General features: G+C 40.8%; 3 protein-coding genes across 3 annotated transcripts; 2 read left to right on the top strand and 1 right to left on the bottom strand.

Moving 5' to 3' along the window:
* The first annotated feature begins 260 nt into the window (after positions 1-260).
* Positions 261-53,641, top strand: LOC142379969 (AT-rich interactive domain-containing protein 3B). The gene is made up of 9 exons (XM_075465399.1): positions 261-384; positions 1,595-2,227; positions 32,078-32,152; positions 32,477-32,549; positions 48,295-48,478; positions 50,142-50,401; positions 51,920-52,195; positions 52,375-52,467; positions 53,102-53,641. Exons 1-9 carry the CDS (start codon positions 349-351, stop codon positions 53,293-53,295), a joined length of 1,824 nt encoding a protein of 607 aa, XP_075321514.1. The 5' UTR covers positions 261-348; the 3' UTR covers positions 53,296-53,641.
* A 4,311-nt stretch (positions 53,642-57,952) lies between these two features.
* On the bottom strand, positions 57,953-74,633 carry LOC142379963 (semaphorin-7A). Its single transcript, XM_075465386.1, has 14 exons — positions 74,476-74,633; positions 73,112-73,245; positions 72,955-72,996; positions 72,767-72,865; positions 72,368-72,476; positions 71,993-72,100; positions 71,748-71,890; positions 71,457-71,635; positions 70,252-70,351; positions 69,916-70,084; positions 67,665-67,780; positions 67,390-67,535; positions 61,387-61,460; positions 57,953-59,919 (listed from the first exon to the last, which is right to left on the bottom strand). The coding sequence occupies exons 1-14, from the start codon at positions 74,615-74,617 to the stop codon at positions 59,576-59,578; spliced, it is 1,905 nt and encodes a 634-aa protein (XP_075321501.1). The 5' UTR covers positions 74,618-74,633; the 3' UTR covers positions 57,953-59,575.
* Positions 74,634-87,708: 13,075 nt separating this feature from the next.
* LOC142385425 (uncharacterized) lies at positions 87,709-98,894 on the top strand. Its single transcript, XM_075471971.1, has 5 exons — positions 87,709-87,790; positions 89,334-90,307; positions 93,532-93,703; positions 96,957-97,123; positions 97,252-98,894. The coding sequence occupies exons 1-5, from the start codon at positions 87,769-87,771 to the stop codon at positions 97,405-97,407; spliced, it is 1,491 nt and encodes a 496-aa protein (XP_075328086.1). The 5' UTR covers positions 87,709-87,768; the 3' UTR covers positions 97,408-98,894.
* The last annotated feature ends 21,674 nt before the right edge of the window (positions 98,895-120,568 follow it).

Raw genomic sequence — 120,568 nt, 5'->3', positions numbered from 1 at the left:
GCTGGGGGTGTCAACTCAAGGGGAGGAAAAAAAAAAAACGACTGGGAGTTACCTCAGCGCTTTTCGAGATATGAGACCGGGGCATTTTCCAGTCTGTCCCCTTACCTATTAAAGAGGAAAATCACAAAAAATCAAAAGGGAAAGAAAGAAGGAGAAGAGACACCGACAGGCTCGGAAAGGTCGTCCAGAAAGCAGCACGGAGCACCTTTCTGCTGGTCTGATCAGTCGGAATCTGCGGTGCATGCAAAGCGACTCTGTCCCCGTGCGCGCGCGCGTGTGTGTGTTTACAAGTGTTTGAACGAGTGCCAGAAACGAGGGAAGAAGGAGGATAAAGCCAAGCAAAGAGGGATGGTGGACAATTCCAACAGTAGTAAGGCACAAACGGTGAGTCGTGGTCGTGATTGGCTTCTGTTCGCGTGTAACTGAGCGAGCTGAAACCCCTCCGCGCGACGCAGTTTGACCGCTTTTCTCCGCGTGAAGGTGAAGTGGAGTTGGCTCGCCGAACTTTAGAGTTTCCCAAAGAAAAGAGGAGAACAAACTTGAAGAGGTAAATTTGTCTTATCGTGTTCGCTCTCTTGCCGCTGTAGCGACACCTCCATAGAAACTACCTTTTTCCCAGAAGCGTCAGCGGGCTGACTTGGCCGGTCTGCGCGTTATCTCACCCGCGCGAACGTTATCCATGAATTTTGAGGATGTGGCAACTAACGAGCTGAATGCGGAGAGGGTGCTTTGAGTTCTTCTCACTTGCTTGGTTGTTTAGTTTTGAAATAGCTGCTAATTTGACCTGGAGGTTTCTACTGGAGGCTTTTTTGAAAGCAGTCTGTGCGCCACTCCTCGTCATAACGTCTTCGAGCGTCCCAGGTATATAAATGAAGCTCAACTTTGCACGTTGACAGCGTTCAAGCTGCCGCACGGTGTCAAGTGTTCACTTCTTGTTTAGACAAAAAAGTCATTTACACTTGTGAGGTTATCATAAACGAGCATTTCCACGACCACTAATACAAGAACGATGTCATTCTTGATTTATTTCTCTTTTTTTTTTTGCAGATGCCAAAAATGATTATTCTGTAGCTGGCTACGGCAGTATTTCTTTTTAAAAAAAATTTTTTTTAGGTGTTTTAAAGGATTGTATTCATCCTTTTTGTAAAAGTCAGGTTACTCTGTAATGAGCCTGGTTGAATGAGTTTATTTACCTGACGGTGTTGTTAAATCCTCCTGCCTTTTTTCTTGCTGTTTTCTACACATAAGGCTGCATTCAAGGTTCGATTAAATAGTTCAGCGTAAACATTTTAGGATTTGTTTAAGTTGACAAGTGACAGCTTAGATTTAATGTTGTGATGTTGCTGATTTTACAGCCATGGACAATTATCTCAGACCCCCTGGTTCAAACATTTACTCCAGTAAATAAGTACAAGGCGTTTTCAAAGTTTAGACGACTTAAACTCGGGGAAAACCTTGTTGTTGAATCAGTAGTAGTTTTTGTATGCCTCTGAATTTCTGTTGAATCCGTGCCTTGTTCCCATCACAGCTTTCAGGAGTAATTGGATTTCCTCATCTGGTTGGTAATTCACAACTCCCTCTCTTCCTCCCGCAGCCCAGCATGTCTCAGGAGCCCAGTGTGGCCTTTCCCCAAAGCACCTCCACTGGTGGAATGAAGCTGGAAGCAGTGATGGAGCAGCTCCAGCGCCAGCAGCAGGCCCGACTGGAAATGGAGCGTAAGGAGAGGAAGCTACGAGAGGCCCACATCATGTATGCTCAGCAGGTTGCTGCCCAGCAGGCCATCCTGGCAGCGGCCCGGGCTTCCGGGGCCACCTTCATGGGAAAAGGTCTGGCCGGAGGCATTCCTGCTAGCGGCTTGCCTCCTCGGGTGTCCAATCAGAGCAGTGTAGACTCAGAAAGAGAGGATGATGAAGACAGAGGCCGGGATTCGGGGGACGAGGATGATGACAATGAGATGATGGAGGGGGACGAGGGAAGTGAGGAGGACGAGGGTCGCGCCAGTGGGCTGGAGTTTCTCCGCAAGCAGACCCTTGCTTTACAGCAGAATGCCCCCCGCATCCCAGCCCGTCCGTTTGGAAGTTACTCGGCGTCGGCTCCCCAGAGGGCTGCATCCCCACCTGTTAGAGTGAAGCAGGAACCTGACGAGGGTCTGTCTCCCGCGGGGCCCAACTCCGCCACCTCTCCTAATGGACAAGCCGACTGGGGCTTCGATGACCACTTCAGACAGGTTAGTACATTTCACCTTGTTGCTCCACCCGCTGCACGTCTCCTTCTTATTGCATCAAATCCTGTTTTGATCTTTTCCAAGTCGTGCCCTCTACGTATCAAACCAAAGCGACACATTATCTCCAGTGATGTTTGAGACTTAAGATATTGCTCTGCCTTTATTAACCGTCTGAAAATTGTCCTAATTCATGTTCCATTTGTGAGGTTAGTTTGATGTCTCTGTCAAGCCCCCTCCTGCGAATGACTGCTTAATCTTGTCTGTGATATATTTACACTGCTCCAGCAGAGTCTTTGTGTGACACTTAAAAACTCTGTGGGGGGTTGACCGCCGATTGGCTTTTGTGGTAGGGAAAAAAAAAAAACCCTCCTCAGTGAGTCTTGGCAGAAGGCCAGGCTGAGGTGCAACATGTTCACGCTCACTAGATTTCTCCTCTTGTGCTCACATACCGAGTGTTTGTCTCTCTCAGTCTTCGTCCCTCTTGGCACTTTGTTCAGACTCTGGTTTGGCTCTGATCCAGGCCGCGGAGTCAGGCGGGGCAGTTCTGCTGCTGTAAGGCTGTGGGTGGGTGGTTGGCCGGGTCAGCTCGAGGATTTTGGGTGGGTGGAAAGGTTGGATGCAGTACACAGTAGCGGCCTGTCACCCCCCTTCTCCAACTCCCGCCACCCCAAGAGTTTCGGCTGTGTGCCAAGTGAACTTTCTCTCGAAGGTAAATATTGCGTCAGCACTGTGTTACAGAACACTGGAATGCCAACAGGGAACCGAGCCGAGCTACATGTGGTTTAGCATTGTGGCTCAGGACGTAGCAGCTTAAACAGAGAGCTCTGATCCCTGTAAGTGATATAAAAAGCCGTAGCTGTACAGGAGTGGGCAGTGTGAGGGGACATATCCGTGCTTGATCAGTGGGCCAGAGGAGCTCAATTATCACGTGTCTGGATTTTATTACTGTCTATTTAAAGGCAAATGTCTTTGAATGGTGTTTCCCGAGACCACATTTCCAAATTTAGCTATGAAACATCGACAATAGGTGACGACACACGGGAGCCCCAAAGCACAAAATTTTTTTAAAGGGTCATGTAAATGTGGTGGGAGAGGGATTAGTGATCATATTATTTTCATCATTAATGTATATCTTTTTCTTTTGGTTGATATTTGCTGGATGCAATAAAACATTACTCGCTTGGACATTAACGATGTATGAAACTGAGCTTCACTGCGGTGTTTCTGCTGCTTACTTTTATGTTTTCAGAGGTGTCAGAAATACTGGAGCAGTATTATTCTGTGTGATGGCCAGGCTTTGTCAGGAGCATTGTTACAACAGAGGATCATAGCAGCAAAGTTGTAGCTGACCAGTACCCTATCTGTGGCCTGGTGTCTTTTATTAGGAGAGGCAGGCTGAGCCGGGGGGATGGGGGAGGCATTATGGGACGAGAATTGGTCTGGCCTTTTTTTGTTTCCTCTCTTTTATCTTTCCTGTCATTATGTCAGCTCTGCAGTATTTAATGGCGGCTCATCTCTTCAGGCAGTTTCAGGTTGCACCGCTGTAGGGGGGAGGGGATCAGTGGTTGCAGGGGAAGTGCGTTGTTTTTTTATTGTTTTTTTTTTTTTTAACTCTCACCCTTTCTTTTTTTTTATGTCATTGTCTTCGAGGGGGCCAGAGACAATCCTGACAGATGCCACAAATACCGACCGTCGAAAAATAATGGGGGAGAACATTTATTATATTCTAAAGGCAGCGACAGAGAGGAGATAGGGTGACAAGTTAAAGAGAGATTTGTACAGAAGACCCCTTACTTTGACATGTACGTATCATGTAACCAGTGACATTGGATGGAGGCTTTCATCTAAAAGCGCTCTGTGTGTGAATGCTGTTTCCAGAGATGATGTGATGTTGCTGAAACATGGCACACAATATTTAGAAAGGGTTTGGCTCTTGATGTCATCCAAAAACACAATCAGGATAAAATATATTGCATTACCGAAGATGTTGATCGAGGCAGTGAGCATGTTGCAAACGTGACCCTCTGTGTGTGTCTGAAGTTATGATGAAACACAGAGTTGAACGCTCAGTTCAGTAGCTGGACTTTAACCGACAACCATTTCATTTGTCCATATTGTTACTGAATGTATGATTCTCCTATAAAGGGCAGATGGGTGTGGACAGACATGCTCGTTTTCATGTTTTCTTGTCAGTGATGTGTGGCCGGTGACCCCGGCCCTCTCCTAAACAGCGAATAAATAGATGTCAAACAAGGCAAAGCCTGCGTGTGGAGCGGGATGGGCTGTCCAGCTGGTCGGCTGGTCTCTGCAGTGTGGCGGATGCTACACGACGTCTGTAATAAAGCCCACACTTTGTCCCGTTCTTCTTGCTCTCATAGATCCCTCCTCTTCTTTCTGTAATTATTAATAGAGTCGTAATCGTGCCCAGAGCACAAAGATTCTAGCCATTATTCTTTTGAACTTAGCCGTGCCATTGCTTCACCTGAGTTGGCTGGATGTTAGAACTGAGAGATATGCTTCGATTAGATTGCTGTGCTACTGCTGTTCCACAGGTTTATGAGTCTTATATTCACATGCTGTTAGATTGATAAGATAAAATGGAAGCACTGAGCAGAGCTGGGGCTGTCATGATTGTTAAAAGTTTAGTTGAACGGTTGATTGTTGTACAAGTAATTACAACTCATTGAAATGACTTTCCTGTTCATTCTTATCTAATAGCATGTTATAGATTTTAATAACTGGGTCATTTCTGTGGAGAGTTTGCATGTTGTCCCCTTGTATGCGTGAGTTCTCCCCGGGTACTCCGGCCTCCTCCCAGAATCATGCATGTTAGGTTGATTGGTGTCTCTAAATTGTGAGTGTGCATTGTTCGTTTCGTTCGTCTCTGTGTGGCCCAGGCGACCTGTCCAGGGTTTAGCTGAGATAGGCCACCCCCCTCCAACTGAAAACACACTGAATCAAGCTCTGTGCACCAGATTACAGTTTTTTTTTTTTTTTTTTTTTTTTTTAGTATAGTTTGCCTCTCCTAAAAAGAAGTCCCACTCGCATTTATTATTGCATGCATTCATTGTGGCATCCTTTCAAACAGTAATATCTGTAATAGCTGTAATATCACAACATTGATTTCTGTCCGGAGTTGTATTAATTTTTGCCAACATCCTGTTTCGATGATGAGAAAGTCAGACTAATGCGTAAAATCTTCTCCAGCACATCTCAAAGCTTCTCAGTGGAGTAAAGGTCATTTTGGGTAAAGGTTTTTTTTTCTTTTTGTCCAACTGAAGCAACCCCAGATCACAAAGCTGCCCAGGCACAAGGCATGACGGGGGCAGGACTTCATCCACTGCTATTCTTACCCTGATGCACCAGTCACTCTAGAACAAGTAAATCTGGACCAATCAGACCTCATTAACTTTTTCTATCGCTCCAGAGGAATTTATATACTCCCCAGCAAATTTAAACTTTTTTACTACTTCATTTTTAAATTATCCTCAGTGATGAGTGGGGAAGCTAGCTGACTTGGCTCATTCTAAGTCTAAGCTCCTGATCTAGGTAAGCTTGCAGCTGAACAAGCCGGGATCTCCGAGCCATACTCTTGGTTGGGAATTCATGAGCAGGCTGGTTCGTTGCTATGATTGTGGTTTGCTCACTGCTGGAGCTGGTAGCTCACTGATTGTAGCTCTTTGTCCGCAAGTGGTGCCTTTCTAATACAGATGGCATCGCTCTATGGTTCAAACATTTACGGCTGAATTGCCACAATATTCAAAGTGCTAAACAGAGCATGGCAAATGGAGCCGGAGTAAAATGAGAAGGCCAGTGTCAGCTGTTGGTGGGTGTAGATGTGGGTGGGACCAATTTGCATATTCATAGATTCCCATTCACTGAATGAGCAAAGAAGTGAAGAGTCCTATCAAGCCATCCGAAGACCATGAAGACCATTTTTTGTTTGTGTTTTTTTTAATGAATCAATAACTGCCAGAGTTGGACTTAAGAGATCTTTTCAACAGACCAATAATTTTACTGCTCTTAAACAAACATGTTTCTATGTCAATCCCCTCTGTACTTTTCCAGTGTGAGGCTCTACCCTGCCTTTTTGCAAATAAAAACAGGTGTGCCAGATAATAAAAGCAGAGGAAGGCAACAAGGTATCAACAAGGTATTCCACGATTTTCCTCATAATGGTTTATTATGGGTGCCAATGCCGAAGGCATTAGACACACATATTACTCTGTTGCCAGATTATTTCTTTTTAACGCTGACCCCAGTTAAATACTATTTTTACATCTAAATTAGGGTCTCCATGTGGCTATTTTTAAACACTACTGCACCTGCTGAAACAAGGAGAGTGGATCTTTTCCCATTACCAGTAGTGGTGTATTTAACCTCAGTTCTCCAAAGGCAGAGCAGAGAACTGTCCAATAACAGCACTCCACCATAGGGAACAGGCCTGTAAGCGATGACAACATGAAGGGATGACTTTGCACTGTATCCCACAGGCTTTGTTGGACCCCTTTTTCTGAAAAACATCATTTTTGAGAAAATTAGGTTAGTTTATTTACAGCTGGTCAAAATGAGGAAAAAGCTGCTTGTTTAAGGTAAAAGCAGGAGGTTTTCTGCCTGGGTTAGAGGTTAGGGCCGGGGCTGATAAACCTCATCTGAGGTTTCTCTACCATGAAATTCATGATTTTCTTTTTTTGGCCTTTTCTTAGATTTGTACTATTCATAAGTTGGAAATTTTGACTTCTTATGTTACTGAATGCAGCATAAATGGGCTCATACACCCGCAACAGCGGAAGCCGGCAACACGGAAACAAACTTTTAAACATTGGTGAAGCATCGCCCGAAGAGGTAACAGTTCCTTAGAAACACAGTGGAAAAGGCCAGCAGTGAATCCCAAGGTTCATCAAGCTGATATGCAAGATGGGAATTACAAATTGTGTCTCATCTGTTACTTGCCAGTTGGTTGTAGGTTTCTTTAATATTTCTGTGTACTGCGCAGCATTTGGACAGCTTGGGCGTGTGAAACATATGGCATGTGGAGAGGTTGTGTATAAAAGAGGGATCAATGTTTTCTGTATATACTATGTATAAACTGCAGAAGAGGGAAATATAAATATAAATATAGAGGGAAATAAAACTCCGAGTCAAATTTTTTTCTCTCTCTCTGGTGTGCGATAGTGTGAGCTTTGTTTGCTAGCGTGAGCTCTCAGACTGGGCACTGAATGCTCTCCCACATATTGATAGCGTGCTTCAAGGGTCGTTGAGCGTAATTTGTGTCTAAATTTATGCTTGCACAGTCACACAAAGGTGTAGCACGGATCTCTAGAGGCATATTATGTGGAAGAGAGGAAGTGGAGTGGCTCACTCCACCCCATAAAACGGGCTGCAGTGAACACATGCCTAAAAAAAACGGTTGGACAGATTGCTGTTTTTTATTTTATCTCTGTGATATTTTTGACCAAAGCATGCCACAGACATTTCATTTAGATCCCAGGAAATTGTGTGAACTTCTGGAATGAGGATACGTTATGTCTTTAACACCAAATATGAGCTTTATAAACTTCCGCTTTGAAGACCGACTAAAAGAAATCCCCTTTTCTATTGCCTGATCTGTCATTTTCTGTTCAAGTTAGACAAGCTCAAAAACATCTATTTCTTATCCTATTTAACTATCCGAGCAATTGGTGGATCCATAATTGGTGGTTTGGTTGCAACATGTGCCGGATCATTAGAAGATATCAAGACATGCTATTCCCTAATGGTGCACAGTGTGGTTGGCTCTTTTATTCTGTCACATTGACTAACAGTCATGTTGGCTTCAAATTTGCAAGGTTCATTTAGCAGGCTCAATTGAATTTGAGTGGATAATTCCATTCTACAGCTTGATCAGATTTATAGCTTGTCTTCTTGACCAAATGAGATTTTGCTTTGGAGGTTGTGAAGAAACTGGTAAATCCAGTTGTTGCATCATTTCACACAGAGTAAATCAGTGCAACGGGAAAACTCACTTGTCGAGCACAACTGAAGAAGGAGCTGTTCTACAACTGGTGAGGAATGCATTTAATAGAGAAGAAGAGGCAGTCAACCAGAGCACAGTTCACCAAGTCTGGTTTCTCGGGGTAACTGGGCATCTGTTATTGACAAGCTGTGGTAACACTTGCCACCTTGAGCCCTGCTTTTTCTGCTCAGGCACTGAAAGCTTTCTGTTGAGGCAACACTGCTGCATAATTTAGCTGTCGCCACAGCAACACATCAGTCAAGAAGCGGGGAGCTGCACGGCTGCAGCGAAGGGATCGATAAGGATTGTGTGTGAACCTTAAGTGGCAGGAACGTTTGGCATTGTTTTCTGCTCATTTATGATAAATGAGGAGGAAATTGTATTGAGTAGATGAACTCAAAGTTTTTATTTTGACAGTGGAAGGTGGAACAAGTCTGCCTTGGTGCTTGGACACAGTTGAACTGCAGGACTGTTGGAAAAGCCTCTGAATTTGTTAGGAATTTGTTGCCGCTGGAGCAAAGAGGCCCCACAGCCTGGTGTGCATGTTGTATACATATGTCAACCTGATCTGGTTTTTCCTTTCTGAATGTTATGCTGTTGTCTCACATGCCATTACTGTCAGTGGGTTTTAAATGGTGTACTTAGTATCATTCTGTTTACTGGACTTCCTGTTATGTTGATGTAATAAGGCTGGAATTACTGTCTGACCTCTGTTTGTACAAATTGCCTGCAAATGGAGGCCATTCGAATGAGAAATAATGAGGAAGGCTGAGGTCCATTAAAACCTGTTGCTGTGCCTTTTCAGAACAAAGCATGGCTATGATGTGTAAGGCCTGTTATTGACCCATCCCACGTGACGTCACAACAAAAGCGTCAGCCATTTTGGACGTGAAAACAAGTAGTCTACCACAGCCAACAACGGAGGAGCGAGGAACATTCAAAGGAAAATATCGATTAGATCAGTAAGGTTTACATCATGCCGGCATATTGTTGCGCGCCTGGGTGTACCAACAGTCAGCAGACGAGGAAAGATTTGTCTTTTTACCGGATCCCCACTGATCTTGAGCGACGGAGAAGATGAGTCGCGGCGATCAATAGGAAAGACTGGGAACCTTCAGTATACCAGCGGTTGTGTAGTGACCACTTTGTTGGAGGTAAAGGCTGATTCTTACTCGGCGCAACCGCGCAACTGTTATGGCTCGAGAACCATTAATGACGTCATCGAAAGCGCCAGCCCCTTCACAGTTCCTTCAGCTCATAAGCGCAGTTTGCGCCGAGTATGCGTCACATTTGCAGTTCTCTCCAGACCAGCGGGTGTCACTGTTGAGGAAACAAGCTGAAGAACCGGACGAAGAAAAGCATACGAAGAAAGCATACACAATGCCACCTGTGGTGTCACGTCAGCAGAGGCTGGCACATCTGATGCGGAATGAATTTACTCTGGGTGTAGAACTGTATATGTATCTCAGAGCTAAGCGGCTGCGGCAAAAACAGAAGAGAAGGTGGAATGTTCGTCCTTTGCACCAGAACAGAGAAGAGACTGGTGAGTTCTTTGTCCTTGTTCTGCCAGTGAGGACGATGGACGAGCAGAAGCACTTTGGGTACTTCCGAATGTCATACAGATGTTTGTAGAGGCACACCCTCTCGGTCACCGCGGTCTCTGCAGTGTTCATTTTTTCTTTTTCTTGGTCAGCTGTTTCCGGTTGAGCGCGCGCGAAGTCAGAAAAAAAGTTGTGTGCGCGACCTTGCAACGCGCGAGGATTTTCTAGCTTGCGACGGGGGGCGTGGCGGAATTTTGGGTCACGTGACCGTTTGCGCCATTTGCGACCAGCTAGTAAGAGCGAGGTTGCGCCGAGTAAGAATCAGCCTTAAGTGTCGAATAAAGATATATAACATATACATATACATGCAAAATAAAGATAAAGCCTGAGAGGGATTTTCCACGGCACACCAGATGATCTCTCACGGCACACTAGTGTTCCCCCGTGCCATTTCAGGGTTGCCTTTCTACTAGATAAAACATAACACAGCGCCTTTAGTAAAGCACTACGACTTGGTCATTGCAATTCTCGTAATAGCTAGATTATAACACCGTGTCAACGGGTTTACATGTCGTTTATCCTGGTGAACAACGTTAAATGAAAAATGTAAACAAACCTTAGCTGTAAAAAGATGGCGCCCACCGGCTCCAGGGACGATCCACTGGTAAAAGGCAGGTCACATAGCCCGACACAAAATATTTGTAGGCATCCAAACTCTTGTATGCCTTTAGATCCTTTCCCGTGTATGGCGATGGGTTTTTTACAACATAAATATAAAGGTCGTGGGGGCCGAAGTCGGGTAAAGACGAGGCGGTGGCATGCTGTCGGACGTCTGTAAACAGCCCTAGTGGAAGCAAGTACACGTCGTTTTCTAAACCTCCAATTTTCAGCTTCTCCAAATACCTCTCCCTCTGCTGGCCCACTAAATGCCCAACCTCGCTGGATAGTGGAGTTTTTTTCTGCATCTTGTTCTTTCTTCTTTTATTCAATTTTCAGTCTGTCTGTATCGTTACTGTTACTATCGTTACTTGCAAATCGTTGTCTTCTATACGTCCAAAATGGCGGTTGCTTTATGAAAGTCACGTGCCTGGGAAGGGTCAATATCTTGCTGTGCTTTGAATGCTGAACCACACAGGGAATTGAAAGCCTCAACTCAGACTGTTTACTTCTGCTGTGAACAAAGTGTCGGTTTATGTGAAAGTGGTCAGTGTACCATTTATTGTTCATCAGTGTAAGCGTGATAGGTTCCCTTGTTTGATTTTGTGACACATATGCGTCGTGCTTTAGTGTTTCCAACACTTTTGTACACCATTTAAAAAAAAATAATAATAATAAATTTTAAAAAGTGATGATTTAATGGACTCTGTTTGCATGCTTTTTTCCCCCCAACATGCTCTTTCTGTCTCTGGTATACTTTTCTTTTTTATGTGGATTTTTGGTTTTATTATTATTTGTAAGACATTTTACTGCTGTTTGTAAATTGCTTTTTATAAGTGTTGTAAATCTTTTACATTTTTCTTTCTTTCACACTTGTTTCCTTTGACGATTCGATTTTGCTCCGTAAAGCACTTTGGGTGGCATTTGTGTTGGAAAAGCAGCGTACAAATGAAGTAGCTTTGTCCTTGTTAGATGGACATGACCTCATTCAATTGTGCATTCAATCTGTTTCTTTCTTTTATTCATTTTCTTTCTAATCTGTGAATAGTGTCTCCAGTTGGGGTCTTTGTCATCATGAACATTGAGTCTTGCTTCCAAATTTGTCACGGTGATTTCAGTGATTCGCCGTCATTCTTAAGATGGTTAAAGTTTCTGATTTAGCTCTAATCTTAACTTCTAAGTTGAACAAAATTGGTGGTGAATTGATTTAAGTCTGTCTGGGGACAAATCCAATGGAGAGACAGTCAAATATCTTTAGAGATATTTTCCTAGCAGAAGAGCATCTGAGGAGAATTAAACTTAACTTTACAATTCCTCAAGATCATCTAATTGTCAGTAAAATAATGAGAGCCCAATTACAGTCATAGCAGGTTGCATTACATTCAGACACAAGATCATGTACAGAGTTGGTCTCTGTCTCAGAGCTTTTACAATTACTATAATATGATAAAGGGTACAATAAAATATGTAAAATTTATTGTAGTAAATTATGTTCTGACTGTGTTGATTCAAATACGCATATCTGACCATAAACTGGTTAAACTGAGTGCTGTGAAGAAAACACTGACTGAGCGCTTCTATCTCTCTGCAGCATATTCAGGTTGCCTGTCTTTGTATGGCTGGGATTTATAGGGCTTACTATGGAAAGAAAAAAAGTCTTTTAAACACAGTATTTTGTTGTGGTCCATGAAGATAAAGTGACCAGTTGCTGTTGGGGGGCATTCTGTTTTTTTTTCTGATCTGCCAGATAGTTTATTCAGTGTCCTTTCCAGGGTCTGCAGACTTGCGACAGGTTGTTCAGCTTCATGTTTAATGCCGGACGGTGTTGGATAGACACGTGTTAGCACAATACGATACCACTGCATGACAGTTTTCAAACTGATCTCGTCATGTAAAGCATTGCTTTTCATGCTGATGTGTAAAAACCCAGTATTGCTATGCTTTGGATTCAAAATGGTGTCAAGATGATCGTAAAAAGGCAGGTTTCTGACTGTCCTCTATTTTAGCTTCTGTACGTCTCTTTCAAAGGTTTACGTCACACAATGCTTATGGATCGCAACAAGTAAATATTGACCGAAAAGCGGAGAAACTTCTTTCCACCTTGCCTGACATGACATGCTAAAACATGACATCAAACTGTTAAATTATTAGATTTCTATCTATCCTGAAATTATAAATTGGATTTCAAGGTAGTAAAAAGATACTAAAAGTGATAATATTCGGCCCATTTTTCATGTGTTATGTGTGTTTATCATATAGATGGCAAATGTCTAACAACTGAAATTAAAGTGTGTCTTTCTTTTTTTTCAAATGGCAGTTTTATTTGAATTGGTGGTGGTTGGGTGGGGGTGGTGGGGTATTATCATGCTGACATAAAACAGCTTAATTTTGTGCTGACCCCTTCACAGCTAAGTGTGGATCCACTCCCCCCTCCCAGAAATAGAGGTATTGAATTTAGTGGGGAGATGAAGGGGAGGTTGGGGGGGGGGCTGTGGAAGGGGAAGAGTGGTTAGTGGTCTGGCTCAGCACACTACACTGCCCCACCCCGAGGAAACATTCCAGACGGAATTAAAGAGTTAACTCTTCAAACAGTGAACATTCCCACCGGGGGCTCCCAACAAGAGACAGGGGGTTTGACGGGGGTGGTTGGGTGCATGTCCGTGTGGTAGCCATGCCTGTGATTGGTGATCTTTCAGTTCATTTCACTCAGTGTCGCAGGGGCTGTAAAAGAGAGAAGCCAAAGGGCCTGAATGGGTGGAGCTGGATGGAAGGACCCACTGATGAAGCCAGAGACAGTTTTTTTTATTTGTCTGAGTCCCACAGTGCACATCTGCTGCTCGCAGGCAATAGGAGGCTTCTTGTGGTGTCTCCAGTCAATCCCCCCCCCCCTCCAATCCTCGTGGCCTGGTCAGACTCGGCTCTTATAGGTGGTGTCTTGTCTGTTGTGATGATTCTGCCAGCTGTTCTTGAGTGCAGAGGATTTAGATTAATTAGTCCATTATTATTTAATTAAATCAATCATGAATAGTTTAAAAAGGTGAAATAAAAGACAGTTTCTAATTAATTTCATAGAACAGTTTTAAAGGAATAAAATTAGTTTCTTGGACGGAGCTCTTTCACTTGAGTCAGTGAAAGACTAATAATTCATGTTTAATAGCAAGTATCGACAAATGCAGGACAAAACCGGAGAGAATGTTAAATGAATGAATATTAGGCATGTCGCCATAAATAAGAAAAAGTTGGAAGTATAATGAGAAAATAATTTTTGGTCAAATATTGCTCAACTGCTCTGGAAGCTCTGGAAGTTTGTTTTAGCTTTGTATTGAGTCAGTGTGGCAGTTCAAAGGTAGCACTAAAGAAATAGTTTTATCAGGGACCTTCAGATTTATCATACACTAGCCTTAAAATAGCTCTATCAGGGACCTTCAGATTTATCATGCACTAGCATTAAAATAGCTTTATCAGGGACCTTCAGATTTATCATGCACTAGCATTAAAATAGCTTTATCAGGGACCTTCAGATTTATCATGCACTAGCATTAGAATAACTTTATCAGGGACCTTCAGATTTATCGTGCACTAGCATTAAAATAGCTTTATCAGGGGCCCAACTTAAGTGAAAAGGGGGTAAAAAGACATAGGGTTCTTTTTTCTGTAATGTTAGCTTCTTGCTCTGCATTTTACATGCACATTTAAGTCAATTTACAGTTACAGTTGGACTATATTTGAATTTTTACATCCATGAGGAATTTGACTTCAAACCTCAGTATCTGGTTGTGTTAGTTTGACTCTGATTAATTTGATTTAGTTCAGTTTTAGTTGGACTGACACGTAAACGCCTGCCTCCGCCATTTTTTCAAGTGTGTACTCCAGAGATAAAGAAGAGGGTGTCTTTTCCTATGACACCAGTTTCACAAGGTGTGTGGCTAGCTAGCTCACTGCCCCCCAACGTAGCAAAACATTTTTGCTGGGTTTCCATTCAAATTTCAATTTCAAGGGAATTTATAGGGAAAAAAGTGACTAAATCCACATTTCCAACCTCTTCTGTTGTGTGATGATTACGTTCCAGCTTTGTTAAAGTGTAGTTGGTGTCAGTTCTCTATTCAGAGAAAATGATGACACACCAGGATGATGAAATGAAAAGTGTTCTCTCTCTCTGTCTCTCTCTCCCACACGGACACATTTTTTTGCAATATTTTGATGTTCTTATTTGATTTTGTTTTGTTTTATTATACACAAATTAAGAAACATTAAAACAGTTTGATGAAACTGTATCTATAGTGGGCATCAGGTAACACAGACTGAGCTCATCAATGTTAACATTTATTTGTAAAATGTTTTTGTAATTGAGTTTTTATAATTGTTGCAGCCCTCAACTGAAAAGAAAAGAAAAAAAAGTTCAACCGATGCTTCTTTTTTTCAGTCAATTGCAGTTTTATTGACATTGTGCCCATTGAGACACATGAAGGTAACAACAGGACATTTAGTATAATTTCTTGACCAATTTTTGGGATAGAGCAACTCAATTGACATAGTTTTTAAAATAGTCATTGTAATATGTGGAACAGCAGGAGGAAGCTTGAATAGGTTTTTGTGTGCTAGTCTATTCTGGAGTTACAGGGGGAATAAAGTTGGGGGCTAGCATGAGGGTCTCATCATTATAACAGTGACAGTTCTGTGCTTCCAGTTGCCTCCGGTTTGTAAGCACCTCTGCCCTCATGTGGGGGCAATGTGGTGACCAGTAAAACGGCACAATCTCAAATTTTGTGATGCGGACAGGTCACGTATAGAAATTTTGAGTCAGCAGCGTGTTGGAAAAAGTCAAAGACGTACCTTTTCCGACTGGAACGGCTCCCGCAGAGCTGGACAACGGCTACGCTTGTAAAGCACAGCAATAGAATGAAGCATAAACTCAGGAGGAATTGCAAGGCATCTGCGGCATTTCAATGACATGGATCTGCTGATCAGTCAACACAAAAGACTGAAATGACTCGCATTGAGAGGGAAAAGCAGCGAAGGTCACATGATAATGGAGTTCAACTGAGTCCGACGTATAGCAACATAGTGTTTGTCAGTTTGAGCGAGTTATTACTGTCAGATAGAGATTAATGCCATCTGGCCTTTATGACTGATGGTAAACTAACACCGAAATGCATTACAGCACCATTGGTTTTCTTTTTCAGACATACTGAATACTGAAATGCTTTGGCAATAAATGGGCTGTTCACAGAAATATGCTCTATTTATTTTAAAAACTACAGAAAGATTAATAGATCAACTAATTGGTATCTTCGTCTAAAAAGCTGTCTTTTAAAGGATCGCAGGAATCTGTGACTTTTACTTCTACTTTTAATTCGTTGTCTGTGTTTTTGCTTTCATTCAGCTGTTGGAAAACAGCTGCGTTACACTTACAAAAAAAGTTTGAAAGGATCAGCTGACGGCCCTTTTTTAATGACGTCATCTCGTTGTATAAAAGCTTTTATACGGGTTAGGTGAGTTATTAAATGAGAGAAGATAATTTCATTATTATAAAGCTCATAGTGCAGAAGCGGGGTTTTGTCTGACAGATAACCATCCACTTAAATTAGATCATCTTGGCAGCTCAATGTGCTAACTGGAGTTCTCCAACAGAAACCAGGATAAGTTAACAGCTTGGTGCATCTTTTCCAGGTTTTTGAATGTTCTCTGCTGCTAAAATAGTGGCTGAAGTGAAAAGAAAATTAGACACATCTGTACATACAATAAGAAACCTACATACTTAAAGACGGTCGACTCTTTGCAGACACAGGATTCAAACCCGTTCTCCCCTCCTCCGCTCATCAAGCCAGAGTTGAGGGTTAGACAGTAAAAGACAGGCTGCGACCAGTAGTAAAACTAAGCAGTAAAACGGAGAAATAAAACGTTATTTAACAATTGTTTTATGTTGGCGGGGTTTATGTGAAAGTCCAACTTCTGGTAAGAGCCTGAATGTGTGTGGAACAAAGCAGTGGGTGGAGACAGCGATTTGAACTTATTGCTATGTTTTTATAGTCCTCACATCCTTGTGTTGTCATTGACTTGTGTGTACATGCCCTCTGGCTTAGGGCAGAGCCCAAAAAACTTTAACGCACCAAAAAACAGAAGAAATTATCAAAATATTGTCAGAGACCATGTCTTTGCAGAGAAATACATCCTACACACTTATTGTAGGGATTGTTTCTGCGCGAGTCTATGAGGTATTCTCTGACATTAACAAATATCCTGCATAGTTGTCCTTTAATTGGTTATGGATATGACACACCCAGCTTGTCATGTTACATGTAAACGCCATATCTGCATTATTATGACAAACTGGGTGGATACCAGTGTGTTCTTGTCAGTGATCTTGGAATGGAATGGGAGTGGTTGTTCACGTGGAAAGTGTTACGAATAGAAATGGGTGAAAAATGTGAAGAAATGTCCAATTCCTCAATCTTCTCTTCATAGAGCTCACCAATCGCTATATGAAAATGTATGAATTTTTCTAAATACTGGGTGACAGACTCAACTTATTCACCACTTGTCAGGTGTCAATGGAGGGGATTTCTTGTGCTATCTGACCATCTGATCTGTGGTAATTTAAAACTGAAGGTTTAATCTATCAAATGGATTTTATTTCATGTTCCTACTTTCTTCAGAGCCCGAGAAAAAAGAGTGGACATTTTCAAGTTTTAAATAAAACCTCCAGCTTTCAGGAAGCTTTTTTTTTTTTTGTTCAAACAAAGCCTTAGACACACCCTTTCTTACAGCCAGACTGCATTTTCTAAATGAAAATGTATTCATTTAATTCGATTAAAGGACAAAAAGTATTTCCATTTTAATTGTAAAACAGCCCAAATCAACTCGACCTGTCTTTTTTTTTGCTTTTTTTTAATTCCCAAATTGGCCCTGGAAGATACACTAGCCTCAAATGAAAACTGAGCTACTGATGTCTGCTGTAATCTGATCAGTTTGTAGTAAAACCACAAGCCCCCCTCCACACCACCATTGCTGATTTCATTCGTCCTTTACAACCACTCCCGCTGAACCCATCTCAACACCTGCTCTTTAATGAAGGCAAACAGAGTAAAGAGAAAAGCCAAATGAAACTAAGACATCCACCAACGCCTTTAGCAGCTGTAATGAAACACGGTCAGGGTCACATGACATTGTTGCACAAAGTCTCCTTGAGTTTTATATAGGTTGACGACATATTGATATATACAGTGCACATGCATATCGTCTACTGTTAGCACTGCGTGTTTCTGTTACCCATGGCACAGAACATGAGGTCCTGTTGTCCTTGTGGCACTTATGGCCTCTTATATACAGTGTATGTAACTTATTCACATTTCATATTATAATGTTTTACATCTTTGAATTCTGGTGTTGGTACTTTGTTTTCAGGATTGTAAATTGACCTTTGTAAGAGAAGCCAAACCTTCAGAAAAAACTGTTGACAAATTGGATTTAAAAAAAACATTAAAAAAAAATACTCCCAAGACGATCCAAGTGAATATTTGAATTGGAAATCAGCTTTTGTTATTTGACACTTTTATCAGGTCACTTCTTTTCCGTCACTCTTTGAAGAAGGAAGACAAAGACGAGGTGTTGCATGTCCTTCAGTTTTTGTCTTGTGATACTGATGAATAAAACATTTTATTTGTGTATCACCTTTCCAAAGAAGAGTTCCAGAGTTCTTTCAACCGATTGGGAAAGTGATGACAAAAACATATCACACACATACATTACAAAGACGAATAAGCAGGCCCATAAAAACATAGTTATACAGATAAAGACTAATACACACCCTATCTGGAATCAGGTAGGGCGTGTAATGCACGTGTGATTTATGTCGTTACCGGTTGTTGGCGTCAGTTTGGAGTATGTGAGCCCTCAGCGTAATGTGGTCCTGACAGGAAAAGTTCTGTCTCTCCTTGTTGTCAGTCAGTGGGGTTACATGGCACTGAAAGGAATGGATTATTGGCTAGATTACAATAAGACTGAGTTGCTCCTTATTTGAGCAAGGGTAATTATCCTTGGATATATGGCGGTGAATTAATCGAATCAGAAGCACAAAGCATGTCCGATACGATAGGTGGCGCTGTACCCATTTCAACTATTGCTAATAGAGCCACTTCCAGTTGACCGCTTCACCACCACCAACAACAACAAACTCAGGCATTCGAGAAAATGGCGAACGAAGAGCAAGATGAAGCTACGTCGCTCTACATTTCGTTTGTGATGAGTTGCTTATTGCACAAACGCGATGCACAACGGCGCATTCTCCATCGCGTTGTTTGTTTCTTGCCGACGGCGGCGACAACAGTCCCGACCCCGGGAAAAAATCTCGAGCATGCGCAGATCGCAAAGTCTAATTCACCACGTGCTTCACCCGTCTACAAGCACGTTTAATTTGACTTTCAACCGAGTTATCTCGGGTTCTTAATCCGATCGCGAGTAAACCTATCCAATCCAATTTCCTGTCCGATTAAGGTGTCTACATGAATTTAATAACTCAGTCTTATTGTAATTTAGCCAATTATCCAATCCTTTCAGTGCCGTGTAACCCCACTGACTCTGGACCTTGTGATTTCTTATAGTGACCCATCTGAGGATTTCTGGCTACTCATATTCATATGGATTAAACCTTCACTCATTTGCACTTGGGTCACTCCCAAAAGCACCTTAAGAATGAATGATTAAAAGCCCCAAATTAGTTCTCTTTTATTGGAAAATGGTAAGATGCTGCTGGTAACAGCCACTGTTTGGATTAAATCCACTGTGGGGAATTTGTTTTTCATGTTGAGGTTAATTGTTAGAAAGCGCTGAGGCGGTTCATGAGGCTGTCTATTTTAAAGCCACAACATCTTCCAACTGGTAAGAGGAAGCCTTTAGGATATGGACTCTCTTTTGCTTTTGGTGGCAAGGCCCAAGCAGTGATGAGGTGAGGAGTGAGAGTTGGCTATTGTTAGTGGCTTTCTTGGCTCTCTTCTGCTACTGCTTTGGCTGAGCTCCAGACTAGTGTCAGGGGGCTGTAGGTGCTAACTGGGCCACTGTGTCAAGGCACTTGGGTAAACGTGGCAGCTGACTGGGATCTGGCACAAAGCCACACAGAGGAGAAGCAGTTGAAAGAGGTTCGGAAGGCTTTCCTTACACTGTTGCCTGCCTGCTTTTCAGTCTGCACTCTGCTAGCTGCCAAAATTTCATGTAGTTTATAGTTAACATGTGGCCATGTTGTTTATCTTCAAACACAAGCTCAGTGTAATCATAGGCTTTGTAAGTGGGAGCAGCTACTAGAGGAGGAAGGAAGAAAAAAAATCTCCTGGCGGCAACCCAGGAAACGTCACATTACACTAACAGCTATGTGTTCACAGCTCAGCTTCCAATATTCAATTCTACATTCAGAGCTGCACGACCCCAAAGTCGCTCATATCCTGCACAGTAAGTGGTGTGTCTGTCAAAAGCCAAATGTTGTACTGATGTATAAGAGGGTCCGTGTAGGGGAAATAGGCTTTTTCTTGCAGGTCAGAGCAAAGTCCTTTTTGTAATTGTGATTCATTTACACAGGTTATTGAATAGCAGAGGGACGCTAATGTAGTTTTATAATTCTTTTGTGTTCTCTGGAATAAACTTGCTTTTGAGAGTTGGTTTCAGCACTCGTAAAGCAGAAAACCAAAGCAACATTGAACATTTCTTTAATGTAGGTCTGTCCAAAATACTCCATACACACATATATGTAAAACAAATGTAAAACCTTAACAAAAAGATGATTAAATTGTTGGATTTCAGTGAGTGTAACAGGAAGTCAGACTTCAAATCTCTACAAGATGCTTCTGTGCTTCTGATCATAAAAGACTTTATTTCCATGATTGGTTTATATAATCAGTGGTTTAATTGTGAAAAATTGGAGTTAGAAATGGAAAAGTGTTCCCTTTTTTGAATGCAGTGTTTCCCACACATAGGCTGTATTCGAAACCGCCTACTACATACTACATACTTGAAAACGGCATACTCATCGATCAGACAGCATGCAGAGCGTTTACACACAGTGCACTTCACTCCTGCCCGAGCCAAAATCAGCTGGCCTGAAAAGCTGATTTCGCTTAAGCTCTAAACTCTGTAAATATATAACTTTAGCAACATTTGAAACATTTTCAGGCGAGAAAGTAGTCATTTAGACCCCCAAGGTGTTGAAAATCTGACAAAATACCGGCTATTTACAATTTTGTTCCCACAAATTCGGAAGTTGGAAGCTTGCTAGTCTCAGCGTCGCATAGATTAGCTCAACCGAAAGAATTCACGAAAGGTTGGTATCACGTGCACCTTTATAAAATCACACATTAAAAAGTCCTATAAAAATATTTTATATTTTGAATACAATGTTGTCCCGTCCCGTCCCGACCCATAGCAAGCGATTACGTCTTCTTTATAAAGTTAACTAGTTTTAAGTTTGCCGTAAAAAAAAAATGTAGTTGGGTTGTCGAGGTCAAAACACTAGCAGCTGTGAATCAAATAAAGTAGGTTTTTTAAACTCTTACACTGAATGTTTGCTGCTTCAATCCAGATGAGTATTGAAAAATATTTTCCGCGATTGAAAAAGAGACGTGCGTGTTGATGAGGACCAGCCTGAACCGGAGGTATCAGTCTGAAACAGCTGAACAGTCCGACCAGTGTAATTAGCTATATTATTAATTTGTTTACAATGAAGATGTGAAAATCTGCAGATAAGCCGCACCTGTGTCACCCACCATGACACAGGTGTCACACATCCTTACGTCCCCCATAATTTTCCTTGATGGAGAAATTATCCAGGTTCTTAACTCCCAATGTGACATATAATAGCCTATGTCACATTACAGATCTCTGACAGTGGGGGGTGGTATTTTGGAAAAAAATTCTGAAATGGGTTCTATGTGGTCTATTTAGTCTGTGTTATAACCCCCTTAATTTTCATTTAAGTAGAAATGGGTCTGGGTTCTTAAGGGTTAATACGATAAAGTTTTGTGTGACCAATTATTAACGAAGGAATTATTTTGAAGAATTTTAATTTTTTACACCCAACCAAATTGAAAGGTGAGATAAAAAAAAAAGAAAAGAAAACATACTCTAGGCTTTGACCTGTAGCTTATCTGGTTAATAGACAATCATGCCGAATAGAACTATGAACCATGTCAACTTTAGTTGATGATTCCAAAAGCCACAGTAGTAAATGATTGAAGAGTGACACAGAAATTAGAATTTTTGACAGAAAAAACTACAAAAAATGCAGGTTACGATAGAAACCAAATGTTTTAGCCAAAAGAAGCTTTAGGCTATTGTTTGATATACTTCAGTGTCCTGATATTGATGTTGGGCAGGTACTGAGTGTGTATATCTATGCTTTAGATATTTCAAATGAAGGTGTACCAGATACAAAAGATATTTCCAAGATCAATATATTAATGTGAAATATGGTTTAATAATGTTTGTGGCAGATTTGCATGCCCCAACCCCCAGTGGAGCCAGCCTTGATTAGTCAGCCATCTGGTCAAACAAAGACGTCTCAGGTTTTCCTGCCCTTTATGAATGCGATTAGAAAACCTTAGGAAGCTCAATGCTCGCAGCAGACAGAATGACTGGTCAGATTGATTAAAGGAAGTAGTAATAATAATTCTTAAACTGATAAAGATTTTGAATAATTAGATAATGTGGATCTGAATGAAATGTTGTTCACATTTGCTTTAACTAATGCATGCACTCTTTACAAAGCCGAGCATGGAGCTGCCGACCGCCTAATTAGTTGAATTAAGCAACAAAATATTACTACATTTAAGTTAGCTGTGGTGTATTTTTTATGGGCATTTTGATATGTGGGATTGAGTTTATAAAGAATTATAAAGGATGATTCAGGATTTCTATTTTTTTTACCTATTGTTTCTTTTTCTTTTACTAAAGGTATATCATCCTAGCTTCCATGTCTTATACTTGGTGACTTTTCCTGTGAGTAATACGTTTACACAAACATATATTCTCTGTTTTACCAAGTACAGAGAACTGCATAAAATTGCATTCGGGTCAGCCTTAGTCTCTGCACTCTTCTGAATGTCCAGTAGAGATGTAGCTTCTTGTCGGCCTCTGGAGATGAGCTCCAGATGCGTGACGGGCTGCAACATCTAAGCTTGGGTCCCCGGGGGGTGCTGGCCTGTCAGAGGTGGAATGCCCCTGCACACTTAACGCGAGCTGAGAGGAAACAGATACCTCCAGCCTTAAACTGAGAAATCGCTCCTTATCGATTAAGCTCTACAGAAAGCTGTGAATTGCGCTTATGGTTTGAACATTTGATACTGCAGATTCAGAGAGACCGTCATAACACTAACTTCTATGATAGAGGACGTCTCCCCCACCCCCTACATTTCTCTACCCCAATGCCTTACGCCTGACAAAGAAGTCATTTACCCATCTGACTCCAGGCGTTGTGACCTTAGTCATTTTACATGTAATTGAATGTGATGTGTCCGAATGGCAGAGAAGGTTTTTTTGTTGATTGTGAATGTATCAAGTTTCTGGTGCTGTCAGTACACTGAGAATGTATATAAAGACCTATCAGGTCTGTGTGATGTCTCCAGCGGCCATTAGCATGGGGGTGAGGTGGATGCTTGCTCTTTGAAAGATGCAAGATATGCAAGGTATTTTTAGCCAAAGCTTTTAACTCAGAAGAAATGGCTAATAGCTGCTTTAAATGTAGTAATGATACTTCTTGCTTAAAGCAGCAGTGATTGCAAGAGGCCCCAAAATGTAGCTTTATTGCAGCCTCCTGCTTCAAAGGAAGCAGAAGGATGTGAATTTGTGTCTTTTATGAAATAATTTTGTGCCAACTTGGGCATACTAGAGTCAACTTTAATGTCTATCGCTGTATGCTTCGTGGAGCAAAAAGAATGGGTCCAAATCAAATGATCCATGATCGGCCAATGAGGGGACGCCTTGCAAATTCAAAGTTTAGATGGAAAATTTTGGTCTTGGAGGTTCAGTTACATGTGGCCCTGAAACACCAACGTAAGGGGTTAACGTATGGACTGCTGGAAATGGTGGCACAGATGTGATTCACTAAAATGTTTGCTCTGCCTGTGAAAGGGTCTTTGAACCAATGAGTGTGAACTTCTGGCCACACCACCCTATAAACGTTGCATTTGTGTGAGGCAGCGAAAGGGGCCATCTAGTGTAATGGGGGATGGGGCCTCTGCCTGTGGAATGTGGTATCTTGGTGAAAGGGCTGGAGCTGAACAAATGCAGTCAGTTTATTTGGCAAACTAGACTTAATGGTTACCAACAGACGTGTTTGCCCAGGAGCTAAATATCCAGATCCATGTCTCTCTGTCAGACTATAGTTTCTGGTTGCTGTCAGGTTTCAGGTTGTAAAATTGGATATAGTGAGGTGGGGGAGAAGAAAAACTAGTTGATCAATGTATTGGTTTGTTTGTTCCTCTTTGTGTGTCTGTCTACCTGCTTATTTGCCTGTATGTGTCTTTCTCCTCATCCCCTCCCTCTTTCCTCTGTCTTTCTTTTTGAGCTTTGTAATTGGAGTGATTAATGGAGGGAGGGGTGGTCTTGCCTGAAGGACTGTTTTTCAGTGGCCTATTTAGAGGTGCAGCACCATCAAGGCCAGGACAGGTAGCAACTTGCTCGGCTCCTGGACGTTTAGCCCCCTGTCCCCGCCACTTTGTCTGTTCCTTCCAAAGCCAGAAATCTCTTCTTGTGCCAAAACATGACTGGACACTCAGAGGCAGGCCTGCCCTTAAGTCCTGTTCCCTGCTGATCTCTGCAACCTGATCTCATGGTATATGTGGCTTTCTTTAAAATGCATTATTTATTTATGCATGTTATGATAATTCTTATTTATATCACAAAATAATTGGATGATCTGCTTGTAAGTAGAATCTCTACCATATGTTCCTGAGTGGCAGTGAGATTTACTTCCACCTTGTTGCACATGGGATCATGATTAGACAGAGACTTTGTTGACGGTAGCGTATGGCCAGCTCACCATGAAATCCTTTACAGTGGTTAGCATATAAAGGATGCCATCCGCTTAGCTCATCTCCCCTCACCCCCTCCCTAAGAAAATACCTCCGATAAATGATTCCTGGAGTCCTGCAGAGGGATCAGGGGTTCAATAATTTGATTTGGATTAGAGATTTCTCTCCCCCATTATGTTAGTTTTTACAAGCATGCTGAGCAGAAGGAGATTCGCTTTCAATGAGATGATGAGGGTACACACAGATGGACTGGAGGCTTCATTGCTTTTTGTTATTTCTGTATCTATCTATCCATACATAGCCTGCGACATTCACAGATCCTATTTAATATATACATAGATGCACATAGCTGTCTCTACATTTACCTCAGGTCTCTGTCACTGTAGAGTGATGTTAACATTTTACAAAGAAGGAACCTTTGCTCTGAGTTGTTCTTCAATGCTTTTAGGTTTAAATCAGGTTTAACAGCTAAGCAGGCATGTAGCCCCTTTTTGAATACCCTCAGTCATTGTTGTTGGCTGTGATCCACGTTTCTGCTGGAGGACTTGATTGTGATTAAATTACAGCTGCTGTGTCTGTTTGAAAGATTTCCCTTGCTGAACTGTTTTGACAGGCAGCAATTTGACTAAAAAAGATTAGTCCGGGAATGAGATGTTAGGAGTACCTGTGGGATGAGAGAAGCTCTCCTGTTATTGTGAGATCCTGTTTCTGGTGTACAGGAATGTTGGTGAATTTCGCTAAAAGTGTCCCTCCCCTCCTCCTCTGTCCACTTTGCCAGAGCTCACACTGAGAGTGCTGTAGCATTTGGTTAACTTTGGTTTACAGCCTGTGGTTGCTATAGGGATCTTGCTTGTATGAGCCTGAATTTTGTTTACATTGAGAAAAGGTGTGGCTGTTCACACAGTTTCTTGTAGATGACTGCAATTTGATGAGGGCCTCCCATGGAAACCTTCACTGTGTTACTCAAAGTTAGGGTGTCTTGCTTTCAGTGAGGGGGTTAGGTCACCCTGGGAGCTATGATCCTACTCTCATCTCAGTTTCCCTGGTGTGGTGGTAGATGACTGAGGATGATGAGTATTGACGTGTGCTGTTAGATTGCGTCCGGAGGGGGGCAGGGGACTTCCCTGTGTTTGCACATCCAGGGCTATTGATTTGGGCTGCCTGTTCAATGGCTATGGCCCAAGGGACTTGGTCTGCTGTGAGTGGCTGTGTAGGGTGGGAGACAGAGAGCCATGGCAGAAGCTTGGAGTCGGAAGAGAGGGGTTGGAGGTTCAGCTCAGGGTTAACATGACTATTATATGGCAGAGATACGTGTCTGTCTTAATTTGTCTTTGTTTGGCCCACAGGTTCACTGTGGTATGCTACAAAACAACAACTGTCAACAACTGGTCTGTCATCCATCTGCTGTCTATAAAATGAAAATGACCTGCTTCACAGCTGCTTACACACTATGCAAATAGCTGATTGTTTGTTCACAAAATGTGTGAAATTTGAATGGATAATTTTTTCATCTGTTTTTATTATTATCTCAAGATCCATAAAGTGAACAGTGAATATTCCCTCAGCTCTGTGGCAGCTATTTGAGCCTTCCCATTCGCCTACTGACTGAAATTAAAATCACGTGATGCTTTTATTAAGAAAAAGCCTCTTCATCTAATAACAGCACCACTATCAAATTGGAGAAGTGCTGTCAACATCCTGAGCAATCAATGCCACCCCCCACTCCCCAAGCAGCAGCCATTAACCCCTCTTGTTCCGGCATGCCTGGCCTCACTAAAATGGTGGCTCTTCTCCAGACATCTTTCTATCATGGCTGAGTAGAATTACCTCCAAGCAATACATCAACATCCAGGTAGGAGTGTGTTTCATAGGCTGTATGATTAGGCGCTATGCAAAGAATGTCAACTTGTTGAAGGTTGTCCATTGTAATGCATGGCAATAATGGAGCATAAAATACACGGGGCAGCTGCCTGCTTTTCGCCACTTGTGTATTCAAAACAAAATTCCATAGTTTCAGAACCAACACAGTGATGGTGCTACCATTGTCCCCCTTCTAAAATATAAAGATTCATGTGGTTTGTAGTGCACTAATTCTTACTGTGTCACGACTACCATCATAGTGAAGGGTGAGATTCTATAGAAAAATGATTGATAGACATGTACATTATGAACCTGTAGGGCAAAGTCCATTCTACTATGGAGGGGGCGGGGAGAGCATTTTCACTATCTGGGGCTAATTTGCCTGTGGTTGCAATTCATGGATAGCACCTATGGGAATGTCCAATTCTACGGGTGACAATCTGAAACTACGCTGACATACAATAACAAGCTCAGTCAGCTCATTTCCATGATGACCTGAAAACGTGTACAGACACATAGGTACTGTTTGTGTGTCCATCTTTGCAGAGTTGCTTCCTCCCACATTGTGATGCATAGCTCCTGTTCTCCTCTGGTCATCTACCTTATTCTTAACCCTGATTTGGCACTCAGCCAGTCAGTCATGTATGGCCGTAATGTAATTAGGCCACCCACCGTCTGGCCAGTAAACCTATAACAACAAAGAGAAACAAAGAAACGCTTCTGTTCATCCTTTACCCAGCATGCACACATAAGTGTGTCCGGGCCACGCACATGCATCCACAGGGACATTTTTTTTAAATATTTCGGTTGAAAATAATGTTCGCTGACATGATTTTGCATGATTTTGCTGAGACGAAGCCTTATGTGCTGACCGATAAGTGTCTAAAAATGTAGATGGGAATAGAGTGCTTTCGATAAGCACCGTCGGCTGTCTGCTCACTTAAGTTCAGACAGATGCTTTTTTTTCTGCTTTTACTTGTGACTGGCATTAGCCTCTGGTTCAACATAAAGCGAGTATGATTGTAAACTATGTCTGTATCAGCCTATCTCTCAGAGAGAATGTATAAAAGTGTGCGTGTTAATGCACTCAGCTGAGAGGCTGTGTACTGCTGAGTAGAGAGTATCCGCTGTTTGACTGTGTGTGGTTTAAGTCTCTCGCGGTAAAGGACTAAAACTCTATGTTGCGCCGCTTTAAGCAGTTTATTGAAATGATTCTGAAATGTATTTGACAAGCCAAGCAATGTACATGTCTGTCATAAAGATTGGGAAGGTGTGGGAATCTTTTATGTAATTTCTGGGTGGAGAACTGGGGGTGATTAGGGGGCTGAGGTTACTGATCAGAGGGAGCACTCCCAACACATCAGTGGCCACTCTAACGCAACAAAAAACAACATAGTGTTAACATTCCTCAGCTGACCAAGGTTCCAATTCAAGAGCCAACATGTCTGCTCCTGGTTAATGGCTCATGTTATAATTACCATCTGCCTGTGTTCTTTAAACCAGCTAAAGAAGCAGACATGTTTTCAGTAAGGTCCGACGGAATTTGCATCATGGCGTGATGACAAATTTCAAAAGAATGTACACTCTTACATCCAAATCGTTGGGGGTCTGATGCCACACTGTGTTTCTTCTAAAAAAGTCAGCCAATAAAGAAAGAAGGTGTTTATGGTTGAACATGACTACGAAAAGAATAAACCCTGGTTATATTGGTTTAAGCTGATTAAATGGAGTAAACATCCTAGGGGTTTTGAAAACCTTCAACTTTACTTTTTCATTTCATCCTTGAGTACCAACATATTAGAATGAGCAGTAGGGATACAAGTCAACATCTGCTTAGAAATTTAAGAATAAAATCACAATTAGATTAGCATTCATTGTTTTGCAAGGTTGCCTTTACCGAATAATTGTAATAACAGGCTTTGTATTCTTGCTGCCATGTACACAGAAAATGGAATAATAAAGAATAATCACTAATTAACAAGCAGAATTGGTTATCAGATAGTGGATCGTGCTTCTACGATCATACGATCTTTTGGCATGATGAGGTTAAAAGAACTCATATTGGATATTTTTAGCAAAGCGGTTCGACATCCCAGAGATATGACAGTCCCAATGTAATGTGTAGGATTAAGCTTTAGAAACAGTAGATATCTTTCCGAGATCTCCGTACAGTTCATATGATAAAGATACGAAAGGAGCGCCGTGCTGTTCATTTTCTGCTATCACAGTGGACAAACATTTGCCAAGATAACAAGTTTGCTAACTCGACCACAATCATGCAACAACAGCATGATGGATGAACTTGATGGATAATTCTGATTATTTAACCAGAGACCAAGTGCATATGACTCCCAGGAACAACACAATATGACTGCAGCTCATTGGAGGTGACTCTGATGTGCCAACCAACTCCAAACATTAATATCTATTCCATCTTAACATCATTAGACCTCAACATCAAGAGACATTTCAGCTTACAGATATACCAAACTGCTCTCTCAGTTCAAAGGATGGGATTTATTTATTTGTTTTTTGTTTTCTGTTCAACTGAATGTTTTTTCTTTTTTTCTCTCCTTTTATGACATGGTCATTCCTATAATTTGTGTATACATGACCAAATCATTTGTTTGTTAGTAATGCAGTCGAAAGGGGAAAAAAATATGAAAGATTTTGTGTTAAGTCGATTCAAGCAGTGCTTCTTTTTGTGCTGCCGCTCCTATTTTCAGTTAGGGCCACCAATAGTTAGTCTAAAGCTGTTTATGAAAAACATTTTATGCCTCTTAAATGGTCAATTTTTTCCTTCGTGGTATCAAAATATTATTGAGTATCGAGTATTTTCTTTGGCATCGGACAAGTGGATCATGCTAGTAAACAGACTAATGCATGCCATAGCATTTTTAGATTCCTATGTGCTGTGTAATCTAAGCTAGCAATTAGAATTACTTTGGCTAATATTACTTGCTGTTATTACATTAGAATCAAATGATACCATATTACGTGAAAGCATGTGACTCTCTGATCATCTCTGATGATTGCATGTTTTTTGCTCTGATTGAGATGAACAGATGAGAATAAAGCTTCAGAATTGTAGCCTTCCTCTAAAGGTTGTATCGTCATTGGGGATATCACTTACTAGAAAATGGGACAGAAATTATTTGGTTTTGTACCAAATTTAATCTTTTACAGGTGCCTTGGGAAACTAGGTTAAACCAGAGGAGACGATGGAGCACGAAGCCAAAGTCTTACTGACTGGACAGTAGTATTCTGTCACTTTAGACATTTGCTCTCGGTTGATGTTTGGAACACCTTGACCTCCGCACTCCTATAACAGAGTGTCCCTTGGGGAGGCGTGAGTGTGTGTATGTGTGTGTAAGTGTGCATGTGGTTTGTGTATAAACACATTTGTATTCCCCTAACAAATCCAAGGCCAGTAACCCTGCGGCTGCTGCCTGCGTTTTCTAGTTGCGTCTGATATTTGTGAGCATTCTCATGTTGGAATACTTACTGTGATTAAGTTAGATTGAGGGCTTCTGCTCTACAAGGAGGTATATTGCATGTCACCATAGAGACTTCACAGGTAAAGTCTTTGCATCTTTTTGTATGTGTGGTATGTGCATATATACCTGGTCTGGATTTTAAGCATATTCTCTATAAATATGAGATTATTATTCTAGGGTTTTATTAGCCATGAAAAACTACACAGTGTAAACTTATAGGGGTCATAGAATAACCCAGAAAACATCCAGCATGTCAAAGCGTCACTGCATATCAAGTTTTTTGTATCTAGGACTAGTATACCTGTCTAAAATGTGAATTATCTTCAGTCATAATCATTTATAATGGTTAAAGTTCAACAGGGGTGGTCAAATAGTGTGCAAAGGTCTATTGGGCCTCTAATGTGTGCTCATGTTCACGTGATGAACCTGTTGTATTCTCAGTTACATCTTATCAATAATTATATTTGGTAGCAAAAAGTTATTTGGATAAGGACAGCTGTGTTTGTGAACTAAACTTCTAAACATACTTTTTTAAGTAAACATGATACCAGTCTGTAGTCTATGTTGATTGGAACAGCTAACTTCTATATTCCAAATGTTTACTGGTAATCTATCTTTTTTCCTTTTACTTTGAGGGGGGAAATAACATTTTTAAATGCTGCCAATAACAAACTCGACACTGAGGCTGCGGCTACACGAAAACGTTTTTCACTGTAAACGATACTTTTTCTTATCGTTTTGCTGTCACGGCCACACGGAGCCGGCGTTCCCACTACCCCAAAACGATAGTTTTTGAGAACGGGTTCCAGAGTGGGAAGATTTGAAAACGAGGTCGTTTCGTTTCCATTGTTACAGCGAAAACGTTTTTGCGTCAGTCAAACATTGACGCTGTGAGACTTCTCTATTGTCTCACAACGTGGCGTGACACAGTGGCGTGTGTACTGCATCGTTTCATCGTTTTCATCCGTTTTCGTCTGGACCTGAGTCTTTACAGCAGCGTTGCCGTGTGGTCGCAAGAATTTTCGTACCCGTTTTCAAAAAAAACCTCGTTTCGTTTTCGTGTAGCCGTAGCCTGACATTATGTTAGTGGCATGTTGGTGTCTCCAAATGGCAGGAATTTCATTTTGTAATGATAGTCTTAACACGTTTAACTAGTAACCTGGAAACGCACCATTTGCAGCGGGATGGCTAGTTGATGGCTGACGAGTATTTGTTTAGGGAGCATGAATGTTGACAACCATTACACACACGAGAGTGAGAGGGTGAAAATGGCTTGCTCTCAGGGGCCTTGACAACCTTTGCCCTCCTGGCTCTTGTTTCGGGCCCTGTAATTGCCACTGACCAATGGGCTCCTGGTTGAAACTAGATCCTGGCTGCAGCTATTAATGCCCCCCCTCCAAACGGATCTTGTTTTGATTCCTGATGCTTTTATAGGTTTTGTCTTTAGGAGACATTCCTGGTCGGCACATACCGTGCACTCCTTTCTGCCCTTATTTTCCTTCCTTCCCGTCTTGTGGGGCCATTACCCCCCTTCCTGCACTCACAAACATACACACAGCCATGACCAGCCTTTGCACATTTGTATGTGTGTGTGGGTGTGTGTGTGTTTGTGTGTGTGCGTGCGTGCATGTGCATGAGTGGGCGCACACTTGTAGGCTAAGGCTACTGACCAGCCCACCCTCCTCTGGCCCCTCCTGACAGCCAGCTACACTCCATGAACTTGGCCACCCGTCACAGCTGCGTTAAGATTGAAGGATGGGGGGCCCGTGTATCCAGCTGGGTCGGAAGACATGGGTGGGGGCAGGGCAGGCCCAGATGCAGATGGTTTAGGTCAAATGGAGATGTTTGAGTACAAAGGGGGAGGGGGGTTTAGGAGCTCAGGGCCACAATAACTCCAGAGGTTACTCCTCAACCCCTGAATAAATGCATTCTTGGGAGTTTAGAGTTTACATTAGTTTAGATGAGTTTGTGTTGCAAAATTGTATTTGGCTTAACTAAGTTTCGGTTTACTGCTTTTTTTTTTTTTTCAGTCTAAACCTCTTGACCTTCCCGTCAGTCATCCAGATTTGGCATTTGTAGTCCAAACTCAGTCCAGTGTTCATTCTAAAGAGCTTTAAATTAGCATCTACATTAGTGATGGAACTTTTTGGCTGTGAGCCATGTTTTCTCTTTCTCCCAATGTTTCCTGTTGGTTTCTTTATTTTCAATACAGACAGCATTTATTCTGTATTTATCATCACTTTCCATTTGCTCACTGGTCTTATTTGTGTTTCCCTTCTTGTCTGTTGCAGAATGGCAGTGCAGGATGGGGAGATGAGGCTGACAGTAACAGAGGAAGAGGAGAAGCCTCCCGAGACTTTGCAAAGGTGAGCACTTGAAAAAACAAGTGATGTCCAGATGTTCATTCACAAAAACAACCAAAAGTACACACTTTTACACAATGTACATTGTTATAACATTAATTCACATGAAAGTCAAACATTTTTTAATTAATGCAATATTTGTTATTTTGTTTCGCCTTGCTTATGTCAGTTCATACCTTCAGGTTGAAAAAGATCAAATAAAGACAATCGAGATCATTCACAAAGACACCAGACAGCTATATTTCCAGTGAGAATTTAAACTTGCTCAGGGGGCTGAGCTCGGAGAGGAAACATTAATGCGCTAATAAGTTTATGTTCTTTTAACAGCTGTATGAGCTGGACAATGATCCCAAAAGGAAGGAGTTTTTGGACGATCTGTTTACGTTCATGCAAAAACGAGGTAAGCGTACTCTCCAGGAATTAACAGCATATTAAACAGCAGCTGCCACTTCCCTTTTCCCCCTGCCAAGCTCATAGCTTCTTTCAATTATGTCATATCCATTAGTTTGGCATGAACTTAAAAAGCGGAGGTTTATTTGTGCTCCAGTAAGATTAAAATGAATGATGCTAAGCACATGTTTCCGTTCTGAGTTTTCTACATGCTATTGTTTTGGGTATAAATAAGAGTGTCTTTTGGCTTTATATGTGAATTTATGAATTAGAAATTGCTCACCATTGCTTTCTTAACTCTTAAGGAATGCAGGGTGTTTTGAACTAATTTGTCACCCTCTGCCCCTCTGGGTAAAAGCAAATACCGCACAGCTTCCTTTTCCTAAGAGTCATTTCCTGGCTAAGTGTAAGAAGGGGTTGCTACTTTTTTCGGAATTTCATTGTATACGGACGAGTGTTAAGCCTGCGGCCCATATTCATTATTTGGTGACTCAAGCACTGGAACACACAGAAACAGTAAAGATTAAGAGTATATTTGATAGTTGTTTACCTATGTGAGTCTTTTCTTCCAATATGTTTCAGCTTGTCTACTTGTCAACTATGTCACTGATCAACCCAAAAAAAACATGCTGCAACTCACACTGCACCAGTTTAGAAATCCTTTACTAATTCCCTTCCCAAGAGTAAAGGCTTTAAGGTGTCAGCAGGTGAGATCTGCCTCAGTTGATCCTTCATTATCGGAGCCAAGTAGATCTGACAGTGGCCTAATCTATTAAGTTGGCCAACGGACAGGGAGGGTCTGCTGATCTTGTACAGGATAGCCTCTGTCTAATAGACCCTTCACCACCCACCGCTATTGCAGTTGTGCTTTTAACCTGTAGCCAAAATGGGAACATGGGTTGAGCAACCCTTCCAAAGTGAATCATACTGTGATTACAGTTCTGCATATTTCACATTATTTTTTAAGAGGATGTGATGAGACATGATGGTATTTGTGTGGGTAGTTCATATTATTTATGTATTTTACGGACTGTAATAAGTGATGCCATTTGTATGTGAAGAGAACAGCACAGCATAGTTTTTTGCTGTATGTCACACTGTGATGGATCAGTGTCTGCACACTTGTAGATCGGTCTATGAGGACATAAATGACCGTGTATCTGTATGCATGTGTTTGTGAAAAGGATGTTCTTCATAATTCTTACTCCAATTTAGCTTCTACTTCTGCCTATTAGTTGTAGTTCATAACAGCTCTTCAGGGCTCAACATTATGGAATGTCTACTCAACCAGGGCCACTAACTCGAGTGAAAGCTCACGATGCCTTCATCTATTTCATTCCCTGAAAATGTTCCTCGAACCACACAAGCTTAGCCAAGTTCCTGGAAAAAAGTCAATAAAACAAAATGGAAACGAATGGATGCTGAAACGCAACATGGGTACAAAGCCAAACGACAGGGAATTTCACAAGAGGTGGTTAGAAAAGTTTTCATTGGTCTACTGGAATCAGAGGAATGACACAACTTCCTCTATTACCGAAGTTCTAAAAGAAAACGGACATGTGAGTTTAAATGTAAAGCAGCTTCTTTTTTTTTTACAGCTCATCAATTAGACGATGATTGTTGAATTTATGTAATGAGAGCGCTTAGCAGAAGATAATTGACAGATAGATGGAGCGTATTCACTATTTTGTTGTAAAATGTTATAAACTTTGTGTAAAAAAACATGTGACAGGGTAGTAGAAAGACTATGAAATTGTATGATACTGGGGGAGAAACCAACAACCACAGCACGTTGTTAAACATACCATAAGAAATTTAGTTTGTGTTCAGCAAATAAGTTATATAAAAGAGAATTTAAAAAAAAGCTCTCTGAGGCTGAGTCGCTGGGCAGTGAAGATGGGAAGAAGGGGTTCACCCCTCTGTGAGAGGGCAAGTAGTTTAACAGTTAAGAACACTTTTTTATCATCTGAGGTACATGATACCATTAATGTGATGCAAAAGGTGGCTACCAGAGCCATCTTACCTCAGATAAATGTTTCTTGTGATAACACAGAGAAAAAGCATTAATAAACAAGTAAGGTGGTCAGGGGTTTCTTTAATTATTGTTTTCTTAGTAATTTACTGAGAGTACTTTTGTGTAACAAAAGCAGCACAATCCCATATTTGTGAAGGCTATTTACTCAATTGAGCACCAGATGTGGTGGTTAATTTAAAAATGAAGCTGAACTCACAATCTGATATGAAAAATGCATGTGAGGACAGTAATACAGGCGCTCAACTCAAATGACGACAGCTGCTAACGGCTAGCTTAGGGGGATACACTGTAGTGTGTGCTTTGAAGCTAGTGTCAGGGTGCAAATTTATAAGCAGAATCAAAATAAAAATTTGAAAATTATTCTTTTGTGATGACAGTTTTGCAACAGATTCTACACAGGAACCTGCCCTTGATGCCTAGCTCCAATGCAGGAGCAGGGGCCTCTGATAGTCTGATCTGGCCAAGCACACGGAGGTCTTGTTTAGAGGGTGATGAATTAAGCAGAGTCAAAGAGGGAGGGACAGGATCTGTCAGGCTCCTGTTAGCATCTCTTTCTGTGGCAGACACTGGGAGTGGTTGGCTGACCCTTTACTCAAGCTGGTCAGATAGAGAAATCCATCAAGCTGGCAAAAATGCCACTTTAAACAGATAACTGACTGATTACACCACCACCTTCCCCATTAAAGTAAATAAACTCGTCCACTAATAAGTCTGAATTTGAAAACTACAACTTGTTCCATCTGCATGATGTTCAGCTTGTTGAGTTGAATTACATCTCCGGGGTGAGTGTAACTGGAATCAGCTTGCAAGGATCAAGTTCCTGTGTGATCTGTACGAGTGACTACTAGTAAGGGAGTGCAAGGGTCAGTGGTGGACAACAGTTGTAACAAATATTACTGATTCGCCAGAGTGCCCATCAATAATGGACACATATGAGGCACAAAAAAAAAAAAAAAGATATAGGATGAGAACATTTTTATTTCTGTTTGAGTGTTTGAATTTGAGAACGTCAAAGGGCACCAACAAATAAAATGTCACGTTGTCATTGAAAAGGTGAAACTGGAATGGCCTGCAAAATGCTCAGAATATGGATATGACTTGAAAACATCTTGGAGAGCTGATGAAACAATTGTACAACAGCGAAGGGTATAATTTCAGCGACTGAAGGATGAGTTCTTCATTTCTTCCTTAAGGCAAGAGGCACTTGGCTGACCTCTGCTGTCTCTCAAACCAGAGCCTTAATCACAGGGAGATGCTGGGCCACTTTTTTGCCATGCTCTTGTTGATGGTACCCTCTAATTACTCTGCACTCACTGTGCCTTCTGTTTTTTGTGATAGACATGCAGCCAATGTTATTGCACTAGTTTTGTGATTACAGATGACTTGGACAGCTTTTTTAAATTTTTAAATTTTAATTGGACATGATGTGGAAAAATGCCAGCTTCTAAATTGGAAGTGGAATGTTTACCTCCGTTTAGCACTTAATTTAGGGAGACAGATTGTGAGGATAAGTAGAATCCACTAGGATCTCTGGACAGCGAGAGACAAATGGTGAGGTGCTTTTCCCACCTTGGTAAGGAGCCTCTAAGTCTTGAAAGGAAAGCAACAACGGAAGGAAAACTTACGAGGGATTCCCATTTCCTGCCTCTGCGCTTAAAAACATGCCTGTGTGTGTGTGTGTGTTTGTGTGTGTGTGTTAACGGTTGAGGAATTTTAGCAGCTGTCCTAAATGTTGTCAGTGAGTAAAGGGGCCCATTGATAGGCTCTGTATCATAGAAATGGCTGAAGACACTCCTAGAACCCTTTTAACCTTTACCTCCTTTGCTTTCGTTACTGCTCCTGTCACACCAAATTATGGAAGGGTCACAGGAATATTTGTCACATCTATCATTGAACCCCTTTTGCTTTCCCCAGTCTTTTTTGCTTGTAACTTTAGAGAAGGATTTCTGCAGAAAACCTCATGTATATATTCCTCCTTTGTTGCAGAAAGAAACATTGGCTAATGGCCTGAGATGTACATGCAATATAAATGCATTAGGGCTGCTCCCTTTAGAAGAGTGTACATAACCCTGATGAGTTACGGCGACATCACTGTTCATTAGATCCATTACAGGTTTTCCTGTCTCACTCCCACTCACTGCAGAAAGAAAGAAAACCCTCCTGCTGGCTTGAAGCTATTAACCACCTTAAAGGTTTTGATTGAGCAGATGGGTGATTGTTTGTTATGTTTTGACGCCCAGGCACTTTCTTATTGGGGATAGAGGTTTGGCACAAGAGGTGGGGTGTTTCGTAAGTGAGGCTGTTAGAAAAATGGGTGCATGATGAGGTAGGGAAGAAAAAAGGGGGGAAGAAAATAAGAGTGATGCAGCCAACTGCCTGTCAGCGCTGTCCACTTGAGATGATTAATGGCCGCAGGCTCTGATGGACAGAGCCAGAGAGAGAGGCTCCTGTTCATTGAAATTACCAGTCAAGGGGACGAGGGCGGGGGCTGGGGGGCCTTAAAGACAAGTGTTTCTCCTTTTCCTCTAGCCAGAAAACCGCACACGTCGCAGTCAGCTAAGGGAAGATCCTTCCTTCTTAATGGGAAGTGTAGCTACACCTTAAGAAAGACCACATAGTGCGCTGTCATTACTTTAGATTTACTTTAGAGGAAATCCCTACGTTCCAGATTTAGATCTGATAATGGCAATAAAGTGGTAGAAAAGGAGTTGCCCGTCTCATTAAGATGTTGTGGTCTTGATGGAGCTCGAGAAAGATTTACATAATTAGAGGAAGAAGTTGGAAAGGGAGGAGGGGGGAAGATGGCAATGATTAAAATGAAGGTTTCTCATTTTATAGCAGCTCCATAATGAAATTTACTACGAGATGCTCTGCTTCCTCCTTTAAATGCTCTGTGTGGCTCATAATAATGCGTTCAGGAGCCAAGTAGCAAATAAGAACTGATGACTTTTTGTCTGGTGTTTGGTTGTCTTTGTCTGGGATTTAGTGTTACGGGATGTTAATTTTTACATGATTCCTCTGCTGAGAATACCACTCAAAGTAATAAAATGCCAGGGACAGAAAAATGTTGAGCAGTTAAAACATGCGCATTCCTCTGACGGTTTTCTCAGATTTAAAAAAAAAAAAAAGATTTTTGTGTCCATATTAAGCTGTGCTTTTAGTATTTGTATTGTGGGAAAAGTGGCTTCCCAGAAGGACATTAGAGGAAGTTCCCCAACTGTAACCCAGAGACCCAGAGCTCTGTCCACACCAATTACACCATGAATGGGCTCTGGGGGATCCATGTATGCATTATATTACTCCCCCGGTCAGCCACACACTGGCCCTCGTAACAGCAGGCCCTCTATACAAACACCACGCCACAATAGGAACATTCTCTGGCTCTTTGATACGGGCTCATTTTCCTTTAGTTAACACCCCACAAATTCTGGAAACTGGCAGCACCTGGTTTAACAGTAAAACACATGGTATTGTGAGCGCATTTGTCTCCTTTAGATGAAGTGTTAGTTTGCATTTGAAAGTTTTTCTCTATCTGAGAATACTGCACATTTGTTTGGCAATGGGAAACTATTAGGTTTTCAATTTGGTGATAGACAAATGTTCTTATTTTGACTAGTTTCTTTTATCTGATTTATGAGTGGGTTTATCTGAAGTTTTTTTAGGCCTGATAAGTGTGTTTTACATTAAGTGCAGCAATTACATGTAATGAGGAACTGACATTTTGTCTTCATGTCTTCATGTCTTTCCTTCTGTCTTTATCTCCTTCCTCCTTCTTTGCCCCCACCAAATTCTCCTTCCCCCTCTGTTTATTGTGCTACAGTTACAACCACTGAAACTTGATAACACCATGGGGGATAAGGGTGGAGGGCCACACTGTGGCCTGCTTGGTGGGGCATGGGGGGAGTGACTGGATTAAAGGGTCTCCTGTCCAACATGGGATGATTAATGATCTCTAAATACGTGGGGGCCAGACTTTTTGATAGGGCAGCCCTGACAGTCAGCAGACAAGGGAGTGACCGTCGCGTGTCTGTAAGTGTTAAAAAGGAGAAAGCAGAGGATGAAGGATGAAGAGGGCTGACGTGGAAACCACAGTAGGAGACGAGGGCAGACGAGGTGCCAGGGTGACTGAGCAGAGGTTAAAGGAGACATCAGGCTGCTTGCGTAGAAACAAGGCCATGCTCTTTTATTTCCCTTTTTAAAGCACTCTGTCAGTAGGCTGAAGCTGAGGTTGCCAGTCAGACTGAAAGATAATCAGAACATTTCAGAAAAGTAGAACTGGCGGCAAAGGGGCCCTAATCTCACAAAAGGGTTTCTACCCAAATGATACACAGACGCCGGCCACTACTTTCTAATCATTGCTCCAGATTCCAGAAGAAGACTTGAAAAGAACTGTCGAAACATATCCATTTTGAACACATCCTCCCCTGCATTTGTGATCAAACATTTTGTGGCTTCCATCTTGATATATTTGGGCTGTGAGATGATCTTTAACTTTGTGATACTCCACCCAGTGGCTGGCAAATTACAGCCCAGCCTTTGTGGAGCAAGCATCTGCAGTGGTAACGCTCTTCCTTCAAAACAAAAGGAAATAGTACTTTTCCTGATAGTTCTGTGTGTGTGTGTGTGTGTGTGTGTGTGTGTGTGTTTGGGGGAAGAATGGGGGATATCAAATGAAAATCTTGAGACTTTTTCGGGGGGTTTTCTTTTGTTTTTGTTTGTTTTTTTTCCAGTCAAGGCTACTCTTTGTTTCTTTTCCTCTGTGTTTCATTATCCCAGCCCCCAATCACTTCCATCTCCCTGTCATTTCCTTTGTCATTTAGCTGACTGCTGGACGGCCACGTATTGCCTCAGTGCTGCCCATCTTTAATTACGACCGTACTGTACGGGGATTTGAGACTTTAAGCTGCAGAGCTGAGAGAGATTGTTAATCATTATGCTTATAAGTACCTAAGCAGAGAAGAGGACAAGTGTAGGCCTCAAGCAGATTCAAGCATGCAGCAATGTCACAGGTGAGAGTAAAAATAATACTGGCGCTCAGATCACCCATGTGTCTTGTTTTGTCTTCAGTGGAATATTTTTCTTAAAAAATCTGAAAGACAAACGTAACAAAGTCGTCCAGTTGAGGAAAATACGCATAAGTAAGATTTTCATTCATTAGAAAAGCAGCACACGGAAAGATGGACACAAAGCATAGTGAATTGATATCCTTGTCAAAGATTTAGTTACATGGGTTGATCAATGACTTAACATTTTCATAAATCAAGAAAAGACACAAAGTGACATGCAACCTTTTTTAAAAATTGGTTTTCTTACAAATTCAATTTCAATGTGAAACCCAGGTGCTTTTACATCACTCCGTTGTTCCTGTCCTTTGTGGGGGCTTTCTGAAGCTGTTTGCACATGAAACTCTCTTGTGATCAACAAATTTCCCAAACTCCTGCTATCTCTGCATATCTGCATGTCTTGCTTCTACATCTGTGTCCTGTGTGTGCTCTTAAAGCAATGTTTCCTGCCCTCCACACCCCTGTGATGGATGGTATGAAATGCATTACAGCCCCCAGAGGAGCCCTACACCAATACAATAGCCCTGAGCTCACTTCCAGTGCAGCTCTGCTGCAGTGTTCCATAAGCCGCACAGTAACCAAGATTTGAGTGCAAAGGGGCCTAATGGAAAACGAGGGAAGAAATGGATGCGAAACACAGATGCTTTTACATCTATACTTGTGACTTTTAAGATGATGGAGATTTTTTTTGTTGTTATGCTGTATTAGATACAGGTATTGGTCAGTTACCAAGTAATGATGTATAAGTGTGACTTGACTGGCTTTCATCTTCTGCAAATATGCATTAAACAACCTGTACCTAACTACCTGTATAACCTTTAAACCAGCAAAAATCAGTTGGACCTCTGACCTTGGCAACACATGGCTTTATTCTCATGGAGAATCTTTTTTTGTTTATCTCCACGGTGTGCCTCAGTCTTACACATTTTCTTTTTCTGCTTTATACCAGCTGTCATGCAGTTTCCAACAGGTTCAGCTGAATTTTTAACTAATGTCGCTTTAAGCCTAAAGGTTAAGCCCAACCTCTGCAGTTTTTGCCAAAGTGCCTCCTATAATTATGCATTCTCATTTTGTTGTCACACAAACATCCTTGACATTTTCTACTGTTTACAGGGTCAAGCATTTGGGCTACTTTTCTCCGACTTGACTTTCCAGTTACATGTAAACAAGGAGCAGAGGTCATCCAGTAAAAGTGACCAACCTGGACATTTGAATCCTGACACCAAAAGACAGTAACTAATATGTCATTTGAACATATTTTCTGTATGTATTTTAGACTTCTTGAACATAATAAAAATGCTCTGTTAGCAGTAACACCTACTAGCTGATTGAATACATATCTAAGTTAAACAGTCTTTTTTTTTTTTTTTTTTTTTAGATTGCTTTATTGACTTTTTCCTAACTGGTATCCCTTCACAATACAGGTCACAAACAATGTGTGTAACTGTGGCATATATCAACAGCCCTCCCTCCCCCTTCTCTCCCAACACCCAAACACTAAAAAAAACTTTAGCTTTCATTTACTGTTTGCCTTTGTATCTATCTATGGCTTGGTCACAAATTGAAATTTGCTGAAAGATATATTAAGTCAAATGACATTACAACTGTAGCTTGGCTCTTAAACACATTATGACCTTCTGTGTCCTTGAAGAATGGATACAAGTATAACTGGTATACCTATATGTTGCATCAGGTCTAAATAATTTAAGCCAGCTAGAACAAGTAGAGTAGATTTTAATAAGGCGGAAACGATCAAAGATGCATTTAACCCCTCAAAGCACAACGTGTATTCCCACTTGCTGTTTTAAATCTTTTACTGCACTTAACAGACTCACATACCTGGAGGCGCAAACCTGTTTTTACACACACTGTTAAGGCATATCTGTCATCCATCTCTATTCACTAAATGTCTAAACATATTTACTCTGGAAAAACAAGGTAGAGCAGTACTTCTTAGGTATTAAAATGTGTCTCATGCATGTGTAATGCAACAGGTTTTAGTGGTCGCTTTAGTTCAACTCCAGGGATGAAGCTTGTCGTGCTTAAGACCTAAAGTTATAAAAAAAAACTTCAGGTTCCCTACTGAGGTTACGTATTGTCAAATGAACCCATCATAGTGGTTTTTTATAATTTCATAGGGATTGTATTGTCTGATCTCTTAATTATAGAATACATGTAGATTGCGGGACTCGCAGTAATGCATTCAAAGCGCTGGTCTGCAACTATTAAATTTCAAATTCACCAACCATCTATTTCCTGATTATGGACATTTTTAGAGAGGAGAAACACCCATAGATAATAGTTGTTTGCATTCAATAAAAGGCTGCTGGGTGGAGTAACCTAACCAAATTTATGATGAAGAGCAAAAAGTGAGACACACTAATAGATGGATACAAGAACCTGTGCAGTCAGCATACTGGTCAGTAATTTTCCTCTTTGTCAAGAACAAAAAAGAAAACGCATAACAGGGACTAGAAATGTCAGTTATGTTGGGGAGATGGACAGATGGTCAGATTCTCCTTGACCTTTTATCTATTTGCTAAATTACACAAAGAGTTTTAATCTGTATTTCAGTTGCTAAATATCTGCTTTTAATGGCTTAAATCTTTTTTTGTTTTGCGCAATCACTTTGATAGAAAAGCCTTTTGGACTCATGATATAAGAAAACGTAGATTCACCGTCTAGTGAAATGCCCGTGTGCAATTTTTTTTCACGTATGAACAACTAAGATATTCCCAGTCTGGCATACATAAGGCACTAAACACAGCCCTCTACCCCTGACATCCTTCAGAAAATGAAATACCAGAATGAGCATGAGCATAAGAAACCTCAGTCATTCTTCAGTGTGTCCATCCGCCCATTCATTCATTTCTCTGTTGGCTCCATATCAGCCTGCGCTGATTGGGGTCTTGTCAGTTGATCTGTCGGGTCTCTGGGGATGGAGGGGACTTGGGTTACAGTTGGAGAGGCCATCTCACTTTTCGTGCTATCCAACCTTTTCAATCCCCTCTCCCCCTCTTTTTCACCAGGTGACCCATCTTTATGACCCACAGAAAGAGTCATGTTTCTCTCTTTTTTGTCCTTCTCGCAGTGTGTCTAATGATGTCGAATTCAGTTTTAAGATTATTTACCCCGCAAAGCTGGAGAAATAAAGACTAGTCAAAGCCTTTTGAATATGTTTTAAGCATTTATCAACTTTGTTAGTGAACAAAAGATTTATTCCAAAACTGCATTTGAAGACCTTTTAAACTTCATTTGTAATAGTGTTGTGGTCCGCGGTCTGACCCAGTGTGTGAACAGGACACATTGAGATTTGTTGCTGCTGACCTTTGTTGGGAGATGTGCCAGTTTTTCTCTGTTTTACACACCAAATGAAAGCAGTTGACGGTGCACAGAAGACAGCTCCTTTATTTACTGGCTGTCTGCTCTCTGTAATAATTCTTATAAAGAAGCTCCTTTCGCTGTCTCATGTGAAAAATAGTCACTTCAAATGAATTCTCGATCATCATCTGTTTTGCCTTTTCCCACCTAAGTTGTCCTTCTTGGTTCAAGGCCAACTCCTAAAGAGAGACAAGAATTCATTGACATTTAAAAGAAAAGCATGGTCAATCTGCATTTTTCAGAAAATCCTTTGTATTCATTGTTTCATCAATAATGGTGTGCTTAAGGTTTTTGCAAACGTATTTTATGTTTGTGAACTAATGTGGCATATTTTTCATGCACTTCACATGCTAAGTACTAAACACTGCGTTGTGTTCTATGTGCTTATATTACTTATTATTATGGTCGCATCCTGCAATGACAGATCTTGATAAAGTTGGAGCCCATTGTGTTATGTCTTCTCATACTTTTTCATTTTTGTATTTCTTCTTTACCCTCACAGCTGTCTCTCTCATAATGCTTTTTCATATTAGCTGTATTGTGTTGACACGACAGGTGTTAAACCTCTTCAGCCACGTATGTTGAGATATATATATATATTTTTTTTACTAACGGACATTAAAGAATTTTCTTTCGGTGTCTGTGTGTGTACCAGCTGTAGCTTTAGCTTCATGCTCGGAATAGCAATGTATCTATAGTGTAACGTTATGTTTAACTTCCCTCATGTGGAGGGGACATATCTTAACACTTGATATGAATTGGTCTGTCATGCGAGTGGTGGCTCTGCCTGCACTAAAGATAGAAAATTCCATGCACTCAAGGCTTTTTTACCTTTTATGTCCCTGGCAGCGCATTAAAAATAAAACAAACATGCCCTTGCATACAGCAGGGTCCTGACAATATGCTGGCTTGACGTATGAACATATAAACTAAACAGCCAGGGGCTGCCTGCATAAAGTAAACTCACAGCATGTGGAGCCCAGACACTCGTCTGTCCTGTCATTGTCTCTCTGGCCCGTTTTAATGAAGGATTATAGCTGTTCTTTGTCGCTGTTCTCCAAAAATCAAACAGTAATTTTAAGACTTTGATCCCAAAGGTATGAATTAGCTTTGAGGCGGATATAAACGAGGATTTCTAGAAGGATGCTGCTTTAAATGTATCATTAAGAGTGTAATTAGGTGGGAGCTGTAAAATACTAACAAAAAAAAAAAGAACAATCTCCAACAGCAGATCATCTGAAGGAAGCGGAAATTTATAGACATCACATTACAGCACTTCGCGCAGTTTGAAATACCAAGAGTATTATTGGAGCAGTTTTTGTCTTCAAGTAATTAATCTTACTGACATTTCGTAATGCAGAATGCGTCACTCACTGTGGACGTCCTGCGTAATATTTTTGGATGACTGTTTCTTACCAAGAGTTGCTCTGGTATATCAAATGAACATACTTAAGTTGAAGCTAGGAGATAATCTGAAGTGCGCTGAAGAGAGACACAGACCTGGTTTTTAGTCTGTTCCGATGTGTAGATGAGATGATTAGGGTAGGGAGGAGGAAGAGGAAGGTGTGGATGGGTGGTGGGGAGTGGGTGCTCTAAAAGGACTCAGACACTGCCATGAGGCCAGGGGCTGTTTGTGTTGGCTGACACTTTCCTTACAGCAGTAATCCAGTCTTTCTCCAGCTGGCTAACTGCAACACCTCCCCCCTTCCTTTTTTTCCTTTCTTACCTCCTTCCTTCCTTCCCTCCTGATGGCAGCAAAAAACTGTCTTTACACTCTCTTTTCTTCTCTTTCTCTTGTCCAATAATTACTCTGCATGGTTAATTCTCCTTTCATTGACCTGGAGCTCACTTATCTGATATCAATGAAAAAGAATAATGCATCAAATGAATCTTCAAAGGCATCAGAAAAGATAAAGCAACGAAACAATATGAGATGATGTGTTGTGTTCTCTCTCTCTCTCTCTCTCTCTCTCCTTATTTCCCTGTCTTTCTCCACTGTAAATGGCAGTGAAACCTCACACCAGCCAGTGCTCATTCAGTAAAAAATTCATTTCCTGTGTGTTGGCCGCTTTAAGGCCATCACCCTCGTCTCTTAATTATTTAAAGAATGCCCATCAAGCGAAGTCAGCAATATTTAATTTACCACCACTGGCGTCAGGGGCACCCAATTGATTTATTATAGAAGCCCTTTTAATGTGAACAGCTGTTTCCTGCTAAAAATAGGTCAGGGGTCAGATAAAATGACCTTGTTCCTTTTTTTTTTGAGGGCAGGGTCGATCACATTGAGATCAAAAGGTAGAACTATAATGGGATATTCATTCAGACTGCCTCTTTCTGTTAATCACAAATTCCTCATGACACGATCAGTAACTTCTCTCTAATATGTCTGACAAAAGTTTGAATTCTACATTCATTATGCAAATCCATTTGAGGGGAAACATCACAGGCTAAAGGATATTGATCATGTTCACACACACACTTCCATATATGAATCCTTCAAAGGCATACTCTTTACTTTTTCTTTCCTGAAGTCTAGCCGTTTGAAAGCTAGCCGTGTGGCTTGTGTGCACAGTGGAGGCTGAAGGAAAGACTTAGGGAGTGGTTCAGGGGCCCTGAGCCTCGGCACTTCCCACCAGAGCAACCTCTGACCCCTGGTGCCATTAATCACTAGGCTTCTGATGGCCCAGTCCCTGGGGGAAAATCAGTCCAGGGCAAAGGATGGTGGGAGGTGAAGCCTGCAGCCAATTACCGATTGGCTCAGAGCGGTCAAATGGACAAATCAGGGCTTTATGGAGAGATGAAATACCTAGTAGTTGCCTACTTAAGGCCTTGTGTCATGAAGTGGTCTTGTATCCTTGACCATTATATTGTATGTGGTCTTCTCTGAAGAAAATAAGACGACAATTTTGAAATGGGAACAAGTACAGCAGCCATTTAGTGTATGTGAGTCAGAGGAGCTGTGCTATGATCAAAAGAGATGTTTTTGGCTGGTATAATTAAGCCTGTTATGGCTAAATGTCTCCAGGGTTAGAAACAGCAGATGTTGGACAGCAAAGTCAGGCAGCATGTTGGTTCTCACAAATGTGGGAACTCTCTGCTAAACTGCCCGAGTGTTGCTAATGTGATTTTTGGGCAATTACAGTATTATTAAAGGTGATTTAACATATGGTCAGGTCATTTTGAAGTGTGAAACTTGACTGATGTCATCTGTTCACTGACTAAATAAGTGTTTTTGGTTTCAAAACCACCTTTGGACCACTTCAGACACGCAAATTCAGTAGCTACTTGGTTTAATTTCATACCTTTATTACAATCTGTTCAAGTCTGTATGGAAGTGATAGTGTTTTTGGCTTTGTGTGGTTATGGGCGTTTAAAATAGTTTATTGTGAATGTATTTAATCAGATTTTGATTAGACAGCAGAAGGTGACAAAAGTGTAGATGTGAATTAAAGACTAACCAACTGCTGGTCTGTCACTCTGGGGCCAGTGCTGTTGTGTTTCATTTGTTGTGCTGTCATTGTTCGCGAGCAGGCCGGTATGAAAACATGGCTTCCTGCTGACCTGCAGTTTAATGCACACATCAATAACCCCTGGCTGATCTCTGACCCCTCTTGTTGTACTAATTGTTTAATGCTGGATTGATGTCCAGCGCTGCATTGGATAACTGACGAAGCACTCTTGGTGTGTGTTCTGGAAATTTTCTTCAACCTAGAGATGAAGTGCAAGCTCTGCTATTAAGTTTTCTTTGCCACCTGTTGCTAAATTAGACCTTATGTTTAGTGATCGTTGTTATCATGCTACTGTTGCTCAGCATCAGCATAGTTTATTCAGCAGAAGTAGCTTGTAGTACTATCTTTTACAGTCCATCGAAATGAAGGTGGACAAAATAAACCTGACTTGGGACTTTGTATGGGATTGTATGAGATTTTATAGATGTAACCTTGTATGTGCATCTACACCCTGTATGTATTTTCTGTTTTTATTTGCTATCCAGCCTGCCCAACTTTCTTGTCTGTGTTTGAATGTTTAAACTCTATTCACAGCTTTCTAAAGTCTTCAACCTGCACCCCTCAAACTTTGCTCACATACCACTGTTGCACTGTTAACATACAGAATTAGGAAAATGCGATGTTCAGTATTCCCAAAACCTTATCTAAAGAACTACTGTGCTGTAGTGAAAGATGTCTGGTTGTAAGCTTTAAATCGCTTCAACTTATGTTTTATTTCCAGATGAACCGACTTCCAGTGAACACGACTTTTGTTTTTTAACCACCAAGTTTAAGTAGGGCACATGACGGGTCAGACATGTTGCTTCTACAGTGCTATCTCACCTTCCTGATCTCCTCATTCTGCAGGTCCATGTGTTCACCTCGGCCCTTTGCACATGGCTTAAAGACATGTTGCTAACTTAAGAAAATGAATCAGGGCTAATCTTCATGGCCTGATAACACAGCTATTTTATAAAGTCATTAATGAGTCCAATTCCAGGTTAAGAACAGCCTGTGGAGGGGCTGAAGGATTGGCTGGCATTAACTGCGAGGGCAAATCTGTACGAATCCCATGCACTGGGTCCAGCAGCACTAACACAGAGTGGTGTGGACTTACTCTGTACAATCCTCTAAATGAGCTTCATTATGCTGGCCTATCCTGGAGCCCCCCCCCCCACCCACCTACTGCTGCCCATGGATTAGCGGGTTGTCACAATCCCCAGTCCCCTCCTCCTGCTTCATGCTTACACATTGCACATTGCACTTTTTGATTCTGTTGCATATGGGAACCACCCTCTGGCTCCCTCCTCCTCGTTGTTCCTGCACCTCCTCCCCTCCGCACGCTCCCTGCAAGCTTCACTGCAGATAAGCTGTTGACAAGATTAATGCATCTGTATCAAAAGTCTAGAGCCGCTTTGCTTTGTGTTGTTTGTGAATCCCCTTTTCCAGGTCAAGCCAGATTGCCTTAACTGGGCTAATATGTTTTCAAGCCAAATTTAATAGCCGTGCAGGCAGCCGGCTCCCCACCCTCTTCTTACCAGCATCCTGACAGCAATTAGATCAGTATGTGGAGGTCACCAAATAGTCCTGGGCGTTTCGGCATTGATTGGTGGATGAATTAATGCGCCAGAATTCTTCCTGTTCTGTCATTCTCACTGTAGGGGTTTTAAATGTGATTTCTGGCTGCCAAGTTGTCTCCATTCCCAGCCATTCAGTTATACCTCAAGATGGGCTGAATCACATATATAAATTTCACCATATTGATTTATTTTATATTTCCTTATATAGGAACCCCGGTCAATCGTATTCCCATCATGGCCAAGCAGGTTCTGGATCTGTATATGCTTTACAAGCTGGTGACAGAGAAGGGAGGCCTCGTGGAGGTTATCAACAAGAAGATCTGGAGAGAAATCACAAAGGGACTGAACCTGCCTACATCCATCACTAGTGCTGCTTTCACTCTGCGCACACAGTAAGTCTTTGTATCTTTGTACAAAAAGCAAACAGACTAATTTAACCTACTGGAACCAAATCAAGAATTTTAAGTGTGTAACCTTCAACCTGGAAACGAACACCTTTCTCATGCAATACATGTGTAGTATTAAGCTGTGCTCACATGTAACACATGTCTACTGAACGGATCTGATTCTATTTTAATCAGTGCAGCTGTCCACACTGGCAATGTAATGACTCCCGTTTAACTTGAGCTAATTTACAGAGACAAAATGCTCTACTAGATGCTGCTCATGGAGTCTTTGGATGTGTGTGTGTGTGTGTGTTGGTATTCACACAAATGTCAATATGAGTCATGCCTTTGTGGGCATACACACGGAAGCTTGTTTTCTTTACCAGGCTACCTTCCTTCCTCATTTTCAGGCCCTGCAAGCATTACATCACACATAGAAGCTATTGATTCCCATAGATCTATTGATGTGATTTGGGTCAGGGTTCACAGTGATTTAAGGAGAGGGTTGACTGACAGCTTATATGATTAGCTTGACTAAAACTCTCGCTCTCTTGATGGAAGCTCCTCAGAAGAAGTAACACCTCTCCAGTAACAACCACTCCTTCTCCAGCAGCAAATATCCTAATGAATCTTCATGTATTTTTAATGTTGCCTGCCTGTACTGTAGCAATACTTTGTTAGCTCTACCTAATGGAAGCTGCTGCTCTTGTTTCTTATTGATCCTCTGCACTGGTATTCCACCATTATGCAGTCCTTGTGCATAATATGGTGTCGTCATTTATGGGATGGAAAATGTAACAGAGTTGTGAGCATTTATGTAAACTGATCATATACCTTGATGACACACCGGAAATTATATGGAGTAAGAAAAAGTGAGTGCAGAGATTTGACCACTGTGTTTTTGACTGTACTGTAAATACACTATTGTGAATCATCTCTGTGTGTTTTGTTTCCAAGCAGCCAGACCTTCATGTAATCTTTTAAAGAGGCCTTGAACAATGATTGTCCAGGCTCTCTGAAGGTCTTTCCAAATTTTCTTTGGACGTTGGCTGCTTTTATGATATTTTCAGTCCAGTCATTGTACCTGGCCATGGGCAGAGGAATGTATGTTTTTGTTGGTTAAGCCACTTAATGATCTATGAATCATTCAAGCATTAAAAATAGCCGCCTAACTCAGGGGATGAACCAACGTTGGGTCCACACTGAACAAAAAAGTTTGTAGAGAAGTATCTTTCAGCTCTTTGTTACTGGCAGCCGGTAGCAAAGACGCATAATTTTGCATCTGCACCTTCAGTGGATCCATCTATTGTTCAGTGAAGCCTCATTAGAAATGGTCTCCGCTGAAGAGTGGCTGTCAAGAAGCCATTCTTAGGGAAGGAAGAATGACTGAGGTGTGCCTGAAAATCAGTGGCAACAGGTCTTATGGAGGGATGAATCCTCCCCATAGCCCAGACCTCAACATTATTGAAGCAGTGTGGGATCATCTTGACAGAAAACGATGCAAAAACTAAACAAAAACTATTCCTGATGACTCCTTAAAAGATATTACAAGAATGCTTGTCTAGCAGGGCTCGGGCTCTGTTTTTGCCTTGTGGTGTTAAAGCTGATGTTGTGAAAGTTCCTGTGTTGATTTTAAGCACTCCATGTGTCTATTTGTTTTCCTCTTAAGGTACATGAAATACCTGTACCCGTATGAGTGTGAGAGAAAAGGTCTCAGCTCCCCGGGCGAGCTACAGGCCGCCATCGACAGTAATCGTCGTGAGGGACGTCGTCCGAGCTACAGCAGCAGCCTCTTCCGCTTCTCTCCCTCCCCCAGCACAGCTCCCCACATCCTCTCACCTCCCAAGATGCACCTTCCAGGTCTGGGCGCAGGTACCTCAGTGACCCTCAACGGCCTCCAGGCCTCACCAGGACCTTCTTTGAAGAAAGGTAGGTGCTATCAAGGTTTGTAAATTTAATGTGATTTTGATCTTTGAATTCTGATAACAATGTCATTTTTTGATGGTTACTGTCTTCAACAAGCCTGGCTGCAAACAAGCGGGCAGCTTCCGGATGTACATGTGTGTAAATGAAGGATGAAGAACATGTTCTTTGGGTGAATTAAAGCTATTTCAGTCTGGGTTAATGATTACTTGAGCGACAGTAACGGCTTTGATGTGAACAGTGTGGGTTAGAGTGCTTCAGTTTGTCATGTGCTGAGAACTTGAGAACATTTCTAGAGCAACACTGCCCTCTGTTGCAGTTTAAAAAAAACTACATGTAGAGAGAACTATAAATGAATGTATGACCGGAGAAGTATTCAGAGTTGGCTTGCGGCTGCTTTTCGAGTGTTTTCGTTGTTTTGTTTTTTTCTATCAGAGCTTCATCTTCAGCAAAAAATCTAAACATGTAAATGGATGCCTTTTTATTGGATCGATAGTGTTCCATTAATTCTCGCCACAGGTCACATTCCTCCCCCCCTCTGTATACCGCTGTCAGTGTGCATGTATGAGTGCATTTTTAGTGTTTTTATATGACTTTGTGAGTGCATGTTTGTGTAGTCCATCCAGGTGTTTAAGAGTCCATGTGAACTGATTCTGCCTGAGGCAGATGGGAGCCCCTACCTCTTTACTACTGATAAATAACACGGTTCCCACACCAGGAGGGACACTTCATGAACTTTGAAGCTTCCAGTCCACATCAAGAGGATCGTGTTGATAACTGTCATTACACTGCTGTGTTATCTGATGTCACTTTGACTTGGTTGGAATGTGACTCTGCTGTTGACCCCAACAGTATCCATGGTTTGGTTTGAGTAATGGGCTGTTTTTTTTACTCGCTATTCATTTTATGTGATCATACAGGATGGCATGTGGCTCCCGGTTGCTCCCGATGTGTCATTGCTTGGCATGACTAAAACCTCCTTTGTTTTGTCCTCAATCGGTGATTTATTTTATTTTTTTCTACTTTTGGGGTTCTATATATCAGCAGGGCACCTTAAAGGAGTTGTAAGGTGTTCATAGGTTACACACATAATGGTTAAATATTAAAGGAAATGAAGAGTAGTGCTTGAACAAAAACGTGTTTTATATTCAGGTATTATGTTTTATATAATCAGGTTTCTTCAGTTCTTCAACCAACTGAAATAAAACAGAACCAACATTTTGTTTAAAAAAAAAACAGCAGAACACAGAATTCAAACAAATTTTATGAGAATGCAGTTTAACTGTGCCCTTTTCCAAGTTGCTTTTAAGATGAAACTGAGATTTTCCTTCTCTTATATTGAAATGTCAGCTCTTTTGATCATTTTATTTATTATTTACAATTTATGAATCATTCAGCATCCATTTTAATACTAACGTCTTCTTTAATTGAGCAGGCTTTATTGTACTAATTCCTGCTAAATGAAAGCCAAGGCTAAGATGGACAATCATTCACATTTCTAAAATCAACACATGTGTCTTCCAGATGACCTGACCCCCTCAATCATGGCAGTGAGACCCCCCTTAGCGCTGTCCCTGGGTCAGCAGCAGGTTGCTGGCTTGGCAAGAGCCGCCACATTGGAGCAGCTCAGAGAAAAGCTGGAGACCAGTGGCGGATTAGAGGGGCCAGAGAGGAAGATGGCCCGTCTGGCAGAAGAGCAGCAGCGCCTGATGCAGCAGGCTTTCCAACACAACTTGCTGGCCATGGCTTCCCAAATGCCCATGAACCTGCGCCTAGGAGCTCCTGCTATCACCACCAGAGGTCAGTATTACCACGCTTAAAATCAGGCAAGCAACATATTGTACTGTATGGTTAGTTACATTTCGTGTCAGTAAAAAACATTTTTGATTAGGTTTTGTACATTAGTGTTAATGTTGAGATTTAAAGGGGTAATACTGTGAATGCCTGTAAAAACGATCAGTATATTTGTGTTTCTTCAGATGAGAAGCAGCAGGATATGTCTCTGAGCATCTCAACCAGTGGAAATGCCAGCATCACCGTGTCAGTGGAGGTTAATGGCACAATCTACTCAGGTTGTTTTTTTTTGGGAGTTTCATAGGCTACGTTCACACTGCTGGCAAAAGTGGCCAAAATATGACTTTTCTTTTCCTCATTTGTGACCCATTTCATATTTTTTATGACCTTCTGAACAGCACAAATACAATTTTTTTTTCAAATCAGACTTTCATATGTGGTCCTAAATCGGATACACATCAGATGTTTTTCAAAGCGAACTCAGAACGTCTTGTTGCATTTCATCCGACTTTTATGTCAATGAACTGAGAGATGTCACAAGATCAAATGTAAACAATGGACGTGCATGGTAGACACCCTTGATGGAGCTAGTCAGCGGAAAGAAAGTGAAGTTTTTGACTTAATTTAAAATCTTCATAACTGTGTCGGATCCGACTGCACAACAACTTCAGAATTGATGCTGCGTGTGACGTCACATCTTCTTATGCATATGTGGGTCACTTCAGGGCCGTAGACTGTTCACACTGAAGTCTGATGGCAGTCACATTTAAATGATAGTGTCAACAACCTCGCAAAAAAAATCGTATCTCAGCAGAAAATCGGATTTGACCTGCAGCGTGAACATAGCCATAATGTTTGTGATAAAAGTACGAAGGCATTTGTGATGTAATGATGTTTCTTGCTTTACTATAGGAACCTTGTTTGCCCAGAAGTCCGGTGGGGCCCCGGGACCCGCTGTGTCGGCTGCTGCTGCCTCAGTCTCTCCTGCTGGAACCAGCACCAGCTTTGGCTTCTCCGCACCACAGGCTCAGAACCTCAGCCCCACATCCTCCTCCTCCTCCAAGGGTACCAGCTCAGCTGAGCCGGGCCCCAACGGGTCACCCTAACTCAAGCCTCCCTTTGTACCTGCGCGCTTGGCCTCTGCTCCTCCAAGAGGCCCCAGCATGAATATACAGTACAATGAGAAACCGATAAGAATAACAAACTGTTGCACAACAAATACCTCATCAACCCTGTCAACCTCTTGGCTGTCCAATCATGAACATAGAGCCCGATAATATTACATGACGACACACATCCAGACGCACTGCTATGCATTAAATCTAACACACGCGCACACATACGCTCACACACACACACACGCACGCACGCACGCACGCACGCACGCACGCACGCACGCACACACACACACACACACACACACACACACACACACACACACACACACAAACACCATAATAAGCACATGCATACAATCACAGACACAATCAACACACATCTACACTTGTTAATCCTAGTGTAAATGCTAAACACAATCAGCTCAGCCAAAACCCACTGACAGGTGTATTCACAACTGAACTTGAAAAGTTTTATCTTAGGACATTTTGTTTGTTTGTTGCCATTTTGTTGTCTTTTTGATTTTGTGTTTTAGAATGATTTTAAGTTTTGTTTTACTCTTTTTACATACCTCAAATCAAGTAACCTGCAGTGGTGTCTTTACCTCAGGACCTGTAGTATATTTAACCTGAATCAACTTTATTTTTGTATTCTTTTTGACCTAGTTGCAATCAGGGGAAGTCAGGTAACTCACCAGTGGAACCTCATATACAGGTTACCCACCTCACAGCAATAGGCCTCCAACCCGGGCCACTCAGGTTTCTTTAACACACTGTAGCCTCTTGCTGAACTCCAACTGGGGAATGATTAGATGCTGTAGATCAGCAAATTAAATACCTCATTTCAGAACTGCCCTCAGCTAAGATCACATAAAGTCCATTACAAAGGTTGGAAGTACAAATCAGTTACTCGCAGGTCCACAAAAGCTGTCTATAAAGGATTAGCGCACAAAGTTGAGGAGGGAGGGGGGGGGGTGGGGGGGCAGCAACTCTGATCCAGGAACAACAAGCCCAGTAAGACCACAAGCTCACAGCTCCACCCTCAGAGGTACAGAGGGATGTGGTTGAGGCATCCCAAGCCACAGCCACAGAATCAAATATGAGACTGTTGCGCGCGCCCCCCCCCCCCCCCCCCCCCCCCCCCCATCTTGCTTGCGTCTTTCTTCCAGCTACAGCTGCAGAGCTGAATGTCGAGTGGGATGGCGTCTTTAACAGTACATAGTTCTCAGACCACATTCTGGCCTTTGGAAGGGCGTTCCTCTCTCAGGAAGCAAAGCAAAAACTGCAAGGAATCACTGTCAATTTAAAGAGGATTCATATGTGAAGAATGCACAAGACTACGTAACTGTTTCAAGAATACCTCATCGGACTCTCTGAAAGGGAGAGCTACACCACATACCTCGGCTGCAAAGCCATTGAGACTTGGCGCCGCAAATCCTGCCTGAACTAAAACTGACATGGACGTACTGACACACTGCGGGTGGTTTTTGGGGACAAACGTTTGGGAGGGGCTTGTTATCTTTCTTCTGTATTTACTTGTAGAACCTGTTTCATGCTTGCTTTTTACTGCTTTTTTTTGGGGGGGGGGGGGGGTTGTCTGATGGGAGTGATATATCTGCTTTTTTTTTTTTTTTTTTTTTTTTTTTTTTTTTCAGGGAAGAGGAACAAAAAGGACAGTTCCTCACTGATGTTTGAATTTTAGGATTGCTTAAAGGTCATGTTAACATTGAATTGGACTACAAATGCAGAAGTGGCAGTTAAAGTCTTCTTGTGTGACAGTTCTGAAATGATATGCATGTGTACAATCATGTGACCAGTGTTATAACACCTTGATCCCCTGGTAATTGCACAGCTAGATACCAAAGACTTGCCCAGTTGGTCCTCTTTGTACAATCCTGGTTGCACCTGCTGTGGTGCATAGTGAGGCAGGTCAGTGTCTCATCTGGACTATAAAAAATGTTCCATCTAATTGCTTTCAACTTTATCTTTGAGAATGATTTTTTTTTTCTTAAAACCAGTGAAAACACCTTCAGGTGAGGTGTTGTAAATCCTCGTCTTTCACATTTTACGGCAGGACTTCACTCACTGGAATGTAACACTTGAAGTAAGTACATGTAAAAGTGTATTTAAACTACTCAAATCTGATTACGTTACATGTGCAGATGGCCATGAGTGGCCTGTTTGGAGACATTCAAGTCTTATTATTCTGAACAAAAGACCAGAAAATGTTCTCTGAAGCCAGCTCACTAGTATAATCTTGGACTTTTTGGGGGAAAAGGACAGCTGACTGTCACCACCACACACCCCCCCCCCCCCGGTGATATAGTCCACTGATTCATTCCCCTTCATTAACACACACTTACTGATGATCCAAACATGGCAAGATTATATTGTTTTTCAGTATAAGATGCCCCTTAAAGTAACTTTTTAGCATTTTTGAAACACCACAAAGGATGAAAATGGGTTTTATAGCTTTGCCCGTGTGAATGTGAGGCATTTAACTGTGCAAAAAAGCCCAGAGGGATGAGTTGGGCAGCCTTGGTGCTTTTAGATAGACTGTATCTAAGCCATTATGTGTCAGGTCTTGCAGGCGTTATGCTGTGCAGATCATAGTTGAGGGTAGACGAGAGCCGTGCAGTTAGGCCTTCAGTGTGCCCTTCACAACCCCGTATGACACATAACTGTATTTTATAAAGGTGAGAATTGTAGATGCTGCCTTAAAGTAGTTGCTGGTGAGATGTGGTCTTCTCAACTGGCTGGGAAAATTCCTTCTCTTCAAGTTAAATCCTTCAGAGAGTCATCACTTACTTTTGGGGAGTTTTATCAGACGTTTGACACCAGTTGTCAATCACGCTGTCGTGTGAACAACTAAGTTTTTGATATTTATTTGTGTCGGTTGTTTTGTCCCTCTGGACCATGTTTTTAGTAACAGTTGAGCTTAATCATTTAGGCTGTGTATCTAAAACATTTTCCTGTTTCTAAGTCCAAGCTGTCTGTTTCATCTGCTAAGTCCACAGCCTGATAGTGTAGCCTCATTGCCTTTGTATGTTCGCGTGTGTGAGTGTGTGCAAGCAGGTTCATCATAAACAGTGAGTGTATTTGTAATGACATTAAAGATGCTGCAGGTGGTGCTGCCGCTACATATAAAGAGAAGGGACGTTGCAGAAACACGAGTTTTGATGAGTTTTAAAGGAAGAATCTGGGTTAATGTGGAAAGTTCTCCCCAGCATTCATCTGTTCTACATTCATACAGTTCCAGATGGTTCGCTGGGATCTGCGCAGCACGGCCACTGTCATCCTCTGTCCTTGAAGAGTGGAAAGTGTTGAGGCGTGTGGGCTTCCAACCAGCAGCCCTCTAATCATTTCATTAACTTTCAGGCTCCTGCCACCTGACTTGCTGTGTGGATAAGTGTACTGTATGTGATGGGTTGTGCCTGTGTCATACAAGGATACCTCAGGGCAGTGGGCTCCACTGACTGTTGCGTTCAATGTCGAAGCCGCATTGAGGGACGAGTACTGATGGAGGCTGTGGTCACTAGGCCGAATGCTTCTTTGGATTTGGTGTTGCATTTTTAGGTTTTTGTCGTCAGGAACTGCAGGCGAGGTCTCGTCACTCAGGAAGCTGTGAAGTTGGAAGTTTGCGGAACACTTTTGTCTCTGATGATTTTGGAGTAAATTCAGTTTAAAATTGTTTAAAAACTAACCTGATCTGAGTAAAAGCAGGTGCATATGCAAGTGGTTATTGAATACCTCATTTATCAATTTTATGTTGCTGTTTTGGCTTGTACAATGCTCCGTATATTAATTCAACTGTGGGGTTTGTGCATATTTTTGTACTGTTATTATTATTATTATAGACATGATAATAATGATATTACTGATATTATTATAGTTTTCTCTTTGATTAAAGCAAACTAAAAAAAAAAAAAATGGGACAAAACACACGAATGCTTGTAAAAACTGGTTTGTGCTGATTGTATTTAAGAGGAGCACTTTTCCAAAGTGGTTTTCACACATTCAGTTTTGTTCATATTAGTTAATATAAAAGATATGGTTCTCAGGGCTTTAAACTTGTATGTCATGATAAAGTTTTACTTTATATCTTATATCTGCATTTGTGTCTGTTTTTATTTCTTTAGCTGATCTCAGCAGAAATCTCATTTCATAATGTGTGTAATGACATCTCATGTCCTAAACGTGCTGTTCATCTTGTATTTCAGCTTTGCTGCAACACCAATATAGGAAGTTGGTTTCGATATGCACATACATTCTGGAATTGACTTTACTTTTCACTCCACAGGCCACAAGCAAGTTTCTCGGAAAGGTTTAGTCATTTTGTGAACAAGAAATATTTCAAAGCTGAATTATGAAATAAGTTGATTCGGTTTCTGCAAAAGACATTTCCACCGAGAAGTGTCGGTGTAGAATAACAAGAACATTTCTCAAGCGACCCTGGTGCAACAGCCCCGTTACACCATTCAGGAAATGCTATAAGTTGTGAAAGCGTTGATCTCCCCCTTTAAAAAGTGAGAGCAGAGGTGTCAAACTGCAGGTTTTTTTTTTTAACTGTGTGAAGGGCAAATCGTCACAGCCCCACTGGTAGCAAAGCATTAGGTGATGCAACTGAGAGAACAGAACAACTGAGAAATAAGTATTTCAACAGATCATTTATTTGAACAAGAATGCACACATTGTTAACTATTCTCCAAACTTAAAGACCATCTCCATCACAAAACGTAAAGGCATAAATCAAAAGTAAGACAGTGAATATCAATAATGATGTAATGGTAATACTAAACTAAAATGCTAAACATTCTCGTAAAAAAATAATCTCATTTATAAAACATTAAACATCTAAAATAAAGTGTTGTGCAATACAAATAAGGCTACAGAAGCTGACAATCTAACAATGGATCAAAAATAAAAATCAAGAACAAAATGACAATGAAAGCACATCTTCAACAGTTCTCTCATGAATAGACGCTGTCCCTGCAAAGGAACATTCACATTAGGTCTTAAAAGACAAGCTGCTGTATTTTTAATCAGCAGCGGACAACAAAGAGATGACTGTTCTGTAAGCGCAATAAATTCTTTAAAAACTCTGGGAGATAAATATGGCTTCAGTTAGGATAAAATCTTATGGGAAGAATGGTTATGGGAGCTGAGCTGTGTGGTTGATCAAATGTAAAAGAGCTGTTAAAAAAGACTCATGCAAAGTTTTTTTTTAAACTGGCCTTTCAGTTGTTCACTGAAGCCTTATCAGAAATGGTCTCCATGGAGTTGTGGCTGTCGTGTGGCAGTTCTCAGGGAAGGGAATCAGGGAGAAAAGGTTGAGGTATTACCAAAGACATAAGAACTGGACTGAAAAGTAGTAGCAATGAGTCTTATGGAGTGATGAATCCTCCCCAGAGCTCACATTTCAACGTACTGAAGCAGTGTGGGGTCAATTATTATTACAATTCTAAAAATGTACAGTTTTTGCCTTATATACAAATTTTCTATTAATGTTTGCATATGTTTCAACAAACTGCTGTTCTTATTTCCTGTTTCCTGGCAATAAATAAAGAAATGAGGGGTGGCTCAAGCCCTGCACAATAATACGAACAAGAAGTTCATGGTTCATCACCATTCGGGCTGTTAATGTAATTTATAGACTTGTGCAAAATACCAACCCTATAAATATCAAGACACAAAAAGTAAAGTGAAAAGCAATTCTGTTGATTTGACTGCCTCGTGTTCAGTAGAACACCAAGCTCAGTGACACTGCAACATTTGAGATTTCCCATATTTCAACACGCACCTGCTGCTTTATAAGCTAAACCTGTTCAGCCTGGTCAGAGTCAGAATTTTGGTGTAACAATGTGAAAGCTTAAATCCATTATGTCACGTATTAACGGTTCAGGCTGGTGATGCAGATTGATGTGTGATAAGAGCTGGAGACTCACACATCTGCTGCCACTGTGTGATGCTATCACGCCAGCGTGAACCAGCATCACTGTGCAACGTTTCCAGCACCTTGATGATGACATCACACAAAGAACTATGGTGGCTCTGATGGCAAAAGGGGATCCAATCTGACAAATAAAGTGGCAGTGTAGTCAACATTCTTTTCCATTTCTTTTTTGATATGACACTACTCCTGACATGTTGAGATGCTTACATACAGGAAGTACTTTATGTGCACAAAAATACCAGCAGTTTAAAACATTATGAAAATAAAGAGTTTCTAAAGTCGTGATCTCAGTATAAGCAAATGGCCACTTATTGGAAACTAACAGCAGAAACTCTTCATCAGGACAGCGATCACACAAACCCAGACCACAGGGCTCACTGTCCGGACCACCGCCGCCCCCCTCACCTGCAGCTGGTACTGCGCCAGGACCTTGCTGTAACCCATCTCCTCTGACACACATTTGTAATGTCCCTCCTGCTTGTGATCCATGCTTTCAATCAGATGAAGGCACTGCTCCTCCCTTGGGCTGCAGGACATGGAGCTTTCAGGGCTTTGCCAGGTGTACTGGGCGTGATGGGACAACATCGGGCACCGCAGGAAATATTTGGACTTAGATGGAAGCGTTATGCTGACCACATCTGAATTGGAGTGTGATGGTTTTACTGAGAAAAGAACACAAGAAAAATTACCGTTAAGAAGTCTGTTTGTTTCCCTTCTTTCAACATTAAACAAGTCTGGTTTGTTATTTCACTCAGAGTGTGGCCAGCTTTGTGTTTCCAAGTGCCTGGATCCCAGGAGAGTGGAAGATTGGGAGGTTTGGCGTATTACACTTAATTCCCCCACTGAAGTTTCAGTGTGCATGATTATGGAGGATCTATAGGCAGAAATGCACTGGAATCACCTGAAAACAAGACTTATTATCTATCTTCAGAATATTTGTTTCTACAGACTGCACCTTATACATAGTCAAACAAGGTATCTAAATAGACTTTTTGAGTTTTTAAGCACCCACAGCAGGTTGGTTGGGCTTTAAAATGTCATTGCTTGGTTGGTAGAGTCATTCCTCTTTTTAGACCGCATGTCTGTGTGTTTCACTTCTGGTATTTGGTTAAAATCTGCTATAGATTTTTTTTCTTTTACATAAATAAAGCTAATACATCTCTTTCAAATAAAATAAAATAAAATAAACTCCTACTTGGCATGCGGGCAAAAGGGTTGATGCGACAGTAATAAGGGGAGTTAAGCTGTTTTCAAGAAGCTGTAGCGAGATTATGCCTGGGCAGAGACACGCTGTGTGCAAGGGCAGATGCAAAACAAGACGTGTTAGAAGTTCCCCAGTGAAGCTTGTCGACAGGAAGTCCACTTGACTCCAATAGCAGAGGATGTGAGATAAGACCTGACAAGTTCCTCTGGCATAAGAACCAGTAGTTGTAGTCTTATAAACAAGGAAGCACAGGTAAATGTCACAGACAAGAGTTGCACTGAACAATTTCAATCCTTTTTAACACCTCAGCTTTACTCCACCACAAAGCATCAGATCTCTGTCCACTTTGACTTTCATCTTTCTGTGTTAGATCAAAACTAAAGAACCAGCAACAGTATCAACGCAAGCAAGAGCAGCCTTTACCTCAGATTGTTCCACATATTTCTGAGACTGCGCTCAAGTGGCAGCAACCCAATATATTAGGTAGACACATGTTTTCAGAGCAACTACCAGTTACCATAAATGAACCCTTAGTTTTGTATGAGAAAGGGAAACAATGCGTTGGCAGAGCATGGCTAACTGTCTATCCTTGTTACCATTTATACCACACTAAACTAAACAGCATCTGGTTGCAGTTAAATCAATGGATAAAAGTTTATATTCACTTTGAGAAAGTTATTGACCAAATATCCAAAATTAGCACTTGGTTAATGTTTAAATTAAACACTGAAAATACTTGTTTATCTGAAGGCATTCTAAAAAAAATGTTGACGCTAACACCATAGCAACTCAGTTCTAAAGCGAAGGCAATGTTTTGTTACTCTGTACACAATATACACTCTTCAAACTTCTCATATGCATGTGAATCACCTGTATTCCACTGATATTAAAGACCACAAGCAGGAATTCCTAAAAATCTCAGTACCTTTTTGGACGCGATAAAGTTTTAATGGCGGGCAGGTGGTATGGTTCCCTCCGACTATGTCCTGTTGAGTGCCACTGCAAAAGAAAAGGTATGCCAGTTATTTAAAAGTGATATTCAAAATTCATCTTTGGGTCAATGCTTTCCACAAGGTTGACAACTGTCACCCTTACAGCACCTTTACAATGACATTAGACGACCTGTGTTTCCATCTTTAGCTCCCAAAGTAACTGAAATGATTCAACACAAGCAACCAATAGCAGCACAAACTGTCAGTTCTAAAGTGATGGTAGAAGCAAACAATTGGAAGTTTGTTTGTCTCCCTTATTTAATTTATTTATTCAACAAGTCTGGTTTGTTATTTCACTCAGGGTGTAGCCAGCCTTGTGTTTGCAAGTGCCTGGATCCTAGGAGAGTGGATGTCTGGGAGACTTGGCATGACACACTTGATTCTCTGCTTGTGCTTCCCCATTAAAGTTTCAGTTTGCATGATTAGGGAGGCTCTATGGGAAGAAATGCATCGCAATCACCTGAAAAGGAGATTTATTATCCATCTACAGAATATCTGTTTCTACAGACTGCTCCTTATACATAGTCTGCTGTGTTATAATGTCATGTTTCTACAGTGGCCCAAAACAAACAAACCAAACACTGTATGTAGGGCAGGATTTTTGAGTTTTTAACCCACAGCAGATTGGCTTTAAAATGTTGTGGCTTGGCTTATATAGCCATATCTGTATTTGTACCAAATGCCAACAAGTCATCTGTAACTGGTCTCAAGTCATTAGATGCCCCTAGCACAGGAGCTGCATTGCTTCTAATCTCAGCTACCAAATTTGAAATCCTAGAAAATTCCAGGAGCATTTACCATTACTTCTTAAGAACAAATTTGTTCTTAAGTCCTACTTGCACACTTTTTTACGAAGATTGCAGCGTTCACAAAGGTTTTCTCATCCAGGATTTGTCCTGAGGTAAGATTTAGCATATTCAGCTGTAAGATATTGCAGATTGTACAGAGGGAACGAATCTCGCAGATTTATTTGCAGAGTGACAAGGAACTATTTGGATGCTTTAGGCTAACAAGAGCTGTTCTCTTGGACCTTCGCCATCGTTTGTCCAACTCAGTTCCACCACATGTGCAGGTTCTTTTGACCTCGGGCTTTTTGGCCACTGGAACATTTTAGCGAGAGCTGGGAGACAGGGTGGGCATAATCACAGCTGCTAATCCTCCTGCGAGTCGTGGATGCAATACATTATCTGGCCACACAAAACATAACGTTTCCATATAGAGCTGAAGAAACAGGTTGCAGTGAGGATGGGATTTAATTCTACTGCTGGTCCTCCTAACACCATCATAGATTGCACAGACGTGCACTTTAAAGCATTCTCGTTAGATCCAATCTCGTACCTCAACTGCAAGCAATATCACTCCATAAATATCCAACTCATTTGTGACTCCCAGAACCCCTGAATGAACATGGTCTCCCGCTTCCCAGAAGGAGCACACGACTCCTTCATCTTACAGAACAGCTCCTCGAACAAGGAGCAGCTGCTGACGCATGGCTCATTGATACATATCTATCTAAGAGCAAAGAGAAATATAAAGAAAGATAAAGAGAAATAGCGCCAAGCGATGTGAGGTCTGACTTTTTCTAGATCAGGGGTGGCCAACCCGCGGCTCTTTGTCTGGTTTCATGCGGCTCTTACGTTCATATCAAAATTTGTATTTGTGTTATTTTTTTTTATGTGCGTGTTCGCTTCATTTGAGTTCAATACGGCAGCGATCTCCAACCTTTTTTGCTCCATGGACAGGTTTAATGTCAGACAATATTTTCACGGACCGGCCTTTCAGGTGTGGCGGATAAATACTACAAAATAAAATGATACAACCAACACAGACTCTGTGGTATTTAGTAAATATAATAATAAACTTGAATCCACTGTGTACTTGTATGTAACTTTATTAGCAGCATCCTCCTGACATAACATCCTCTCTGGTCGCTATGGTAACGCTTAAACATGTCTTCAAAATGCAGCTTTCTTTTTCTTAGTGGTCACAGCCTCTTCTTCTGTCTCCTCATGGGAAGAAGCTCTCCAAACACGTCTGTTTTTGACTCATGTAACGGAGAGAATTCGGTCATTTTTCTAAATAATGTGGCTCTTTGTGGTAACACAGTAAATAATGCGGGTCTTAGTCTCTGACCGGTTGGCCCCTGTTCTAGATGAACGATTTTGTGATGCAAATGTATTACTCTTTTGAACGCATATTGTTTTGAGAAGCAAGACGCTTTATTTTTCTGGCCCCAGCCAACTAGCCGGACTACCTTCGTCAACGCCAAAACTCGGCTGGAACTCGGCTCACAGGACGCAGCGGGGGGTAAGAAAATGTTCATAAATGATGTTGCTAATATGGGATGTCATACAGCTTCATGTCAAAAGAGGTGAACTATCCCTTTAAGAGCAACTTAAAAAAGACTTCAGGCCCATTGTTTTTTGGTTACTGGAACATAACTAACCAGGAAAGTTTTCGGGGGGGGTTTTCATGTGAAAATAACGTGATTCATAGAACCTTAGCCTTTGGTTTCATTAACGTCATAATAGTTGCATGAATGGTTCACAAAAGTATTTTCTTTTGGTTGTCACATGGTTCATGAGCAAAGATTTTCTTTTAAATTTATTATTAGTTTTCAGTTGCACGTTTTGGTTCCAACAAAGTTATCCTACTATCTATAATGTAGGATCTCTTGGAGAATGTTCCCGTTTGGTTGCATTAATGCTCCCTGATACATTCCCTGTTACATTGCAATCAAGCTTTCAAAAACCGTGTGACAATATTACAATTAGGCTTTTTAAATGTTAGGAATTTTCCCGTCGCGGTCAAAATTTAAAGCGCTTAAATTCAGTCACTGATTAATAAGCAGGAAAACTTAGAGATGGGACATGTTTGTTCATTTACAAAATTAAATAAAGCATTATCTTACACATTTGTACCTACGTATCTGTGTATGTGTGTGTTATATTTGAAAATTATTCAACTATTAATATCTCAAAGAAATAAATCAAACTTCAAGTAGGTAAATGTTTCCATATGGGTGTCTCAGGTCTTACTGGATTAAACACACTGTGACCACTCATCTCCCAGAATGTTAGCACCATTAGCACTGGTTATGTCCAAGTGTGTTGACAGTTTTTAGTCTTTTTTTGTTCCGACTTTCATTCGTCTGCTGGTGGCGTACAGGCATGTAAAATATAACTGAGTGCTGACACTTGTATTCTTTATCTGTTGACACATACATTTAAGAAGTGTGGAGTCACGAGGGTCTCTGCTACTTTAAAAAAAGAAAAATCAGCATTTCTTGCTAAATGTGTTACCTTTGCCTTCCAGCTGAATACTATATGTAAGAATGCATTGTGACCTGCCCTGCCTCCAGTTAATCATTCTCAGTCACCCATTTCCTTGTGTGGGCTCAAATAATTCATGACTCCTATCATTTCCTGTCTCATAGAGTCAATGAAAAAATGTGCATCAGTATGTTGTGTCATCTCCAACTAAACCTGTTGAGACTCAGTCAACCACCACATCACAGTACATGAATGCAGAAGCAAATGCGGTTTTAGGGTAGTGCTAACTGCACGAAAGTAGGAAATAGAAACGTTTGCCCCCCATACGACACTGCAACAACACGGAGGCTTAATCTTAGTTCCCCTTTCTCTGCATTGTTATATTGTTTACAGAGAAAAGAGAAAAGAGAAGACCATGCCTAATTTCACATCAACTTCAAATGGTGTGAAACTCTAAATGTAAAGACTGTAATAAAAACAATTAGGCCAGTACACATGATCGATATAGTCTCTCCCAAAGTAATCCGAGTGATCTTTATTTTTCTCTACTTGGAAACTCTAAGCTGCCAAGAAACCCCGCAGTATCATTATGTCAGGAAAGTTTGAGTGAGTTTTTTTGGTACCATTTCAGTCGTAACCAAAAACTTGCCACAACAGTAGAAACACTATCTATGATCAGACTTTTTCTCAAAATCCACATGTCCTCAGGGATGTACAGATCATGAGATTGGATCATGATCAGATCATCAGGCTTATGTTTCCCAGTAGTGTAGAGTTTCTGAACAGAACCAAAACAAAAACTAATCCTGTTTTACATCCTCCTGACACTTACTGTAGGATCAAAAATGAGTGGTGACTGTAATTAAAACAAAAGAAAGAGCAGACAAACTTTGACAACTAACAGTCAATATCAATGACTGCGGAAATTTTATGGTAACATAATCGAGATCAATATCATCAGAGTTGCTTCATTATGGAATTGAGCTCTCTTCCGCAGTTAATTGCAGTGAATCATGTGGCTTGTGTAAGTCTGATGGCAAAACACACCCAGCTGACAGTCAGATGGTGGCTGATTTTGTCACATGTACACAGGATGGACCTGTGGTGTGTAAATTAAAGGTACCATGTTGACTCTTTGGGCACTGATAGCATTAAGGAGCAACATTTTAATGACTAAATCCACTTTTTGTGTACGTTTTGGACATTTGTAAAACTTGAAGTACTAATACTGATAATACTGAAAAAGACATATTCACAGCCAGGTATGAAAAATGATTTCGCTCCCTATACCTTATTTCTCCTACCACATTTGTTCAGGGTAGGAATGCAATATAATTCACATAATTTGTGCCTTGACTGCTACCAAATGAACATAAAGAGTCCTCGGGTCTCTAGTGAGATCTGTACCCTCACAACTAGATGTGAGGGAATGAACCAAGTTAGTGATGACTAACTCAAGACTTCAAGACTGTAGTTGTAAGACCGGTTTGTGAGAATATGATAGCTAAGTTAATAACTTAAAAAAACAAAAAGAAAATCATGTCTAAGGCTTCTTTAAAGGAAAACTCTGGGGCATTTGAAGCGCAATCCCATTGCTAGAGGTTGTCAAATACTGATAGTAGGACACAGAGAGGTGCAAATCGGCGCTCCCTGTGTGGAGATTGCGCATTTTGCGCAGCCTGTTATGCGAGGTTAATACGTGGTGGCTAAGGGGGAAGTGCTAACCCTTCCACGTAAAACAACAACTTGCACACTGCAGAAACGTCACACCACTTTATAAACCATCCGACAATAAAGTCACAAGCCTTACCATCAAAACCATATGCATGGTTCTCACATTACTGGCATGGGGACGTTACAAAACAACTTTATAAACAGCATGTAACTCACCGGTTGTCGGTATGCTCGCGCATGTGAAAGCCCAAAAGAGTCAATGGACGATAATCCCATATATAAAACAATTAATCTTCTCTAGAAAAACTGCGTTCAAGTATTTAAAACATTACAACAATACATGCCCAGTAATATTGTTCACATTGTAACGTCCCCATGCCAGTAATGTGAGAACCATGCATATGGTTTTGATGGTAAGGCTTGTGACTTTATTGTCGGATGGTTTATAAAGTGGTGTGACGTTTCTGCAGTATGCAAGTTGTTGTTTTACGTGGAAGGGTTAGCACTTGCCCCTTAGCCACCACGTATTAGCCTCGCATGAGAGGCTGAGCGAACAGCGCGATCTCCACACAGGGAGCGCCGATTTGCACCAGTCTGTGTCCTACTATCAGTATTTGACAACCTCTAGCAATGGGATTGCGCTTCAAATGCCCCGGAGTTTTCCTTTAAGACCTCTAAGAAAGGTATTTAGGGGTGCAGCTGGTTTAACTGGCGTATTTGGACGCCATTTGAGAGTGACAGGTACAAGAGCTGCCAAAAAAAAAAAAAGACCAAACAGTTATCAAACCTGCAGCTTCACATTAGAGTCGATAAAATTATGCTACTGTGGCCATATGCACCTTTTTACGCAGCCAGATGTGAACGTAGTTTTTGTTTGTTTACAATTAAAGAAACAAAAATGATATCAAGGTGACTTTAAACCAAGATTTACATTTCCGTTTCTACATTTAGATCACAGGTCTAAAGTTAGATGGCGCTGTGAGGTCTCACCGTGTCTCTGAGGTGCAGTTTTTGCCGTTCCAGCCGCAGTGAGGATCTCTGGATAGGACACATTCCTGGCAAGTGTTTCCATATAGGGCACAGTTTGTCACGTCAAGTTGGACCAGATCATTTTTTGAGTTCACATAGAGCTTTCCCTGAAATGTAGAAGATTTTTTTTTTATTTAATAAAACCATTATTGCCATTTAAAAATATATATATATATATATGTATATATATACATATATATACTGTATATATGCATGGGCAGCACGGTGTTACTCACAGTGAGGGGGTTAAAGACGAGGCCATGGATGTGAGTTCTGTCAGGAAATGATCTGTACTCAGCGATGATGAAAGAATGACTCTCACTCTGCATCACCTTGTGAATACCTCCACTATCTGATTAAGTAAACAGGATTCAGGACAAATGATGAGACAGAATACACTGCAAACGTGTGTCAGCAAAGGTGTGGTTACTTTTTATGACTCTCATTTTTCATTTATGCAAACATTGTGTCTACATCCAATCCACTCGGTTGCAATTTTAAAAACAACCTGAGCTTACCACAGTGCTGTACACCTGTTGAGCTGCAACAATAGCAAAGTAAAGAGAGTAGAACAAAAAGTAGCTTTTTTTTTTTTAAAAAACCTATTAAAAATATATTAAAGCTTGTCAAACCAATTTGTCCAACAGTAAGTGCAGCAAATAATAAGATGTCTTGAGTTTTGCACTAAACGTGTCAGAAGAAGTGGAATCTCATGTTTTAGCAGCCAAATGCTTGGAACAGCAAGATGAAGCAGAAGAAATTCAGTTGGTTAAAATCTGCTACTTCACCTCCAGATGGATCTAACTCATAAAAGCTGCTCATTTATATCTATTTAAAGTACAACGTCCAAGTACACGTTACGCTATGTAGTCATTCTCATAGCACACTTGAGTGAAAGTATTTTAGAAATGCTTATTAACCATCAAATTTGAGTCTGTCTTGCGGTCATTGAGCTGAACACAGTTTTTTAGATCTAGTATCTAAAATCCTGGAGGCAGTTAAGGATGGATGACAGATGTTAAAGGTGACATCTTACAGAAAAATTCCTTTTTTTCTGTTTATGAAGATATATAGAGATTAGATGTAACTCTTAGTGTCTGGACTTCAGATGAGGGGAATGCAAGTATCTAAGAAATAATTCATCATGGTTTATTTTAATTTGTTTAGTTTAGCAGTAGCTAATGTTATGGACTTAGGTAATGAAGTTGACATACACCAACTTCTAGTAAGTTTTTGCAGTAAGTTTTTGAATGATTAGCATTATTGTTACGACATTACCTTGAAAACTGAATGCTTTCTAGTTGGACAGTTACATTCTGTAATTCAGACAACCTGCAGCTGTGTGGAAAAGGTGTGTTTTCAACACAACACCAGCTCTCTCCTTACTTTGGTCGCTACATTGAAATACGTGTTAACATTACATTATCAGCATATAAAAATGTAGGGCTTCAAGTACAATTATTTAATGACGTTAAGATATAAATATTGTTTAAATGCAGTAATTGCTGGTACATGTGCATTACTACGAGTTACGCTGTACACATCTCTGGCTTGATCTGCAACAGATCTCAACTTGAAACGAATGGGTCAAAGGGCTCAAAAACAGGCTGAGACAGGCGGCACTATACCTCAACCAACAGGTATTTAAATCGTCCACACTCACTGTATTGTAATATATATTTGAGGCATCATTGCAGTCATAGCAGAGACTAACGGGATAATATACAAAGCAACGGAACCTTGTCCTAAAATAAAACTTTTGAGGTATTCAAAAATTAGAAGATGAAAAGTTGAGAAATCTGAGATATGACTGTGTGGTCATCGCATCTTTTAGTAGTCTGTTAGTCATGTTTTGAAAAGACATAATGATCGGTCGCCAAGGTCAAAGGGCAAAAACAGCAAGAGCATAAGTCAAACAGATCACAGGACCAGGAGTTAAAACTGCTCTCACAAGGCTATTGCACATGATAGATTTCTGCCCATAAGACATGACAGTAAACCTAAAACTAAAGGCAAAGGCACGTCTTTTCTTTCTGCTGAGGCCAAACCTTTCAGGAAGTCTTGGAAATTTATGACGGGTTATCAAATTTAAGTCACCTTGTAACACGTGCTTGACTTATGACCCTACTTGGCTCTCTGTAGAGTTTGAACAGAGCAAGCAGGATGTTGTTACTCATACAGGAAACTTTTGCATGGCCCCCACAGAAAGTCACACCCCACACCAACATTTGCACGTTGGGAAAATATTCCTCCTCTCTACAACTCTTTCCTACTTAGTGCTGTTCTGATGCATTAAGCCACATACTGAATACTAGTGTTGAGTGCTGCAGTATTGTGCTATAACTTAGCTTCCATTGTATAACAAAGACAACTTTGAGTTTGTTGAAAAGCTTTTCCTCATTATTATAAAATAAAGGAAACTACAGTACATTTTCAAAAGAACACTGACATACAGTTCTTCTCGACTGATATTACTGTATTACTCACTTAATGACAGGAACATGACCGAAGTGTCAACATAGATGTGAGTGTAGCTGTGGTGATTAAAGAGAAGTGGGCCAGAGTTGTTCATAGGCTGCACCCACTGCTCCATCTCCGAAGCCTTCTCAATCCTCCTCAGGATTTCTGGAGAAATTCTGGTGCTATCAGGAACACACTGGAGAAGCAAAGTGCATGTTTTAGAATGATAAGATACTGCCTCGTCACCTTTAGCTGCAGTCAGGCTCTCTGTTTCTCAAAATATAAAGATTATCATGAGTTGTCTCGAGCTGACATTAAACACCAGTGTGAAAGCATGCTCTGTAACTCTTAAATGGCTCATACCATCCTGGTCCTGTTCATTTCCTCACCCCCTTTGAATGGGGAGGAGGTGAAGATGTTGTGAATGTCTCCTATCGTGTAGACACAGACAGCACTCATGCCCCTGAAGAAAAACACAGAAGTCTGTTAAATTTTAGAGGGGAAAAAAAAGCTGAGCAAACAGGGAGATGGCAGTGAATGTGAGGAAGAGTTCAGCTTTGCAGAAAAAAAAACAAGGGTAAGCAAAAGTCTTAAAGCTGCAGTCTACAAGATTTGTTGTTGTCATACGTAAAGTCCTACTTTTTGGCATTTTAAGAGTTTACATGATCTATCAGAACGCTTGAAGTTGAAAACGGTGACCTCCGTAGTCGCAAAATGCAAGAAATGCTTATTTTTTAACCGAAAAATAAAAAGTTATTCAACTTCCTGTCCCGCCCCTTCAAAACACATGAGAACTCGTGCACGTAAACGTGCACGCCAGATGCGCCTACACGAATCCTCATTCATCAACTCACCTGTCATTTGCGATCATGGAAGACACAGTAAGTAGACTAGCCCGTAATGAAGTTCAATAGTCCAGATAAATAAGCGTGGGGACGAGCCTACCTTGTATCGCGCGTGCACAATCAGTGATTGACAGGCAACAGAGCCCAGCTCGTAAACCTGATTGGTTACCTTTTACCGGTCCGGTCTGCAATTTTGTAAACAAACCTGCTGGCTTTGGAGGGACCTAGCGGGACATATAGGGGACCTAGAGAACTCTTTTTTTTTTTGTATTGGGGTATTTAATGTACTACTTTCAGAATCCCCGGACAGTTCCAGGCATTATGCTTGAAAAAGAGTTGCAGACTGCAGCTTTAAGCACAAAGAATGTAGCTTATAAAGGCTTCCCATAAAATGTGAAGTTCCTCTTTCTCATGTCAGAGTAAACCATATTTAGTCTGGGTTATGACTGTTTATGACGGTTTGCTTAAACTGGTAGTCATATTTAGTGACTGATCAGGATTGAATAAAGAAAAATACAACAGCTGATGATCTGGGTTATATTACAAAAAAAAAAAAAAAAAAAAAGCACATGACTGTTTTTATGTTTTTATATGTACTTCATGTTCCATCTGAGATAACTTCTCACCATATTGAATAAAAGAAACAGCAGTCTTTGCTTGCGTTCAGCCATACAGCGTCTTAAACATGTTTTCTAAAACACAGACATGATGATGGAGTCCTACCATTCATTTCTGAAGAGTGCATAGACCTTGGTATTCTGCCATTGCTCTGCATGCAAAGTAGCCACATTTACCAGCTCAGAGAAATGCTGTTTGCTCTCACGGTCTCCACAGAAGAGCCTGGTATTCATTTGGGACGTCCAGCCAAACTGCATGTAGTTCTTGGGACCACCTATATCTGTCTAGAAGCAGCACACAGACAAATGATCAATCCCATGAAATGATCAGTGTTTCTACGGAACGTGGTTACTTGTTTTGTAACTGAATCAAATTTTCTCATAACTCTAACCTTACCATGCAAACCTGGCTCACAAAAGGGAGCCACATTTCACTGTATAACCCTCTGTCTTTGTTTTTCTGCTTGTAGAAAGCATAAATTCTGTCCTGTGAAGGTTCACCTCCTCTTTGGCTGAGCACCAAACCCACATAGTGCTGCTCTGAAGACAGAGACAAAATAGAATTAGTCTCTGACCATTTAAAGAAGAATCATTTAAATAAAGAAGAAGAAGAAGTCCACAAATATCTCTTTATGTAAATACCTTTATCATGGGGGGCTGGTCTAACTCTTCTTCTCCCAAACTTGTGAATGCCAGCATACTCCCGAGCCCCAGAGGATGTAATGTAGAGGTCTGCACTTTGTCCAGTTTCTGGGACAAACAGTTGCACATTTTTAGATATCAGGTGCAAACAGGAGGCATGTGTGCAAAATCATTGTATAAAATGGTGAGCACAGTAGAATAAGATGCCATAAGAGCTGAGCTGAGAGAGGACAAATGTTCTGCATATGCAAACCCTACTAGAATAAGAAAAAGTGAGCCCCTTAAAGGCTGAAATTAGCCATCATGGAAAACTGGTGAAGCAGAGAGCAGGCACTGATGGCCAAAATAAATAATTCCAGTTTGGAGAAAACTCACCTATGAGGACTGAATGTTCATTTTCCTTTATGATATGCCCGTTTATGCTGCCTCCCACCTCCTTTGCTTTCGCAGAGGGAACACATTTGGGTGGGTCTTCTGTTAACATCTCCAAGAAAAAGCAAATAAATGTTATTGTCCCTCATCTTAAGCACAAATGTGACTTAATAATTCACTCTGCCCTACACTTGACACCACGTTATCTTACAAGTAGTTTTGAAGAAGTAGAAATGCTAAAAAAAAATAAACAGGAAGCATTGTTATGCATTTGCTTCTCTTGCAAAAGCATCATGAGGTTGTATGTAACAAACACAAGAAGAAGTGGCTTATGACATATTGAAAATGAACACCAGTAAGGGTTCCCAGCATTACTGCCGTTCTCAGTAATATGTCTCCTACCAGATCACAGCAAACTGTCTCCCTGCCGTTGAATCCACAGACAAATGGCAGCTTTCCCTCTTCCCTCTGGGAAACCAAAGTGATGTTGTAGCTGCAGTCCTAGATGACGAGAGCAAGATTCTCTAAATTTATTCTGAAGTGGACAACAAATCTTACCAACTTGGCTGGGGTCATTTTACACTCCTCACCTTGTTGCACTTGTCCCACTCCACCTTCCTTTCTACAGGAGTCTGTAACGAGACATCCAGCAGGACTATTAGTTTGCTTCATTTTGCTGTGAAGTTTAGTTGTGTATATTCAATGCACCAATTCAGTGTCTCAATTTGCTGTAAACAGTAAAAGTACCTTCTTAGGGTTTTGAAAGTTGTAGAAATTCAGGTGTGTTTGTCCAACAGTGGTGACAGTATTCGGCTCTTTGCCGAGAAGAATCCATACTTGTTCATGTTTTCCAGAAAGAGGAAACCTTTTAGCTGCAGTCTCTAAAATGGAAATAAACATCCAACTATTAATCAGGCCTTCTCATGTGGACTGTAAACATGTGGACTGTAAACAAGAAAGTTTACACAGTATATAGGGACATTTGTTAGAAGACTGGAGCAAAATTAGGTTGCTTCTTTATTCAACATCATGTTTTTTCTTGTTGGGCCATGAGATAGATATTTGTGTTATCTTTGAATTTCCCAACACTGCCAACACTTCTACTTGGAAGAATTTGCCCAAAATCCGTGATATGAAATCCTGTACAGACATGCAGATCCTATATGCAACCTGTTGACTTTTTCTGAGGCATCCAAGTTCAAAACGTTTTAGTATAAAACATCTTTAAAACTATCAAGCAGATAGGTACATAATTTAGTTCTACTTTCCAAGGCTACATCTTCAGCCATATTTGGGGCTAAAGATACCTTTAGCCATATTTGACAGGTGCCATCCTGGATTAGTTAAATGCGGAGGAGTAATTTTGTGTATTTACATGTATCTACATGACAATAAAGTCTTAATCCGAATTTGGTATCTCCCAAATTAGGATCCTGGCAACTCAATTTAAAATACATGCTTAAAAAAAAGTTTTTAACACCACCGACTTTTAGCCCTATTCAAGAATTAATCATTTAAAAGAAAATAAATACCATTAACATCAATTTACATGTACTAATAATCAGTAATTTCCTTCATAAGAAAACAAGCAATTATCCCAAAAAAAGGTTTCACTATACACACCAAAGTGATATCTATGACTTCTTGCTGGTTTTGATCATCTGATATCAACATAAAAATAACAAATATAAATGCAGCATTTAATAATAAATGTGCACTAGATGACATTTGGCTGAGAAAGGTGATTTACAACTTATTGTGAAAACTGCCCACAGTTCTTTCTATGGCAGAATATTCCTTTTTTTTTTTTTAAACCCACAGTAGGCTAGATATTTTTGACTTTTGAGATCGTGACTTCATGGTATTTACTGACTGAGTTAAGATGACTGTAATTTTTAATATTTCCTTTTTATTCTGCATAAGTTAAAAAGTGTTAACTTTAGAATTAGTCCGGAGAAGTTCACATGTAATTTCTGCTGTCCGTTCAGCTCTTTTCTTTTTTGTTAATTTTAATCATTTGCACGTGAACATTGACCGAGAAAGCCTTTGGCGGCATAAGCTTTATAAAACATCCTCGTTGGGTTTTTGATGAGAAGAGAAACGTCTCGTACCTTTTTCCTTGAATACGATCCGCGGTTGGTGCGTAAAGTTCGCTGCAGACAAACTATAAATGCAAAATAAAACTGATACCACAAGAAACATTTTGGTCCACAGCAGCAACAAAATACGGCTGAACTGTCTGCTTCCTACCATATGTTACTGGTAGAGTTGGTTGTTCTGACTCCTGTCAGTGACTGGGAAAGTTAAGTTTCCCCCTGGTGGTGATTTTCGGTTATTGCAGCATTGATTACCGGCTGCTTCCAGTGTTCGTGCATAAGCTACAAGTGCTCCACCACAGAGAGTTGGTTGTCTGAGCCTTGGAGTGTAACCAACAGTGAGTATTGATGCACTTGGTGTATTTTAGTTGTTTCATGACACTGTGTTGTTCAAGGTTATGTTTAGGCATATATTTAAGTTACGAAAACCGTGCTAACTATGCTAATGCTAATCGCGAAGCATTTCGTTAGCAAGAAGCTAGTTAAGCTGTTATGGCTAATTTAGTTGAGTGTATTTCATGTTATGATTACTTTCCTGTGTGTGCATTCATGTGATAATAGTATGTTAGACATATTTCATTTATCTACACTGTAACATGTTGTGTATTTCTTGTGTTGCAGTTTTACAAATAAAAATATAACAGAAGATTCAGTAAAGCAACCTCAGTTAAACTACTGGTCTCTCATTTTGTTCGCTATCTGTCAGCCAGGACAGAATAGTAAAATGTTGACCATCAGCGGGGAAAGGCAACTGAACAGCTGTGAACAGCACGCAGAAGCATAGCAAGATGAGTGACCACGAAGAACGTCGGTCTCAGCTGGAGACGAGGTCTCGAGTCTCAGCTTCCCACAAATCATCCAGAGCTTCAACCCGGACATCAGTCAGCGCCGCTGCAACAAGGGCTAGAGCTAAGGCAGAAGCAGCAAAAATTAAGGTATCCTTTGCAGAAAAGGAGGCAGCCATGATGAAAGAAAAGGCTTCAATAGAAGCAAGTCTTCATGTGTTAAAACAAGAGAAAGAAGCTACTGCAGCATCTAAAGAGGCAGCAATATTCGAAGAAGCAGCAGCAGCAGTCAACTATGTGGAAGAATCCGCTCTTCGTGAGTTACAGGATTTAGCTCTTGAAGATCCAATAAAACGCACCAAAGACTATGTAGAAACGCAGCCATTTGATAAACATGCTCCACAGGAGTTTCAAGTTGCTATGTCACTTCCACCAATCTTACATCATAAATCAGTGATGACCCGACCCTCTAGTAACAAGGCACAAGATTCACTGTATGAGTCATTTAAGGATGAAGACGAGCACAAACCCATTGCTGGTGAAGGCTACACACCTCCCCCTGTCCCGAGGGTATTTTTCCCAAAGCAAGAGTATTCACCTGTGACTCCTGACCCCCAAAATAAATCACCTACGGTTACATTTCAAGCTCCTCATCTGGCACAGAGTAATAAATACTCACCTTCAACTCCTCAAACAACAGATTTAGCTCAGTATCTTATGAGAAAAGAGATGGTGAGCTCTGGACTCCTTGCCTTTGATGATTGCCCAGAAAATTACTGGGCATGGAAAGTGTCTTTCCTAGCAGCTACAAGGGAACTGAACCTATCTGATCAGGAAGAGCTCAACCTTCTGGTCAAATGGCTTGGGCCCGAATCATCAGCTCAAGCCAAGCGGATAAGGTCAGTACATGTTAATAAGCCTAGAGCAGGTATCTTCATGGTATGGGAGCGTTTGGAGGAAACATACGGAAGCCCGGAGGTGATTGAAAGTGCTCTCCTGGAAAAACTAGATACTTTCCCAGCTATCTCAAACAAAGACACACACAAACTCAGGGAATTAGGTGACTTGTTAAAAGAGCTGGAAACCGCAAAGGCTGAAGGATTCTTGCCTGGACTCATGTTTCTAGATACGGCAAGAGGTGTGAACCCAATAGTCGAAAAGCTTCCTTTCACCATGCGGGAACGCTGGATCACACAGGGATCCAAGTATAAGAAAGATTATCAAGTCCCTTTCCCGCCATTCAGCTTTTTTGTCAGCTTTGTATGTTCCCAGGCTAAAACCCGCAACGACCCCAGTTTTGCATTTAACATCTCCTCTACTCCCAGCCAATAAAAGTACCAAAATACTTTCCAAAATCAACTGTGACAGTAAGGAAAACTGAAGTCGCTGCAGCAATCAGTGTGCCGCAGGTTAACACAGCCATCAGGAAAGAAGAACCGGACAAGCAATGTCCTATACATAATAAACCTCACCCGCTATCAAAATGCCGTGGGTTCCGAGGAAAGCATCTTGATGAGAGGAAGACCTACTTAAAGGAGAATTCAATCTGTTTTCGATGTTGTGCCAGCACCAAGCATATGGCTAAAGATTGCAGGACCACGCTTAAATGCATAGAGTGTGAAAGTGAAAAACATATTTCAGCGTTGCATCCTGGTCCAGCTCCATGGTCGTTTGGTGGGCAGGCTGAACACTCACCTGAGGACAAGCAAAGCGGGGAGAATGAAGACCTTGTACCTCCTATGGTCACCTCCAAATGCACCAAGATATGTGGCGGCGCCCCCAAGCCAAGATCCTGTTAAAAAATCTGCTTGGTTAAGGTTTCCCACGCTGACCATCCAAGTAAGTCTCACAGAGTGTACGCAGTACTAGATGACCAAAGCAACCGGTCTTTAGTAAAATCAGAGTTCTTCAGTCTATTGGACATTAACAGCAGTGCATCCCCCTACACTCTGAAGACATTCTCCGGCACAATGGAGACTGCAGGGAGGAAAGCGAGTAACATCGTAGTGGAGTCACTTGACGGGAAAACCAAGGTGACACTTCCCACCTTGTTGGAGTGTAACTATCTGCCTGATGACAGATCCGAGATCCCAACTCCTGAGTGCACCCAATATTTTCCTCACCTCAGACCAGTGGCTGATAAGATCCCTCCAATTGACACTAGTGCTCCCATCCTGCTGCTGCTAGGCAGGGATATTTTGAGCTTGCACAAGGTACGTGAACAGCGTAATGGGCCTCACAACTCGCCATATGCCCAGCATCTTGACCTTGGCTGGGTCATAGTTGGGGAGTTATGCTTAGGTGGCGCTCACAAGACAGAGGTAGTCAACGCCTACAAGACGCATGTCCTCCAAAATGGACGCTCCTCTTTCCTTAAGCCATGCACAAATAGCATCCATATAAAGGAGAAGCTTAAAGGTCCAACCCAGTGCAGTCTTCAAACAGCATCTCACACTGAGCAAATATCTCAGGAGACATGTAAAGATGGTCTGGGGGAAAGTGTGTTTCAGAAAACACCTGAAGATGACAAACCAGCCATGTCAGTGGATGACAACAATTTTCTGAGGATAATGGAAAAGGAGGTGCATATGGACAATGAAAACCACTGGGTGGCACCGCTACCTTTTCGTACACCTCGAAAGCCCCTTCTAAATAACAGAGAACAGGCCTCCCAGAGACTCGCCTCTCTCCAGCGCTCATTCAGGAAAAAACCTGAGATGAAAGAGCACTTCTTTGACTTCATGCAGAAGGTCATTGACAACCACCAGGCAGAGCAAGCTCCTCAACTAGAGCCGGGGAAGGAATGTTGGTATTTGCCGACTTTTGGGGTTTACCATCCCCAGAAACCTGGAAAAATAAGAGTCGTTTTTGATTCCAGCGCTGAGTACAAGGGAACGTCATTGAATGATATGCTTCTCAGTGGACCCAACCTCAACAACACGCTAATTGGTGTTCTACTAAGATTCAGAAGGGAGCAAATAGCTGTCACAGCCGATGTAGAACAGATGTTCTATGGGTTCAAGGTCAGAGAGGACCACCGAAATTTCCTTCGGTTTCTGTGGTACAAAGATAATGATCCAGACAAGGAGATCGTTGATTACTGGATGACTGTGCACGTGTTCGGGAACAGCCCATCCCCAGCTGTAGCAACATATGGGCTGAGGAAAGCTGCAGAACAGGGAGAGACTGAACATGGTACAGACGCAAGGCATTTCATCTTCAGGAATTTTTATGTCGACGATGGACTCGCCTCAGTGGCCAAGGAGGTTGAAGCTATCAATCTTCTGCAGCGAACCAAGGCTCTGCTAGCTGAATCTAACTTAAGACTTCACAAGATAGCTTCCAATAGCTCAAAGGTCATGGAGGCTTTTCCTATGGAAGAACGATCAAGTGACTTTAAGGATCTAGATTTGGGAGCAGACCCCTTGCCCCTCCAGAGAAGTTTGGGTTTAAGCTGGGAACTCCAGACAGACAGTTTCACCTTCAGAGTGGCAAGAGATGTTAAACCATTTACTCGAAGAGGCATGCTGTCCACAGTAAATAGTCTTTATGATCCCCTTGGATTCGCTTCCCCCATCACAGTGCAAGGCAAAGCATTGGTGAGAGACGTTTCTTCAGAGCAGTATGAGTGGGACACGCCTCTCCCACCAGAGAAAGAGACACAGTGGAAAGCATGGACCAACTCCTTAATTGAGCTAGAACAGGTTTGCATTCAGAGAGCATACATTCCAGTCTCTATGTCATGTTCTAAATGGACAGAACTATGTGTTTTTGCAGATGCTTCGACCATGGCTATAGCTGCTGTAGCCTTCCTGCGTGTCTTGGATTCAGAGGGAAAATGGCATGTAGGGTTTGTGATGGGAAAGTCAAAGCTAGCTCCTTACCCCATGCACACTGTACCTCGCCTGGAGTTGTGCGCAGCAGTCTTGGCAGTCGAGCTGGCAGAAGTGATCCAATCTGAAATAGATATTGAGCTGCAAGCAGTCAAGTTCTTCACAGATAGTCGCATCGTGCTGGACTACATCCACAACAGTTCACGAAGGTTTTATACCTATGTAGCCAACCGAGTAGCTCGTATTCGAAGCTCTACTGAACCAAAACAGTGGCAGTATGTGTTGACTGACCAAAACCCTGCAGACCAGGGAACCAGGCCAATTCCAGCAGCTTACCTGTCCTCATCCAGTTGGTTGCTTGGCCCCCCTTTTCTCAGGCAGTTAAACCAAGGTCAAGATGATGAAGCAGAACCATTTGAGCTTGTAAACCCAGACAAAGACAAAGACGTTCGGGCCCAAGTCACCTCTCTTTTAACCAAGGTCACAGATCATTCTCTTGGATCCACAAGATTTGAACGCTTCTCTACTTGGAAGAGTCTAGTAAGAGGTGTGGCATTTCTCATTCATGTAGTCAAGTCATTCTCAAGAGAGGCTAAGACTGAAAGTTGTAAGGGATGGCATCAATGCAATCAGCTGCTCACCACAGAGCGTTCTCAAGCGAAGATGGATATCTTCAAGGCTGTGCAGGAGGATGTGTATAAAGAGGAGCTGAAATGCTTAACTCAAGGTACCAAAGTGCGCTGCCAAAGTCCCCTTGCGAAGCTGGATCCCTTCATTGACAAGAGCGGATTGATTAGAGTTGGAGGTCGGATAAACAGGGCAGATTTGGAAGACCAAGAGAAACATCCACTCATCCTACCAGCTGGCCATCATGTAACCACTCTCGTGGTCCGACACTATCATGATAAAGTAGCCCACCAAGGTCGCCACTTCACAGAGGGTGCATTGCGCACCGCTGGTGTCTGGATAGTAGGAGGGAGGAGACTTGTCTCTGGTATCATATTCAAATGTGTCATCTGTAAGAAGTTAAGAGGCAAGAGAGAAGTTCAAAAGATGTCTGATCTGCCGGCTGACAGGCTGGCAATGGACCCGCCTTTTACTCATGTCGGGCTAGACGTTTTCGGTCCATGGAGTGTCAACACTCGACGGACACGAGGTGGAGCTGCTGAGAGCAAGAGGTGGGCGGTCATTTTTGCTTGTTTAAGTACAAGAGCTGTGCACCTTGAAGTTATTGAAACCATGTCAACCTCGAGTTTCATCAACGCCTTGAGGCGCTTTCTATCCATACGTGGACCTGTCAAACACCTAAGGTCAGACAGAGGAACAAATTTCATCGGTGCTTGCAGAGAACTTAAAGTTAACACAGACGATTCTGAGATCAAGAACTACCTGCAAGAGCAGGGATGTACATGGACCTTTAATGCTCCCCATTCCTCACACATGGGAGAAGCTTGGGAGAGACTTATAGGAGTGGCAAGACGCATCCTGGATGGACTGCTAGTAAAGGATGGTGCTACCAGACTGTCTCATGAAGTGCTATCAACCTTGATGGCCGAGGTTATGGCCATTGTGAACGCTCGACCACTGGTTCCAGTCTCATATGATGCAGAGATACCTGAAATGCTCTCACCTGCCACCCTGCTCACCCAGAAGGCGAGTATTACTCCTGCACCTCTAGGAGACTTTGAATTGGACCATCTGTGCAAGGTGCAATGGCGCCAGGTCCAGAGCTTGGCAGACTCCTTCTGGAAAAGGTGGAGATTGGAGTACCTGGCAACACTTCAACCACGGAGGAAATGGACCTCAGAGAAGCCTGACCTCCAGGAAGGGGACATTGTTTTGATAAAGGACGTTCAAGCGAAACGCAACGAGTGGCCTCTTGGACGGATAGTTAAGGCCATTGCAAGCTCAGACTGCAAAGTCCGTAAGGTCGTAGTGAAGATTCTTAGTCAAGGGGTAATGAAAGAGTATCTTAGACCCATCAGTGATGTTGTTTTACTTATGCCACAGAAGAAAGAGTAAACAGTGGTATAACAATTGTATACCAAGCGGGGAGTGTTCTGACTCCTGTCAGTGACTGGGAAAGTTAAGTTTCCCCCTGGTGGTGATTTTCGGTTATTGCAGCATTGATTACCGGCTGCTTCCAGTGTTCGTGCATAAGCTACAAGTGCTCCACCACAGAGAGTTGGTTGTCTGAGCCTTGGAGTGTAACCAACAGTGAGTATTGATGCACTTGGTGTATTTTAGTTGTTTCATGACACTGTGTTGTTCAAGGTTATGTTTAGGCATATATTTAAGTTACGAAAACCGTGCTAACTATGCTAATGCTAATCGCGAAGCATTTCGTTAGCAAGAAGCTAGTTAAGCTGTTATGGCTAATTTAGTTGAGTGTATTTCATGTTATGATTACTTTCCTGTATGTGCATTCATGTGATAATAGTATGTTAGACATATTTCATTTATCTACACTGTAACATGTTGTGTATTTCTTGTGTTGCAGTTTTACAAATAAAAATATAACAGAAGATTCAGTAAAGCAACCTCAGTTAAACTACTGGTCTCTCATTTTGTTCGCTATCTGTCAGCCAGGACAGAATATTGGTAGTGTTGGTAGTGTTACTATCTTGACGTGACAGATGTGGGTGTGTATTTCTAAAGAAGATTCCGTAGTACTTCCGATCGATTAACTTTTTTTTTTTTTTTTTTCTTAATCTATCGATGACCTCTGACGTGCTCACTGTTTATGTCCACATGTGACATGTGGACATAAACATTTGTCCATTGTTTAAGTAGTTTTGCCACAGTTGAAATACTGCTCAAAGTGACTTAAACAATGGACAAATGTATTGTCACATGTTCAGTGGACATAAGCAGTACACATTTGAACATTTTTCTGACATAAATGGAAACTAATTTCGCCACCGTCACTGACATCCAATGTTCCCCAAACAAGCGTTTTTATGTCCCGCCAGCGGGACGTTGCATACTTCAGGGCAAATCTGAGGTTTCCCTCAGCCCCCCTTTATATGTACACCACCTAAATATATTATATACCGTTGAAAAGCAAAGGGTCTTGCGAACCTGTGCACATATCAGGACACAGCACAGCTGGTGCAGACGCTGCCAGACCAAGACTCCTGTGAAGTGTGCCACATGCGATGTGCCCCTATGCTTTGTGCCAGGCAGAGACTGACACAATTATTGGCATGTTGCCAACAGCAAATAATGTCAATACAAATTATGAATAGGCCTACTGTTCAGTGTTCTTTGCTATGTCATTATTTATGTATATAAGCTAATTCCATTTAGACCATACTATTTGTTTGGACTTTTATTGTATGCACAAAGCTCTGGTTATAGACTTAATGTGTTTGTGCTTCTGTTACTCTTTGTCAGTAATACTGGCAGAGGATCTGGATGTAGGATAAGACAGTCCCAAGTGTAACCTTTCATCAGAGCCCAAGATCATGACCGTATGTTGAAGCGTTCAGGAATGGCAGCCTTTTTTCCCAAGGCTCTCCAAATGGCCCAGTTTTGGCACAGCTTTGGCACGCCTCTACAAAAAACCTGTACAAAATACAAATTTTTGTTGTATTACAGTCAAATTTGAAGTGGGACAAGGTAAGACTTCAGGCTGTAGTCCCATTGTGTTTTTCAGTCCGCAGCCCTATGCTAAAGTCCCTTTTAAGACACATATTTGGGAAGAAAATTAGGAAGACATAAAATTCCATCTCTTTCACTGTAATCAAGCTCATATTACTCTGTGACAGTAGTACTTACAGCGATTCTGACTGTTGTGGGTGAAAATTCAGAGTGTTCTCTTTCAAAAGAGACCTCCACCAGCCCTCTACTCCAAATGGTTCAAGAGCAGCTTTCAATTTACTTTGGGTATGCTTTTTTTAGGAGTTGCAGGCAAAAATTGGCCACCTGTTAAGGGGTTAAAAACTCTGCCAACACTATGTAAACAGCTGATGGACCATGTAAAACTTGGTAGCCGAATATGATAATATGACCTTTACAGCTCTGCATTTGAATATAGATAATGTGAATGTGCACCGGTCTGTCCTTAGCTGGTGTCATGTTGTAGTCATTGAGCCTTTATAAAAACATAAATCAAAGCCTGTAAAAGGAACAAAGTCCAGCCAATAAGAAATAGAATTTTTCTAAATGTCAGACAGGTGAGCTATCAAACACAGTCACAGTTGAATCACGAGTTACAAAACCTGTGGATATCAGGTGAGTCCTCAGACACCGATAACAAGGCTGCGTGGTGGTTAGCACCGTCACCTCACAGCAAGAGGGTTACTGGTTTTACTTCCAGCTGGGGTTTGTGTGTTCTCGCTGGGGATGTGTGGGTTCTCTGGCTCCCACCGCCCAAGAACATGCATGTTCAGGTTAATTGGTGACTCTAAATCAACCCCAGGAGTGAGTGTGAGTGTGGATGGTTGTTTGTCTCATTTGTCTCTGTGTGGCCCTGTGATGGACTGGCGACCTGTACAGGGTGTGCCCTGCCTCTCGCCCATTGACAGCTGGGGTAGATTTTAACAAGACAATGTGAAACTGCATACTGCATCAATAACAACAGCATGGCTGCGTAGTGGAAGAGTCCAGGTGCTGGAAGGTCTGGTGTCCAGACTACTGGTCTGGTGTCCAGACCTTCCACCAATTGGAAACATTTGGTGTGTCATAAAACACAGAATGGAACAAAAAAAGAACCAGGACTGCTGCGCGGCAAGGATCATCTGTCAAACAAGAATGGGACAAGATTCCTCTCTCATGGGTGCAGCTACTGGTCTCCCCAGTTCCCAGAACTTTACAGAATGCCATCAAAAGAAGAGGGGATGTGACACATGTACTGCACTGTCCCAACTTTTTTATGGGGTGTTGCTGCTATCAAATTTAAGAAGAGCTCATATTTTTCATAAAGGAGTAAAATGTCTCTCTTTAAACATTTGATGTTTTCTGTATTGTGAACAAATTATTGTTTTTGTTTTTATTGGGTAGAGCCAGAAATGGACACAAAGTAGTTATTGCTGCCTCTTTGTAAGTCGTTTGACAAAGAATTATCAAAACATCGGGAAGGTCGACACATGATGTACAAAAATAACGCATTGTGAGAATATTGTGGAAATGTTCTCAAGGGAGTTTGAGTCAAAATAAGATCAATTAAGTTGTCATGCAGGTATTAATGTCCGTATTTCTGTTAATCATACAGACAGTGTGGCAGTCTGCAGGGAGAGAGATGAGGAGCTTCAGCTGAGAGGAGTCATTTATAAACCCCTCTTCTGGTCAGAAGAGAATATATAAATCCTTTTTTTTGGGGGGGGGGGGGGGGGGGGCTTTTATGCCTTTAATGGATAGGACAGTTTAGAGCAGGGGTGGCCAACCCGCGGTTCCCCAGCCGCATGCGGCTCTTTGTCTGGTTTCATGCGGCTCTTACGTTCATATCAAAATTTGTGTTTGTGTTGTTTTTTTATGTGTGTGTTCTCTTCATTTGAGTTCAATACGGCAGCGATCTCCAACCTTTTTTGCTCCAGACAATATTTTCACGGACCGGCCTTTCAGGTGTGGCGGATAAATACTACAAAATAAAATGATACAACTAACACAGACTCTGTGGTATTTAGTAAATATAATAATAAACTTGAATCCACTATGTACTTGTATGTAACTTTATTAGCAGCGTCCTCCTGACATAACATCCTTTCTGGTCGCTATGGTAACGCTTAAACATGTCTTCAAAATGCAGCTTTCTTTTTCTTAGTGGTCACAGCCTCTTCTTCTGTCTCCTCATGGGAAGAAGTTCTCCAAACACGTCTGTTTTTGACTCATGTAACGGAGAGAATTCGTTCATTTTTCTAAATAATGTGGTAACACAGTAAAAAATGCGGCTCTTAGTCTCTGACCGGTTGGCCACCCCTGGTTTAGAGAGACAGGATGCAGGGGGCAGAGAGAGGGGGAACGACATGCATCAAAGGGCTGTCTGGTGCGGGACTCAAACTGGAGCCAGCTGCAGCGAGGACTATAGCCTCTTGTACATGGTGCGCCTGCTGTACCTACTACGCCACGGACCACCCCAGAATATGTAAATCTTAACATAATACACAAGAAAAAATGATTCAATAAGCGATAGAAAGGAGGTGGCTCTTAGCAGAATGACCATCATCCAAGTCTGAATCAGAGCTGTCAAGATTGGACTGTGGGTGTATGGGACAAGGGACAGGCAAACCAACATGCTGACCAACAACGAAAATCAACAACCTTTTTCAAAGAGGAGTAACACAAGTTCAAAGCAGACATAGAAGGACATCAACAACCACAGTTGAGGTCAGTTGCATTCTCAAGGAGGAAATCTGGGTCCAAAGTCAGACAGCAGTCAGATTTGAATAGCTTGTTGAAGCACACCACCATCACCAGCACTAGCAGAGATGAAACTATAACAGGAAATGCCTATTATAGCACACACCTCCCTGTGAGGAAGCGAGCAGATCTGAAAAGAATCTCTTTTACATAGAGAGTAAACAGAGGCCATGTAATTCTTCTCTAATGGAAGTAAACAATTCCAAGGTGGAGTTAATAACACTAAATAAACAGTTAATTGTCTCAATCCATAAAGCAGATGGAAATAAAAGCATGTGATTATTTTGAGAGCGCAGTTAAAGAAATCACTGTAGGGAACATGGGGAGTGGACACTCCTGTGGGCCATTGAATGCAGACATAATAGTTGGAGCGGTTTTGTTGTTTTATGAAACGAAAACCTAATCTGTCATTCCCAAATATTAAGGTGCTAGGATCTGACCTATTTATTGGGGGGCTCTATCAGAGTGGCTTATGTGAAAGTTAGACACTTTTAATTAGAGGTATTAAACCTCTTAGGATAGAGTAGCGTAACTCTCTTCTGCCTTCTAGTGGCTGGGAAATGCCTCAAGGAAAGGTTCTTAAACATTATTCAGACTATAAATGAAATGTACTAGCAAACTCTCAATCAACAAAAATAACCATAAAGTAAGAATCCTGGAGTCCAACACATATTTATTTATATATTGGTGAGCATTTGCATATACAAGAGCAATCTCTGATACTAAACTCTCAAAGTAACAAAGATAGCTTTATACAAACAGTTTTTAGTACCAGATATGCAAGTTTAACCCTTTAAGCTCAAAATCTCATTTGGAAATGTCCCTCATATAAAGACTTTAGTCTGTTAGTAGAGTCAAACATGTAAGGCCAAAATGAACAACAAATGACAGTTTCCCTTATCTCCAGGTCAGTGTGAGACTTGACTTTCTTTCTTTGGCCTGATAAAAACTGTAAACAGAATAATAACAGTGAGTACTTTGGCTCTTTTAAAAAGTTAATTACCTTTGACAAAGTATCCATTAAACTTTAATTCACTGAATAATCTGGTAATCATAGGTACAGCTAGCTGATGGTATAGGTACAGCTGGCTGATGTGGGGAAAAAAAAAGTTAAATGGCTCCAAAGCACTTAGAAACTGTTATCCAAGTAAGAACAAAGCGAATTCTGTAAGGTCCTGGTCCTGAAAAGATAAGCAACAGGTCAGTATAATCTGCACAAAATGGATAGTTCCATTATCTCTGAGTTCTTCAGAAGTACAGACAAGAGAACGAGCTTCAAGAGTAAGAGTAAGAGATTCAGAGTCACCTCTGGACAAGAGGTACAAGACTGAATCAAACAGTATTAATTGGCTGTGATCTTTAGGCCAGCAGACACATGTTGTGGCAGTCCCTTCATGGTCTCAGGAACACGGCTGTAAACCACTGCGAGTTAAAACAGTTCGGATTCAGTTTTATTTATATGGTGCCGGTTTACAACAGAAGTAATCTTCGCGTTGTTCGTCACTGCGTTGACAAATGCAAGTCAGAGCACTACCATGACAAGGAAAATTGCACATTGAAAATATTCTGGGCTCTTCTTTAAGCCCAATTCCAAATCTGAAGTGTACCCAGGTAAATTGGAAACTGTCCTGAAATCTGACAAATTAACATCCGGATTTCATTTTTTGATTTATAAAATTTAGAAGAAGAATCATTCATCTTTTTTATCAGTACACAGTTCAAACTGTTACTTTTGTGATAGTGTTGGTATTCCTTAGTATGGGAAGCTTGCACATCTGTTGTGTCATAATTAATACTGAATTATATAAACAGGTTTTTGGAACACTACAGAATCAGAAAATTAGATGATACAACAAAATAGGTCATGAACTACTGAGCAGTTGAATGCAAAATGGAGAAAGAATGGGAAGAGGAAAAAAATGTTTTTGTGCTCAGTTTTCCTCTCCCATCTTTTTGGAAACGGGATGGTATCTTTGCTTTGTTTGTTGGGCAAAAAATTAGATATGAACATAAAATACGACATCTGGTCAATAGAAATACATTTCACTTCCTGAGAGAAATGCGCAAGTTTTATCTTAAGGTTGGTCTTTCTGTAATTTAACTGGCATTAAAATGATCGTGGAACTGCTGCAATGAAATGACAGTGAACGGAGGAGAAGACCTGTTTCAACATCTTTTTTGAAAGAAGGCGGGACGTTTTTTTTAAAGCCTCCGACTGTCGGGATATAAAATCTCAATCGGCCGATGAAGCTGTTGGCTGTAGGGCTTCAGATCCCTGCGCGCTGGCAATGGACCGCTCGCACTGACTCACCCCGCAGCACACCGGGAAGATGTCGCAGTACAGTCTGGGAGGTAGGACAGCCACGAATTTTGTTTAGTCTGCAGTATCTGTTATCTCACGTTTGCCTCTTATGTTATTTTTAAAAAATATATCATAAAACAGATTTTTATTGGGAGAAAAAAGACAACAACGCTACTAACTGTAAACTGGCATTATGAATAAAGAGAGGAGAGAAAGCAGGATAAATAAGGGTGCTTTTGACATGACAATCGGGGCAAGAGGCTGCAAGTCTCCGACAAGGTGGACAATGTCGTGGTTGACTATTTACTATAGTTTTGCTGCTTGGAAAAAAATGTATTTTATCCAGTAGCTAGAACAAGGTTAAACACTTTTCCAGCAAAGTAAATTCATTCCATTTTCCTTTACTTTACGCATGATGAAGTCGGTCAGAAAACAGACTACCCTAACGGCTAAGAATTCTGCATTAGATGCTAAACTGCCACTGCTCAGCTTTCACCATGTCATAATTTGGTCCTTCATAATGTTCAGTGACTGGCCACAATAACTCGTACTTTAAAGTGTTCCCATCAGCCTTTATTTTTGCAACATTATTTTCCAGCATCACTGATGCTGCAGTGATTCACTGCTCCTCTGCTGTGTGAGGAGCTGCCTGACCGGACAGGCACTCTGATGGGGCCAAAATTGGTGTGTGCTGACAGTTGGCAGTGACTTGCTTAGACAGTGATCTCATCTTTATTGATCTTTGTGGATTGGAGTTTTCACAAGTAATTGTATGCTCCGATTAGTTTCTCTTGATCTTTGTATGGTGGAGACACACACCTATTCTGTCCGACGCATAGTAAATCTCATCTTAAGAGGATGTTGGGTACCTAAACTTAGTAACTAATACCCACAGAATACCCAGCAATTCTCTTTTTTATTACTTGTTTATTTCAGAATGGTCAGTGATGGAAGCTTTCCAAGTGTTTTTACCAACCCAATAGTGTCTGATGAGTCATCTTGATGCACCGTCACTGTGTCATATCAAATGAGCACATGTGTTCGGCTTTAGGAGCTCTGTTTTCAGTTTATTCTGATAATTAATACATGATTACATCTTATTAAATATGTAAATACAGAATGCAAATGTCAATTTCAGGGAATTTGAATGAAATGATGCAAAAGACATCCATGTAATGTCTTTTTGTTTAAGGGAATACTAACAACACAGTTTAAGTGATGAAAATCTCTACCGTGAATTCTTAAATGGCAAATTGCTAGAATGATAAGAAAGCACAAATTTGATTGCCTCTACAATTGTCAGGAACACTTTCCACATGCACTGCTCTTGTCTGGGATCAAAAAAAGCAAATGTAATGATATCATTTATGCAATGATTGCAACATTTCCTGTTTAATTTCATCAGCACAGACACAACAAGATAATTGTTTACGGAAAGATCCTTGCTATGCATGTAGCCTTATTTAGAATCAAACTCAAAAGCTGATTTGATTTGTCAGTATACAGTCTTACTTTGTCAATGCTTGCATCTCTCTTGCTTTCTCATGAGTCCCACTAAGTATGTTAACCTGTGATGGCTGCTTTGTTCTCTAGTCAACCTGCAGATCCTGCTGGCCGTTGGTCTGGCTGTGCTCTGCTACTGTCTGGTTCTTGGCTGCATCCTTTGCTGTCGAAGACGGAAGAAGGTTTCATCGGAGGCAGAGGAGGCAGTTTTCTTGTCACCTCATCCTTCTGAGAGTGTTACTATGACATTAACTCATTCTCCATGTACGCAGCTTGTTAAACAACAATACGAGGAGCTGGATGGGGATGTATTGGAATTTCCTTCCTCTAAAAGCAACTCTTCCCCCTCTGAAGATGACCCCATCTCTCTGCCCTGTGACCTCAGCCCCACCATGTCAGCTGAGCTGGTGCAGACTCCCAGGTCTTCTTTCCCACTCCGGCGCCTCAGCACTCCTGCTGTTCCCTGCTCACCCAGTAAAGCACCAAGTCACGGCAGAGCATCTTTGCCCTCCATCACTAAGCTGAGTTTTGTATCCAAATCCCGCCGCGTGGGTCGGCGTCGCACTGTGACTGGTGGAAGTTTTGCTGGTGAGAGCAGTCATCTGACTGCCGGTGCGGAGCCTTGTCTATCACAGTATGGCTCCAACTCCCTCTCAGTCTTCTCCAAGCCAACACCTCATCTGCACTTCTCCCTGCTCTTCTCCTCTGCCCGCGGCACCTTAGTGGTCAACATCCTGGGGCTCTACGGGGACACCCGGAGGCGAAGTGGGATGTTAATTCGGGCCAGCCTCCCTCCACTTTGCCCCACCCCCCAACAGACAGCCTCCCGACGGTGCAGCCTTAGCACAGATCTTCACAGCCAGAGCTTTGTGCTGCAGGTGGGAACTGTGGAAGAGCTGCGCACCTGCACCTTGATGCTGGTTGTCTACAGCAGGGACTTCTCAGGCCTAAGAGAGGCTTTGCTTGGGATGGTGGAGCTCTCCTGTGAGCAAATGGACTGGGAGCCTGACACTACCACTACCTACACCAGGCAACTGAACCCAACAAAAAGAAAGCTGAAGAAGGTACACAGCGATTTTAGCACTTTCTTTAATGAACATATTACGACTAAGCTTTCAAGGGCGAATATATAAAGTAAAAAAATCACAAAAAGTTAAATGAAAAGCAGCAGATGGTACGTTAGAGTTCCTCTGATCTTCATCTGAGTAGGAAGATCTTGAGCATGGACTTGAGGATCTTAGCAAAATGAATGCAGGGTCTAGTTGACTTATTCGTGAGCATTTGTGCTATTTATAAAACTGATGATTAGTTGCCTCACCAAACAAGTCTGTATAACCTAACCTATGTGATGAGAGTGACTTGAATGCTGCAGTGCACTCAAAGTTACAAATTGTAGGTTAAAGCCAGGTCCAATGTGTAGGAAGTATTAACATCTAGTGGTTTAAGTGCAATCTGCAACCAACTGAATTCCTGCATCCAAACTACAGTGGACACAAAAATGTCAAGAGACAGTGCATGGTGTGTACCTTCGAGGGCAATGTACAACAAGTTGGTGCAACATGTCCGTAGGGCTGGGAGGACAGCTTTTGGGGGCTTGATTTAAGGTAATAAAAATCGAACAATAGTTAAAAATATTATTTTGCATATCTGCCCCCCTAAATATTGCACACTGGGACTTTTAATCAGGAAGGAAAATCGTGCACGCCGTCCCTCAATTTAAATGCAAAACATTTTAGTTGGACATAGAAATCAGTACCCACTTCTCATATCACATGAATGTACAGCGTGGCCCAGGCTTGCACAATGAGTTTTTTGTCTTAGCTGCTCACAGCACAAAATAAGTCAAATCAAAGTATGAATTTATCACTTACGATGAAAGGAAGCAATCTTTCATATGAAAGAACTTGTTGGCCCAAAATGCAACCTGTTCTTCACAGTTCTTAGTTTTATTTTGAATCATTTTAATTTAATTTTAATCAGACTCAAATAAGAACATGGATGAATATGTGGATGACAGACCTGAGGATGGATTTATAAAACACATAGATTCACCATTAAAGCTGTGTATAGTCACAAAGACAGAAATCGGTACATGCTAAAAATTGTAATGCATATGGGATAAATGCCTAATGTCATTCTGTATTCTTTAATTGAAAACACTGGTTTGTGTGTTGGAAAATATGTACATATGGTTTTTAATGTGTACACATCTTTTATTCATATAGCCACTGCGGTAAACTGGGTTATGTTGTTGGACCTCAAGAGCAGATAAGGTTTGACTGATTTCAGTGTGTCTGTATGTGTGTGAATGTCCGTGTGCACACAATTTTGTGCTTCTGTCTGTTGTGGTTGTAACCTGTTTTTAGACTCTGACTTTGTGTACTTCCTGTGCCTTCGGTACTTTCAGTGCATGGATTACAAGATTGCTTTAAAAAAATATTTTCAAAGTCCTCCCACACATTTGTTTTAATGAATAGGAAAAGAGGGCATGCAGTCCTATAAAAACACACATACGTTTTATCCATGAAGGAATCTGATGTCCAATCAGCTCTCCCATTAGCCAGTTTTCACTGTTGTTAGTCATGGTGACTTTCTCGTTGGTGACTGCAGAGCGAACAGAGCCGAGTGCATTAAATTGGCAGAGCACCCACGCTGTGCCCTCTCTGGCTCTGCTGCAACAGAGCCAGAAGGCATCAATAAAAGGCTTTGGAGGGAGGTGGACCTGATTTTTCACTGGACTTTTAGTCAGTCACGAGATGTGTTGTTTTTGTTGGGGAAGCCAGTTTCCTCTTATTCGCTCATGTCCACGTATGGCTTGTCCTGTTTAACCAGCATCATCGTCTTCCTCATTCTCTGGAACAAAAGCTGCTGCCTGTGAATATGTGTGGATGTAAAGCAGGAGAGTGCTGGGGAAAAAAGGGCTTCTCACCAATCTGAGTAATTAGGGAAGAGGGGATGTGTTGAGGCTGAAACACCAAGATGAAGTGGAGATATAGAAATGTTTTTCTATCTCCATTGCCTCGTAGATACTCATCAATCATCATGGGTGGCTCATCTGCTTTACTCCCATGCATCATTGGCTTCAGTGTGTTTTATTTTAGTTTATAACAAAGTATCACTGTTCTGATTTCTTTCTCTTGCAAAATCATACAAGGCTCTACAGTCTGAGTTATTCTGCATTACCAGCAGTCATTTCACATAACAGTCATACCACCATAGTGCAGAAACTGCAAAATCAAGCTCATCACTAATATATCACGAGGTCGGGCCCCTGTCTGAGGTCTCCAAGTTAGTGACTGATTATATTTATTTATTTTTCTTTTTTTTTTTTAAATATGGACTAATTGTACTCACAAACACTACCACTTTTTACTAATTACTAAAAACTTTGTTTCAATGTTCAGTCAGTCACACCTAAAAAAGTTTGGGTAGATGTTTGAACAACTGATTGCTCTGTTGCTCCCCTTTCTTTATAGATTCCAATGTTTGGAGATCACTTGGCGGTCACATGACTCACAGAGATGCTCTGTTTTGGTTTCTGTCTGTTATGCAACTCAAGACATCTAAGCTGGCAGAATGACTTCTGTCCTTTTAAACAGAACATTGTGAGTTTGTTTGTGTTAGTGACAGAGGCAGTGAACTGAGACTGAGACTCACACGCTGCTGCATGGCTTCAGCAAGTCGCTTGCGGGCTAACACTCAACCAGTCGACAGCAGATAGTGACTCACTTGGCCTCTTACGATTTAAAATCATGAGAGTTGACATGAAATCAGAATGGAAATTACCATGAGACTTACTAATCAGCTGTTTCTTTTATCCACAGTGACTTAGTGCATTAATGTCTATTATTTTAGGATGGGCAGTGAAGTGAAATCCTGAACCCCGAGGGCATGTAAAGAAAATCAATATTCCTAAATTGGCTTTAAGTGACTGAAAATATGATACATATGCATCACTTTTTTACTATATGAGCTTGACGGTCTACTTTTGATTGGATCTGTTAACCTGCTTTTTCACTTTGACAGGCTGTGATAAAGAGAATCGCCTGAATGAGGAACTGACATATTGGTTCTGATCACTCATCTGAGTATCAGTGCCTGTGTGTAATTTAAAGGGCTATTGGAATATATTCATAAGAATCAGTTCTTTCCTCTTGGTTCTTTTCTTGGTTTGATTTCCTCATCCTTCATGTCCTCAAAACTAAACTTGTTTTCTGCAGAGAGAAATTTCTCACGTTTGATTTTTATCCCATGATTTTTACTTTTCTTTCCTCCTTTCTACCCTTAGAGTGTGAGTTCTCAGGAGACACTGGGTCACAGGAAGAGCTCCGTCTGTGTGCAGCGGGCTTTGGGACAAGTGTTCATCCTGCTGCAGTACCAGGTTCTGGCCCAACGCATCAAAGTGATGGTCCGAAAGGCTGAGAATCTGGCCAAGCTCACACGAATCCCTGGAGCTCCAGGTGAGGCTCAGCCTTCCACCTAAATTGCAAACTGTTTGTTGGTGACTTTTTTAAGGGCTCACATTAATCTTTTCTACTCTGATGCAAGTTATAGCAACACGAGAGTCCAATATTTACTCTTTTTTTAGCTCTGTTTTGCTCTTCACCAGCTCTCGAGGAAAGCCTTTGACACTTAAGTTCTAAACAGTCTTTCCATGAAGGTCTTACACAGGTGAACTCTCTCTGTAGACAACATGGACAGATTCAGAGCCAACAGTTCAACATCTGAGTTAAATGGTAAATGGACTGTACTTGTATAGCGCATATGAACCCTAGTTGACTACTCAAAGTGCTTTTGCAGTACAAGCCACATTCACAGATTTTCTATCACACACACACACACACACACACACACACACACACACACACACACACTCATACAGCTTCTTAGTTTATGCAGTATTTTGGGCTACATAGTGCTTTTTCTCTGTAACACTGATGAACTCATTGGAGACAACGCTGGGTTCAGTCTCTCACCCAAGGACACTTCTACATGTGGCCTGGGGAAGCTGGGAATCAAACTACCAACTTTCTGATTGGTAGACGACTGCCCGGAGTGCACAGACCCTCCTTTCTTAATGATATGTCCAGGCTAACATAATCTGTTGTTAACTGGAACTGCAATGCCTCCTCCTTTATTGTTACCTCTCTTTCTGCAATCTGTCTGCCTGTAGAGTCTAAAAGCTGAGTAAAGAGGTGTTAGTAATTCCTGCAGCCTTGTGATACAAATTGAATTTTTTCTTTCTAATATTCCTGATATTTCTTCAGCTGGGCTCCAAGCTTGTTCATTTTGTCTGTAGGTGATATCACATTTCCTCCTCCTTTGTCTCCCTTTTGCTCCTGCTCTGCATCCTAAACATCTCCTCTTCAACTCATCTGGATTTTTGGTCTTTTTCTAGGCATTACTTTGTCTTTGGAAAGCACAATCAGCTACTCCCACATGCAAACAACTTGCCATGGTTACTCATTATGACAAATGTATAAAAGTGTGAGAGTTACTGGCAAAAATAATTCCAAAAATATTACACTCAAACCTGCATATAAAACCATTTTTTTAAAAATCAGTGTTTTCACAGAAACAAAGCACATTAGAAATGGCAAGATTCAGAAAAAGACACAATATGTCCAGAGTTACATCTTCAAAGTTAAAAAATAATATATTTGCACCAAGCAAGTACAGCAGGCCTTTTTTCAGAACACAAAAATGTAAATGTAAATGTAGTTTATTTATACAGCCCTTTACAGACAATCCTTACGGTGTACCAAAGTGCTTTACAGCAGGTAATAAATAAAGAGAAGAATAAGTAAAAACAATAAAAGAACAATGAAAGCAATAAGATACAACAAAATTGAATAAGATAAAATAAGATAAAAGTGTCATCATACTACTGGGTATTAAAAGCAATCCTAAATAAGTAGGTTTTTAGCCTAGATTTGAAGAGGCCCAGGTCAGAAATAAGACGCAGTTCGACGGGGAGCTTATTCCAGAGCCTGGGGGCAGCTTTGGGAAAAGGCTCGGTCACCTCAGTGTTTGTATTCTGAACTGGGCACTTCCAGCAAAAATTGATTTGTTGACCTCAGAGCTCTACCAGGATTGCGGACTGTTAAAAGCTCGGATAAATATGATGGGGCGAGGCCGTTAAGAGCTTTAAAAACAAACAAAAATGATGAAGATTTTTTTTTTTTGCCAGCATGCTATTACATACACTTATTACCAACTATACTGATCAAAGATATGAAATTAAATAAATAGAAAAATACTTACTATTACCGAATCCATCCATCCATTTTCTATACCTGCTTAATCTGTCGGTCGGGTTGCGGGGGTCTGGAGCCTATCCCAGTGGTCATCGGGTGAAACAATTACCTAATCCCAAAAGGAAATTCAAATGTTGCAGTGCGGGCTATTTTTTAAATTCACATTTTAAGCAGGGATTGTGTATGGCCATTGCAGCTAGCAGAAATGAACTTCTGTACTGTTCTCTGTTAAATTGGAGCTGAAGAAGCCTCTCACTGAACACACTCTGGTGTGTCATCACTGTGATGTGTAGAGGGTGTGCAGTGTTGTCTGTTATGTTAACACACTTGTGCGGCATTCTTCTTAACACAATCAGCTCCAGGTGCTCCATAGCTGTCCCCAGAACCTAGCCAGTCTTCTTTATCAGTTTAATGGATCTAGTGTTTGACTTATTCCTGGTCCTCCTAAAATCCACAGTCATCTCTTCTGTTTTGTTTGTGTTAAGGATGAGGTTATTGTTCCCACATCATACTACAAAGTAGTCGACCAGTTCCCACAACTCAGACTTTTGTCCATCACTGATAAATCCCATAACTGCAAAGTCATCTAGTTTCATTTAGTATTTTACCCAAAAATCTTACCCAGTTGCACTGAGCAGTTTATTTACTTTAAAAATACCATCTATATCTATCTATATGAGAACCAATATATATTTTTGTGGCATTGTTAGTATACTAACAGTAAACACTGCAATGCACATCAACACATTGTATTTTCTTGTGCTTCCCCAGTTACAGCCTGAGAGACCGGATCCCTGATTGGCTTGTAACATAATCATATTAGGAGCCGATCAGCCCGGTGTCATTTCCCCTCCTGTCTGAACCATATCTCACTGCATCTGATTTAAAACCCAGCTTTGATGATGTTGGTTAGCAGAGGAGGAAACAGAAGATTCCAAACAAACAAACAAAAAATGAATAAATAACATTTGATGTTTTGGTTTCCCACACCGAAGTGAAGTTAATGGTCATTTATGTTTCTTCTCGTGAGCTTAAAGACAGAAAGATCCCTGAAATATGTGAAAACGTTGGCTCTTTGCAGATGCTAAACTAGTATATGATAGTGATGCAATATTTTTTTTAGATTTTTAGTAAATCTCATTATTCTAAAATGGATTATCAAAGGAGATTGGATTGTGCAAGTGATGTTGGAGATATGCAAAAAGGGAAGGTGTAGGTGGTTTGGAGAGTAATATGAGGTTATAAATCAGTGTGTGTAAATATAACAACACATGAACTATAACAGAAATTGTTAGTGTAAATATTTTGTAGCTTTTCCTGACTTGTTGACCACTGCAGAAAGAAACAATATTATCTCATTCAGCAGTTTGCATAACTGCGTAACATTAGCAGAAACAAATCAATAGATGAATCATAGTAAAGTAGCTGCTGAGGACATTTTCTTTCCCCCCAACAGATCATTATGTTGTGATCAACTTGTGTCAGGATGGTAAAGTAATTGGTACCAAGGAGACCAAAGGGACCAGTGGTCCAAACCCCATCTGGAACGCGCCGTTTCTGTTTGACGTGCCCTCTGGTGACATCACTCATCTTTCATTGGCTCTTGAATTCATCGTGATGCAGGTAGGACGTTTCACAAAACTTACTTGTAGTGTACAGTGCTCTCCAAAATCAACATGTATTTTTATGTTAAAAGGTTGAAATACTGATTATGCTGAAATCATGCATTCATTCTCTCTCTGTATTTACAGGGTCGTCTTTACAATAAAAGCAGTATTCTGGGTCGCGTGCTGATTGGCAGCGATGCTTCGGAGGCAGGAAAAGAACACTGGAGGGAAATGTGTTGTCTGGGGCAAACAGAAACCACTCGTTGGCACACCATTCAGTCAAATGCAGTGCAGGACTGATTATATCGATACAATATTCAGATGGTCCATGTGTTTCTGTACAGGGCTGCATAGGGAGAAGCGTAGAGGAGAAGTGTAGAGGAGGTGTAGGAAGTTGTTCGGTTGTTTTCTCCAGATCAACAGTACTCTGCATCCCAGAGTTGCCTCATTGATCATTTCCACTGTGCTTCTGTAAAACTGTATTTTGTGGAACTGTGCTAATCTGGATGTACTGTGTGAAATTTGTGCTGATGTTGTATAACTATTTGTATTTTTCCAAGTGGCTAATGTAGGCTGGAACAAAAAATGAGTTAGAAAGCATTTACAGGATGCTACCGCTCTGTCAATGGTTTGCTGTGGTGTAGAACTGTGATAGTATTTGTCTAAAAACATTTAGAATGCATCTCCACACACTTTTCCTTCAGTATGGAGCTATTAAGAGTATCTTCACTATGTGTGGCATGCCTACTGAATTATTGTTTTATTTCCTTCATTACTCAAGGGAACACACTTCTTAAGAGTCATGTGGAATGATTGAGAAGAATTACTTAATAATAATATGAATCTATATGTTGCTTCATGTAAAATACTCTACTCAGTCTGCCTTTAAAGGGATATTACAATTTTTTAAAAGTGTTCTTAAAATGTGTAGTACTAATGAGTGGTCAGTGTCAGTCAGTGGCAGCGGTCAGAACGCTCTCAGTTTGGAAAATCAGGTTGCCAGATGAGTGAGCTAAAGCTAACAGCTATGCAGCTACACAGACATTCAGCAGCATGAAAATGTTTTGACAAAGTGAACGGCTGAATATCCGATGCTGTATAGTGACAAATTATAAAGTTTCCATAATATAGATTTCACTTGTACCACAAGTGAGGTTTGAGTTATTTTAGATGGCGAAATATTAGCTCTTTAGTTTGCCTAGTTTTTTTTTTTAGAAAGTTTTTGACTCGTTTAAAGAAAGACAAATTTCCTCAAGTTGCACAAGTTGACATTAAGTTACTACAACCTTATAACTGAAGGGAATTAGCTGTGAAAGTAACAGTTATTAACATTACATGGCAGGTTTCACATATGTATAAAATTTATAGTTTTTATACTAACTGTTATGGCCCTTGGCCTTGGAAGAAGTGGTGCAGCCTCCCTCTATGCAGATTTGAGTGTGGCAACACACACTGAGGATTGGCTGTTTGGAGCCTTTGGCCTGCCTCCCTCCTGTGGGAAATCTATTGGAACAGCTTCAGGATGCTGGACCAATCAAGACAGCTGATCAGACACCTGCTGCTTCAAAAAGCCCTGAGGAGGACTCATTCACCAGGGAAGCTTTGAAATGAGTGTGCATCGAGCTCCTCTTTGTTCTGCCTGAGATTCTTGAGTGTTGTGAATTTGTTAATCTTTGTGGACCTATCTATAAAAGCTTGTGTCTTGTACTTAGTTTACATTTGGTGGTGCTTCTCCTTTGAGGAAGATTTCTTTTGTTTTAATTCTTTGTTGGTTGCCTCAGTTGTATAATAAACCCTTTTAACTCCAAATCCAAGATCTGACACATTTTTATGTTACCTCCCCTGACCCCTGGCTGAGTTGGGTCGTAACACTAACATACTTACATCTAACTTACTTAGTTTTCTCTCATTCACACATAGTTGTTTGTATGTACTGACCAGGTGTGCATAGTTATCCTTCCAAGACTTCTGAGTTACTTTTTTAAGTGACTTAACTGCTAATAAATTCTCGTGCAGCACTGAAGAGTAGAATTATATATAATTTACTTTAGATTAGATGAATTGGTGAGGCACCACCCATATGTTCCATAATTAACTATTCTTGAAGCCCAACATTCAACTGCAGTGATGAGGTCGATGAGGAAAATGCTGGAGGTGCTTCAGAGACAGTAAATTAATTAATTTTGGACGTAATCACAGCCATCATTGTGATTTTATGGAAATATGAGGACAATTTCTGCCTCATAAGCTGGAGGTCCTACAGTTAGTAACATGAAAGTCAGTAAATCACTTTTACATTTAATATTTAAAACGAGAAGATCAAGAGCCTGGAGAGATAATCTCCATTAGAAGTGGATAGAAGGGATTAGAAGTGGCCCATCTTCGGAAAGTGTCCCTTGAATAAATGTTTATTTCAAGTCTCACTGCTTTGATGCTGGCTAAGAGAAGCCCGCATTCAAATTATTTGGTGTTGCCATAAATGTTGTGGCAAATGTACACTTCATGGCAAGTGAACAGAGTGGGTGACCCAACCAGTGGTTTAAAATATCAAATATGATGTGCAATCATATGTTATCTAGGTCCTCAAAGATCGATAAACATATGTGAACTCTACCACACTTACAAATGACACACAGCATTATGTGGATGGATGCACACACCCACACATGAAGTCATGGCATGGTCCTGGTGAGTCAGAGAACTTTCACTGCTTTTAAAATGTGGCTCTTTGGGTGGAGTTGAATCAAAACATATTTTTCTCTCATTACATAAAGTAAAGCTTCCCACTCAATAATTTTCTACTGCGTTGATACTTATTCATGGCCCTATTAATGTCATGGCTTAGCCCAAATGCAGAACACACACACAAGACCGATATAAATAATAAATGTTTATTGCAAATAAGACTGGATGGTCGGCAACTGAAGATCCTGGAACTGGATGAGCACTGTACAAGAGGAGGAAATTAGCAGAGAGTTGTTTAAGGATACTGAAGGTGAAGTGGATGGCGGCTTACTGGTGAGTGAACGAAATCCGCCAGGGAGGAGTAGTGAGGTTCTTGGAGAATCCGGAGATGGGCTGCGTTGGAGGGTGAACAGCGTTTGGTCAGATAAGCTTTCCAGAGGGTTGGCAGAAGGTTTCATGGATGGGGGTAATACTCTCAACTGAGTTCCTTGGCTTGATCCAAAAGCGAGAGGTTCTGGAAACACCATACATGTGAACACTCCGACGAGGAACTGCAGACAAGGTGGTTCCTTTAAGCCTCTCCTGATGAGTGGATAACAGGTTGCACCTGTTGCTGGTGCCTCCTGAAGTCAGACACCACCTCCTGGAACAGAGCTGTAAGCAGCAGCCAAACACAACCAAGCCTCCAGAACCTGACAATTAATCTTGAACAATCACTTCTGTCCACAAAGAAATTCTGTCCAAAGAAACTCCAGAAGTGCCTAAGATTGCTGTCGGTTTCTAATTAAGTACAACTAAAATGAAAAGTGTTCTGTTTCCTTTATTCAACTGTGTTAAGTCTTTAACAGAAAATGCAAGATTAAAAATCTATTATACTATTATATATCTATTATAAAATATATCATAAATCTACAACTACTTTTAAAAGAAAAATCTAAATCTTTTTCACAGTATATGCTGCAATTAAGTAAATTTAAGATGGAATTTTTCCTCAAGATGTTGCTGTTTAGCTGTAATGGGAACAGATTTTTTAAAAATGTGAAAGCCAAAATATGTCATGACGTGTGAAGTCTAAATGACATGACATAAAAATCCTGGCATCAGGCTGTTAAGCATTTGCCACACATAGGTCGTTGTCGGCTGCTTTGATCTGCCCACTCTGCAGCAGGAGGCACAGTAAATGAGATTTTCTTTATCTCTCTGCAGCATTTTCTTTGTGTGGGCCAAATGTCACTTTACCCAATACCACTTCATGCAATGACACTTTCTCAAGATCACTTTGTTTGTATATATGTTTTTTTTTATTGAGGCTGCTAATTTGCACATTGCACACATTGTATTCAGTTACTTATGTTATTTTATGTTAGCTTTATTTTATTTTATTTTACTTTACTACTTTCCCCCTTGTACCTTAACTGTTGCACAGCAATTTCCCTTTTTGAATCTTAAAGCTTGAATTTGAAATGTCTCTACTACTGTTTTAAACAGCCTCCCTGGATCATTTTCTGAATGACCGAGTTGACTGTGGATTCAACTTTGTCACTTAAAACACCAAAGTTAGTTGGTGGATGACACAAAACAAAAAAGTCTAATTTAAAAGTTTTTGTTTTACTTTCCTCCAGGCTGTTACATGGCTTTATGTTCAACAGAAATGTTATTCTGAAAAGTTTTTATGTCCCATTAACAACACTCTTGTTCCTGAACTTCATGAAACATCTTGTTTGTAGTCCAAGCTTTTATTCCCTCACTTGTAGAATTTACTCTTAAAATATTTGCATATTTCAAGCCTGAAGCATGAGCAACTGGTTTTATCCGAACAGGTGACCTATCGACGTGGACTGAGACTTTCCGGATGGATGGCTTTAAAGTGACAGGAGCTATAATTAAGTGTTTCAGATAGAAGGCTACAAGAGATGCTATAGCCTGCCGTAGAAGCTGCTGGGTCCAGAGGCGCCTGGCAAACTGAGACCAAGAACCAGGAACTTCAGGAACCATGCTGGCACCTGTAGCTAGCAGCTCACAGGGCGGGTTAGCCTCCAGCTTACAGGAGGGGTTAAATATATAATTTTATAGTCCATAGATTAGTTTTTAATAGATAATCTATTGAGATGGACTGAGTGGGACTTTAAATTATGTTCCTAATAATGTAAAAGGTTTTTTGTTTTGTTTTGTTTTTTCTATTAATTTTAGTTTTCTCCAGACTTTCCTCTATTGATTTCCATTCACCGTAAGCTATGAATCACTTTTTATTGACACTCAGTTTGTATCAAATTCAAATAAGGCTTTATTGGTTTATCCATTAAGATACATGAGGTCAAGCTTTTGAATATTCTTTTGTATCTGCAGTTCCAATAACATTTATGAATAACATAATATATATATATATATATATTCATATATATGACTTATTAGTATTTTTTTATATGACATGAACCACTTTTGAATGGTGCTATGGAGTGAGCCTTTTCCTTTAAGGAATAAGCTGGATAAAAATCAAGCTATATGCTCTCTGATTGGACTGGCATTTTTTAAAGCACACAATATGACACTGTGTGCAGCAGCACTTCCTAACTCAGTCCCCAACCCTGCTGGTCTAACTGACTATAGTGGCAGTATTGATCCATATATGTCAGCTTGTCTACACATCTGTTCCCCTCTCTGACTGCCCTCAGTTATCAATAATTCTGTGTGCAGAACATACTGACAAAGTTTTCCTCTTTTGTGTGATAGCGTGGTTTGCCACTAATGGCAATAGACACAGTCACTGGTAACCTTCAGCCTTGGAAAGTTCTAAAATCTTCCGCACTGCAGGAAACAAGCATGACTCACTCCTTCACACAGTTGCCTTCAGTAGACCCCCGGTTTGACATTTACTTCCTGTCACAGCTCACCTGCTTTCATCTGATAAGACAGCAGGGTCTTTCTGTTCTGGGGTAGAGGGGACGTGCCCTTCTTCTGTACTGTGCTAAATTGGATATTGACGCAAGTCATTAACATTCTGAAATCATTTTTTCCCCCCAAACTTACTGGAAGTTTGAACTCGAACTTGAAATGGCGTCACAACTGAGACAGTCGTGTTATACTTAAAAGGTGGAAAAGCAGTAAGATTTTCCTCTTGTTTTGCTCACCAATCAAACTAGCCACTATTAGCAGTATAAGCTAATAAGAACACAATTTGCACTTGCAAATTCCATAACAACATGTTCACTGATCGAGGCTGGACAGTATTATCATTGAAACTGATTCAATAAGACACAAACTAACAAAAGTGATAGGTGTGTTAGGTCTGGGGTAAGGGTTGGTAAGGTTCCTATGATTTTATAAGACTGAAATACAGGCTGAGGGGTCATTACACTTGTTTTTTTCTGAGGTTGAACCCTGAGTAAAAAAGGGCAGCACCATCATGCTGCCTTCCAGTACATTTGGAATTGATGCAGCACTGAAGATTTAAGTCTCATTGGAATCATCAGTTTCTCACTAATAAATACCCTTTTATCAGCATCCAGGGTGGATTTATCTTTTCATTTTATTATCTTGGTTTCTATAAGATATAGGTAAGGCATCTCTATAGTTGTAAGAAGTATTTTAAGTGCTAAAGTTTGTGACTTTCTCAAATATGTAAAGAATCAAGCCACTAAGCATTGGACAGGGGCACTTCAGAGGTTAGTCTGATTTCAGCAGGAGCCATGCCCCAGTATCTGCCCGTGTAGCAAGTTAGATAATGTCTCCTTTTGTTTTTCTCTGACAGAAAAGGCAAAACATTATACTTTATACTGCATAGGATAATGTTTTAGACATTATTGGAGCCAAAGTGGTTGAAGTTTCATTCACACATACTAACACACACTTTAAAATGTTATTTCCTGGACAGAAAGAGAGAGCTGGGAATGTTTGAACGTGAACATGAACATGACTGTGTGAATGTTGCCATCTAGTGGATCTTTAAGGTACAAACATGTTGGCTGTAACAAAAGCTTTAAACCTGAAACACATGATTTTGTTGTTGAGGCTGAGGTCACATCAGCATGAATTAAACTCAGCTGCAGCTATGTGTGTGTATTTTACGGTGTGTATGTGCCTGTGCCCATTTGACCAATACCGTGTCTAAACAAACACACAGACACACCCTGCTCTTTGAAGATGAAATCCAGCATGTGATGTAATTCAAAAGACAATTTGTGTGCATGCCTGGAGAGATGTGTATGTATGTGAGTGAGTGATTGACTCCACAGCCAGCCCCCACATCTGGAGCAGACTGCAGACCTTGTGGGGGATCAGAGAATAAGAACTGAGAACATTTCTGCCTCCTTTTGTTTACTAGAAGTCTCTGACTTTGATTAATGAACCTTCTGTCATGATTAGACCAGATTTCACGCCCCCTTGTAACGGCTCAGAACTTTAACCCCTCTGGCTCAGGTTGCTGTGGGCCTTGAAATCACAGCACGGTCAGAGGTCTCAAGTCCAACCATACTGGATCAAATGGCTGCCGGATCAAAATAGACAGCAGCACTGTTAAGGTTCCCAGGAATGTGGGAAACAGCCAGAGAAAACATGTAGATATGTTGACTCTCTGAAGGCATTCGGGAGTGTCCCGGCAGGTGCCAACACCCTCCTCGTTTATCAGAATTAAACAACTCCAAATCAGAAAAATTGAGCAAGCATGAAAAATTTCCTACCTCCCTCATCTGCTTAGTTTCATTTGCCAATCAGTTTGTTGTATTTCAAGCCTGCAACACATTTAATAAAAAAAACAATTAAGCTTTTACCATTTTGTAATGCTGCGATTCCATCTAATAACATTGAAATGAAATTCTCTGCCACATGATGGGTTTGTCATTAGTTATTTTGTCCTACTCTTCCTTTTTTGAAAAAAGCACTGGCCTCCCTAGAATAGATTTTGTTTTGAAAGAAGCATATCTTACTCTAAAATCTGTGTAATTTTCTGTAGGTTACTGTAACAAAAGTGTGCATCAATCAATCATAACATTATTACCACCCACCTAAAATTGAGGTGGTAATCCTACTGCTGTCAAAAGAGCTTACCAGTGATGATGTGCATCTGAGAGTATCTGGTACCGAGATCATCAATGAAGATTATCAATAGATCCTTCGGATGGATCCTGTGGGTGGTGGGGTGGGGGTGGGGGTTATGGACTGGGTTTGCTTCCCACAGGTACTACCAGATCCTATCTGCTGAGCTTGGAGGCAGGGTGACCTCTACAGTCTTTGTCATGCTCTCCGAGTCCATTACAGGCAGTTGCTGTGGGTCAGTAGATCTGTGCCAAGTGTAAAGCAACATCAAAGTCATGATGCTAGTTTTCCAAGCAGGGATGGGGTTAGAACCCACACATACACTGGGATAACATGCCAACTTTGGCTCCAGCTGGAATTCAAACCAGGAACCTTGCTGTTAGAATGCTAACCACCACACCACCATACAGCCCAGGACAGATACAGTCTAAACAAAAAAGGTCCTACAAACGCCTCTAAAGCTGCAACACTTGATGATACACCAGTGAAAATAGTGAGAAGGATTCCATGATTTTTTTTCTGATGGAAACAGTTTTACTGATCAAGAAACTCGTGAAAGTTATCGCTGCTAAGAGTTAAAGAAATAAATGGCGCAACAGAGCAAGGACTCTTCGCCAGGCTACAGAAACCTTGGTTGTTCTTATTCTCCTCTAACAATGAGGAATGATAAGCAGCTCTGGCTTTGTGGAAGGCTTTCTTATATGTCATTAAACTATGTTTCCAGACTAAGCAAGATTCTTATATATTTGTGGAACGCAATTTTCTTTCAAGCTTTGTTGTAGTCTACTTTAAAGCACAAAGCAGTGAATAAAACCAAGGAGCCAGCCTCTTCTGACCAACTACCTTCTTTTTCAGAGGGGCAACACTGTCCAATATTTTATTATTTGAAGCTTCAACTTAGTCAACATTCAACAAGGTAATCATTTTATGTATGAGTAAAGTATAGGTAGCTGTCCTATGTTGTGTTTGTAAATGGCACTGAGGAAAATTGTAATGCAATTGATTCTTTAAATTTGATTAAAATGTTCTCTGATAGACACCTACTATAAATACATTTCTTAGATGCAGTGTGGTCAGGTTATGTAAACTCAAAGGTTATCAAAAAAGAACAGATAAGATAAGTAATATATGGAAATACTTTTCATTGTTCACTCTCATTGCCATATGTTAGCACAAGATCGAGGACATAATTAGGAGTGCGTAGGTGTGTTTACATTTTGGAGCCAATTGAATCTAAAACTGAGTTAAGGGTAATATTTAGGCTCTCATTTTCAATATCTACATGAATGTTAAAACTAAGAGTCAGGCACTCAAACAATCTAAAACTAATCTTGAATTTAGACTGATAAGTAACCCTGATTTATAGTTAGCTACCATTCCTCCTAATCAGCCTGTGGTTCAGGGAATTTGAAAATTTGTATAGCTAGAAGGAGTTGATTCATTGATGCTGGCATGATCTCCGTGCTGTAGCCAGGTTTCTTTAAGACAAAACGAATCAATATGGTGATCATCAATCAAGTACTTTACGAAATGAGACTTAGAAACGAGGGATCAAATATTCAGCAAGCCACATGTGATGATTATATGTTTGCTGGTATTATTTAGTGTTGAGGGCGAAGTATGTATATCTATTCCATCCATCCATTATCTATACCGCTGAATCCGTCGGTCGGATATCTATTCCAATCTTTCTTTGTGTAACATTGTTTTTAATCATTTCAATGATTTTGTCATGCATCTGTTGACAGTTTATTTTTTTTGTTGCATTTTTCACACCATCCCAACTTTATCTGTATGGGTGTGTCTCGCTAACAGTAAGCTAGTAATTACAATTTAATTATCTTTTTATTTGTTTATTTTTTGTATTTGAAATGATGGATTTTAGATCAGATTATGAAATGCAAGAAATTTGTCACAAACTGTCCCTGCTGTGCAACCTGTGGGACAGCATGGTGCATGAGCACAGCTGCATAAATACTCCAGAGCAGCTGGACTCAGTGTGCCTCTCTCCTCTTTACGTAAACAATGGGTTGGGCAACGTTTAAGCAAAAACACATGAGATTCCTTTCTACTCAAACTGTCTCTATTGTTGTGTTCACTGACAAGCCCATCTGCACAAAATGCATTTTTGAACTTCTCAGTTTGGGGACAATTTGAAAATCCTGTGGAAGGATGCTGTTAGTGGTGTTTGAACCCCTGAGAATGAGGAACCCTTTGAAGACTACACTTCACGCACAGATTTTCCAACATGGATTACAGATTTCATTATATGATTCACACTGATCGCTGTTCACAAAAGCTCAAAAAGTAGAGAGCCTTGGACTTATTTCTCTCCATCTTTCTGATGGAAGAACAATAGCACAGCATTATAAAAAAGAATAGGTCCAATAAGTGATCACATATACTGTAATATCTTCTTCCTCCAATCAGAATATTACAGCTCTCAGTTTTCATCCTGTACCTTTAAGGTTACAGGATGAAAACTGAAGCTAAGTGAAGGAGAAAATGCAGCAAAAGATTTAGCACTGCTTTGCTACATGTTGATACACATTTATTGTATCTGTGCGTTCTTAAATCACTATGAGGCATGTTAAAGTTTCCAAGCCATTGTCTGAAAGCGTAACAAGCATGCTGCATGTACTTACACGCCACTCCCAGCCAGCAGACTCTGTCGACTCTGCGTCACCTCGGCTCTGTTCGCCTGCCAGGGGATATAAATAAATAAATAGGAGTAAACCAATAATGGAAGTCAGATGACTATGTGACAATAATGTTACGGGAAACATTTCAGGCCTAACATGTGATGTGCCTGAAGGTTTACCAAAGGTTGATCTGTAAAACAGGGAAAACAAAGCAAAGCTCTAAACAATGTTTGATAGCTTTAAACACTAGAGTTTCTCATTTCATTCAGCCACTGCTGTCAGTGAATGTTGCTTTTGATTGAATAAAAATCCCAGCCCATTTTTAGCTGGTCAGTTAGATCACAATAAGTTCTTAATTCAGAGAGTCTTATCAAAGTCGTGACTTGCAGAACAGAAACCAAATTTCCATCCCACATTCATGTATAACACAGAGGCGAAACACCACGAAAAGCTTTTCAATTGTTCTTCTTAAATGGGCATTTGGAGTGACAGACTATGCATCTGTTGTTTTGACTATGACCTGCATCACAGTGGGAGATGAACATCAGAGTACAAAGAGGTAAAGACCACACAGATGTGCATATTCTTTCCGAGTCCTGTGGCGCACACAAACACAGGTATAGTCCCACAGCTGCACTCCTGTTTCTCATGAGAAGGTTTTAAGCTCTCAGAAACAACCAAGTTTATGTAATTAAATTCACACAACACCAATCTACCCATGAGAACACAATTTTACTTTAGCAGAGCTGTAAAATTCCCCTTAATCTCTCTTTTCTCACAAAAGAGTCTTCTTATAAGGCAAAGATGGTGTGAAGCTAACTCTAAGAAAAAACTAACAAACAATTATTAGAGAGGAGGCCATGTGCAGTGTCTGGTAACCAAGCCAGAGGGCAATTTGAATGCTATAAAATTAACTTTACAGGCAATGTGGTATTTAACTGCAAATATTTAGTGACTTAATTAAAAATGGCCACAATTGGCTGATTTGGGTCCAAGAAGATTTTGAGCATTTGAACTATTAGCATTTGTTGACCACAATGAGTACTTGAAAACCACATGCATTCATCTCTACTTTGCTGGCATGTAGAAAGTAGCTGGGATTGGATGCCTTGGGCTTTGAACCCCCAGAGAATATCAATTACTTTCTGCACCACGTGCAAGACAGATATTCATACCGCTTCTCACTGGTTGAGGTTGTGACCACCCAGTCTTGCTGTCGTCATACCACCCATAGGTGTTAGCAATTTGCATTCTACCCAGACACTTGAGAAAGTGTGAATTTACTCTGCCTACTGGAAGGCTTTTGTCACCCATTCATATGGTCAGATGTTGAATTATCATTTTGTTTCAATCATGATACTCCAGCTCTAGATAGAGCTCAACACAGCCATTTAACCAGACCACATCCCTGCTCTAGAAAACATGCAAGTTAACCTCTCCAACTGCGGAGCTCCTGGTACCAGGGGCAGGAGGGGAATATCCGGTTTGATCAGGCTCTGATGAAATGTTTATTTTAATATCAAGATGGTTTACAAAGAGTTTGTAATTGCAGAGAAACACTCAATTAATTTCGGGCATGTCATCTTCAAGCAGCAACCCCAGAAAGACTCCTGTGGCTGAACAGGTTAATGATCGCAGGATGTCTGGCTGTTGACTGAGAAGACAATTAAGATATTCTGCCATTTCTAACGATCTCTGTAGGAGTTCATTGAACATGTAAGTAAAGCTGAAATCACTGCACAAATGTCTTTAGGCTGCTTGAATGGTGATTTTGGCGATTACAATACGATTATAAAATCAGGACTTTATTACAGCAGAGCGGCAGTCTGGAAATGCTTTAGTTAACTGCAAGTTGACACATATTGTAAATGGACTAATTTTCACAGTTTTTGATGAATTTAGCCGTCTGACAAAATAAACAAAAATATGTGAATGAAAGCAGCCTGACTAGGAATTTGGCTGTATTGATATACACCTGCACTTTACTGTCTTTATAACAAGATGCAGAAAAGATGGAACTTTGGATCATTTGCAGAGCACCTAGGCCCATTAGTCTGGTTGAGTATATACTAAACATGCAGGAGTTATTTGACCCTCAACCAAATTATCGATTGAGTAGCTCGATTTTTGTATATTTTCAGTCAGACCAACATGTCTCACTGCATTTTAGTGCATTGTTTAACTACTTGTAGGTTTTGGCAACAAAGTTTGCTGATTAGTGTTTGAAATGAAATTGACTTGTTTAGATTTTGGAAAAGATCAAGATTTGAATTAAATCCCATTTTCACAACCCTGTTTTTTCACAAGGCAGGATTCACACAGTCACAAAGCTTCAACACCAGGATAAGTCTGACATTTGGAACTGTAGCCACAATCAGTCACAATATCAGACACAATCAATTGAGCAATCTGATTAGCTGGTATCTGCACTGCCACTTAAATATTACATTATGGATGTCACTGGGGACAGTGGTGCATGATCAAATATCAGTTTTCTTGCATCTCTTTTCTCTGTTATTGTGTGATATATTACAGTTAGCTGGATACAGAAGGACAGACAAATAAATTTGAAAACATGAATTTATTAAAGATTTTTACCACATGCCTTTCTGTGTGGAGTTTGCATGTTCTCCCCGTGTATGCGTGGGTTCTCTCCAGGTACTCCAGCTTCCTCCCACTGTCCAAAAACATGCATGGTATGTTAATTTGTGTCTCTAAAACTGTCCTTAGGAGTGAGTGTGAACGTGTGTGTGTGTGGTTGTTTGTCTCGTTTGTCTCTGTGTGGCCCTGTGATGGACTGGCGACCTGTCCAGGGTGAAACCTGCCTCTCGCCCGATGACCACTGGGATAGGCTGCAGCACCCCCCGCGACCCGACCGACGGATTCAGTGGGAATAAAAATGGATGGGTGGATTTTTACCACATTATTTTTTACAGCGTAAGACAAAGAGAGAGTGTTTTAAGTGTTTGTATTTGTTGCCTTTCTCTCCTAAGAGATATGAGTCACTTAGTACGAGTTATATTGTGTTACCTCGAACATCAGCTTCAACAACTGAAGATAACCTCTTTAGTGCTTTCTCACTGAAGCAGACCAACTGTCGCTACTCATCATATGGTTTTGATTAAAATAATTGAATGGCTCTAATCTCTCCCCAATTCGTTGTTTGTAGTAACACAACTTTCTCGGTATTTGCATTCTTCACTTCGTTGTGATGACGGCATTCACAGAGACAGTGAAGTCCGCCAAATTACAGAACTAAACATTTACACCCTGCCATTTCAGGGCTTTACCACAAGTGATTAGTCTGCTGTCCTTATCTGCTCCTGCTTATTGGTACCTTTACATTTTCCCACCCATTTCTGCAACTATCATTTTTCAAGTATAAGGTCAGCCTTGTTAAATACAGCTCAGTTGTTACCTGAGGCCTTATATCTTTGGTATTAGTTTATATTGCATCTCAAATTTCTACATTGGGTCTACAAGGTTTGACCTGTGAGTCTGTAGGCACGAGTGCCTCGTCGTCCTCATAAAGAAAATTGTGGGAGGTTGCTTTTTATTTGGGTCATTGACCATGGGAACACTGCAGGCCTGTCTTTTCTTCAGCATGTGCGCTGGTAGCTATGTAAGCTAAAGGAAATTGTTAAACAACAGGCAGTTACAAGCAAGCAGTTTGGTTGGGTAAAGACATGTTCCAGTCATACTGTTAATTCCCCATAAACATGGCTAGTGTTGCTTCCTAAACAACAAAGTGGAGGTCATGTCAAGTCTTGTAGTAACCAGGAAACTTGCTGATATAAATGTGGATTGAAAGTTTGGATTCCAACTCACACCTGGTTGTCATCTGGGAAACAATTTGAACTGATCTCTTAGAAATAAAGCATGTTAGCCATGTTTCTGCTTCTCAGAAGGGCTGTGGTTAAAGTTTTCAATCCAGATTGATCACAGGATCAGATTCAGGTTTAGATTTTTATTTGTCACATGTGACCCATAGTGAAATGAAATTGATATTGAAATTAAATGAAAAAGGACTCTATATATGTGTGTGTGTACATTTATATGTATATATATATATATATAGTTTTTTCCCCCTGTATATGCATGCCTTTTTGTAGTAGTTGTTGTTTCTGAAAACAGTTTCAAGTAAAATTGCCTAATTTTCTTTTATTTCTAAAGATATTATAAATTCTATGGTTACAATTATAATCAGAACTGTATAGTAAATACACTGAAAATAAATAATTCACTGAAATATAGCCATTCCAGACCTGTGTAAAGTACAGAGTTCAGAGTATATGTATTTAGTTTCTTTTCACCAATATATGGCAGAATTATCATTTTTTGATGGTCTTGCTTTCCTTGCACTTTTCATTATGTGTATTTTTTGAGATACTATGAGAGTGTGACGAATACAAATACTTTGAAGCTGACCTTACACCTTTAAAAGTATTCTTCGCCATGACTGTGATACATGAGTAACGCAACACATACAGTGTGCAGCTGTCTATAATCAATACCATGAGCGCCAATTATTTTTCTCCCCATGAGGTTTTAGGGTCTTGCAGTACTTCACCTTGTTTGTGTTACACAGCCACACACATACAGAACACATGCTAACATCATGTGGTAGGAGGACCTCACGTGGGGCATAAGATTTAGTGCGCGACTATAATTGTACATCAGTACCTTTCTCTGATCTGATTAACTTTGGTCTCAAAGGAAGCACATTTAATTAAAGCACAGTAATTCACCAGTGTAGCCTGCTGCTGATTGGACAGTGAGCAGATGTCAGCACTGACTGTGTCATTACTGCTAGAAAAATTGGCCGGATGTCCTAAGTCTCCCTGACTGTTCTTGGGTGCAACGTCACCACCACATGAAAGATATCCCTTGAGTGTGAATCAAATGATTAATATTCCTGTCTTCTCCTTTGTGTGTGTTCCATCAGCATTTCTGCCCGTGACTTACTGTATGCAGGAGCGCTTGTCCCAGGCCACACAGCTGTGCAGCACTGCCTGATTCATGACAAGACGTTCACATTATCTTCTCAAAGTTTGCAATTTCACCCTGGAGATTTAAACATTTTTCTCATTTAGTACCCAACTTCACGCTGCCAGCGTTGTAAATTAGACGCCAGTTGGGAGAAATGAGTCTTGGCTGTGGACATTTTTCACTCTCATATATTTGAAGTTTGTATGAATGTGGTCTGATTTAGCTATAAATTTAGATCACTGTCAGATGCAGGGTTCTGATTCGTGATATAACACGTGCATGTTATAGCAGCTCATGAATTTTTTATGGTATGGAACTCTCAAGAGTCAAGTGTCCAGTGGACAACATTATAAAGATACTAATACAATAAACCAAACGAGGGATTTCTTTCCATCTCAAACCTATAATATTTTCATTTCAACTTAGTCAGACTAGAGTCAGTCTGTGGGTCTTTATAAACATAGTAAACCTCCTAAGCCTATATGCGCAGAAAAGTGTAGAGGTCAGCACCTTATAGTCCTGCTTTTCCAGGGTGTGACCCTGTGAGCTCGCTGATCAGTTCTGAGCGCAGAATCTGCTCACTGTGTGAGGAAAGGTCTGTCCTCTCCCACAGCTTGTAATCCCTCTTATCCAAGGAGGTCATGGCCGTGTCGGGAGGCATTCCAGACGTAGCCACCATCTCTGCCCTATTAAACCAATCACTGAACACGCACAAAGTGTGAGCTCTCTGTGCATGGCTGGGCAACAGTGCTATTGCAGCAGGACCCCCCTCAAACCCTTTTGGCCTGACTGGTCAGGTTGTAGAATAAGGTTAACCCCCTACATCAGTTTGCACTTAAACCACTTGAGTGCCACTGGCATGACCGGTGGAGGTCACACACAGGACACAATCTTCTTTTTGAGAACCGTAAGATGCATTTCCTCACAATTTCAATTATAAAACCATTAGTGTACCTGTTAGCTTGCATAGTTATTGCTCTTTTTATTTGACATTTTCCGCTTTTTTAAGATAATTGTAATTCATGTACAAGAAATAGGCTTGCTGACAGTGGATCAACACCACTGTTACTGTATATCCCTTTGCAAAGTATTTAAGCTACAAATCATGGTCATTAATTTCAAACAGCTGTTGCTCCAGCTGGAAAGTCAAAGGATCCAACAACAAGTGTTTACAGTATATTTTTGATATCTTCAAAGGAAGTGACAGTGTGTGTTTCAGCATGTAAACACCGAATTTTGTCCCCATAATAATCCTTTGTTTAGTTGCCTTTTCTTCCCATGCAGGCAACCTGATCGCGTCATCATCCAGCTAGTTGAGTCAAATCCATCACATTTGATTCAGTTTCAGCATATGGTCGCTGTGCTGCACTGTGCGACCTGTCTTGGGGTCTGAGTCAAAGCCAGTCTTGCAAGTGAGAGTCTGTGTTTTCAGCTGCTGAGTGCTGGTTGCACCTGTGAGAGCAAGGGAATCTCTCCCTTTCAAAGCTTTTTGCAAACTATAAATCATGCAAGTTTGTGCAGATACATTAGGCTTTGTAGAACTTATAGGGGCAAAAGGGGGGCATGAATTCACAACAGTGAACAATTCCCTCAGGGAGAGAACAGCTTTTGATCATGGCAATTTGCTCTGAAAGACGAGATGATTGCTTAAAGGTTAGGACAAAAGCTTTTCGGTGTTTGGCTGGGATTAAATATGTTTTGCATGTTTGTTTTTTGAGCTTTGGTTTCTTTGAAGCTCTTGTTCTGAACTCCTACAGCCCACCAGGCCTTTTCTTAAAGGGAAGTATATGTTTCTTTAGTCAGGTTTAGTCTTTTGATACAACATGCAGAAGCATATTAGCTTCAGCTTTAAATAGTTTTTTTTAAAGTAAGGTATTTGAATTGGATGTGTGGTTTTTAGTGTGTAGCTACAGCTCTTTCATGTTTTTAGCCATTGGAATTGTACATTGTAATATCTAATTACAATGTACTTGTACTTGTAAGCTAAGATAACAGATACTCAGAACAGGGCCACAGAAGAGTGAATTTCTAAAACAACTCAACTCTTTTACGCTCCATCACGTTTGCTTCAAATAGTTACCATATTTACATCGTGACTATTTTCTTAATTAAAGAACAACTATGTCACTACATGTCATTGCATGCACAGTGGCTGCCCAATGAACAAAATCCCTCTGCTAATCAGAGGAACCCATCGGGAGTTATTGAATAGCTGACTGCTAACCATTACTTTGGCAAAGATTTAAAAGATGCAACGTTTTTGAATATTTTTGCACATTTTTTTACTTGTAGTCTTGTATTTGGTACTTTAGGATAAGACTCATGGAATTGTCAGTCAGAGCTGATTAGTGGCTGGATGCATTGGGCAGCCACTGTGTATGCAGTGATGTGAAGCTACTAACATGCTCTTCCATTGAGAAAATAGTGAAAAAGTAGGCAGCTGTCTGATGGTAAAGTGAAGCAGTGTTAGCTTAGTTAGCTTCTCCAAGGCACTCACTGCTCATAAGTACTTCACACAGCCATAGATGTCATATCATCTGCCTAACAGTTATACTTTTTGAATAATAAATAGCATGATGCACCTTCTCTCCGAAGCCAAAATTCTGCCTTAAGCACTGCCTATTGCAAAGTAACGAACTGAAACTGAACACCAACGCAATAATCCCAGAGCGTCGCACTATTCATTTGACATTGTGCTCGTTTTGCATAGAATCCCTTCAGTTTCTGAAAGCCAGAACTCTGACTGGATGAATTGCCAGAAGAGCTGACAGAGGTTTCTTTAGTTTGAAATACATATCACATCTCTCATGTTGACATCTCAATAACTTCTCAGTCTTTCAGGTTTGCTTTCTGCCCCTTGAGTGCACACACAACTCACTGTAATGTTGTTCAAACACTTGTCTTTTATCCATTAACGTCAAAAAACAGGAGGCAGGATTTTCTGATTCTCAGCCCTTGATATGCTGTAGACAAATAGAAAGTAGAGATAAGGTTAAGTAGTTTAAAAGATGGAACACATTCGTGTAATTAATTCATACTGATATTCCACTTCATTCAACACAGATGGCTTGCAGTTAAGTAAAAAAAACTAACATTTTCCAGTAGAGGGCTAGCCCTAAAGTTAAGCGTCAGTTGCTGAACAAAACTTGGAAGTTTGGAGAACAAAATCTTGTAAAGTGAATCAAAAAAACATTTTCCACACGCTGTGCCACATCTCTCGAGCTTTTTAAAAGATATTTTTTCCAGTTTGAATTTCATGAAACATTAAGAGGTGATGCCGCTTTGTTTTTACAAGTTCTTACCTTGTCCCAGTGGTACAAAGGCCCCACGTCCATGTTATTACTGTGAGACCTCTGGAATAAGGTTTATACTACCTGACACCTTGACTTCAGCTCATGACAAAATATAAAAATGAGACCCAATAAAAAGAAATAAGTGGAGTCTTTGGTTGTTGGAGGCCAGACTTTGTAAAATCCATTGCTGCCTATGGTAATAAAACTAACAAACTGAAACACTGAAAGAGTGATACCAAAAAAAGTGAACTACAGCATTAGTCCAAAAGTCAGCCAAAAGTCATTTTAGTAACGTTGTCTCTGCTACACATAAAACAACACTAAAACATTTGAGTTGTGTAAGTTGTATTACAAAAGAGGTTTTGCTTTCACGTGATCTGATTGGACTCTGATGGATCACTTCTGCGAGTTTGTTCTCAAAAAGTCAGGTGTTTACCACGATAAGAGAGGCATGAAGCCCTCATATTTCTAACCCCCTCTGTCTCCAAGTCACAAAAATACAGTGAAAAGAGAATTATAGAACATATTCTATTAAAAACATGCTTCATACAGCTCCTCATCTGTGTTTCACAGCAACCAGATTTATGGGTGCATTGCTGATGGCAGTGCAACTTTGAATGAATCAAAAAGACAGATGAAGGGTTCTGTGTACAACATGCAGAAATGTTACAAAGATCTATTTGTCTTTTGAATATTCTGTAAAATAAATTATCTGTGAGCAACTCCCTGACATGAGCTTATCCTATTTTTAATGTCTCTTTTGAAACTTGGAGTAACTTGGCTGGAGTTTCAGGACAAAAAGCACTATGAGGAAATAGAGTTAGTTACAGTTATCTTAAAACGTTGGCATTTATTTTACTTACAAAAGGCTACAAATATGTCCGGGATGTGTGTTTTAATTTGGTTCTTGTGTACAGGTGTTTTAACAGGATTGAATATCAAAAAGTTCCGATTGTAGAGAGGGATTATCTCTGTTGACACTGAGCGATGACTGACGGCACAGACTCAAAGATGTGACTGTTTTCTGAGAAGCTTTTTCAGAGTTCATCCAAGAGGGGGGCAGACTGCAGCTTCATTCCTCTGGGAAAGTGCCAGTTTAGTCTCTGAAACTGAACCAAAACCAACAGTAGACCATCCCCTGACATATTTGTTTTAGTAACTGTTGTAAGAGCTTTGATAGCTTCTCCATCTGGACGTTTTGTAATAAAAAAATGGTGATTCTAAATTAGATAACTTAGTCTCTCTAACCTGATACAGCAGCATCAACATAGGAGTGTTTCTCATTTGATGAATCAGTAACCCCCAAGTCCTTCATGCTCAGATGTTGAGCTTCTACATGCAGAGAGAACCTGTAATAAAAAAAAAGGCTTCTACAGAAGCTAATGTTCTCCACTTATCTATACGTCCGTCCATTCTATCATTATCCGAGTTAGGGTTACAGAAACAGTCTGAGAGGAGAGCCCAGACCTCCCTCTCCCCACCCACCTCCTTCAACTCTTCCAGTGGGGACAGAGAGGCATTCTCAAGCCATCCAAGATATGTTATCTATCCTGGGTCTGTCCCAAGGCCTCCTTCAGGTGGGACATACCTGAAACACTTTCCCTGTAAAATGTCCGAAAGGCATCCTGACCAGATGCCCAGATCACCTTCACTGGCTGCTGTCGATAAGCAGGAGTAGAGACCCTACTCTGTGTAATTCTGTGATGACCAAGCTTCCTCCCCTATCCGTTAGGGTAAGATATGCCATCCTTATATGCACAAGCTCATGCTTTTGGTCACTACCCACAACTTGGGTTGGAACGTTGATCAACAGATAAATCGACAGCTTCACCCTACGACCCGGCCCTTCCTTCACCACTGAAGGTAATGTCCTCAGAAATCACTGAGTCTTGCCACTGAGATGTCAAATGATAGAGACACTGCAGCATTGTTGAAATGCTCTAGCAATGTTGAATGATTGACTCTCTCAAACTGTAACAACTTTGGCATCAGTTCAGTACACTGACTGGCTGGACTAGGAAGAAAAAAAGGCAAAATTTTTTTACAGATAAAACAATTAACTTTTAAAAAAAAAATGGATTCTCCTCCTGCTCCATGATCTTTACTTGTGAGCACAACATTTGTTCCTGTGTAAGTCTTTAGAAAATCTTAATGTGAGCCATTGCATTTCTTCTGAAAACAGAAACTTTTAAACTAATATTCCAATCAGATTAAGCACAGGCTGTTTCTCTTCATTTTGAGATAAATGTTTCTGTAAGTAGCCGATCCAAATGCCTTTGAGTGCCAGGAAAATGGTGTTACTTATGCTGGTTACTCAATTGAGAACTGCAACATTTTCTGAAGATTCAGTGGTGAAAGTCAAAGAAAAACACAGCCATGTTCGTTTTATACCACAAGTTTAAAACCCCTCTCACTCTTTCGGGAAGGATAATGTTTTCCCTTTTATGTATTTCACAACTGAGCACTCTCATACGTGAATGACAAGAAGTTGGTAACACTGCACAATGTGGCCTCAGCCCTCAATGAAAAACACATTTCTTCCAGCCTGCATACATGCAGATAGACAAACACCAAATAAAAACCACAAAAGTAAACTGAGAAGGGAGACTCACCATCGTGGGAACAAGAGAAATCGTGGCCTGTGTGGTCGTAATAATGAGTCAAAGACCTCCATTTCAACAGCTGTTTTTTGCTGTGGTTCTTTAATAATGTTGCTCTTTTATTAATTTATTTGATTCTAAAGGAAAAGGAGCCAAATGAGACTGCCTAGTTTAATTTGATGTGCGAGATGTGCATGGATGTATACAGTGCACGTTTATTTCTAGAATGATTCATTTGCAGCGAATAAACCGGCTGTTTCTGTTGAATGGTGTCCAAGATCCCCATGAGCCCGGGGGGAACGTCAGAAACTAAGTGCAGAGTTACCCAAAACCGTCGGACAATCCATTGACCGTAATGTCGTTCTTTACTCAGAAGTGACTATTGAGCTCCTCTCACAATAGTGAAATTACCTTCTATTCTTTCCACTGATTCATCACAAACTCAAGTGGTTACCATGTCACACTGAATGAAAGCTAAACGCAATTTTTAGAACATATTCAGGTTCAACAAAGTGATTTTTTTTGTCAGAGGTGAAATATGTGGCAATTCTACATGAATGTGCCCTCTCATTTGGCATAATTCATAAACAGAGCACATATGTGTAATATTTTTCTGACATATATTCCCAGGTTACATTTTTTTTCTTTTTCGTTCAGGTTCTGTAAACAGAATACTTTGAGCAACACTGCCTAATTTGGCTCTGATGTCATCCAATTATTCATTGAAGGTAGGCCCATAATGTGTATTGATGTTGTTTTTTATTAGCCATACATCAAGTGGAGGAATAAAAACACAACCTCTCCTCGGCTTGCTTTACGCTATTAACAGGGACCTGTGAGAGGAATGAGGGCTGTTTTTTACAAAACTAATAAAAAGAAAGTTCAATGTACAGTTAAAACGGCTCACATATGGCAGATCATCATAATGTGTGAAATAAAAAATCTGCTCATAGAGTGACTGTACACACAGATTGCTGTGTGTACAGTCAAAGGCTTTCAGCCTGTGGCAAATGTACATCTCAAGAAATCAGGCATGATCGTGTGTGTACTTACATAAACAATATTAATGAGTGGATGATTATTGTACATTGAAAAGTGACCTCCACATAAAGACTTTTGTTTTCTTCTTGTTTTGAGCAGTCGGTTCGACCCCCTCCCCCCATAGGATATTTTCCAAACCAAACATAGATAAGAGTGTTGTAACTGTGTCTGCCTTGTTATTTCTAAACTGCACATTCCCTTCAGTGAGACACTCATTCTAATTACAGAGAAAATGCAGGCTCTTTTTTTTTCTTTTTTTTAAACTAAATGCTTTTTTCAATCTTATTTGCATAAGTTATTGGGGCTCAAGAAGCAGCAACTCAGTCTTTGGTAGATTTGGGAGGAGTTGACATTAGTACACCCCACATATTCAGAGCTTTGGGCTCCATTAGTGCTTTTCTAAATGGGCCCTTCACCAAGTTTTATTCCTGATGTTTTTACAACTCTTTTGTAAAACTGAAAGAGAGTCAGGGAATAAAAACTTCAAACCAAACCTTGGCTCAGAGACTGCAGGAGCCACCTGAGAACTCATGGAATGCTATGCGGATGACATTGATCTTTATATCTCCTCAAATTTGTATTTTTTTTTTACAAATTGTATAATTAAGTTGACCAAACAACTTCCAGCGTTAACTAAACTTTGCATTATGTCACAAAAGCAAAACATTTAAAGTGTTATATATTCATCATCACTGAATAAGAAACTTTATTCCAGTTAAAATGCACTTTTAAAGAAGTTAAATGTTTTTTTTCTTTTCAGTATTTGAAGCCTTTTTTGATGTTAACAAATTAAACTGCAGTGATGTAAAGTGAATCTAAACAATAAAGTATCTTAATCATCATGGTTAGTTCTCTGACAATTTAAATATTCTGATCTAAATTCAAACTGTGCTCAGAATGCATGTTTAAACTGTGTTCATTAGAGTTGATCCATACATTTATGTGCAGAATACATGAGAATCAAGCTTTTCTCGATTGTTTCTATGGCTTTCAACAGTGTCAGGTTATTGAGTAACAAATAGCTTATGTAACAAAGAACTCAGTCCTGCAAATGTCAAATCTCAGAATATCAGTCTGTCTGTGTCAATAACCTGATTTCACAGCGCTCCTCCTTTACGAATCACTCAGCGGTTTGGGACCAAAATACAATATTTTTCTTTTTTTTTTGTGCTCAGTTTTC

The sequence above is a fragment of the Odontesthes bonariensis genome, chromosome 1 (genome assembly GCF_027942865.1).
Source record: "Odontesthes bonariensis isolate fOdoBon6 chromosome 1, fOdoBon6.hap1, whole genome shotgun sequence".
NCBI lineage: Eukaryota > Metazoa > Chordata > Actinopteri > Atheriniformes > Atherinopsidae > Odontesthes > Odontesthes bonariensis.
This window is presented reverse-complemented; position numbering and strand designations above follow the sequence as displayed.

Coding starts and splice junctions, on each gene's coding strand:
- LOC142379969 (XM_075465399.1), top strand. CDS start 349: ATGGTGGACAATTCCAACAGTAGTAAGGCACAAACG. Junction 50,402..51,919: donor AGGACCTTCTTTGAAGAAAG/GTAGGTGCTATC, acceptor TGTGTCTTCCAG/ATGACCTGACCCCCTCAATC. Junction 52,196..52,374: donor TCCTGCTATCACCACCAGAG/GTCAGTATTACC, acceptor GTGTTTCTTCAG/ATGAGAAGCAGCAGGATATG.
- LOC142379963 (XM_075465386.1), bottom strand. CDS start 74,617: ATGGTAGGAAGCAGACAGTTCAGCCGTATTTTGTTGCTGCTGTGGACC. Junction 73,246..74,475: donor GATCGTATTCAAGGAAAAAG/GTACGAGACGTT, acceptor TTTCCATTTTAG/AGACTGCAGCTAAAAGGTTT. Junction 72,997..73,111: donor ACTTTCAAAACCCTAAGAAG/GTACTTTTACTG, acceptor GTCTCGTTACAG/ACTCCTGTAGAAAGGAAGGT.
- LOC142385425 (XM_075471971.1), top strand. CDS start 87,769: ATGTCGCAGTACAGTCTGGGAG. Junction 93,704..96,956: donor ACGAATCCCTGGAGCTCCAG/GTGAGGCTCAGC, acceptor TCCCCCCAACAG/ATCATTATGTTGTGATCAAC. Junction 97,124..97,251: donor TTGAATTCATCGTGATGCAG/GTAGGACGTTTC, acceptor CTGTATTTACAG/GGTCGTCTTTACAATAAAAG.